Source organism: Lissotriton helveticus, chromosome 8 (assembly GCF_964261635.1).
Source record: "Lissotriton helveticus chromosome 8, aLisHel1.1, whole genome shotgun sequence".
NCBI lineage: Eukaryota > Metazoa > Chordata > Amphibia > Caudata > Salamandridae > Lissotriton > Lissotriton helveticus.
The window spans coordinates 1,509,201,508-1,509,345,686 of record NC_136069.1 but is presented as its reverse complement, the minus strand read 5'-3'; positions in this window follow the sequence as shown (position 1 = coordinate 1,509,345,686).

Below are 144,179 nucleotides of genomic sequence, written 5' to 3'. Positions count from 1 at the left end.
CTGATGCTGGGAAGCCCTATTACATTTAATGTGTGCTAACTTTGATTTGGGAGCAGATAAAGATATGCTGTTTACACTCAAATGAATTGCAACTTAAAACCCTCTTTAATGATGAAGTCGGATTTTAAGTCAAAATTCAGAAAATTCCACTTTTAGAAAGTTAGAAGCATATGCACAAAGAAATGTAGAAGTGTGGAGCTGACCCAAAATTGGCAGCACCATGCCCCATTTCCAAAACGCAGGGATGCACCATATTTACAACAATACAGTACAACCCTGCTCTTCGAGCAGTAGCGGACCCCTCCCCCCAGCACCTTGAGACCCTACCGGGTGAGTAGCACGCTATACAAATTACCATGATTGATTGATTGATTGAACCCCTGTGTTTTCACTAGCGCTGGCAATAAAATTAGCTGCCTAGCGCCAATATAGGGACTCTTGCACCACAGTGTAAGGGTGCCTGCGTTGCATGGAATAATTGTTTATGTGCAGGAAGGTGTCATTTCCTGCACATAAATAATCAATATTTGTGATTTGTTACTTCTATGTGTGCTGCAGAATGCCGTATACAAAGAAGTAGCAAATCATCATCATTTAATGAATGTTTATGTGCAGGAAGGCTCACCTTCCTCATATAAACAATAAATCATGCCGTTTTGCTCATTCTATGTATGCTGCAGAATGAAGCACACATAGAAAAAGCAAAAACAAGGAGAAATAAAAGTATTTCTCCTCATTTCGCCATTTTAAAACCTGATCTTGCATGGGGTTCATTTTTGGTGCTGCCTCAGATTTGCAGATCCGTGTAAATCTGGGGAAGTGACAAAAAGCAATGAGTGGAACGCCCACAGGAACACCTAGTGCACAACCCTTTCACGCAGATAACTGCATGAAGGGATACCATATTTACAAAGAGGCGTTAAGCCACAAAAAGTGGAGTAACTCCACTTTGTAAATATGGAGCATGGTATTGCACCACAGGAACATTGTTAAAAGTAACGCTCCTCTGGCACAATGCCCTTGTCAATATGCCCCTTAGTATTTTGTTGTCCTAACAATTCGTGCCTTGTGCCAGTATCCTGGCTCTGCTGTTGGAGGTTTGTGTATTGCTTCCAGACAGTAACAAGAAGGGGACGTTGGTGCAGACTAGATGGACCATCCTGGCAGGACTGCTGGGAGGGGCTTCACCCAGGCCCATTTACATTTCAAAGGGCTTTGTCTCTTACACACACATGAGAACCTGACACCAGGCCTGCCCTGCCTTCATCACCTTAGACATTTTGGTGCCTTGAGAGTGGAAGTAGAAGAACTTTTCAGAACCAGATGTGGGGGTAGGGCAGAATGTCCTCACGCACAAAGACAGGCACCAGGTATAACTATTCGCCCTTCGATGCACTCTTCAGAACACTGTTGGACCTGTGGACCGTACAGAAGAAGGACTGCCCTGCAGTTAGAGAAGAGCCCTGCTGCTGAAGACTGCCTTGCTGTCTGAGAAGGAAGGCTGGACCTGTTTACCTTCATTCCGGGCTAACCTGAGTATCTCCAAGGGTCATGTGACTGACCTTTTGTGTGAGCTACTGAGTCATTTCAAGCTACAGAGGCCTCCCTGCAACTCCCCAGCTGGCCTCCTGTACTGGACCTGCCCACGTCCTAATGGCCCAAAACCTGATGGCCTCTGCCACAGTGAATTCCTGATCCCCAAGAGGCACTCCCAGGCCCTCAACCCTTGACATCAGTTTCAGCTTCTCCAATAAAGAAAAGGTGAAATCCTGAAAATTATGCTCTTCCTTCACCCTGACAAGGATTGTGGCTGTTGCTTCAGTGGGGCTTTCAATCTCCTCAACCAATAACCCCATCTCTTTTACGTCTTCAATATTGCATGTTTTTCTAATTTTATTACAAATCTATTGTTAAAATACTTTATCAGCCTCATGTTATTTATATTACAAAATAACACCAACACTGTAAAAAAAAATTGGTCCAAGTGAAGTAAGAATGGTGTCTCTGTTCCTGCAATGAAGCATCAAATTTGAAGTCGGCATTCACTGTTTAAGCAAATATAATACGAGGTGATTAAGAGCGTTTACAAGAACGTTTTTAGTCATTTAAAGTCCACCTCATTCTGGAATAGTGACCTATGATGTTAAGGGACGTTGGATGAGACAAGCCCTGACCATAGTGTTTGTTTAATAAGTAGATCAAGACACCGGCCTTACATGGCTTTTTTGTAATAACACCATCACAAAAAAATAATGTCAGAGCAAACTCTTACAGAACGCTTATTTTGAACTTCATTTTACATGGTGATCAAAAGTATATATGGAAAACCTTAGAAATGTTCCAAAGAGCTGAAAAAACATGGGTGATGGATATGTCTGTCTGAATGTGATGGAAGATGCTAGGGTTAGGCAGCCTATAAACCGCTGAATGAAATGGCGACAAATCGAAGTCTTTGTGTACCTAGAGCTTCAGGCTGTGTGGAACAATCAGTGGCTAGTGACAACTTGAGGCAAACTTAACAACATAACGTTAGTCAACCAGATCTTCTTTTAAAGCCTGGTATGTGTCTTTCTTTAATTCTAAATGATTTGTTCTTTCTGGGTTGTGGCACATTATCTATATCATGTGCGTGGTGCTGAAACCCAGTAGGTTTATATGTCACTGCTTACAGCATACTGCCTAGAATCCACAAACTCAAAATCACCACTACTGAGAAAGCCACTATATTGTACCAGTAAAGTATAAAAGTAAGTTAACTAACTTAACGGCTAACACTAAACCTTAAAATAATACCTTATCCTTAGCCTAAACTTTTGTCCTAAACCTGCCCGACTGTTAATCCTAACCCTAAATCTTACACTAATACTTACTCTAAGGCTAAACCTAAGGCTAAGATTACCCCTAACCTAAGCCCTAGTCCAAACCATAGCCTTGATTGTAACCCTAAAATGAATACTATCCCTAGTGCTAAATATACAGCTAAGCTTACCCCGATTAATCTTGACGGAAATCCAAACACTACCCCTTGCCTTTAGTTACCACTACTCCATACCTTCATAACCCAAGACCCACCCACAACAACCACACCCAATGGATCCAGTCCCCAGCAGATATTGACCAACTCGACTACCCTCACCTTTGACGACACCCTCAGCATCATGAAGAGTGTCCACTCTGGAACCTCCTCAGATCCCTGATCCCTGCCCTCACAACACCTTCAACAGAGCTGGTACCTCCATTGCTCCCAAACTCTGGTGCACCATCAACTGGTCCATCGAGTCTGCAACTTTCTCGGAACACTGGAAGCACACATAGATCAGCTCCCTCAAGGGCTACAGACCCATCTTTCTGCTTCCCTTCCCAGCCAAAGTCATCAGGAAAGCCATCAAAGCCCAACTCTCAGAGTTTGCTAAAACAAACATCCTGGACCTCTCCCAATTGGGCTTCAGAAGCAACCACAGCAATGAGACCATTCTCCTCGCTGCTACAGATGACATCCACACCCCCTTGACTGAGGCGAGACTACAGCCCTCTTTCTCCTGGACCTCCCGGCCACCTTCGTCACTGTCTCCCACCACTGTACAAGACTCCACGATGCCGGCATCTCCGACAGAGCCGTTGAATGGATCTACTCCTTCCTCACCAGCCGAATGCAGAGAGTCAAACTTCCACCGTTAGGATCAGAACTCGCAGAGATCAGCTGCGGAGTGCCTCAGAGATCCTCCCTGAGCCCCACACTTTTCAACATCTACATTGTCCTACTTTCAGCCATCGTCAGAAGCAACAGACTCAACATCGTCTCCTATGTCGACAATACCCAGCTGATTTTCTCCCTCACAGATGAACCCACAGCTGCCAAGACGAACTTCCTCTATGAGATGAAGGAAGTCACCCCCCGGATGACACAATTACATTACGTCAATACTTACAAAACAAATAAAGAAGTGAATTTGAAGACTCTGCCTCAAGCTTAACTCAGACAAACCAGAAGTTCTCATCCTGGACTCTTCCACCTCCGCCTGGGATGACTCTTGGTGGCCCGCAGCTCTCTGAATCCCCCACACCAACGGACCATGCACGAAATGTTGGCATCATCCTGGACTCCTCGCTCTCAATGACCCGCCAAATCAATGCTGCCCATCCAACTCCTTCCATACCCCCTCCTCCTTCATAACCTCTTCAAGTTACTTGTCAGCAGCAGACTCGACTACGGCAAAGCACTCTAAACCGGCACTACCCAAAAACTCAGATAGAAACTGCAGATACTCCACAATGCCTCTACTAGACTCATCCTGAACATCCTCGCAGGAAGCTCCTCTCAACCAGCCCAGGCCCCCATCTCTTGGATCTGCAAAACCATGGCCAGATAAAAATCCTATCCTACCTCACTGCGAAGACGTTGCACTTCAGGCAATCACCATTGCTTCGACTGAACCATACACCCAGCCCCCTAACCCCAGAGCCTTGAGACTCTTACGGCTCAGTAGTCATGCTTTATAAGTCATTGATTGATTGATACATTCATTTTTATATTAAAAATAATACCACATATTCTAATATTTAACATAACCTTTACTTTGATCTTACTTCAAGATGTTTTGGTATTCTTGTTAGAGGTAATTTTGTTGTGAGTCAGCTATGTAATAGCACATCAATGTAGTTGACTCTCAGAAGTATAAAAAGTGGCAAGTATGGTTTGCATCAATATAGGGAGTTTACTGGTAGATAACCCAGGCCCAAGGTTTTCTTGCACACCATTCTTATAACATCAGCTGGCATGTGTTGCTAATCATGTCAAGAGCCAACGTCTTTTCAGCTAGCTCTACCTTCAAATGTAAATAGTACTCTTTTTCAGATCTATGCCTGATTTAAATTCTACAGAACTTGGTATCTTAATTGCTGGATGCAATTTTATGTTTCATATTAATATTGAAAAAGTCTTAAAGGACTGGTGTTAAATAATTTTCAAAGCGGCTACGAAACACAGTTGCCTACTATCCTTCTTGCTTAATTCATCTTTCCATATCTCTGACAGTCTTACCTTTGAATACTTATTGTGTTAGGAAAATTCATCCATTTCCTTTTAACAATACGTACCATTCACAGAATGCTGTGTGTAGTTCAGTACCATCCATGATCAAACTTCCAGTACTATCCTTTATGGCAAATATATAAATCTTATTCTTCTATTTCCTGATTAAATAGACAAGTAGACTTAAATGTTTTTCTCTTCAATCACAGCATTTTCTATGAATCTCTAAAAAACTCTGCCACTATCTCTTTTATTGTTTTTTTTGTGTAAGGTATCTTTCCTCCTATCATGCTCTCTTATGCATATTTAGAGGCCTCAAATTCACTTCTTTATCTGTTTTGTAAGTATTGATGTAATGTAATTGTGTCAATCAATTATTTACTGCCCTATTCGGAAGTAGTTATAGCATTAGTAAAATATCTTGCTCATTCAGGCATATTCTTTGAAACATACAAACAAAATATCACTGTTAAAACATAAAACACATTTTCAAAGATGAAACTAAAATGCACAACATTGTACTGTGTGTAAGGGATATCCTTATTGCTACAGGAATCTCTGAATATGGTATACCTACTATCACATTTTTGGCAGAATGCCTTTCAGTACTATATTTAAGAAATATTGGAAGCAAAAACTAGAGATGTTTTCAAATTAAATCACCATCCAATTTAACATTACCAAACATTGCATAAAAAACAAATCTGCTTCGCATTACTGCTGTTAATTAAACCAAAAAAACACACAAGCCAATTTTTGTTTGGAATTTAAAGATCTCCTTTTGCAAAGATCTGCAAATTTTCTAAAATATAGAAATACTTCTTGATGTCCCAAACAATTGTCCAGTTGAATTATGGTATATCAGACTTCGAGCAGTTTGATTCCACTATGCAAACACTTTCAAAGAAGATATGAAATAGTACATCCCTAGCCCATGCTTTTGCAATTTCTGATGCTTACTTCCAGAGCAAGTAGAAAGTTTGCATACATTCCCCATATTTAGGACATAGACAAAATAACAAAAACAAATGCATACAAAATGTTACTAACCCTAACCAAGATATGCATCTTAATTCCAACTGCTGTTATAACCAAAGTGAACAGAGGTAAATCCAGAATATATTTATGGACTTTACTTTCAATGGTGTCTCACCCATTTTAGTGGACAAAGAATGTGAATGAGAGGTAGAGGCTGGTTAATCGGATAGCTATGCACTGAAACACATGCAGGCATGGACGCAGCTTGAGCGGAAAAGAAACACGAACCCTGCCCAGTTAATATGCATAGGTCCTTCGCAAGGATCCTACACTTTATAAAGAGAGTGACACATTAGAATAGGAGCCAGACACACAAGGAAACCTTTAGGTTCTTTTATTTATCGATTATTTTTTCTGATTCATTTTTATAAAAAAGTTTTTCTTTTAACCATAAAAAAGACATAACGTATATTTGTCTAACATACACTTTCAAAGACAATTCATGGAAAAATACACAATCCCGCACACATCGTACCATACTAGATTCAGACCACATTCATCTCATTCATACTAACTCGCATTCAAGGGTTCTTTCTTACATAAAACAACAGACGGGTACATCAGTGCCTACAAAGGCAACCAAAGTGGAGGATGCTGCAATGACAAAGAACACATGTGGGGGGCAGGAATAGATGTATTAATTCGTCTAGATCAGATGGTAAACTGCCACCCTCACGAAGAACGCCAGCGTGCGTTTCGGTGTGGGGCCCGAATAGGACCGCACCTTCATCAGGGCGAGGAGGTACCACGGGGTGGGGAACACACAAAGCGGGGAATGCAATACACAGACTGTTCCTCATAGGCTGAAAATGTGTTTGAGGAAAGGGATCTAGTTCTATGTCTTTACAGAACAAAATAATGCTGGTTTTCAATTGGAGTAGGTTGCGACTTCTATCGGTCTATCAAACCTGTAGGGGCGGTCGCCCAACTAAGTTTTCTTTTCTTTCTTTGCGTTTTTTAAAAGGGCGCTTCCATATGAGTGTAGATACAGATACACCTCTTAGGGAGTCATAGTCCATACATAGTGGCAAACCGGGTCGAGCAGAATAGATAACAAATCTCCCATCCGTTTTAGAAACAATGAATTTGTACGGCAGAAGCGATGTTCTACGCGGAGGTTCCAAGAAGGATTCAATGCATACAGAGTAGTCGCTCTACAATCACGCCGCCCGGTTCGCTCTCCGATCCGATGGACGCAGCTTGAGCCCATAACTGATTGAATGAGATTCAAACAATATTTTACGTCTACTTCTACTTGTGCCCAATTATTGGTAAATTTAACCTGAATGGCTAAGAATAAGCCATGGGCAAAGTCCAAGCGGGCTAACTTAAAGCATAGCTTCTCACATTTGACTAGATCAAACTCAGCACAGAAATGATTGACACAAAAGCATAATTGTCCTTCTTTTTCTAGTGAAATGCTATGATCAATTGTTGAATAGTATCTTTTTGTTAAAGATTTAGAAACTGACCATTCCACTAGATCTTTTAACACCAAACTAAGGCCTGATTACGATGGCATGGAGACCTCAACCGACAGGCTGTTAGTGGCGATCTCCCAACATTGAAACAGGGAACTCCATCCACGATATTATAATGGTTTCTGGAAGGGTGGCGATCGGAAACTTCTACTGGCATTGTCCAGACAGGCGATCTGTATCAGACCGCCTTTCAGACCTCACTTTAGTCCCAGAATGGCCGTAGGGATTACAATATCCCTTTCTGCTGGTAGCTCTGGCAAAACAGCAGGCAGAAACGGATTTGGGGGCCCGTAGCAGGCCCCCCTAAATCCCTAGGCCAGGGACATGGGCATTGGGATATCCCTACATCATGTGGTAGGCACTGCATGGTACCTGCCACGTTGTGCAGGGATATGTGTGGGGTGTCTATTTTGTCTTGCGGCAGGTCCTGCAGAGTGCAGCATTCACAGCAATACCAAACATGGGCAATACAACCGCACAGTGGCAGTCGCATCGTAATTTGCCCTGTAGGACCGCCGCCTTATAGGCAGATGGTCCCAAATACGATACAATGGTGGACAGACTGAAGTCCGTCCGTCATTATAATGACCCCCTAAACCTGCACCTAAATATCAATCAAACAACTTTTTTAGATCAATAAAGAAAAGTGCTCAAAGCAAAGATATATAAATAAGTTACAGTTCTTGATCCCAATAATTAACTACCATCTAGTTCCCCAATAAAACCCACAACCTGAACACAAATAAATATGTAAACTATTTGAAAATGTAAGGGAGTATAATTTGCCAAATATTTAAAAATCTAACTATTATAAAAATATAAACATGTAACATAATACATACAAACTACAATAACTACCTCAATATTTTAGAACACTGAATTTTAGATAAATATCTATGATTAAGAAATAAATATGAAATACCAACATTTGTGAAGCACACAGCTACCTCCGGAGAGGTGTGCCGGCGTGGGGTCGTCGGGAAGATTAAGCTAGCTATTGACCAGAGTCACATGGTGCTGGGCTAACCTGCCGCCGGCGATCAACCTTGAACCCCGTGGTCTGGAGTCAGGCACCCTGGCCGCTGCGCCACTCCTCTTCCACAATTAATAAAGAATAAAAACAATATTGATATCTTTACTCTCAAGATTTTGACAGTGATAATACCTTGACCATGTCATTTTGGTCAATTGATATTTTAGTTTCAATATTCACGTAACACAGTTTGAAAAATGATGCATAGTTTACCAATCGACAAGGAGGTTGGTTCCCTGGTCTGAGGAGTCTTTCTTATATTGAATGGAATATTAGTAGCTTGTCTAGCACTCTGAAAATTAACTTCTTATGGAATGCTATTATCATCATTTTGGAAAGCCACCCACTGCAGCAGGCCATTCAAGGGTGGCTCCAGCATATCAATACACAGTTTTGATACAGAAAGGATTTGACAATTCACCTATACGAGTCTGATGTCCTCGAAGCAATCTCCAATACTTGATGTGGACATGCCAGTTTAAAAGAGTGTTGAGATACACATCTACTGGTGTTACAGATAAATGACCATATTGAGGACCCGTCTGGCTGTAGTAGTGGGATGACGTATTAGGGCATCATTTTAAGCTCTACACCATCAACAAATTGAGTCTGCAAAGAAACTGGCAGCTTGGAGGTGTACATTCATCTAATTCTAGCTGTGTAGTATTTTAAAATAACAAATCTTCTCTTATGTCTCACAGAGACCTTTCTAGAGAGGAAGTAAGAGGGACAACCAAAATCATTTATTCAATTTGCAATACAGCTGTCTTTGCCAGTGCAGTCTGATGATATGTTCAGAATGAATGGAAGAAAGTTCAGATATCAGTGTACCATAAAGCCAGACATGTTTGCATGTGTTTATGTAATTGTTATTTCTACAGCACACACCTAGCTAAAAGGCAGTGGAGCACTGTGCATGGTCAAAGACAAACATTAATTCAATGAGTAAGTGGCGAGGAAGCTGGGTTCTGAACAGTTAGGAAATTGTGATTTAGTGTTCTTCAAAGAGGTAAGTCTTCTGCACTTTTGGAGCAGTGTTGGGGCTGTCCTGAATGATATCCGGATGTTGTTCCAGACATGGGTTGCCATTTGGAGGAAGTCAAGGGACGCACCATGTCGATAGCCTCATCCTTAAATTCGATTCCGCCAAGTTTTCCTTTGTCTGCGCGCTATTTTATAGACGCCCGGAGCATATGCCTCAGTTTCCACAACTTTTTAGCAATCTCTTCTCTCACCTAGTCATCAATCACGCCAGGATCCTTATCCTTGGCGACTTCAATTATTGTCCTTCTGACGACCATGAGAGTCCGACCTCAGCTGAGTTCAAGGACTGTTTACAGGGCATGAATCTCTCCCAACACGTGCACAAGCCCACTCATGCCAAGGGGCATATTTTGGACAAGGTCTGGACCGCCAACCTAGAAATCACATCACTTCTTGTTTCCCCCTGCACCTGGTCTGACCACCATAGTATCTCTTTTTCCATAGCCTATATTCCCTCTTCCCCATCGCCCCGCATCAGTAATCTCTTGGCCAGAAACTTGAAACGAGCTAATCTAGACGAGTCCCAGGCAATTTTAACAACCACTGCCCCCAAGGAACAGGCCACCATCTCCCTCCAAGCTTCTAACCTTGACCACTGGATAGAAACCGCCAGTGACAAGGTAGCTCCTCTGAAAAAAATCTCACTCAAGCGCCCCCATGACGCCCAACACTGGTTTACTGATGCCTTAAAAAAGAAAAACCTGGCACTCAGGCAGGCAGAACGCCGTTGGCGCAGAGCCTATGCACCTGAGGAGAGAGTGACATATGTCGCCTTACAAAAAAAGTATAAAGACTCCATTCTCCAAGCAAAATCTGCCTACATTTCCCAAAAAATTACGAATTCATCCAGGAAGGCTAAAGACATCTTCTCGATTGTCAATGAACTTGCCCAACCTGACAGGGTCACCCAAAAAACTGTACCCTCACAAGTATTATGTGAATCATTAAATTCGTTCTTTATAGATAAAATCACCCTTATCAAGAACAATATCCCTACCCCCACTTCCCCCTCCACCCTCCCTCTGACCTGTAAAAACCCTTCTACGTTCGATCAAATTCCTTTAATCTCCCGTGAAGAATTCCTGTCCCTACTAAACAGAGTGGGTTTGGGCTCCCCTAACGATTGTTGTCCCCCCCACTTCTGAAAAAGGCTTTTGCTGCCTGTCCAGACCCGCCGCTTTCACTTCTTAAGAACTCTCTCAAAACTGGCATCGTCCCGGACATCTTTAAACACGCCGTTGTTGTCCCCATACTTAAAAAGCCTAATGCGGACCCCTCGGTGCTTAGCAATTTCCGTCCCATTTCTCTGCTCCCCTACCTCAGTAAAATCCTAGAGGCTCATGTCACAAACTGCCTCAGCTCATTCATCGAGCACTCCCAGTTCCTCGATCCCCGGCAAGCGGGCTTCAGGCCTGCTCATTCCACAGAATCTGTCATCCTGGCAGTTATGGATGAACTTAGGAGCGGTGCTGAGAAAAACATCTCCCAGGCCCTGGTGCTTCTGGATCTTTCGGCGGCGTTTGACACGGTCGACCACGAACTCCTGATCGACCGTGTCGGCAACGCCGGCATCCAGGGCATGGCATTAAAGTGGATCTCCTCCTTCCTTGACGGGCGCTTCCAGGCAGTCTGCCTGGGGAATTTCTCGGCGAGAAAAAACAGACTCACCTGTGGGGTTCCACAGGGCTCGGCCCTTTCACCCCTCCTTTCCAATTTATATATGCAACCCCTGATCGTATCTCTATGCAATGGCCCTGCTACGATCTTCAACTATGTGGATGACCTTCAGCTGATCTTTGACATAGATTCCTCCAATACATACATTTGCAACTTTCAATCCACCATGACTTTCATTAGTGAATGGATGTATTCCAGCCAACTCAAACTCAACCCGACAAAACGGAGCTGGTTTTGACCAGAGGCTCCACCAACCCCTGGAAGCCCACTTTCTGACCGTCATCATTAGGTTCCCCCCCTCACCCAGTAAACTCCGTAAAGAGCCTTGGAGTCATCATCTGTAGCGATCTGTCCCTAAAGCCCCAAATCAACGCAGTGGTCTCCTCCTGCTTTTTCCACCTTCGCAAAATCCGAAAAATCTGCAGATTTCTGACTAAGGAAGCCCTTACCCTTGTCATCTTGGCCCTTGTCATCTCCTGTATTGATTACGCGAATGCCCTCTATGTTGACATCCCAACATACCAACTCCACCGCCTGCAACTTCTGCAGAACCAGGCGGCCCGGCTCATCTTCCACCAACCCAAGCACCAACGCGTTAGTCCCTTGATGAAGAGTTTGCATACGCTTCCAGTAGCCAAACGCTGTGTCTTCAAACTGGGCTGTACCATCTCCAAAGCCCTTGCTGGCCTAGCCCCTGCCTTCATCTCTTCCCGCATTCAACGCTATGTCCCGTCACGTGAACTTCGCTCCTCTCACCTCCACCTGCTCATCATTCCCACTTTCAGACGCAAAAAACTCGGAGGCCTGAGGTTTTCCTTCTTAGCCCCCACCTCTGGAACTCCCTTCCTAATGAGGTGAGACTGGAAGCGTGTTACACCAAATACAGAACTCTTCTAAAAACTCTTCTGTTCTCACAAGCCTACGAATAATACTCCAGGACTCGCATTGCTACAGTTCTTCTTCCCCAGCGCCATGAAACCGCTTGGTGTAAGCGTGCTTAAGAAATAATTTTAACATAACTTAACATAACCTGTGGCCTCCAGCTTGCTGCCTGCTACTCCCAAACTTCCTTTGTGACCCCTGGCCTCAGAGAAGTAGTGGGGAGCAAGCTAGAGGTCACAGCCGTAACCCCTTACTACCTCCAAATGATTTCCATGGTTCTAGATCTTGGGTGCATATTTGGAAAAGGCCTGCTGCCTTGTTTTTTTTATACTTCTTACCTTGAAGTCTGAAGGTGCCCTGTCTGGGGTGAGCTGAGATAATAGCACTAAATGCAACAGAACATAAACAGTATTAAATACTCCCACTTGCTAAGTTCTTTGTTCCTGTGCTTCTTTTTTTCAAGAGTAAAGCAAAATGATGGGCCAGCAAGGGGAGCCATTAGAGTTCCTTCAGGATAGGGGTGATGTGATCATAAATATTAAGGCCTTAGATGTGCTGTGGTGTGTAGAATGCCCTAAAAGGTGCCAGTATGGAGACAGGGGGTATGAAGAAGGGTGTTACCATTATTCAGATGCAACAGTAGGATGCCTGGCACAGCAGTTCTGAAGTCACTCTTTGGAAGCTTGGAAGAAATGGTTTGACTTTTTTTAGAAGAAAGAGGTGCCATGCTGTCTTAGATTTTTGCCAATATGTTCCTTGATGGTGAGGTTAGTGTACAATGTGAATCCAAGTCACCTAGCATTCAGTGAAAGCTGAAGCTTGAAGCCATCAAGGTTCAAGTCATTGTGCAAAGGTTGTACTGTATCTTGTTTGTTGTTTGTGCAAATAACAAGAATTCTGTCTTGGTTGGGTTGAGCTACAGGTAGGTGCTGGACCTCCAGATCCACAGGATGTGCTAGCAGTGTTTGAGGCATGGAATGTCAGAAGTAGAGATGACTTTCAAGTACAGTTGTAAATCAAAGGCATATTGGTGATTCTTGGTGTTTTTATCTATGAGTAGAGCATCGATGGTCTCAATCTAGAGGCTGAAGATGCCAGGAGGCAGAAGGAAGCTCTGGTTGACTCTAAAGGTAATAGAGATCTTTTGTGACTTGGAGATGTCTATGTGAACAAACCTGTGTTGGTTTGAAAGGTAGGAGGAGAAACAGAGAAGGACATTGCTAGTAAATCCCATTGAAGATTCTAAGGTGTGCAAGAGGGTGTGATGGTTGACTAGTTGACTGTGTGAAAGGCAGCTGAAAGGTCCAGCAATATTAGGAGGCAGGGGTCACCTTCAACTATGATCTAATATCATTCCCCTATGCTGGCTTCAGGGTGTTGAAACAGGTGAGGTTGGAAACTGGACCAAGAAACCATGTAATGTGCTCGCTCAATGTAGGTTCACCTTTCAGTTTTTTTAGGGTAAATTCCAACTATACTTTATCAAAGGGCTTCAGTCCACTCTATAGTGGGCATATAGTCAATATATAGTCAAGGTTCAAGTTTCTGTCTTCAACGTTTGTGAGTGACAACCTATAACAGTAACCGACTCATGGAGTCCCAATTGGACCATATATGTCTGAATAAGGAACCTCTCTATTGTGACATGTTTCATCACAGACCTTAAACCAAACGGGGAAGGTAATATTGGCAAAATTGACTTATCTTCCTTTTGTGGGAGTTATTAATAAAGAGATACTGGACAGAAAAATAAATGCGGGTGTCTAAAATGATCTTAAGGTAAACCGAAATGTCTTTTTACTAAGGTGTGGTTGGGAAAGAGAGGGAGAGGCTGGGATTTTGAAGATGGCCTCCATTCGAAAACAGGGGAGTGAGCAGTCTAGATGTAAGAGGAGGACCTGGACTGGAGGAGGTGGGAACGTATGCGCTGCAGAGGAAAAAAGGATGAGGAAATGCAAGAGGAGAGAGGTGCAAGGAAAAGAAGACTGAGGGGCAGCTGAAGAGGACAGAAGCCTTGATACCAGTAGGACTCCTGAGGCAAGTGTACAGGAATTCGAAGACATAAGACCCGACCATCCAGGAGAGCCAGAAGAAGGAGCCTGTGGAGGGAGGAGCCAATTGGTACATGAAGTGTGCACACCTGGCAGCCTAAGGGCAGATGCCACAGTCCCAGGGGAGGACCGTGTTCTCAGTCAAGTGCTCCATCTTACCTTATTTCACTGGGCTAGTTGGTTGCACTAAGTTTGTGAGAATTCTTCCTTGCAAAGTGAGGGTAAAAACCTAGTGATGATCATCAAGGTGAAAGCTTTGATTCTTCCTTGGACTTATGTGAGCTCAATACCAAGTGAAGTGGTGGTATAAATCACCAATAGAGAAGTTGACATATCTAGGAGTAGTGTTTGTTTTCTTTTCTTAGAGGGGGTCAGAGTTCTTCCTGAGGCATCTGGCGTTGACCAAACCAAAGAAACCCCAGTGGGCCAGAGTCAATACTGAGCTAAACATTATTTTCAATTTCATTGTGGCCATCCTAAAAGTGGAGAACAATTTAAATATACTAAATAATTTGACACTACAAAAAATTCTCCTCAGTCTGCCATGATTGTTGAAGCAGTGGCATGTGGGTACCCTAGGTAATATTAAAGAAAGGAAAGGGATGTCTCATGAGTAGTACGACCCATACATCTTAATGATTGCAATGTGTTTTGGCCTACAGTATTGCCCCATAAGGTCAGAGGCCTACGATAGATCACTAACTAGCTCCCAAATGTTCTTATGCAACCTGGACTTGATTTAGTGAAATGTTTTCATAACTCACTGGGTATAGTAGTACGTAAACTACAAGGATACATAAAAATAACAGAATGAGGATGTCTTACTTACATATATGAAAATAAAAACAACAAGTGATGGACAGAATGCAGAACAATGTCATACATTCACCTCAGTTCAGAGATCTGGGCCTAAATCCATCGTTTTTTTTGCTCACCATGCCATTCAAGTTTGGACCCAGCCATATGCAAATCAGTCTTGACCCTGACCCCAATGGCAACAGTCCAGCCCGAACTGCAAGGCCAGGAACTCCCAGGACTGAAAACAAGCATGCTAGGTCCGGTTTCAGGCTTTCAGACCTCATCAGCCAGGATTGCTTGACTCCAGTGGCATTGAGAGCAAGGGACCCTGGGCATACCCGTCCAACTCGGGGTGACAAATGCAAGAACAACAAGTGATGGACAGAATGCAGAAGAATGTTATACATTCACCCCAGTACAGAGATTTGGGCCTAAATCCATCATTGTTTTGCTCACCATGCCAAAGAATGATGGATTCAACCCAGATCTTTTGACTGGGGGAGAATGTTTGCATTTTCAGCATTCCGTCCATCATTTCACCCCTCTTCAACCAGTACTAGGTGAAGAGAGCACCAAGGTAAAAAGATGTTGTAAACAATAATATTTGCATAGTGATTTTGAGTTGTGTTGGATCACTAGATTTTATGATTAAAGAGTTAGTCAAATGTGTATGTACTGATCAAAGAGGCCAGAAGGTTGGAAGAGAACAACAAAGACTCTGAATGTCAAGGCCAATTTTTCATTGCCACATAATGTTTTGTTTATTTTATTTATTTAAAAGAGTTTTATATAGCGCTGGCTAGACCCGAAGGTATCAGAGCACTTTACATGAGAATCAACAATGTAACAGAACAAATTCGACAAATTAAACAGTAAATAAAAATAAAAATAAAAAATAAGCAATACAATTAGTAGGGGAGAGAAAGGACATAGAGAAGTAGTGGAGGGGGCAGGGGAATTGAGGAAGGGAGGATAAGGGAAGAGACAATAAGGAGAGACGAAAAGAAGTCTGTCTAAAGACCGACTGGGTAGGTGACGACCATGGAGGGAATCCAAGACCCATCTCCTCTATAGCCAAACCAGGTAGCTCCATCAGGCATCAGACAAAATAGTTCAGTCTCAATACATTGAGAGGGGAGAGAAGGAGAGACATAAAATAGAGGGAGGATGAGGGAGGAAAGGACAGGAGAGATGAAAGGAAGTGGAACAATGTGGTTCAATAATATAACAGAAAAAGATCAACAATTAAACATGACATCAAACAATCAGCAATACATTGGGAGAGGAGAGAAAGGAGAGAAAAAGTAGTAGGGGGTAGGGGAGGTGTGAGAGTGATGATAAGGGAAGAGACAATAAGGAGAGACGAAAAGAAGTCTGTCTAAAGTCCGACTGGGTAGGTGACGACCAAGGAGGGAATCCACAGCCCATCTCCCCTATAGCTAAACCAGGTAGCTCCATCTTGGATCAGACAAAATAGTTCAGTCTCAAAACATTGAGAGAGGAGAGAAGGAGAGACATAAAAAAAGGAAGGATGAGGGAGGAGAGGACAGGAGAGACGAGAGGAAGTGGAACAATGTGGTTCAGCAATATAATAGAAAAAGAACAAACAATTAAACATTACATAAAGCAATCAACAATATATTAGGAGAGGAGAGAAAGGAGAGAGAAAAGTAGTGGGGGGTAGGGAGGGTGGAAAAGTGAGGGTAAAGGAAGAGACAATAGGGAGAGAGGAAAAGAAGTCTGTCTAAAGACTGACTGGGTAGGTGACGACCAAGGAGAGAATCCACGGCCCATCTCCCCTATAGCTAAACCAGGTAGCTCCATCAGGCATCAGACAAAATAGTTCAGTCTCAATACATTGCGAGAGGAGAGGAGAGTCATAAAATAGAGGGAGGATGTGGGAGGAGAGGACAGGAGAGACGAAAGGAAATGAAACAATGAGATTTCTTAGAGAAAAGCAACGCACTGCAAAGCTGTGGGTATCAGAGAGTTGAGGTTGCAGTGTTCTCTGTAAAAGGAAAACACATGCTGCAGCAGTGTCCTTTCTAAGGGATTCAGCTTGTTATCTGCATCAGGTGCGATGTAGCATCTTCTTGGTGCACTGGTAACAGTGAACGCCATATCCGGCAGTACCTTGTGTGATAATCCGGGCGAGGAACCAATCCTGACAAATCTTATGGGAGATTGGAATTTCTGACATAAGTTTAGGACTGTCTGACATAGGTTATGTTCATCAAAGTGTGCATCCCAGGTGTATCCTTATGAACATTCAAGGTAAATGGACATCAATTCAGATTATATTATTTTGGCTATATGTCTGTTTGCTTGCATTCAACCTGGATATAGTGATAATTCGACACTTGACCCAGACTTGATGTTGCATGAGTTGTGGCATCTACACTGTCGAATGACTTGATGCTTTCACAGCTGTTGGAATGATACGGTCAGACGACATCTGCATCAATGGTAAGATATGACCAATAATTCTGCAGAAACTAAGGAAAATGGTGGTCCCCATTAGTTAAAATTCTGAAAATAGTGACTCACATTATCTAAGATGGAGTTGAGCCTTCTTAAAAGGGAGTCAGGCCTTAGGGGCTTTGTCAGTCTGTGGTCATACAAAACGCCAAGGTCTTAGGCAGAGCAAGCAATTTATGGGACTAGAATGAGAGGTGTAACCAGCAGAAAATACCTCATAGTACCATAACTAGAAAGGTCTCATTATCACTAGCCCCAGGGCCACAAGTCTGTTATTACAAATAAACAGTGATGTGCTTATAAAACATTATGGAACTCAAACAAGTTTCAGTGGGGGGTACTTAAACATAGGGTTGCAAAAACAACAGAGGAAATGATCAATATTTATGGGATAAAGTACCACATGCAATACATTATCCCTTCGTCCCTCTTGCCTGTTGACTGAGTAGTTCTCATTTTGTATAGACTAATTAATTCAACATTTGAGTTTGCAGTCAGAGGTGTGGGTCAGTGGGGACATCACTTGAAGTCAGTTTTTTTTTTAGGAGGACAACATGGCAGAGGTTCCATACCACTCACTTGCCGTTTAGTGTGGATTGTGATTTATCCCTTTTTCCAGAGACTGGTTCAGTGTGTTGATCCCTGTTGTTTGATCGACTGCTCATAATAGAGCTGGGTGTCAACCTGGGAGAGCTGGGGGTGACACTGTGTCCATACTTTTCATGTTTTTAGACCATCAAATGTCACGTGTAATTTGGGTGGCAAGCTGGCAGTACACATTTTCTTGAGTCAACGGAATCCAACAATTGCATTACTAACATAAATTCAGAATGCTCTTTGGACTTTCCATCCCAAGTAGATCATAGGTCAAGGGTCTAGTAGACCATATTTGATGTCCTAGAACTTAATTTGAAGCAAAAATGACAGAAACATTTTGTGTTAAGATTTGTTTTAGACAAGATGAATTATGCATAGTTAAGCCATAAACTTGTAAGACCCACCCATGATTCACAGTCATGTTGATTTGCCTATCTAACATTTGGCGCAAGAAACAGGGTATAGCGGGAATGGGAGAAGCAGTTTTATTGGTAGCCAAGCACTTTTGGGCCCACTGCGGTTTCAATGATGAAGAAAAGTCGGGCTTGGTAGTTCAGGGTGGTAGTTGATGAAAAAGCAATCATTTTAAAATGTTCAGTTATTCCATATATATCTTGTCATGTTATCTTCTATCTTCCTATTCAACAGTATGAGTACATTATTACAAGTAGAGCAGTCCTGGGACCACCATTCTCGCGGTAGCATTCTGACCACCGCCACCCATGTGGGTCAACCCGCTGTATTCTGAGAGTTGCGTTCAGACCACCACAGGACCGTCGCCTCAGCCCGGATCCAGGATCCTGCGGCACTGTGGAAAGTGGCAGGAATATGCTGGCGGGGGCGATGCGGGCAACACCAAACATATTCCGAGCTGCATTTCCATCAACCATTTAATGGCAGTGAGCTTGCCAGGAAAAGGTTGGTGGACATGCAAGAAGGAGGCTGCCCCGGGGAGTTTGCCCTTGGGAGAGCATGTAGGGGGAACATGTTGTGCCCCCGTATATTTGAACCTCTGTTCCTGCACTGGGTGGCTTCCACAATATGGTACATGCCACATTGTGCAGGAACGTGCAGTAGGTGCTGCCACGGCAGCGGTCTGCTTGTTAAGCTCGCCTACAAGCCTAACAGACCACCGCTATGACAACGCTGCCCCACTGCCCACCCGCCCTGGATTCAACTTGGAATACAGCGGGCAGGTGCACCACTTGCTTGGCGACCCTCCTGGGAGTGCAGTAGTGGTGGTGCTGAAGGAGGACTGCTAAACTCGTAATTGGCTCCTAGGTCTTGCAGAGTATCAGTGTGTGCACTAAGAGACAATGTCCCTGCACATGGATTTGATTTTTTCAAGATCCCAGCCGACATTTCATTTTCTGTTGTGACTGAGAATTTTATAGACTTTCGCTCTTCATCGGGGCATTTAGGGTCAGCATCAACATTTTATCAGAAGATGGGAGGAGGCCGGGTTGTTGCTCCACTTCTATTGTCAGTAATGACCTCTGAAAACGAAAGCAGCCTGCAGATGTTAGCAATTCAGCAACATCTAGGAGCTGTTAAGAAGGATACTTAGCAAGCTCTATGTTTATGTTTTGGATTTACAGAACGCAGGGTTGCCCCAATGGGGAGTCACAGTACTAGCAAACCTTTCACATTATTCAGATGCAAAAAGGAGAAAGTTAAAATATCTAGTTTTCTGGAAAACTGCTTTGGATTAAATCTGGCAAAAATGAAGCAGACTTCCAGAGTTTAGGGGTCAAATATCGAAATCGGTGGCTCCCTTGTCTGTCTCTCATTAATCTGGGAATAGTGGTCACACATACATTGGAAGGCTGTAGATCCTGTAGGGGGTATACAGATGTACCGGAGAAAATGTGAGGCTGAGTGGGTAAAGACCCAGCAGGTGAAACAGAGGGCCTTGCATTTCTTTCTCTTGTGCACGTCTCTAGATGTATACGGATGGAATTATGACTTGGTACCCCCATAAAAAGGCAGGCAGCATCATTTTGTATTCTGTGTAGGCATCCCAATAACGTCTTGGAGAGACTAAAGTACAAAATATTGTCCTAGTCCAGGCGATAGATGACAATGTCTAGTGATGAGAAATGTGATTCCAAAGGAAAGGCAGCCCTGAAATAAAAGAAACTGCAGCTGCCCTGACGTGCTATGGCAAATGAAATAAAGTATCTCTGCTGCCAGAACAGGGACACAAATGTAAATACAGTGGTGGATGGACAATTTATACTCTACATAATGTGTTTTATTTTGAACTCTTGTTTAGCGGTGAAAAGAAAGTTGGCTCATACAAGATATAGGTGACTCCCTTATGAAATTTGAATACATTAATACATTCTGGGATCCCCTGGAACCGCAGCCAGTACGCAGCACAATGTTGTTTTAAGAGTAATAAAGCCCATATAAATTGAACAAAAGTCAGTATGTGTTGTGGAAGGAAAAGCTTGTGATTGAGCAAGTATTTCCCACTATGGTCGCCCATGCACACCCAATAGTCCGGGTTCAGGTTCGAACAAATAGCACGGAGAGGGGGAGGAGCGAGGGAACATAATGTGGCCAGTTGGCAGGCAACACAGAGTGCTGTCACCCTTCTAGAATGTTGCATGGACCCACCCACACACTGCCACTGTACTCGGGCACCAGCATGGTGTGCGCTGTGCTTCAGACAGATGTGATGCATTCCAGAGCTCACTAAGGAGTTGAAGCAAGGGTCAGCTTATTCCTCCTGCAGTGCCACAATGCTCAAGTCCAACACGTTGGGCCCAATTCACAGAACTAACGTAAGACAAAATCCTAAACTTACTACCATTTTGGTATTCACAGAAGGCACTTACTCATTGATGAGTAAGTGCCTTCTGTGAATACCAAAATGAGTAAGTGCCTTCTGTGAATACCAAAATGAGTAAGTGCCTTCTGTAAATACCAAAATGGTAGAAAGTTTATGATTTTGTCTTGTTAGTTCTTTGAATCGGGACTGTCCTGTAGTGTACAGCATGCCAACAGCACAACCCCACATGCAACAATCAATGTTGAGCAGATGAGGAGGATGGCAGCATGGGTGAAAGGCAGCATGTAGCTTCTTCAAGGTGGCTCATTGAAGTTTTAGGGGGCAGGCAGGTCTCTCATCAACATGGTTACAAGGAAAAGGCCCAGCAACCGAAGCGTGTTTTTGGAGCTCCAGCTCTAGACCAGAATGAGCCTTTCTCCATTTAAGGCTTGTAAACTATACACACGGCACGGCATATGTGGAACAATTAAACCATATAGGCTGAGAGATGGATGGATGCTTTCAGGCCTAGATCAGCTGAGAGATCCCCAGGGTTTCCATTCCTGAAGACAGCCTTGAGGGAGTGCACACACGAGTATTATAGATACATCCAAGATTAGCTCTTGCAGGGTAATACTGATCCTGAACACCCTAGACTCTGCGGTACTTGAATATTTCTTTATAACTGCATGTATAACGAATGATTTTTCATGAATGTGTCTCTTGTAAAATGAAACATGACGCCGGATTAAAAAAAATATATAATGGCCAACCAAAAATCATCTGGGTGAGGATCACACTTATTTTATATGCTCATGAGCTTTTAAAGAAATATAATTTTATTAATGCAATTTGAAGGGCTGTTTATAATCCCTACCCAGACCTGATGCATGCTGCAAACACAGACCTCCCAGCCAAATACTACTGACATGTCACCAATCATCAGGATTTCAGTAGAAATCGACAAAAATGTGGCCATTCACGCAATAGAATAGTATGTGGAAAAATATATATTTTTTTAAATGTATCACTATACTTTTTGCTGCTGAACCAGGAGTGGTTGTGCAGGTGCAGTTCACTTCCAGTTTGAACTTCATGTCCGAGGCTCTTAAGGGTGAACTAAATCCTCAGCTCCAATAAAAATTCATCAAAGAGCTAGAAAGACTCCTGAAGCAACTGAAATCTTCATAAAACACACGGACATAGTAGTTTCAACTATTGGATTTAGTAGATAATCTATAGCTATTTATTTCTGAGCATTTAACTTTCTGTTACTTGTAGGAGCAAAAAATAATAGGTTATTAAATCGTGCAATTATATTACTATTAAGACCAAGGTAATTTGTTTCAGACGAAAGGACTGTGAAATAATGGCCTCATTTAATTTGCTAATTAGAGTATTTGTCTTTCATCATTTAAGAACAATGCCAGCAGTCCAGTATTTTACCTTTCATAGTCCATTTACTAAACGTTTAACTTTCAGACAATTAGTGCAATTAGCAATGAGAAAATGTAAAGCTTTATTGTGCTCAAACATTAAAGATTACAAAAACACCAAAATGTTGTATCCAGCTCTTCTGTATATCTTACAGCATAGTCAATGTATGTATCTGTTTTTTTTCTTTGTTTAGTAAAATGAAAGGGACTTTACAGTTATGAAGACTTCCACATTTTCGCTGGCCCAAAAGAACAATAGTATACACAATATTATATTTACTACGGTTCCCATATAATCAAAATAACTACTCTTTATTGATGTTGTACACACTGATGGATAATTCGGCACTAATATAAACAGTGAAATGTGCCACATATAGTTTTGCTTGTATTTTTTTTTAAATCTCTTACTTTCAAAGCATATTGAAGATATGCATATACATCTCGAGACTTGATTCTTTTCATTATTAAAAAAGGAAAGACAAAGGGCATGATTTAGACATCAACTCCTCCATCCTGATGGACTACCACCAGCCACATTTAAAGCTGACTGACCGCTGGCTCCATTAGTCATCTCATATTGAAAGGTACCACTGTCAATTCGGTTCCCTACAAGGTACAGTTGGTTACCTTTTTCAGAACAAACTCCCAAAGCAGGAGGTTGTTTCTGAAAAACAAAACGTTAACGATCCTCACACCTTGGGAGTTCACTCCCAAGGTATGGGGTCACTATTGTTTTTTTCTGTCTTGCAGTGCCAGGTTTCAGAACATTACATCATGTACCACAAATGGGGTGCTGCCCGAACTCACTCCCAGGAAGCTATCTTTCGATTGAGCCATTGGGGTGCTGGTGATGGAATGCTGGCAGTTACCACGCAACTCTAAATAAGGAAGGCGGACTGAGGGTTTGGCAGACATGGCACTCTGTTGCACCGTGACAGAGTTCCCTGTCCGTCAAACTCAAAATGAGCCACATAGGGCCAGATTAATCATTGTATTGCATTGCCATTGCGTCATGCATGGGGTCTCAAGGGCAACACAACACTTAAGTCATATTTACCAACTAACCCAAGACCACCTTGCATGTTTCTGCGTTGCTTGGTGAATCTGGAGTAACTAAAGTCAGAGCAAGTATCTGCCTTGCGCTACTCTGCACTGAGATGGTGTTTCACGGGTGGAGCATGTTTGCTCCCATACATCCAACCATGGTTTTTGGCAGGTACATTCCTAGATTTTCCAAGACTGGTAAACCTGAGAATGCGTTAAAATGCTCCACCTTCCATGGGGAGGTTCAATGAGGAGGAATATCTATATTTCTCCTTGTGGTTTGCTCTTTCTAAGCATGCTGCAATCATAGGCATTGGGTCATGCCTAAACTTGAAATGTGCACTAGAGTCATTCTGGGTCACTGTGAGGTATATTGGGGATTTTGCCCAATTTGTATCACAGAGGGGTATAAACGCCAGCAGATTCAAGAGTTGTTCTTACCAAAAATTAACAAAGAAGTGGTAGTGGACTGCCATGGCATAGAGCAATGTGCCCACCCAAAAGGGTCAACTGAAGACAATGGTCAACAAGCAGGTCATTTATAAACAGAGTATACTAAGAGGCTGATTACCACCGCACCTCCAACGTCGACCGCCGCCCGCCCACCGGATTAGTTTCTTCCTGTTCTGGTGAGCCGTCCTTTGGCATTCCCAAGGCATGCAATTGGAACACCAAAGCAAGTTCCTGCACAGCATGGACTGTTTATATATGTATATATATATATATATATATTTGTGTTTTTGGGAATCATGTGGTTAAGGCGTTTGGGGGACACAGGAGAGAAGCTTTCTTTCTACGTCAACACTTTCCAGCAAATTTGAGCCACGTTCCTAACTCTCTCCAGGACCCAGGAAGGGACACATGGAAGCTGAGAGGAGACGCTTGCCCTGCACACCGCGTGAGGTGTATGCTGGGACCTGTAGTTTGCCGACGCAGCTACATTGGACTGTGGACTCTGACTCAGCCCACCTGGAGGCGCCACCAATGGCAGAACGGATGGCAACATATCAAGTGTGCTGGCGAGAAGTATTGCTGTTAGCAGGCATTTGATAAAGACAGTAATGTCGAAACGCGTGATGCCACACGCTCTTAAGAAAATAAAGCTGCTTACCTGAATCCCCCTTTGTGTCTCTCCGGTTCTTCCTACGGCAAGAATCATTCGTGGCATATCATGCGCGCTGGCCCGGGCGCACTGGAGGAGACCCGCCCCATCAAGTGGACAGAGTTTTAAGGGCAGCTTCGGCAATCTTTGTTTCTCCAGGGTACTGGATTTACTCTGACCCACCGCATCCAGAACCAGCTTTGACGCCGCTGCACAATTGCAGTCCGTGACTGCACGGAGGAGTCTTGGGTCACTGCACCCGTGAGTTCAGGTTGGCTGGTTTTGGGAATCATGTGGTTAAGGCATTTGGGGGACACAGGAGAGAAGCTTTCTTTCTACGTCGACACTTTCCAGCAAACTTGAGCCACGTTCCTAACTCTCTCCAGGACCCAGGAAGGGACACATGGAAGCTGAGAGGAGACGCTTGCCCTGCACACCACGTGAGGTGTATGCTGGGACCTGTAGTTTGCCGACGCAGCTACATTGGACTGTGGACTCTGACTCAGCCCACCTGGAGGCGCCACCAATGGCAGAACGGATGGCAACATATCAAGTGTGCTGGCGAGAAGTGTTGCTGTTAGCAGGCATTTGATAAAGATAGTAATGTCGAAACGCGTCATGCCACACGCTCTTAAGAAAAAAAAGCTGCTTACCTGAATCCCCTTTGTGTCTCTCCAGTTCTTCCTACGGCAAGAATCATTCGTGGCATATCATGCGCGCTGGCCCGGGCGCGCTGGAGGAGACCCGCCCCATCAAGTGGACAGAGTTTTAAGGGCAGCTTCGGCAATCTTTGTTTCTCCAGGGTACTGGATTTACTCTGACCCACCGCATCCACAACCAGCTTTGACGCCGCTGCACAATTGCAGTCCGTGACTGCACGGAGGAGTCTTGGGTCACTGCACCCGTGAGTTCAGGTTGGCTGGTTTTGGGAATCATGTGGTTAAGGCGTTTGAGGGACACAGGAGAGACGCTTTCTTTCTACGTCGACACTTTCCAGCAAACTTCAGCCACGTTCCTAACTCTCTCCAGGACCCAGGAAGGGGCACATGGAAGCTGAGAGGAGACGCTTGCCCTGCACACCGCGTGAGGTGTATGCTGGGACCTGTAATTTGCCGACGCAGCTACATTGGACTGTGGACTCTGACTCAGCCCACCTGGAGGCGCCACCAATGGCAGAACGGATGGCAACATATCAAGTGTGCTGGCGAGAAGTGTTGCTGTTAGCAGGCATTTGATAAAGACAGTAATGTCGAAACGTGTCATGCCACACGCTCTTAAGAAAATAAAGCTGCTTACCTGAATCCCCCTTTGTGTCTCTCCGGTTCTTCCTACGGCAAGAATCATTCGTGGCATATCATGCGCGCTGGCCCGGGCGCGCTGGAGGAGACCCGCCCATCAAGTGGACAGAGTTTTAAGGGCAGCTTCGGCAATCTTTGTTTCTCCAGGGTACTGGATTTACTCCGACCCACCGCATCCAGAACCAGCTTTGACGCCGCTGCACAATTTCAGTCCGTGACAGCACGGAGGAGTCTTGGGTCACTGCACCCGTGAGTTCAGGTTGGCTGGTTTTGGGAATCATGTGGTTAAGGCGTTTGGGGGACACAGGAGAGAAGCTTTCTTTCTACGTCGACACTTTCCAGCAAACTTCAGCCACGTTCCTAACTCTCTCCAGGACCCAGGAAGGGACACATGGAAGCTGAGAGGAGACGCTTGCCCTGCACAACGCGTGAGGTGTATGCTGGGACCTGTAGTTTGCCGACGCAGCTACATTGGACTGTGGACTCTGACTCAGCCCACCTGGAGGCGCCACCAATGGCAGAACGGATGGCAACATATCAAGTGTGCTGGCGAGAAGTGTTGCTGTTAGCAGGCATTTGATAAAGACAATAATGTCGAAACACGTCATGCCACACGCTCCTAAGAAAATAAAGCTGCTTACCTGAATCCCCTTTGTGTCTCTCCGGTTCTTCCTACGGCAAGAATCATTCATGGCATATCATGCGCGCTGGCCCGGGCGCGCTGGAGGAGACCCGCCCCATCAAGTGGACAGAGTTTTAAGGGCAGCTTCGGCAATCTTTGTTTCTCCAGGGTACTGGATTTACTCTTACCCACCGCATCCAGAACCAGCTTTGACGCCGCTGCACAATTGCAGTCCGTGACTGCACGGAGGAGTCTTGGGTCACTGCACCCGTGAGTTCAGGTTGGCTGGTTTTGGGAATCATGTGGTTAAGGCGTTTGAGGGACACAGGAGAGAAGCTTTCTTTCTACGTCGACACTTTCCAGAAAACTTGAGCCACGTTCCTAACTCTCTCCAGGACCCAGGAAGGGACACATGGAAGCTGAGAGGAGACGCTTGCCCTGCACACCGCGTGAGGTGTATGCTGCGACCTGTAGTTTGCCGACGCAGCTACATTGGACTGTGGACTCTGACTCAGCCCACCTGGAGGCGCCACCAATGGCAGAACGGATGGCAACATATCAAGTGTGCTGGCGAGAAGTGTTGCTGTTAGCAGGCATTTGATAAAGACAGTAATGTCGAAACGCGTCATGCCACACGCTCTTAAGAAAATAAAGCTGCTTACCTGAATCCCCCTTTGTGTCTCTCCGGTTCTTCCTACGGCAAGAATCATTCGTGGCATATATATATATACACACATACATTCATTTGAAAACATTTCTGTAAAATATCAAATGCAGGATTTGACAATAAACATAAACATGTAAAGAGCCGAATGTTTTCATCAACTTTTAACTTTGAACTGGTTGTATAATTTAAATTAAATGTGTTTTTTAATAACTCAGTTTTGTTAACTAAATCACATTGAGCAAGTTGAAGTTATTTCGAAACAAATAGTGGGCCATTAGCAGCGAAGTCAGACACCTGTTTTTTTTTAAGAGGCTCAGCCTGCATTGCTGGAAAACGTGGGAGGACCTTCGGTGGTGTACTCAAATAACAGCTTTCCAAAACTTGGAAGGATCTCTAGAATACCAAGGTTTATATGGCACTCAATGACCCCTTGATGCTGCCCATGAAGGTCAAGACCTATTCTGATGTAGTGGGGATCTGAGGGCAGTGGGGCAACAACAAGGATGTAAGTGAAAACTTGCCTATATCTAGTATGTAATATGTATGAAATTCGAGGTCAGCATTAGCATTCACTTTTATTTTGATGAGGGTTCTTAGAATGTATAAAATATTTACAGTTTGCGTTTTATTTGTTATTTAAAAGTGGTAGGCATTGCTGAGTGTACTACACCATAATTCATGCTTGAATTTATCGCGGGGTCGCCCTCCGGGTTGTAGACCTGAACGCTGTGTTTCCCTGCTCATATTACGCTCTGCCGGCACACTGATGTAGACAGCCAAACTGTGTATACACTTCCAAGATACCACAGAATAGAAATTTTTGATTCTAAAATATTTACAATTTGAACCATCCAAATATAACTGTTTGGAACTTTTTTAAATTCTAACAATGCTGTAATAAAGACACTGCATTATGTAAGTATTTCTAACAAAAAAGTTGAGTATTATACAAAAATATGCTGAGTAAGATTTATAGATATTGTAATAGTATAGTGAGAGGCAACATAACAGCTATCCTGGATCATACATTAAAAATAGTTTCTATAGAACATATACGTTAATAGAAGTGAGAATTAGTTGTAAGTTATATGATGTATTAGGCCCTACCACAAGTTTTCAAAGCAAAATATTTTTGATACAAATGCATTAACATTATACTGAGAAATGTAGAAGTTGACTATTCCACAATGTTTTGAATGATAAATTACTAAGATTTCACAGTGTGAAGTAAGCATGCCTGTAGAGCATGGCATAGGCCCAATGTTTTTGACGTAATGTTTCATGACAGGCCTAACGACTTATTAATTGAAAATAAATTCAGAATTTTTAGACATTGGATTTTTCAAGCCAATAATACACATTGTTAGAAACGCAAACGCACATATGCCATCTCGGGGATGTATATAAAGATATTACCAAGTGCACAAAAACATCTCTCATGTGCAGACACATTCAAATATGAATGTTTCTTGGTCACTGAGAAAAATACCACATTTACAAATTATTATAAAAAAATATATTCCATTGTTTCTTAAAATATTTTTTATGTGTACCTTAAGTATTCTGGGTATCATTTATGAAAAGTGTTTTGCAACACACGAGCAGAAATAATGGGTCATGAAAAGATTATTGGTAAAGGTAACATAGCTTCATGAGAATTATTTTTAGATGTGCCATGCGAGTGTTCTGCGTAGATTTTACAAAAATATTTATAGTTTTAAGAACATGATGCTTCATATGAAAAATATGGGTTATAGCAACATTGTGTTTTTTATTAGATTAGATCCCTTCTCCCTTAATATTCATTTAAACAGTATTTCCATTCTGATTTTAATTGAGTATTCAATGTTAATAATTAACAAATCGTAGCATACAGTGTGATGTGCAGAGATATATTTTAAATTGTTTACATATGATATGATTTTTTAAAAAGCAAATCACCACACCAAAATTCATTTTATATATTTTAAAAAACTTTTCAGCCAATTTTCTGAATAAAATGATATAATCTTTTCTTTTTCAAGAAAGCAAAAATATTACAATTACACTCTGATTGAGGAAATACATGTCTGTGCACAATATTACTATTGCATGTTAAAAAAATACAATATTGTATTTTATCGGATGTAAATTCAATATCTGAGAAATCTGAGCAACTAAATGAGTGCTTTGAAACAAAACTCATATTTAACAGTAGAGATTTTTGAATTAGGAATGAGTACATAAAAGACAAACAAAGCAATATATAGTGTTACTACTCCCTTAACAGGGTGGAGTGGTGTGGCTCACTGGTTAGAGGCGGCAGACCCGGAAGCAGAAGTCAGCCCAGGACCAGGGTTCGATTCCCGATGTGGCAGGGTGGTGGACCTGAGTCAGCTGATTCAATAATTCTCGCCTCGGTGCCTACTCTAACCAGGGGTCGCACTCGGCAACTCTGGGCATTAGCTTGCCTAATCTCCACAACAGCCCCATCAACGCCGGGGATGCCTGGCTCCACCTTGGGGATTCCCAGCAGGGACCATCCCACAGGGAAAGCCAGGACGGGTTCCCCAGCGGTATACAGCGCCAGGACGCCGGCTGGCAACAGTGCGCTTTACAAGTATACACATTACATTAACAAGTCAGATTTTTTGCAATAGAATATCATGTCATACCAACTTTAGAAATTGTAAATAAGGTGGCAATTTGTTTGACAATGCATTTGATATACTTTTGATTTTTTAGGTTTGATTTAAGATTGCGAAGATTATATATATTTGAATAATATGTTTTTTACTCAGCAACTTCACCACCATGCAAAGGAAAATGGTGGGCAAACACCTGGGGAAAATCAGGACAGTCGCTGAGGATCCAAAAACAACATCACAGATACAGAAGGACTCTGCCGCTGGCATGGAGTTGGCGAGTAGTCCAGCAGTACAACAGACTCTGAGGCCTCCAACATTAAACAGACCCTTGCTGTGGCAGAGCAGGACAATAGTGGACAAATATCTATTTCAATATCTGCTACCACAAGCACTACCATCTCCAACCTCAGTCCTATTTTCCAGTACCTATGCAACGCCCAGGCCTTAAATGGCTGAAGACTTCTTTGCACAAGGTACCCCTACCTTTGTACCCATGCCCATAACACTTGTGTCATAAGAGGCATTTGGAATTTTTATGGAGTCTATCTGTTGAGCAGACTGCAGTATTGCAAGACATCATGTGTGGGTGACCAACTTACTCAAGCAATCACCATCACGGCTAACATACACTCATTGCCTGTCCTTCAAATAAGATTATGACCAGAAAGTGCCTCTTCTGATACCACTGCAACTCCAACACATCCTGCCATTCCTGACCCCAACCTCTCATGTCCTCATCAATCCAATCTGCCTTTTATTATTAAGTCTAGCCATATATAATACAAGATCATGTTCATTACTCTTCATATAACTGGTAGCTGGTGGCTAGTTCTGTTTTACATGACTTAGATCCTACTAATCAAGCACTTGTCATTCTGTTCTCACCAGGGATTCTGCATTCAATTTTTGTTAATTTTTCCCACATTTGTCTTTAGCACCCTCTCCTGCTAGTCTGCATATATGTTTCTGTGCACTACTAGGCAGCTGGAGGCATTTGCTCTATATCTTTTAGATGTGAAACTCATGGCAACTCTCATTCCCTTGCCTGGCCTTATAATATTCTGCCTCCAAGATAGGATCTAGACATAGAATTCAAGCGCCTAGGTCTTTCAATATTCTTGGATAATTAGTAACTCCACATAGCTCACAGAAAGGCTCCTCCCTACATCTCCACTTAGTTGTACTCACTCCTACTGCAGCATTGTCATCCATCTTGTAGTGGATCCTGTCTTCTTTACCCAGGCCCATTCCACCAACATCTTCCTAGATGGATCCTCTCCACGTAAGCAAGCTGAACCCCTTACTTTCCCCTGCTGGAAATGTCTCATACCTAATAAATTTCCACCCAACTTAACCAAAAATGCCATGAGAGATCTCAAACATAAAATCCTTCATCTTAACAAAGAAACACTTATAACTGTCCCTCAATCTTGCTATAACAAGAACACCCCAGGGAAACACCTGATCTTAACCACCAACTGACGTGCTTAATGGAGGAAAGTCCAATCCTCCTCTATCAATACCACTAACACCAAGAAGATTTCACATGGACATAAACTCACCATTGCACCCTCCTCGCTGCACAATGCATCTGCCACTATTTCTATCTATAACAATGCCATTGTGCTCATTCAATCTTTAGATCGTAATATTGAACTCTTCGTCGACATCTTCTCCTACTACAAGAACAAACTATACTCTGATTCCCCTCCTCCGGCCTCCTCGAAACTCCACTCTGCCTACGCCCCCTCCTCAGTCTATCCCATCCCCCTCCTCACCTCACCACACCTCCATTCTCTCCCTACGCCAATACCAATTTTTCCTCCACCAACGATTATCCTGGCTCTCTCTGACAACAACAATCATGCATTGTTACTTCCCAAGCTCCAATAGACCCAGGGCCCCACACTCCCAACAACAATATTATTACACCCGCCACACCCTTGCGACCAACCATCTGCAAGACTTTGAGTACGGACAGAACAATCAATACCAAAACCATGCTGGAGATTCCCATCAATGTCAGCTCCAACATCTACCCTGATTCTTCTTCCTGAACCACAAGACTTCCCCGATCCAGGAGCCTCATTGGAGTTCTTACACCGTTTCCACACTCAACACTATGAAATCAGAATTTCTGCTGATTAGGGTGGAAATCTTTAGCCTAACATGTATATCCTCCAACCTTGAACACAAGCTGACTTCACAGATCACAGAACTTCTGAATAACTTCACTCCACCTCCAAATTGTCACTCAGTTACTATCCCTGCCTATGCCAGTGCCATGTATCTTTGCTGGAGATACAGACCAAATTACAACCACTCATCCCAACCCAATAGACTTGTCAGTCAGTTAAAAAACAATTACTTGCTCTCCCTCCTAGACACTTATAAAAATACCCTGACCATCATTTCAACGCTCACTTCGAAAATTGAGACTATCATCACTCACCCTTTCAGGACACCCCACCCTATCACCAGGTTCATAAATGAAGAGAACCTCAAACAAGTCCCCATTTCTCACATTTTCACGAACACCACTAAAACATCCCTTAACTATTGATTACTCAACTGTCGCTTGGCTATGAAACACGTGGCGGGCATCGCCGGCCTTATAATTAACCTTGACATCCTCATAATCACTAAAACTAGGCCCAACGAATCCTCATTCCCAATTCTTGACAGACTAGTCCCCACAGTCATGCTGCCATCCTTCCCATTTTGCAAGCTAAGGTGTAGAGGCTTAACCGTCACAGCCACATTGGCGGTAGGCCACATCGGTGATTGGGCAGGCAGGGTAACTGGCAGTCTGCCCCCGACAGTCAAATTGGCCTATCCCGCTGTGAACACAGTAGGGGGTTTCTGGAGTTGGCAGGGTTGGCAGCGTGGAGGTTGTGCCGCTGCATTCTTTCATCTATGTGAGTGCATGCATCGTATTAGGGTGGTCAGATTGTCTACTCAGTGGTTGTGATTCCGATGCCATTTCGATGGCGATCTTGTTACCACCAAAGTCGTAATCAGGCCCTAAGTGTTGAATATTCAACAAATGCTGAATTCACCCTTGAAAATGAAAAATGAATTGCACTTCCATGTTTTCGTGTATTTTATTAATTGAATTACCCTTTTATCTAAGACTTGAACACAAATTTACCCCCTAATGCACTACTTCGAAGATAGTTGCGATATCTGACTGCACTTTTCCAGTTACACAGATGCACGAAGTTTCATTTACCAAAATAGAATGTTGATAATATTGTACACAAAAGAAGCTACCTGGTGTATCGACTTCGGTCGTGTGACACTGGATTAAATGACGACATCCTATAGCTCCACATTGGGCGCTGATGAAATGAGGGCTACATGCATACAAACACAGCTAACACTGACAATCTTGCACAGTGCTCTAGGAAACACCCCTTTCTTCTCTCTAGCACTAGAGCGCATGGAAGCTTTTCCATCCAACTCATGTTTACCCTCTGATTACCATCTTCTGCACCGTGAAAACCCTAGGTTTCTTGCAATAAAAAACGCCCTTTCTTGTCTAGAACAATGGGGTACAATGCACATTCATTTAAACCTTGAATAAGTATTTTTACTTTCACTACAGGGTATGCAACTTAATTAGCACAACTTAATTTGCACCCTTTAAAGATTGTGGCTACTCTGATCAGCCTTGCACTACGGTTCCGAAACTTGGTACACAAATAGCATGAGACCAACCAACATGTGCCATGCTAAAATAGTGGCCAATATGACCAGCCTTGCGCTACTGTTTTCCATGCAGTACACAGACTAGTCCTCTACACCACAACCGGCGCACTAGGCACGTGTCATGTTGTTTGTATACGCGGAGCTCAAGCAGGCCAGGACAGGTGCGCTCCGTGTACGACAGCTAAACGCTGCATCTACATAACGGCACCCACGTGCCTTCATTGCAACGCAGGTGATTTTGATCTGACACGGAGGCCAGGCAGACTCTGTCGGCCTCCAGTTGGACACCTGGGAATCTCCAGATTTGAGCTACAACCACTGTGTTTCCTTTCTGATGCGACGGTCAGGCACACACCCGCATTTATTGATAGAGGTTTCCAGATACCGGAAAAAAATTCTGCCATTTGTTACTCCACATGTGCTACCTATTCACCAATTTAGGTGCCTCTTTAAAGCAGATTCTCTCATCTTTCATTCCACCTCGGGGAAGAGGAGCGAACACAGCTAGGACTACGGAGCACCTTGATGTATGAAGTGTATGAGTGGTAGTAGAATGCATGCTTATGCGAAACCAGAGCACCCTAATGGGGATGCTTCCCTTTATATGTGAAATCCATTTTTCTTTTTTTCCTAGAGTATGACGACAGGGTCTTTACTTCACCCTCCTCCCACTTGGTGTGTAGTGGGGTAAGACTGTGAGCCAGCCTCACAACTGTGTTAATGACATACCATGTGTGTCTCACATTTGCATTGACACTAACTCTGGGCGTATTTGCGTAGTAGCGCTACACGTGGCTATGCGAAGTACACTTCGCACTACGCAAGCTACGCGTAGCTAAACGAACAGCGTAGTGCGGTAGGCAAAGTGCTGTTTGCACTGATTTCACAGTACTGGATGCTTATCCACACTGTGCAAACAATGCAAACGTCATCTTGTACAGTGCAAGCGATTGTTTTCTGCCGCACGAGTAGATTTGTACTCGAGCAACAGCTTTCTCAACACGGACTGGTAGTTTCTCATCGCAAGCGGCCTCGAGGGTACGCGACCACTCGCAATGAGAAACCATACCTCCCGCGCTGAGAATCTTGCCGGAGGTTTATTTTCTACGCTTGCGATTGGCAACTTGATGTTGCTGATCACAAACGAGGAAAAAGTCTCGCCGGGATGGTGATTTTGCTCGCGCGCGGTCGCCAACTTGGCGTTGAGGACCGCGAGGGAGCAAAAAAATTCCGCTACTCGTTTTTGCACTGTGCTACGTGCAATTCGCGTAGGGTGTAGTTGCACAAACTATGCACACTCCACGAGCATCGCGTAATGTTCCGCCCAGGGTTAATTGACACATGTTTCACAGAAGAGCCACTTTAACCCCTTCCATGCTCATGACGGAACGGTTCCGTCATGAGCTACGGTTGAGCTGTGCTCATGACGGAACCGTTCCGTCATGACCACGCCCGTTTCTATTACCCCCCAGCACCGGAGGGGGAAACGCGGTCGCATGGAAAAGGTTAAGTATTCCATTGTATGTGGGGCAATTTTCACTGCAGTTTTTTATTTTATTTTGACCGAACTCCTCTCAGGATTTCCTCTCCTGACGGCCATCTCAATTTCTTTTTTACAGGTTTCAAGTAACTTTCTTAGGTAGAGTGTGACATAGGTCCACATACCCAGTGGTAATCACGTACCAAAGGTTTTGGTAGGATAGGAGCCCATTTCTCTTTTGTCATGAAGAATGCCGCGGACCCCTTGGGGCCATTAGGGCAGAAACATGTCGACGACCTTCACCATTACAGTGACGGGGTACAAATTCCCTTTCTTCACCGCTTCCATTTTAATATCTAGTAGTTGCCATTCTAATACATTTATTTTTGGTAATTACACAGATTTGTAACTATCACTTACTATCACAGGCCCCCACTTAGATTTAGAAGCGAGGACTGCAGATGACAAAGCATCACACCTGGTGGTGTGTGAGGACAGTTCTTCACTTTTTGTGAGATGCCAGTAATTCAACTTAACACCTTTTAAACTTTGGTCTTCTTTCAATCAGGGTAGGTTCTTTTGTGTACACATATCAGTATGGTGGCCAGCTCACCCTGAAGGCCTCAAGTTCCCTCCCCTGGGAGTGACCAGGGTTTTTGTGGTGCATGTTTATAATAGTACCATGGCACATCAAGGGAAAACCAACAAAACAGTGGAGGAGTGTCACAATTTCTTCTAAAATACATTATGATGAAGCCACCATACACTCTACAATTGTTTAGAAATATTTTTAAAAAGTTAACAAGAATTGAGAATAGAACATTCCATTACCCAACTAAAATCCAAACTGTCAACACCAACCAAAGAAATTAATGTGATCTTTCAATGCAGAGTCCAGTCTAACAAGCATATCAAAAAATATAACCCTAAACAACTTGAAGCTATTTTTAAAAATATATTGATTTATAGATATGATTACAACAATGTTTACCAATATCTACTCAGATTTAAAAGAAAAATTGTTAAATAAATACTAATATATAAGTAATAAATACTAAACAACACAAAGGACAATTTATAAAAATCACAACACATAATTAAGATAAAAAATTGTAAATTTCTACATTTTTGTGACTGCATTCCATTAACTTAGTACAAAAAATATAAAATTAAATAAATATAAAATATGAAACCGAAAAACGTAAGCAAAATTTTATACAAGAAAATAAAATGTCCAGTAAAAGAATCAATCGCACCATCCAAATCCAAAAGTAATATATAAAAAGTCACTCAAGGAATCCTGAAAACTCAAGGAAATTAAAAGTATTATTGGTTTAAATCTAACCAAATGTATTTATTTAAAAAAAAAACACATATCCAAAAAACAATAATCTCCAGGACTTAAATGAAACCCTTACAAAAGAAAACGTAAAGTCCAATTCTCACAACAGAAAACGCCCAATACACATTACAATGTAATAATTGAATGTTCAAAAAAACATATATTTAGTATTTTACAAATGAACTTAATAAAACTAAGCTGGCTTAATTCATGCAATTTGGGGAATTTTGCATTTTAATTGTTTCACAACATTCCTTAAATGCTGCATTAAGCCATCGTGCATAATTATGAGACATTTGTGGTTAAAATGTACTGTGAATTTCACAATTCACAGTAAGATTTTTACCGAATGCAAGCTGCTATTGTTTGTGGTGCTTTTGTTGAAATCCATCATAGGGACAAAATCTAATGTGAGAATGGATTTTGCACTAAAATATAGTGCTAAATAACAGATGTGCTTGTCATGTAATAATTCATAGTTTTGTGTGATTGTGCCTAATTTCATGTATTTACTCTAAAGTAAGTTACACACATTGTGCACACCCCTAAATAAAGCAGTTACAATATAATGAGGCTTTTTAGACTCAACTATCACAGCTAAAATGATCTCCTGAAATTGACCTGATATTCAACTAACAAATATGAATCCATAATAATTAAGCTATTCACAAAGGTATCCCCCTTTCCCAATTACTAAAACTACAAAAAGTAATTTGAAATTAATCTTACTTGAGGAGAAACGGGGAACCCCAACCACCCAGAAGCTCGATCTGCCCGAACAAGAAGACAAACTAAAAAATAAAGAAAGCGTTAAAACAAAATGGCTGCTAAATCAACATTAATCTAATGCTAACGATCCATAGAAAACAATGAAAAACAACAATGTGTTTTTTAACTTAGTTTTGTTTGAAAATGTTAAAATATAAACAAAATATACTAAAATGTATTCAACATTTATAACAATGTGATTATTAAAAAAGGAAATACACTTTAAAAAGGACTGTAAAATCACATCTACTTACTTTTAGTATAAAAATAAATGTTACATTAAAAAAATTATAATAATAGTTTGTTTTTGGGAACAAATAATCTTTATGTATTAAAGCATTGTATAAAAATATAGGCTTAACAATTATTTGAATAAGTGAAAACTGTAAACATATACATTAAACAAATAAATACTACATGTAAAAATATAAATGTGTACTAAAAATATTAAATGATACGGAAAATAATTGTTTATGAAACGTTTTTTGTTTTAATTATTGAAATTAAGCACAAATAAAATAGTACATGTAAAAAAGTACACAGAGATTTATATTTTTATGTAAAAAATGTGACTACATATAAAAAATTAAAACTTACCTTACCAAATCGATATATGTATATTTATATTATATTTTCTTTGCCGTAGCACAAGCTCTCATAGACAAATGGGAGAATCTGTTCATCCCTGCTGCCACACGTTGCAGGGATTAACCGGGCAGCACGATAGGTACCCCCTCAGCCCTCAACCGGTGGGCGCAGGATGAAAGGGACCCTGCTAGGGGTCCCTAATGTCCCTTTCCGACAAACCTTCCAGGTCAGAAGGAATGACATGGAAAGCCTGACGGAAACCAACATCATAATCCCTATGGCAGAAACGCCATACATAATGATTACGTGCCGATCCCAACTGGCCAACGGGCTCCTTGAGTCCGTCGGAATCCAGCCAGAATGACCGTCAGGTTTCCGTTTAGACCACCTGCATTGTAATGCGGCGGTCAAAATTGAAATCACGATGAGGCTTTCCAACCCTCGTCGCTATGAGGTCCAAAAATATTTTATTTAAAAACATAACGCAAAGTAGCTTTAGAATTTTTGAGTCAGCTATAAATCTAGCACTTCACTCCTAAAAGATTACACAATTTTAACTACATTAAATCTCAAAAAAGCATAACTAAAATATAGAGAAGCTTGCTATATTACCTACAATGTTGTTACATGCAATGATATTTTTTACAACATAAAAGCAATATACTAACTAACAATATTTAAAAAAACAATATTTTTGACATCACTATATAAATGTAACAATATTAATGCAAAGTAGCTTTAGAATTTTTTAGTCAGCTATAAATCTAGCACTTCACTCTTAAAAGATTACACAATTTTAACTACATTAAATCTCAAAAAAGCGTGACTAAAATATAGAGAAGCTAGCTATATTACCTACAATGTTGTTACATGCAATGATATTTTTTACAACATAAAAGCAATATACTAACCAACAATATTTAAAAAAACAATATTTTTGACATCACTATATAAATGTAACAATATTAATGCAAAGTAGCTTTAGAATTTTTTAGTCAGCTATAAATCTAGCACTTCACTCTTAAAAGATTACACAATTTTAACTACATTAAATCTCAAAAAAGCGTGACTAAAATATAGAGAAGCTAACTATTTTACCTACAATGTTGTTACATGCAATGATATTTTTTACAACATAAAAGCAATATACTAACCAACAATATTAAAAAAAACAATATTTTTGACATCACTATATAAATGTAACAATATTAATGCAACACAATATTTATTTGCCAATATGTTGGTAAAACACAATGCTGTCTTTATCTGCCTCTGTCCTGTAAGCTATGATTTTCTGCAGATACAGGGCTAGACAGTTCCTACCATGGAAAGTTCCACTAGTGTTCAGGAAAAGGCTATAAATAGTGAATCAGTGAGTTACAACTGGTATCCCTAGCTGTTAACAGTATAAACAAGCTCTACACTTGTTTAATATAATTAGAAATAATGCTTAATTTAGATGTGTTTAAGTTCACCTGACTAGGCATCAACTAGCTTGCATTGACATAATTTCACATTTGCAGAAAATGCATTTTTATTTTATGTGAACAAGCATTTTCCACAATCATGTGTTTCTCTGTGTTGCTTTTCCATTCCAGAAAAATAGAAAAAATAAAAGGCTTGTTCATGATGTTGTTTACTGTATTTATATATTGATTTAATATTCCTTTCTCATGAGGACTCCATGTTCAGGATGATCCTGTATGTTGCCTTTTTCAAGACACTTTTCGTAGGCTTGCATGAAGGAGCCTTTCATATGTTAAATGTGTTACTGTTTGCTAAGTTACATACATGTACTGCCATTGACTTTGTTTTCTATACACACCTCTTTATTAAAATGCAGCAAAATAGGTGTCTACTAGATGATACGTGATTGGTCTAAATGAATGTATCTTTATTAATCCATCTCTATTATGTCATGCAAGCAATACTGAGTGTGTGGCTTTTCTACCGTAAACCCTCTAAAGGATGATCTCTTGGGTAATGTGCTAGAGCTTTTAGCACTTGCTTGCAGAGCAGACTCTGCATTAGTCAATCATTTGATTTATACTTAGCACCCAATTACAAGTTTGGCGATCCATCGGACCGCTAAGCCTGTGGTGGTGATCCGTGGGGCGCCAGACTGGTGGTCCACCTGCAGTATTACAAGTACCTGGGTTGGACTGCCACTGGACTGCTTCTAACAACAGGATTCTTGATCCCGTGGCGATGGCGCACCGGTCTGAGGAAGTAATATGCTGAAGAGGATGGAGCGGCATTGTCAAGCAGTTTCCTTCATGCCCTCCTTTTCATGGCGGTGAGCCTGCCATAAAAAGGGTGGTGGTGAGGAAACTAAGGGGTAGACTCCCCTGTTGCCTCTGTGTACTGGGTGCATTCAGGGAGGCACATGTTGTGCCCCCTCTATTTTTGCAACCCCTTTTCCTTCACGGACAGAAATGCACAACATTGTGCATTTCTGTCCATGCAGGAACAGGCTGTGGCGCTCCTATGGTTGTAAGGCCCTGCCATTAGACCGCCACTGCAAGACTGCCCGCCAGGCTTGCAACTCATAATCTGGGGGGTAGACTGACTACATGATTGGCAGTCTTGGAGCGGGACGCTGATGTGGCTCTAAGATCGCTAAACACGTAATCAGGCCCATAGACTTTCTTGGGTTTTCAATTGAGGCAGGCTCTATGACAGTCTTCTTGCTGAAATGTAATTTGTTTCTGGTCAATAATTGCTTTAGAGACCGACCCTATGTTAGTGCTCTTGTATTTCTTAATTTTTACTTAATGCTATTACTGATTCTGCATGATTTTATTAACAAATCTATGCCTTTTTTGATCTTAATAAATATTTTATCATTATTGCAATTCACTTTTAAATCACTTTTATGAAACAGTACTTTACAGAACATACTCACAAAGGGTATCATTAAGATGTCTGGCGAATGATCCCGGAGAGGTCCGAACACCGCAATTACGATGGGACCGCACATGGTGCAGTCGCAAGCTCCCATTTCTTTATGGGAGCTTGTGCTGTGGTCGGAAACTGGCAGCAGCACAAGCTCCCATATAGAAATGGGAGCTTCTGTAAATCCATGCACCAATTGGCAAGAACCTTGTGGTGCCTTCCACACGGTGCAGGAATTAACCTGGCCCCCAACCGGAGGCCACTGCGGGAAGGGGCCATGCTAGGGACCCCTAAAGTCGCTTTCTGACAGGCTTCTCATGTCAGAAAGCCTGACATGAAAAGTCTGTTGGAAACCGACATCATAATCCCAATGGCGGAAACACCATACATAGAGGATTATGAAAGGTTTCTTACTGGCCAACAGGCTCCTTGAGCCCGTCGGTAGCCAGCTGGAATGACAGTCGGCTTACACTCTGGCTGCCTACATTATAATTGGACAGTCTGACCTACCATGTTGGTTGGTAAGCCTCCGACGAGCAGCATAGGAAGGATTATCAGTTCATGTTTGTGTTTTTATTATCCACAGTGAGACATTGGAATGAGAAGTTTATTTTGCTAAGGGACTCATATGGATAAAGGCAACCCTTCAACTGCATTCTGCTGTATCATGGTGGTGGACATTACATCCTAGTGGTGCAAAAATGGAGTGGGAAATGAGCAGAACCAGGTTTCTGTATGTGAGGTAGCATGAAGGGTATTCTTGGATGAAGACAGAAAAGGAAATTGCACTAGAGAACAAAGACCTACCTGTCAGGATGGCAGTTTTGAGAGGCTAGGATGAATGGAAGGTGGGTCACTGAGTGCAGAGGGAGTAGTTTGTCTGAGGTACACTGGGAAAACTGATCCTTGCTTGTATTTAGGTTGTCTGATTCTAGAGATTGTGGTATTAAGATCTGCTGTTGAATCTGTGATCACAGAGTGTTTGGGTCTGTTCTTAGTGTTAAAGTTAATGTTCATTAATGAATTTTCTGAAGCCCAGGAGTTGATGTGAGTGTTGTGAGTGTTGTGCTCCTCAAGAGTAGATGAGTTGAGTGAGATGTAATTGAGTAGGTTTAATAGAGCAGAGAGAGTAGAATGTTTATGATAGAGTTAGAGAGTGATTTGCAGAATTTGTTTCATTCAGCAGTTTAGTTTAGGGTGTGAGAATTGAGCTCTGGTTGGTAGTAAATGGCTGTAGCGAAGTATAATCCATGTATTCATACCTCTCATGTGAAATATGTAAGACATTGGATTGTTGGTTAACTGGGGTATGAGCCCTGGTCAAGCAGGAACCACAATCCTTCTCAGGGTGAAGTCACAAACAACCCTAAAATTAACCTGTGCTCAACCCACAGTTGCTTGGCACAGAGAAGTATGGCTTAACTCAGAGTCAATGTGTGATGTATATTATGTTATGGTATGTGAATTTATAGAGCTGGACTAATCACCCATGAGGGTATCCAGGAGCTGAGTAGGGCAGGCCTGAGTGGGGAAGAGGAGTTCATGCCTGTTTTGTCATGAAGATCCATGTCTTGAGGTTCCTTCGGAGGTCCATGAGGGAGTGGGAGGTGCTGAGGTGTTTTGGGCGGATGTTCCAGGGCTTGACTGCAAGGTATGAGGAGTGTCTTCCACTTCTTGATCCAAGGGAGGTGTGCTCTTGCCTGGGATGGAGATCAAAGGTGTCTGGTGGGTTGGTAGAAGCTGAAACAGTGGTTGAGGTAAGCTGGACAGGTGTTGTGGAGAGCTTTGTAGGCTTGGGTGAGTAGCTTTAATTTACATCTTTCCAGAACTGAGAGACAGCAAATATTGTTGAGGTGCGGAGAACTGTTGTTATTTTTCAGTATAATCAGGATGAGTCTGGTGGCAGAATTCTGGGTGGTTTAAAGTTGGCATAGGACATGGGCTGGGATTCTGATATAGAGGGCATTTCCATAAATAAGTCTCCTCGTGATAAGAGTCTGTTTGTTTGGTGTCCAAGGGGATCCACATGAAAATCTTGTGTAGCATTTGCAGGATGTGGAAGCATGATGAGGAGATGGCATTGATTCATCTGATCATGGAGAGGTTGGTGTCAGGAATGATCCAGAGGTACTTGACTTGGACCACAGGAGTGGGTTGGGGTCCAAGTTCAGAAGGCCATCAAGAGGCAATCCATCGGGAGTGGTTGTTGCTGAAGATATGGACTTCAGTTTCGTCTGTGTTAGTCTAGAGGCAGTTGTTTTTAATTCAAGCAGTGAAGTTGCTCGGGCAGTTGGAGAAGTTTGGTTTGGCAGTGCTGGTTTAGTCAGTAAGGGAGAGGATGAGCTGTGTGTCATAAGTACACTATCATATGTTGATGCCGTGGGCTCTGACGATGTCTGCGAGGGGTGTCATGTAGACGTTGAAGAGTGTTGGGCTGAGCGATTATGCTTGAAGGACTCCACAGATGAGTTTCCTGGGTTCTGATGTGTAGGGTAAGTCTAACTCACTGAGTTCTGTCCATGAGCAAGGAGGATATGCACTCGAGGGACGGTCTGCAGATACTCCAGTGCTGAAGCTTTCTGATGAGTTACTTGGTGTAGGCAATATCAAAAGCTCTGTAGAGGACAAGGAGGATGAGTGCAGCCATTTGTCCTCAGTCAAGAATGCTTCTGATGTCATTGGTGGCCGAATTGAGGGCTGTCTCTGTGCTGTGATTGCTGCAAAAGCCTGATTGAGAGCTGTCTAGGAGTTGATGGAGTTCTAGGTGGTCTGCGAGTTGGGTATTGATCGTTTTCTCCATCACTTTTGCTGAACAAGCCAGGAGCAAAATGGGTGTGTAGTTTCAGCGGCTGTTGGGGCCCGCTGCTGGGTTCTTTAATGGGACTTTGACTTCTGCATTTTTCCAGCAAGACAGGAAGGTGGAGGAGGGTATGGAGGTGTTGATAATGTGAGCGATGAGTGTGTGGGAGATGTTGGTTCTTCCAAGGTTGTTTAAGAAGTGGGAGCATGGGCCTGAGGGGAATCCTCTGTGGCTTGTATTCATCAGGACAGAAGTTTCTTTGTTTGAGAGGGGCTTCCAGTTGCTTGGATGCTGTTTGGCAATTAAGAAGGTGTCGGGCTGGTCGGGAAAGTTTGTATCGGTATGCTGTGGGTTGAATATTTGCACAATGGAAAAGGTCTGTGAAAATGAATAAATAAAACAATTACCAAAATGACAACAATTAAATCAGTAGATCGCGGTTATTAATTTTGGCCGATTTTAGGCTAAAAAAGTGTCAAAATCACAAATCTCCAATTTGACTTTCTGGTCCTATGAAACCAAGACAAAGTGACAAGTTCAGACCCACCACGATGGAGCATGGGTCTTATACAGAGACCAGGTTAGTCCCGGTGAAAAGTTGCCTTCTCAAACCAGCAGCAAGAATCCCATTTGTGATGGAGGGGGCTACGAGGAGCAGGGATGCGTCGAAGATGGTCATCGATGTAGCATGAGGAGCAGCCTGGGCGTCACGGGCATTCTTTGCTGTAGCACAAAGATCCTCTGGCTCAGAACAAGAGGCCAGCAGGCTAACCCTTTGAAGCCACTCTGGGAGTCCTGGGTTCAAGTGGTGCAGGTCCAGTTCTTCTCACTCAGACAGAGGCATCAGGCAGCACATCCGGGCAGTGGTTCCTTCAGAGCAGCAGTGCATCAAAGTGGCAGTGCTTTCAGCAGCACAGCAGTTTTTCTACGTGGCAGAGTATCCACAGGTCCAGAAGTGTACAATAGAGTTGGGCAATGAGGTCAAGTATTTATACCTAGAACCCTTCTCTGAAAGGAGGGAAACACTTCAAGGGAGTTCCCTTTGAAGCCCCCAGGCATTCTGCTTTCCCTGGCATCAGACTCACTGCAGGGGGTATGCAGCCCTTTGTATGGATGCTGCAGAAAAAAATGATAGACAGAATACTGGATAATTTACACAATCAATACCATTTAAGAGATCTGGGTTACATCCATTGTTCTTTTGCTAACTACGCAACCTCAGTTTGGACCCAGCCATATGCAAATCAGTCTTGACCCTTCTCCTCATGGGAACAGTCCAACTGGAACTGCCAAGCCGTGTCCTCCCTGAGTAGAAGCAAGCATCCTGTGACCGGGTTTAGGGCATCACCCGTCATCAACCAGTCTAGCTTGAATCCAGTGGCACACCGAGCAAGGAACCCACATCTGGGCATACCCATCCCACTTAGAGCAAAAAATGCTGCGTCAACAAATGATGAATGAAATGCTAAATAAATCAAACATTCAACCCCATTCAAGAGATCTCGGTTAAATCCATCAATATTTTGCTCACTATGCCACCGCAGTACAGACCCATCCATATGCAAATCAGTCTTGATGCTGCTCTTCATGGGAACAGTCCAGCCCAAACTGCCAAGCTGGGTCCTCCCTGGACCAGAATCAAGCATCCTGGGACTGGTTTCTTGATATGTCCAGACATTGGTTTCTTGCTCTCTGTGCCAATGGATTCAAGCTAGCCAGGTTGATGAGGTGAGATACCCTGAAATTGGTACCACGATGCTTGTTTCTGTGTATAAGTATAGCGGTGCCCAGCTCCTCCGTCCCATCCTGCCAGTAGTGGCCAATCCAGGCATGCCTAAGCTCTCTATTGTTGTTTGGCTGTCTTGGAGGAATGCACCAAGTCCAACTGTCAGCTACACCCAGTAATGCGACCCGGAGTCAGGCTACAAACACTAACTGGTTAAGGCAGGAAAATGCCAAATTTGCAAAAAGGCATTTTCAAAATTGTAATTTAAAATCAAACTTCATCATGAGTTAGGATTTCTCATTACAATTCGGAAGACACGAAATAATTAGAGATAACCTGTTCCCATTTGATAATTACAGTTTAATAAATAAAACAAAGTAACTCTAAAGTTATCCTATGGGAGAGGTAGGCCTTGATTAAACAAATTTAAGGGATTTATATTACCAGAACATTAAAAGTGTCCAACTTTTAACATATACTACATCCTGCCCTCTCGGCTGTCCAGGGCATACCCTACTGGTGACTAATATGTATTTACTTTGCAGGTCAAAATGGCAGTTACAACTGCACACACAGTCTGCAGTGGCAGGTCTGAGACCAATTAACAAGAGCTACATAGGTGGATGGCACAAACAGTTCTACAGACCCACTAGTAGTGTTCAATTTACAGACCCTGGGCATATGTAGAACCACTTTGCCGGGGACTTACACGTAAATTAAGGATGCCAATTACGTGTAAGCAGATTCTACCATGTTTTAAGAAGAGAGCACTTTAGCACTGGTCAGCTGTGATAAAATGCAGAAAGTCCTAAGGCCAGCAAATACGAATTCTGCAACAATTGGAGGGTAAACGGCAAACATTGGCTGGTTATTTGGCAGAGAGAAGGCCAGGTCCATCAATATCTATGAGTAGTTAAGTCCTTTTGTGGATAGTCAGATATGCTTCTTTTATCTCAGACTGATAACTGGAGCTCTGGAACAAGAACAAATGTTATTCTGAATATTTGCATTAGAAAGATGCACAAGAAGTAAAATAAATACAGAATGTGTCAACCTGTATTATAATATTCCATCAATGGAACCATTATTATGCAGTTCATAGGTTCATAGATCAAGGATAATTTAGGGGCTACCTGTTCAAACCAGTCAATTGTTGGTTTATGGGTTGTTGAGGTGTTTTCTATTGTGCACAATATTAACATGAAATACACCATCAATTTCAGCATATAATCGAAAATTATGGTTGACATTTGGAGAACAAAAATGTGAGTTAAAATCTTTTTTTTTTTAATTCTGACTTAAAATCTTATATTATCATTTAGAGAACACTGGGTAAAAACATGCTCAATTGGGTTTTGGTTTCTATCTGCTCCTTAAGAAGGCCATTTAAATTTGAGCAGTACAATAGATATTCTAAACCCATTCGAATAAGCCTAATTTCATTGAAAAGAAGAGCAACTCCTAGGGCATATCTTTACTGCTCATAACCACAGACTTCATTCAACCTTTTGGTGTCTCACCTGAAACATGTAGATTGAGGGGCATGTTTATGAGAGAGTTGCGCTGGTGTTGAGCCACGTATTGTAATGCAATGGTCGTCCATGCAGTACTTCATATTTATAAAATTATGCATTTACAAAACAATTCCAAGGATTGCATGGGACAATTCTGTGCTGAAAGCAGCTGCAACACACAAAAAGAAATATATATACAATGTAGGCATTCCCCCTCAAAATCTGATGCAACTGTAACATGGGGATATTTATGGGTTTACCAACGTGTCACGCATCTTTGGGAAGTGCAAACCAACCCTGAAATTTGACAGAACTGCTGCACATCAGAATACCAGTCATGTGAAATGACACAGTGGCTGTGGTATAAAAACATTTACATCACAAAACACTTTGTCAAGCTCAACTACGCCATGCAGGTCATTATAATGAAACTCGGAATAACTAGAAGACCATCCAGTCAAAACAAGAGTACGGTAGCATCACAACAAGGAGAGAACATTGACTGTTTCCCAATGTTTGTCCTTGTAGGACAAAAACATGTTGGCTTTTAGAGATGGGTTGAACCAGTCTCCTCAGACACACCACCGCAATTCGTTTTTTTAGCTATACCTGAGGTCCCCACTATTAAAGGTGATATTCTGATATTTTTAATTAATCTGGATCCTGCCTTTGTCCAGTAGTTTTTATCTAAGAACTCCCTCTTGTCAGGGTCTATCAGGAGGGTGAACCACCCTGGTGGTATTGTCCTACAAGGGTGGGGAGACGTTGCAGATGATGAAGCACAGCAAAAATATCTGTGTAAGGCTGCCTCTCCTATAAGAATGGTCCTCCCTCACACTCTGACAGGAATTCTGTGACATTGTTACTTTACACATTGACTTGTTCTCCCAAAATAGGGAAATAGTTGATTTTCTGCCCTTGTGAAGCTACCGTACCCTTGTTGTGATTGAGTGTTTTACTAGGGAAAACATACTGTGGGCTGACCTGCCCCGTCCCCTCATGTGTTAAAAAAAGGTAGGAGACCACCACCACATAGGCAATGAAGGAGAAGGTAGCATGTTTTCCGGCATCGCATGTCCCTCATTGACCTCATGTTCTTGGAGATCATACAGTGTTACAGACTCAAGAGGAAGGTCATCATGGAATTTCTGGAGAAGATTGGGCCAAGTCTCCAGCCACCAACTGCAAGACCCACTAACATCCACCATATGTAAAACTTATGGCTGTGCTCCACATGCTGCCATCAAGTTCCCTCAAAGTCACAACAGCCACATTGGCGGGAATCTCACACGGAGCATTTTCTACCTTCCTCCCCTCAGTTTTAGATGCCATAATTAAACTCACACACCAGTACCTTTTCTTCCCTTAAACTCCACAACAATTGGCTGCCAAGCAAGTATTCTACACCTTAGTTGGATTTCCTCATGTTCTTGGCGCAATTGATTGCACACATGCAATTGGTACCCCCTGCTGCAACATCCAGCTGGTATATAAACAGCAAGCGCATATACTCCATTAATGTCTAGGCCATAGTGAATCATCAGGGAATGTTCATAAATGTGCCTGCTAAATATCCTGGGAGTGCACATGGTGCCTTCATTTTCTACGACTGATAGTGAATTACCGCCAATTTTGTTTTTCACTATTGCAAGGCTACGTGTTCTCATAGGCCAGAATAGTCAGTTTGATTATAACATCTTAAAATCCTAACTGACCCAGGGAACAAGGTAGAAATTTGAGTTTAGTATGCCTGAATGTTAAAATACATATTTTAGTGAGGGTGAAAACTACATTCCGTGTTTGAAAATACCACTTTTATAAAGTAGGTATTTTCTTGCCTTACCATCCAGTTATCTCTGCTGGGTTTGTGTATTCCATCTCTGGTTTCTAAGTGACAGGGTGCTGGAGAGGGCCTTGGCTCCAGCAGTGTGATGGGTCAGGGCTGGGCTGAATAGGACCTGCATTGAATAGAGAGTAGAGGTGGGAGATTTCCTTTCACTGACCTAAGCCATCATAGAATAGAGAGTAGGGGGAGGAGATTTCTTTTCATCTACTTGGGCCAGGTCTGCTCTCAGACAATGCTGTCTCCACCTCCTGCCAGGAAGCTGCACCCAGGAGGACAGAACTGATTTTGACTAGGTACAGACACTCTGTGCCTTCAGAGAACAAAGGATTTTGCAGTATAAATATTGTGGCCCAGACCCCTGAACTTTAGATCACTTCTGGGAATCAAGATGAACCCTTGCCAAGGAGAAGAACCAGAGAAGCTGAAGGAAGATTACTGCCCCTGTGATGTTTGCTGTTGGGGTTGGCGTGCAGTGGTTACTTTCTTGCCAGAGAAAGGAGAAAAGGACTTTGCTGTGTTTACTTTATCATCTTGAGGAAGATCTCCAAGGGCTTGTGACTGAGCTTGCCTGCTGTTCTGAAGTCTCAGGGACACAAAGACTTCACCACCAGCTCCCCCTGATTTCCCTAGCTGGGAATTCTACCGGCAGAGAGGTGCCTGCTGTTGTTCGGGCCCTCTGAGAAGACTGCGTGTGGCTGGGAGCTGGAAGAGCAACGCAACGAGGAGAAGCGTGTCGCTGCTACAGCAGCTGCCATTGCATCACCGAAGAAGCATGCCGCAGCTGTTCGCCATCACATCGCAGATGAAGCGTGTCACATCACCAGAGAAGCATTCTGCCGCCACAGCGGTCACCATCGCATCACCAGAGAAGCATGTTGCAGGGCCTGTTGCAGCTCCAAAGTTCATCAACTTCGCTGCACGGCCGTTGGGAGTGCCCACATCATATCGATGTTATCGCATCAAAGATGCCATTTTGTCGCATCGCACTGGATTGTCAATCGCATCGAGGCGTAATCTTGTTGCATCGTAACCAGAACACTGTAAGAAACAGACGCATCACTTCCTTTCTGGTAAGGAACCGACGCATCACCTCCCCTGCACTGCAGTAGTTAACCAACACATCATCTCCCCCGAAGCAAGGAACCAACGCATCACCTTCCCTGCAACCCTTTTGTTTGTTTTGCGTGACGCATTTAAAGTACTTTAAGAGTAAAGTGTCGCATTTACCATCTACACTGATCTAAGCTATTTTTATCATTTTAAAGTCCAAGTTTTTGATTACTGTATTGTGGATTTTTTATTGTTTGCTCGTGTGTTAAGTCTAGTAAAGATTACTTATTATTCTAAACTGGTGTGGTGCCCATTTGTAGTGTTTTCACTGTATTACTGTATGTGTTCACAAATACTTTACACACTGCCTCTGACATAAGCCTGTCTGCTCGTGCCAAGTGACCAAGGGGGTGAGCAGGGGTTATTTTAGGAGCGTATTGTAGTGTAGTACCTATATTCCCAATAGGCTCTGAGCATTGGAATAATATAAACAGCAGTGTAGACGTAGCACTGAGGTCATCTAGGTCCCTACTGACTATATTAGACTTAATTAGGTTTGCCAGCTAGCTCAGAGGTCACTAGAAACTTTCTCGAATGTTCAGGAAAGAGTTAACTCTCTTGATTTAGACAAGAAGGGATTCGTTTCTGACAACCGCATAAACATGACAACTTTGCTCCCTCAGAATAAAGAGTGTATCTCTAGAGTCATGTGAAAACAATACACAACTATTTCACTCAGTCAATCGTGCGTACTTAGTTTCACCAGAGTGCAGAGAAATAGAGAGACGGGCGTTTTCAATAAAAGTTGTTATTTATTGAGCAGTCTTCTTTCTCATGCAAGAGAAATAAATTGCCACAGTTGCAATACTTATCATGAAGTAAAGTGCGTACAGTAAAAGTAGTATTATGAAATAATACTGTAAAAGCATTGATATGGTTTCTTAGCCATATGATACTTTAAAATGCATAAAATATATACATACATAAAAACATTGACTAACGTACTCCACTGCTGCTTCTAAGATACGCCTACCCCGGTGTACCTGACCAAGGAGTAAGTAAGTTGCAGTTTAAGTTAAGTTGGTTTTTTGCCAAGAATCTGAATCAAGAATTCTCTTAAGGGTTTAGTCAGCTCCGTACCTTGGTTCTAGAATGAAGGAGGTCTTGTATCTCGTGTCTCAGGACTCGACCTCCCAGCAACCCACAAGGGTGACTGGAAACACCGGAGCTGGATTTCTCGACAAGAGAAAAGACAGCGTCTCTCTCAGTGCGTCAAGGGAGGGTCGACTTCCTTCGGCTCTCGCATCAGCTGGGCTTCAGGCAAGTAGATAGCCGCTCTGCTCCAAACCACTGTGTGTTTGCTTAAGGCAACGTTGGTATATTTATACCTGAAAGGTGCCGTGTTTGACGTAAGGTTGGACATAAGACATCACTAAGAACTAACAGTTCTTTCTGGACTACAGGAGTTCTTGTGCAAATTAAAACAAAAGAAGGGGGATTTCCCAGGCTGCCGGAGGCTTGGTTTGTTTAAAGAACGCGTTGTACTTTCTAGGAGTCTATGGGAGTAGCCTTGCCGTATTTGGACTGCATTGGCTATTACTAAATATGGATATGATTCTTATGCCTTTATAAGGACATTATTTGTTATAACCACATAAGGGCATAAATCGTGAATATCGAATTAGGGTCCTAGATAGATTCACAACACCCACTCCATGTATTAATGTCCATCATTACTAAATACTAAGCAATACTATACATATAACGATGCATGTGTTTTTCAACCCACCCCAAAATACATAAATTGCATTTGAAATGGTGTATGGTATATACACGAAAATGAGTATTTTAAACTGTACGCTTTTCAAGCAGTGTTATCATTCCGAGAATGCAGTATAAATATTGTCTGAACGACTTGCGAAAATTACACATGAAATGGCTCTAAATACAGAAAAGAAGGTCGAGACCTTTCATCACATATTTATACAATACTGTACATGTGCTAGAGGCTGAGGTAAAATATTGTCTCTAGTATCTTTAAAAATAGAAGCTCTGTTCTCTAAGAATAGTTCTACTTTAAGCAGAGTACCATGTGCCAGAAAAAAGGTAAATATTTTGGAAATGGAAAAAATTATTTCGCTTTCAGGGTAAAAAATAGTTCCAAATGTTTTCAATAGTTTTGTTTATCAAAATTGAAAGCCGAATTCAGAGTTCAGGGAACGCTGTGTGCTCGTTGTTTTAAAGTTATTCTTTTTGTTCAGGGGAGAACATCATATCAGATGGGCTTGCGAAAAATTGGTCTACAACATCAGGTGAAAGTTCGACCAAGTTTGAAAATCCTGAAATTGTGCATGTGAGAATGATTGCTATCATCAATGTCGGGATCAGCAATGCTCACAGAAGGTTGTACCTGTTTGGTGCTGCTTTCCTCTCGTACTTCACCGCCACCTACTCGTAATGGTGAAGTCTCAACGAATGCCGTCATCAGAATAGGTAGCCGCTGGGGACAACACGTTGCATGAGTCGTTACCGGACCTAGCAAAGTATCGATATCCATTGGTACTGCTGATGGTAGTGTAAGACAGATGTCCAACACGCATTCTTCTCCGCATAGCAGACATCGAAGCACAGGTAAGATGCAATCTTGCCAGATTGGTCTGAATGAAAGAAACCAGGTTGCACTCAGATCTCTTAGCCGGGCTAATCCGAGGACTCTAATGATTCGGTCTCGGTAGCGTATTGCTAAGATCGTTTCTTCCAACGTAGCTGGAGTTTTGTCTGTGGCTTGGCTTGCCATATCGGAGCAGAAGGATCAAAAATAAAATTCCTGCTCCGAGTCCCAAAAGAAGAGGCAGGCTGCCGAAAAAGGAATGGACAGAATTCGGGAAAATGCCCAGAACAGTTTCAAAGGGTGCTAACAGTCCCGAAAAAAATGTCTTAAAAACATGTGTGATGCCACTGGTATCAGACATGTTTAAGATTTGACATAACATTTCTACGAAATGCACGGGGCAATTTGTCGATAATAGGGAATGTATCTCTGCTGCTGTCCTTGCAAATTGCAGATCATACGTCTCTTTGGACGAGGTTAAAGGCACAGTTTTCTGTAAAAGAATAGACTTCATTCTGCTTAAAGTATCAATTTGAATAGAAGAGATATTCAAAGAAGGCCATATTGCCGCCTCCATGTCTGGATTGCTGTTTGGATACAATACTTGCATACAGCAAGTGACCATGGAAGTAACGCTCACGAGATAGGCTTTTCCTGGCACCATGCCACAACAGCTGTGGTCACTTATTAGAACGTAACTGCCGTTGGAAAGCTGTCTGAAAAAAGGCTCTATCTGTGTTGCAGGAGTGCCATGCAGGTGACATGAAAGGTTATTTGAAGACCCTTCGCAGGCTCCATGCAAGTTAATACCTTGACACAGAAGTGTACCGCTTAGTGATTTTTTACAATTGTTACCACTAAGGAATACCTCTTTTTTCCCTTCACTCTAACATTTGTGTGTATAAGGTAATTTCCATGTTGACTGGATGTATCCTTTACCCAACCTTTCATACAGGCCTGCTGGTATATATTTTTGGCAATACTTAAACTGGAAAGTTGTTATCGGAATTGTAATTGTTCCGTGTATTATCCATTCAATGACAGGTCTCTCTGACATTGTCAATGGTAATCTCTCAAGTTTTTCAATGCTCAGAATCGTATAGTCTGCTCCTTTTTGTGCCAAACTGATTTGTTTATCAGTAAGGTTAAAGATAGAGAATAATGACGTTGTGTTGATTAAACGCCATGGCACATAGCCTGAACGCAGGTTTTGCAACGTCCAGCCTAGCTGTACAATAGAACGTAATTGGGACTGACCATGTTTTAGCATTAGTAAGTCCTGCTCTATTATATCAATAGCAGATGATACAATGCTGTCCAGTGCATATATTCTGGAGGACAGAGTCGTTAACCCATTGTCCACTACAGAAAGTGATTTTTCCAAATTTATACGATCAATTTCTCGTATTTTTCAGCTGTTTCAATTTGTGTTACTTTCCAAGCTTCATTGTAAACAGCGTATATACCGGCGTATATGAAACGTTTTTGACGCTGTTTGCGTGGTCCCAGTATGAAATCACGCAAGTCAGCACCGTCTTTAAGTAAAGTCAAGTGTTGCTTAATTTCAGCCAGTGTGGATTTCTGTAGCCACTCAAGGCATAGTTTCCCTACACTGTATGTTGTAACTATCCCTGGATGATGTCGCTGGGAGTATCTTGGGTCTGGCCTGGTCTGTTTGAACCCCTGTGTTTTGTTCAGGAATCTATCTTGACAGTTATTTGTGTCTATGGGCCAGATCAACCATTTTTTCCAATCAGGATTTGTTCTGTTTTGGTGTAAAATATGGGATACGTCTATCTCCACATCTGTAGTGCTATTACTATCAGGTATGGGCTTCGGAATAGATGGTTTGTTTAAGTCTTTTATCTTGGCGAAACCAAGACAGGATGTGTGTTGAATTGTGTCATTCAAGAATATTATTTGTTCTGGGATCATGCAGGCTCTAAATAATGCTTCTAGACCTTGTACCTGCCATTCTTTTGAACGCCAGATGGTTTTTGCTTCAATGTTGTTTTTCCAAAATTCAAAACCAAATGTAGACATTTTTTCATAACATTTTTCAGAATAAATCAATTTAGTATTTGTCAACATTGTTTTCATTCCTGTCTTATTTAACATTCTAAAATAAAACGTTTCTGGATCACTGATGTTAAACCCTGAGAAGTATGTGAATTTCTCATAAAATGTTTTGGAGCTGCCTTTTGGCGGTGTTGGACAATGTTCCCATTGATTATAAGTTAAAACATTTCTAGGTTGGGCAGATTCAAGCAAATAGTGATGACCATAGTGGTTAAAACAGTACATTTCTTCATAGTTCGATGAACCCTGTAAATAATCATGTTCTGTAAATTTTGCTGACATTACTAAATCTGACATCATATTATCAATATTTTCAAAGTCCCAATCATCAGAGAAAGCACTTGGTGTCACAAAGTCACTTAAGGAAACCTTAAATTGGTGTGGATATTTCAAGAGCTCAATCGGGCCATAGATTTCATAAACCGTTTTGTCCCATGCTACCCCACCGGGTATTGGATTGGCTGTGATGTTCACTGATGACAGTTCTCTTTTCTCGATGTGAGAGGATCTGTGAGGCTTTAGGACCAAGTTGATGTTCTGACTTGCTGTGTCCATTGTACTATATTTTCCATCAATGAATTTTCCCAAACATAGAACCATGATGAGCCAAAGCAGGAGGAAAAGTACACCTAACACAATCCAAAATTCAATCCATGGTGAAATCAGATATGTTTCTTTTAGTTGGTGAAAAAGTTCAGTCATTTTTTCTTTGAAAGTTTTTGTTGTTGGCGTTTCTTCATGCTCGCTTGGATCTTCAGAAAAGTCATTGAAATTGATGAAGTAGCCAGATGCAGTTCTGTCAATTGTTGGAATTGCTTCCGGATTTTCATTTCTCTTTGGATTTTTCTTTGTTTCATTAGCATAGTCTGAGGCTACATCGTTGTAGACAGGTGTTTCTTGACAAACTGTTGCAATTTGGGTTTCAAGAGGCACAAGTTCCATGGCTTTTTTGCATAGTCCTTTTTTGTTCACTGCAGGTTTATCAAATGTGATTAGTCTCTCAGTTTGAACCTCTTGGATTGTAGCAAGATTTGGTCTTCTGCTATTTCTTGGGAGTCCACTGGGCCTACTACTTATCATTGGCCACATGATTGTGGTTTTGCCAGGTCGATGGATAAAACACTATTCTCCTTTTTACCAGCAAGGGGCGGTAGTACTACTGATCTTGTTCCGCTGACAGCTAAGACAAGTACTGCTTTTCTCTAAGAAGGCCCAAATTCCTTCTTCACCGCGATCTTCTCTCTGACTAGATCCCCAATCTTTGGAATCCAGACAGGTCTTGCTGGGACAGATGAATTCTCTTTAGTGGTCGTTGGCTTTAACTTTATGTTACTAAGATTTCTTCCTGTTTCATTTAAGTCCTGTAAAACAGCCAAATGGTCTTTGATATCAAAGGCTTTTTCTTTCACCAGTGAAGTGTGACAATCTAAGTCCTGAATGTGCATTCTAGTGCCGAACAATAGTTCGTAAAGAGTGACACCTTTTAGAGAATTTCTTGGCAGATTGTTAAGACTACGTTGGACACTTGTTAAATGTTTGACCCACCCATCACCCGAACCTAATACCCTCGCCGTTATAGATTGCTTTATGTCACGGTTTTTTCTTTCCACTACCGCATTTCCCTCAGGATGGAAGGGAGAAGAGTACTGCAATGCAATGCCCATGCTGGTCATAGCCTCTTTGTAAGCTCGAGAGCTAAACGTGGGACCCTGGTCAGAATGTAGCATGCCAATTGCGTATGTGCCGATAAAGACTCGCAAATCTTTTATAACAGTTCTGGCATCAGCCGAGCGCTGGGGCCTGCATTTTAAGTGTATCTAGTCTTAATATTTATGGGAACACATTTTCTCCGGCTGGATTTCTGCGTATAGATAGCCTGATGCTTTCTAATAAAGGTGTCCTGGCAGTAGTCTGGTCTGGTTCATGACTGCGATCTCGGTTGCAGTCTGGACAATCCTTTGCAAATTTGTAATTTTGCAGGCTCATCCCCGGCCACCAGTATTCTGATTGTAATTCTTTTAGAGATTTCACGATCTCTTGGTGCCTTAGACGGTTCGTGTTTAGAATTACTCTATCCCCCACACCAGGGATTTGAGCAAAAGGAACGGAGTTTGCATCAATAATGTATGTATTATTGAGTGGATAGTCGAGAGGTAATGCTGCATAATGAGGCTGCCGTTGTGGCTCTGTTAGCCAATGAATTCCCTGCAACGTGAACGCCATCACGTTGATGACTCAGTGTATGTATTACGTGAGTCTTTTGTAGTTCTTTCTGCAAAAGAACTACTTGTTCCCAGAGCTTTTTATGCTTTATTGTGGCACCTGTCCCATCTTTGTAACCTTTTTTGACCCAAGTCTGCATATCATTATTGTAAGATTTGACGCAGTATTGTGAATCGCACACTATTAGTGTGGGGAATTCGCGATCGGCATTTTCAAGCGCCATCTTTAAAGATCTTATTTCAGCTCGCTGAGCTGTACAGTTCCTGATTGATTCAGTTTTGGTGATTAACGGTCTGAATTTACCTAAGCGCCAGCGACCTTTAACAATCGCGCACGCTGCATTGTAGGATTTTTTATCTACATCGTAGTGTTGTGCAAATCTGTCCATGTAGATTACACAGGTATATTGTTCTAGAGGCAGAATTTCGATTGGCAGAGGATATTCTTGTTCGTATTCTAGATCTTCTAGTTTTTTCATTTTCGGGTCAAAATAGTGCTTCACGTCTTCTGCAGCAAGAGAATTTTCCCATTGTATCCATTTTGGATCTAATGCCACAGCATTTAGATTGCGTGGACTTGTTAATGCCTCAAGGGATGATTCTGCTGTTAAAACAGATATGTTTCTCCCTTGGACTAGGGCTCTTTCTTTTGCTACAGCAGTTTGAACCGCAGTTAGAAGTTTTTCAGTTGAACTGAATTTAATTTCAGCTTGTGTGTACAAATGTGATTTGTAAGCTATTGGTACCGTTTCTCCCTCATTAGAGGTCAGGTACGTGAATCCGCATCTTCCTGGGATGACTCAGATTACAAGGTTGCGTATGTTTTCGCGTGTTGGCAATTTTGTTTTAGTTAACATGTCTGCTTGTAATGATCTTAAAATTTCTGTGTGTTTCTGAGTCCAATTAATTGGTTTGAAATCAGGTTTTATTAATTTATAGAGAGGTTTAACCCTCTCTGCATAATTTAGAATGTATGTTCTTCCGAAATTCAGGAAACCTAGGATTGATTGTAAGTTCTTCAGCGTTTTTGGAGCTTGGAGTACAGCACATTTCTCTAAGAAGTTGTCTGCTAGGCTTTTGCCTTAACTTGATAATTCATATCCTAAAAACAGGACAGTTAGATGAGCAATTCATGACTTTTTAAAGTTGAATTTGTACCCTTCAGATGCGAACCCAAGTATTATGGTGTTCACTCTTTTTAAGTGAGTCTCCAGGTCATCGTCTGTGAGATAGATGTCATCGACATAAGATAATGCCTCATCATCATATATTTGTAGTAACTCTGTTACCCTTGCTGAGAATAATCCTGGGCTGTTCTTGAATCCCTGTGGGAGTCGACAGAATTGTTTTTGCGACCCCATTGTTGAGAAAGCGGTCAAATACCTGCTTTCAGGTGCAATGTTTTGACAAAAGAAGCCATTTGAGATATCTAATGTCGTCTTATATTTTTTGCGCACGATGTTATTCATTAGTGCTGCACTATGTGAGTATTCTACTGCAAAAGCTTTGCAACATGAATTTAGGTGTCTGTAGTCCAAAACTAGACGATATGAATCGTCTGGCTTGGAGACAGGAAACAAAGGATTGTTCATTTGTGAGGTGCGTGTTTCAATCACCCCCTGATATTCAAGTTGATCTAAGATCTCCCTGACTTGCTTTTTAGCTTCTTGCTTAACAGGATACTGCCTTTGTGCAGTGGGTTGATTTTCTAACTGAATTTTGTGGGGAGGAGAATCCTCATCCAATCCTACATGATTTTTATATAATGCAGGAGCTTGGGCTACTGCCCATTTTCTTGCATATGTGTATTTTATATGAATTGGAATATGATTTGAGAAGGCAGGCATAATCATTTCTTCGCCTTGAGGGCACTCCCTGACAAACTCTGGTGGCCAGTCTTTCTCAGCTAACAGGATGTCATAGCCTTTAGAAAGGTTATGCCAAAAGAGACCCCTTACTTTCCTAGTTTTGTCCCCCTCTATACGCTATGGTATTTCGTATAATTTATGGGGTTTGCTAACTCTGGTGTCTGCAGTTTCCACTTGAATGTATTCATTCGTGTCCACTGTCTCCAGAAGATTCATCAGGATCTTGCGAGCTATGGTTAGTTCTGCTACGCTGTCTAGCATTGTCTGGGCCCACTCTCCGTTTTTCAGTTGTGTCCTCAGTATCCTCGGCATGTTTTATTCTAATACTGGCTACCTTTTTGTTTGAAAATTGTATTTTTTTACTTTGATGAGCAGGTTCCTTGTCTTTGGACTTGACGTGCTCTTCTTTGTGTTCTGACCGTCCTCTTCTTTCCGATTTCTGTGAGGAGGTCTGAAAAGATTGAGAGGGACGTGTATCAATATCTTGATATCTGTCTGGTTTTCTCAATTTATCCCTATCTCTAAGGTTATATCTTTTCTCAGAGGACTCCCTCTGGGGAGACTTGCCACCTCGTTCTGGAGATCTATCTCTCCGTTGAGGAGACCTTCCTCTGGACTGGAATCGTTTTTCTCTGGGAGTGGGTTGTTTATTTCCATCCCAACTGTTTTTTGGAGTGTTTAGATTATTTTTAATAAATGTTTTTTCAGGATTTTCAGTTAGTTGTGGTTTTATTGGTTTACCACACAAACTATTTCTACCTAGTTCTTCATAGGATTTTTCTATGAGTCTGGCAAGTTCAAATGGTTGTTCTGCTATATCTGTTTCTTTCAATTTCTAGAGGTATGTTATATCGTCCTTTGCCAATTGAACTAATTCTCTATATGCCTTTGTTAATTCTTTTAGTTTAACTAAAAGTTCTTCACTTGACATTTTTTCAATGTCGGGATGTGGTGTGTAGCTGGCTAGAACCGGCCACGTGGCTCCTGGTCTGCCTAGTGGACCGAGCCTGGTGATGTGATTTTGATGTTTTAGGGCGCCATTAAACCAGAGCAGGTGCTCTTGGTAAGTTAGTGGGATTTCAGCGTCCTCGAAAGGAGCGTATTCATCCAGAGGTTCCTCTATTTTGTAATAGTGGAATTTGTGTGTCACAGCGTGTACTGCTGGAAAATGTATCCATGAATAGAATACCTCTGTCTGCCGATATTCATATGCCTCTACCACGAATATGACTATACCACCTTGTGATGATACTCCATTTTCTATAAGTTTTTTAGTTATAGTTTTTCTTACATTTACCGGAATGATTATAGCATTCGGGTCATTTTCTTGGAGACTTGTGTCATCCGCTAGGAGTTGAGCTGCTATTCTAGCTTCCTCGCATTCGTCGTCACTTTCCGTCATTTTTCCAACAGAAAGTTATTTTTGCTTTGCAGAGTAAGTTTCAAGGGAAACAAAGATTAGGTGCACAATATTTTGGAACACTGTATCCTTCAACGTTGACTAAACCAAAAACGAATACATAGGAATCTCTTCCTACTAAGTTCCGGCAGATATTAACCTTTTACCCACTCCAGACGTCTTTTGGAGTATTTACTGGAAAAAAGGGTCTGTGTGAAAAAGCACGACTGAGTTACTCTAGCGTCTTGCGTTAGATTATCGCCTTACCAAACGTTGGGCGCCATGTAGTGTAGTTCCTATATTCCCAATAGGCTCTGCGCATTGGAATAATATAAACAGCAGTGTAGACGTAGGACTGAGGTCATCTAGGTCTCTACTGACTATATTAGACTTAATTAGGTTTGCCAGCTAGCTCAGAGGTCACTAAAAACTTTCTCGAATGTTCAGGAAAGAGTTAACTCTCTTGATTTAGACAAGAAGGGATTAGTTTCTGACAACCGCATAAACATGACAACTTTGCTCCCTAAGAATAAAGAATGTATCTCTAGAGTCGTGTGAAAACAATAGACAACTATTTCACTCAGTCAAGCGTGCGTACTTAGTTTCACCAGAGTGCAGAGAAATAGAGAGACGGGTGTTTTCAATAAAAGTTGTTATTTATTGAGCAGTCTTCTTTCTCATGCAAGAGAAATGAATTGCCACAGTTGCAATACTTATCATGAAGTAAAGTGCGTACAGTAAAAGTAGTATTATGAAATAATACTGTAAAAGCATTGATATGGTTTCTTAGCCATATGATACTTTAAAATGGATAAAATATATACATACATAAAAACATTGACTAACGTACTCAACTGGTGCTTCTAAGATATGCCTACCCCGGTGTACCTGACCTAAGCCTAATACGTGGGAAGGAGTAAGTAAGTTGCAGTTTAAGTTAAGTTGGTTTTTTGCCAAGAATCTGAATCAAGAATTCTCTTAAGGGTTTAGTCAGCTCCGTACCTTGGTTCTAGAATGAAGGAGGTCTTGTATCTCGTGTCTCAGGACTCGATCTCCCAGCAACCCGCAAGGGTGACTGCAAACACCGGAGCTGGATTTCTCTTCAAGAGAAAAGACAGCGTCTCTCAGTGCGTCGAGGGAGGGTCGGCTTCCTTCGGCTCTCGCATCAGCAGGGCTTCGGGCAAGTAGATAGCCGCTCTGCTCCAAACCACCGTGTGTTTGCTTAAGGCAACGTTGGTATATTTATACCTGAAAGGTGCCGTGTTTGACGTAAGGTTGGACATAAGACGTCACTAAGAACTAACAGTTCTTTCTGGACTCCAGGAGTTCTTGTGCAAATCAAAACAAAAGCAGGGGGATTTCCCGGGCTGCTGGAGGCTTGGTTTGTTTAAAGAACGCTTTGTACTTTCTAGGAGTCTATGGGAGTAGCCTTGCCGTATTTGGACTGCATTGGCTATTACTAAATATGGATATGATTCTTATGCCTTTATAAGGATATTATTTGTTATAACCACATAAGGGCATAAATCGGGAATATCGAATTAGGGTCCTAGATAGATTCACAACAGTATCCCCCTTTCCCTGACTAGAAGCAAGGATCCCTGTTTGGACAAAGGTGCAAGCCATTGCCAACTAGAGACCCCCATTTCTAACAAGGTCCCTCTAATATGTTTCTGAGGGAGTCAATCAATCAATCAGGATTTATAATGCGCAGCGAATCCTGACTCCTAGTCCAGCCAGAAATTCATAGCTGTTGTAAATTTGCAATGTTATTGAATATAGGGCTATTTTATGGATTGATTTGTAAACCAAGAGTAGGGCCTCTGATAGAGGAAATCCATAGTCCAATGTAGCAAAGAAGGAATGAAGGTGACCCACAGACAGGAGAGCAGTCAGCTGGAGTTGGAGTTGATAGGAAGTTGCAGTGTGAGACAGAATTGGAGTTGCAGGCAGTCTCCGTAGAAGCACACAAGAAAGAGAGAGTTTGAGTCCTAATCCCTCCTACAGACTGTGCCTGGACTGGCATGGGTTACATGAGGAATGGAACAAATAAAGAAACCCTCATAACGCAATATGTGTAGTTATAAATCATAACAATAGTGTGGAGCAAAAGTAAAGATCAAATGTATTTCTATTCCTTTTAGATTTGTATTGCAAGATTTTCTGTTAGTGATGGAATTCTGTTCTAAAGATTTAAATAGGGTCACCAGAGAAGGAGAACTTAATGGGCCCACACTCCTATTCTAAAAAATACACAGGTGAGTTAAACGCATAGCAATATATCATATTTCTTACCAGAAATATAGACCAGATAAGACATTTTGGAAGAAAACTTTAAGGAACCATCGAGGAATCCAAAAATATCACATGGGTTTTTGTGGCGGCATTTTATATTTCTATAAATAAATTAAATGCATGCGCTTTTGGGCTTTCGGGGATCAGAGCAAAATTCCAGAATAAGGGAGAAATAAATTGAAACATGCGATTTTGTATGAAATCTTGACGTATTTGCTGTGTATAATCTTTCAGAGGCAGAATTCTAATTAGATGGTTCAAAGCCCAATGTGGAAGGTTTTATGCACAAACGAATAACACAGCTGGTAGCATTCCAGAGCTGAGATCAGTAAATGGCGGAGGATTTAACATGGTTAGCACAATGCTCTTTTGACAGCTTCACTGTCTAAAGCAAAGTTAATTCTACCTAGTTTTACATGTGCAGAGGTGATGATGGAAACAAAGTGATGACTTTCTAGGTAACACATTTTTTTTGCACTGCTGTTGAAGTGACAGTTGAATTAAAATGGCATCGTTTGTGTTACCAGCAAGTAATGCATTTTTTAAGATTTCTGGTGTGACTAATCTTAACAGAAAAAAAATAGAGTGCATTATGTAATTTGAAAAGAAGACCTTGTGTTTTGTGATTTTAAATTGACTAATCATCAAGTAGCACAAGTGACATTTAGATTGCGTTTTTGTGATTAATGGAAATGCGTACATTCTGAAATAGTTTTCTGGTCTGAGTGAGCTTTAGTCATGCTTAAGGAACTGTGCCAAAAGAAATGTTAGCACTAACACATCACAACAAACCCTCCTTACAAGCTTAAGCCCCAGATTTACTAATACTTTGCAGCGGGGTCGTGCAATTTTTTCACGCCGCCCCGGCGTAAAAACTATTTTGTGATTTGAGTAGCCATGTAAAACCCGATTTGCCTGGCTTTTTAATATGAAACAAAAAAGTAATGCCAAGCTGTGCACAGTGCTGCCTTGTGTTACCTTGCATAAGTTAGGCATAATAAGGGTCGATCATGGGTGTTCCCATGCATCTAACAAGGGATTTTGACACAAACCCATATTTACAAAGACTTGTAAACATGAGTTTGTGCCACTATGGTGTGCCTGCATAAGGCTGGTTAATTAACCCCTTAGCTGCGGTGTCAATTCCGCCGCAGCGCTAAGGGTGTGGGGGGGCCGCACGGCGCTCGTGTACTCGTGACGGAACTGCTCCGTCACGAGACGCGGTTGCGCTGTGCTGTGCTTATGACGGAGCGGTTCCGTCACGGCCCCGCCCGCTCTTAAGAACGCTCAGCGCAGGCGCGGAATCACTGCCGCGCAGGCGCTCCGAGCGGGCCGTGACGGAACTGCTCCGTCATCAGCACAGCGCGGCCGTGGCTGATGACGGAGCGGTTCCGTCACCAGCAGGGGAGGGGTTAAGAGAAATATCTTGATTTCCCTTCTTTACCTCCTCTTACAAAGAGGAATATGCCTCAAAGAATATTTTTTGGGCAGGATATGCCCTTCCTGCCCAAAATCTATTCTGACGTTAACGCAAGCATGATGCAAGTTTGTCTGCATTGGCGCTAGGAAGCCACAAGTTCACCAGAGCTAGGAGAGAGCTAGTCATTGGACTGCAATCAGCAGCCCTTGGCCTGGCCGGCCGGCACTGGGTAGTGGAAGTAGCAACTTATTCAGGGCCGGACTGGCTGTAGCAGGCATTGGACAATCCCCCGGTGCGCCGCACGGGTGGGGGGCCGGTTTGGGGCCCCTGGGGTCCCTTTTTGTTACCGGCCCGTTTATGCAGCATAGCTGCAAATTCGGCCCTGTAACAAAAGCGGCCGAAAACCGGCCCGGGAAAGAGCTTGGAGGCACATCCAAAACCCCCCCTATGGGGGAGAGGGGCCGGCTGAGCACTTTGCGAGACATGGTGTGATACGGGGAGTCCACATTGCAGTGAGGGTTAAGCTGGCTGGGGCGGTCGCTGTGACAGAGAGAGGGCTAGGGAGCAGAGGGGAGAGGGCTCATGGCGGTTTGAGGTGGAACATAACTGCAGGATGCAGTAGGCGAGTTGCGGGCTCTTAGGGCCTTGGGTGTAGCACAGCATTAGGGCCGAAACGCACTTAGGACTACACTGGATTACATTCTTAGCAATGAGATATATGAATGTCCTTATTTATGTTTATGCATTTTTCAGAAACGAGCAGAAAAGAATAATTCTGTCTAAAATGATATCATGTATCTAGAGGATTGAATACATTACTCACTCGGTTGACCTAAAGGCAACAGTGACACTATCTACTGTTATCAATTCACACTATTGTAAAGCAATGAGGATTATTTGACAATTTAATGCTATAGGTATGATATGTCAAAATGCATAGTACTGTTTTAATATTTATGCAACTAATGCCTTTTGATAAAATGTATGAAAAAGCAAGAGGATAAAACTTTTTTACTAAGAAATTAATAAAGTTAAAAATTAATAAATATCTACTGAGGAATTTTTTGTTAGTTACTGAATTACAGTCCACCATTGATTGTGTTTCCTATATATTTTTTCACATATGCAATGCTGAGGGTTGAGCCAGGATTGGTGCAGAAGTGGCCTGGCTAGGTCCTGGTGAAGCTTGCATCTTTTTGCGAGCTCCCATGCCCTCTTCCTCACCCCTCGCCCTGCCATCCCTTTAGCAGTCTTTCAGTACCTCAGCATCATCAGCACCAGCATCAGTGGTAGGCACATCAGGATGTCGTATCCAGACGCGAGCTCCAAGTGGGAGTTGCCAGGTGTCCCCTGCTCAGCCGGATCTACCAGCTAACCACCTGGGCTTGCTAAGAAATTTCAGTAAAAGTGTGATGCCCCAGCAAATCAACTCTATTTTTGCAGTTCTTTAGTTACTCATCTCTGATCTCACTCTCTCTGCTATCGATCACTACGAGGTCAGAAACAAAATCAGCGGGCAACAAAGTCAGTCAGGAAATATGGGGGCAAAGGGAAGGCAAAGCCCAAAGGCAATCTCCAGGCCCTGAGGCCCTTTCTCCAGCAGTCAAGCAAGAGGAGCGGGTAACCATGGAGACCTCAACTTCAACTGCAAGCCATACATTACCTCTCCAGGGCCAAAAAAATCAAATGTATGGATTTTCTAAAATCAACCCCGGACGGCTATTACCCCCCTCCACGCTCAGGCAACCCCAGGTCGTATGTATTGCATTGTTCACCATCTGGGTCACTGAGTATGTTGAAACAGGTACAAGAACCGGTACATCCGGCCTGTCCCAAACCGCAACAAAGCCTTCAACCGAAGCTCACAACTGGACCCCCAAGAAATCTCCAGATAGAATCTACAGCAGGCACTACCATTTGGCCCATTATGTGAAAACAGGCAGGAACAAGAGTGCCTGTAGAAGGCCTTGAGCACCTCTCAAACAGCAATACAGCCAATTACTAGAGAGCATACTAAGACCTTGCTTGTGATGCAGGCCCAGGTGCATGCTATTGAGCAGGCATCAAGATACCAATGCCTACTATTTGGAAGTTCTTGCAACCCCGAAAGGGGGGACACCTGATGACCTCCTCAGTGGGGTTCCCCCAGCACTTGGATCCCAGATGCAGCGTCAGACAAGCCCCACAGGATCAACCTCAAACAAATTAGATTATGCCCTATTGGATGAGGTCCCTGAAGACTCCTTAGTGTGGCAGGAGATGCTTTTAAGCCTGTTTGACTAGCCCAATGAATTATGCATTGATCAGCATCAGTGGTGGTGAATCCATTAGGGCACTGGAGCATTGACCCACTATCACATCGGCACTGGCTACAGCATCGGCGCTGCCTGTGAATTAAATTACACTTAACTGTTAAGTTAACTTAGATCATCCTCCAAATAACGGGCCGGCTGGTCAACAGGTCGGGGCTACGACAGAGGCAATGGCTCTCCGAGGGTTGTTGCATGCCGCAGCCCCCGGTCTACTAATGAGTGGGGAGTATCCCCTGCTCAAGGCAATCATTGCGCTGCTGGAGCAGCGCCTGGATTGGCTCAATAGGCGTGGCACGTGTCTGGCACTACTGTACAATCATGACCAATCACTGTCATGGCTTATCAATCCATGCAGACAGTGATTGGCCATTTCAAGTCAAGGGTGTGTTAGTGTGACAGTGACTAACTACCATAACATCGGAGCAGACCGCGGCATGTGCCAGAGACACCATGTGTGCTGCTAAGTGCCTGCCTACGGCTGGCTTACTCGTGCTTGGGTCACCGATTATTTAAAATATTGAATCAATTGGATTCGGATCACTAGAGACAGAGTGACTGCATGAGTAAACTAAGTTTGACAGTCTATATTTATAGTCTGATTTTCGGTACCTTTTATAATTCTCACATGCCCACATCCTGTGATTCTGGGCAAATCCCTTAACCTCCCTGTGGTCTGTGCCAGAAAACAACAGAACAAAACGAATGTGTCCTCCTGGCATGTGCAATGTACAGGGTGCTTGTGTAAAGCGCTCCAATAACATTGGGTCCAGATCGGGCAATATAAGACTGGCAAAAAAAGGGATGAAAACGAGTCAATGACTTAAAGAGGCAGGGAGAGTATGTCGGTGGAAGAAAGAGTCAGAAGTGAATATGACCTTATTAGAACATTGGACTGTTGGGAGCTCCATTACAGACAATGGAGTGCTCCCTGCTTCTACGGGCCGGTAAAGGCCCGCAGAGCAACATTCCAATGTTCTACAAAGGCTTCTCGAAGTTCGAGGGGATTTATATCCCCTCGAGCTTCGAAAACCCTTTGTTTAATTTGTTAGAACATTCTGCCTTCTAGTGGCAGAATGTTCTAATAGCCTTATAGCCCTTCGTTGCAGGGCTATACCGGCTATTAAAGTCCCGCTCTTTCGTTAAAGTCCCTTGCCTTCGGCTCGGGCCTTTAACGATTCAGCGGGCCTTTAATAGCCGGTATAGCTCGCTACAGCGGGCTATAAGGCTATAGTAATGTTCGGCAACGCCCGACATTGGGCATCGCACCAGTAGGCTTCTGAGAGAATGTGTGCCTGACACAGAATATTCTTCTAAAAATTAGGCACAGACTGTAGACACCACTACTGCAGTGAGTGGAGGAAGAGATGGTGTCGGTCGAGCTGCCCCTCTACCAAGGTCTGCGATAAACGGATGTGTGTCATTACATCGCATACCAATACCACGCGTGCCATTACAACAAGAGTATTACTACACAATATCAATGACAATGAAATGCCATTACATTGCAAACTTTTACCACGACTAGGCTTTTACCACGCATGCCATTACAAAGCAAAGACATGCGTGGTAAAGCTATACTTGTGGTTAAAGTTTGCAAGGTAAGTGACTGTACCCTACCACTACACAACCCTCCCCCGACCCCCAGTCCTCTCCCTACAATAACACTACACTACCTTGCACAACCCCGCCACTACCCTAAAACACTACACTACACAAACACTACAACACTACCCTAAACCCTAAAACACTACACTACACAAACACTACAACACTACCCTAAACCCTAAAACACTACACTACACAAGCACTACAGCACTACCCTAAACTCTAAATCACTACACTACACAAACACTACAACACTGCCCTAAACCCTAAAACACTACACTACACAAACACTACAGCACTACCCTACACCCTAAAACACTACACTACATAAACACTACACTACCCTAAATCCTAAAACACTACACTACACAAACACTACAACACTACCCTAAACCCTAAAACACTACACTACAGAAACACTACAACGCTACCCTAAATCACTGCACTACACAAACACTACAGCACTACCCTAAACCCTAAAACACTACACAACACAAACACTACAACACTACACTAAACCCTAAACCACTACACTACACAAGCACTACAACACTACCCTAAACCACTACCAACGCTACTCCCTAAAACACTACGACACTCCAACATTACCCTAAACCACTACCCACACTACTCCCACCCCTACACTAACCCTAAAACACTACCCCCAGCACACTACTCCCACCCCTACACTACCCTAAAGCCTAAAACACTATGACACTACAACACTACCCTAAACCACTACCCACACTACTCCCACCCCAAGCACAATCACCCTTACCTCTCTTTCTTCGTGCTTCCTCTCCAGCGTCGCCGTCTCTGCTACCGGTTCCTGCTTCACGTCGAGGGGTGGTGCACGTCATTGTGAGGAAAGGGAATAGGCTCTGTTTCCTCACAACGAAGTGGATCAGCATTACATCGTATGCATTGTAAAGCCCATGCAATGTAAAAACACGCATAGTAATGGCTACACATGCGTTGTTATGCTTGCAATATAATGGCATCGCGGGGAAACAGCCGCGTTGTAATGGCTGTTTCCCGCTGTAACCTGAGTAGCCGGAGCCCCCGCCCGCCTCTGGAGTCTCTGCTGTCACTGAGAGTGCCTGAGCACAGGGCGTGAGTGCACTCTCCTACCCCCTTACTCACTGCAACAAGGGACGGGGGAGGGGAGGGTCAAGGCTGGACCTCCAGTTCAACGAGGTGGTACTTGTCTGTATCTGACGGACCCTGCCCCAACCATGTGTGTCAGCACTGACATGGTATCGATTCGCTTCCAGCCACTTCACCCTTTCAGAGGCGCCATCTTGACATATGACTGTCTGCATCACAGTCCATTCCGACATGTCATTCACCAGGTCCGACAAAGGCTTCAAAACATGGGCCTGACATCTAACTGACTCCCCAGCTCTGCCAGCCTTTCAAATGCACTGGGCTCACATGTGCCTTACCTAGCCTTGCCAGTCTCTCAGAAGCACTAGGCTGACATCTAACTGCCTCTGTTCCAGCCCTGCCAGCCTTTCAAAGGCACTGGGCTGACATGTGACTCATCTAGTGCTGCAAGTATTTCAGAGGCACTGGGCTGACATCTAACTGACTCTCTCCCAAATCTGCCAGCCTTTCAAAGGCACTGGCCTGACATGAAACTGATCTACCCCAGCCCTGACACCAGAGTCTCTGCGTTAAGATCTATCAGTAGTCAAACCTAAAATGTGACTGACTTTTCTCCAGCCCTCCTGCCTCTCAGGGGGTTACTACCCGTGTTTCTCGTTATGCTCTTTTTTGATGTTTTCACAATTATAGAATGCATGTTTTATTTTTCCCCTCTGTGTTTATCCGTATTTATATATTTGTCTTTTCTTATTTGTACTGTTTGGTAGGCAAAAAACGAAGGTGCAACTGTTTTATTACCATATGTATTAAATACATAAATGTGGACTCGCACTCCCATTTTTTTGTAGATTTTTATTGTGCAAATGATAAACTAAGATGAAAACTTGAGCACGTCATCACCAGCCCCGGTGCCCTCTGCAGTTAGTTACCCTGTCCCTGTTCACCACATCCCATGCCATCCGTATGGGCGTTGTGGACAGGCCCGGCAGCAGGGGAGGGGCTGAAAAGAAGGGCCATCGGCGGCTCCCTCCTTTTGCCATTTTTATTAACAATATATACCTTCATGAAACACATCGGTATGCTTCGGCAATGTCACTTTGCTTCTTGCACGCAGCACGCCTGGTCAAATGTCGCTCCTTTGCACAATGCTGGCTGCCTCTTTAACTTTTTTCCTTTGAAGTTTCTTCCTCTGGGACGTCAGTCGTGCTCTGATAATGGTGATATAAAATGTACGGATCATATATGCTTATTAATCACATGGCTACAGTTCGCTCCAGGGGCGCTGCATAAAACATAACCTGCACTTTAAAGCGCGCATTCATCTCCACGGGGCTCTGGGCGCTATATGACCGATGGTTGGTTAAGGTTTCATTGGAGTGCACACAGGAAGATGAAAGGCTGAGTGGACCCCAGGATTCCAAATTGTGATCTTGCGAGCAGACACAGACCCCTGCATCACGTGCTTGAGCCCACTGAGCGGCCTGTAGGGGAGCAGGAATTACTACACCAGGGGCATACCGGTATTTTGTTACACGTACACAAATAAATGACACCACACACATTGGATACTGGGTCGGACCGGAAGCCACGAGCAACCTCCGTCCTTTTATTTATAGGCTTCTAGCCACGCCTGGCCAGAAGGTGATACAAATGGTGGGAGTGTTTCCGGGTCTCGGCCGAGACCCGCGAAACACTAGAGCGTCACACGGCCCACACTAAACCACAGAGCCGTCGTTAATAGTGACTTATAGCGACATTCTTTAATATCTTTGCCTCAAACTCGCAGCTTCCCATTGGTGAGTTTATTCACAAAGGACAGAGTCCAGGAGATCTCTTTGTCAGCAGAAAAGGAAGACAATGTAGGGCTAAGACATTCGAGGCTTACTCAAGTGTTAGACACTCGGACACAACAATAACTCTTAATGACTTAATTCTCAGTCTCTGCTTTACTTCAGAGAAGGAAAAGTACTTTCATACTCAAAGAACTAAACAGAAAAATAGAGGGGCATATTAACAAGGGCTTTATCTCTGCTTTTTTGGCTTTAAAAGCCAAAAAGGCAGAGAGATTATCAAGGATATAGCTAACCCTGTTAGCGATTAAAAAAGCAGCGCTAACCGCGGTTAACGCTGCTTTTTAACGTCTGGTATTTTTCTGACTTAGCCATGATATCCTATGTAAGGTGGATATCATGGCTAAGTATGTCTATCCCTATCAGCAAGCTATCGCCAAACCTTGTGGGATTACCGCTGTATTTCCAGCGATAATCTCACAATTGGCAGCTTGCGCTCTGAATGTTATTGCTTTGGAGATAAGCGTTGCTGATTGCACGCTATCACCGCAATAAAATTCAGAGTTGGCCTGCGATAATTATCCTAGCGCTAAGTGCGCTTAGCGATAATTATCGCCTGGCCTTGTTACTATGCCCCAGAATCCTTCCTAACCAGAGATCCAACCTCAAGTATTGCTATAGGGTGATGCAATAAGGCCCTCGTTCAAGGAAGTAGCATTAGAAAATTTAAATTGACCCCACTTTGAAAAAAAAGCTTTTATGGCACTGTTGCTTGAACTTGAAATACATTTGAAAAACAAGAGACAAGAGGTGTTTGGCAAAACAGGAACAGTTTGTTTAATTAAAGATTAAGACTGAGAGATCAGTTAAAGGCGTAGGGTCTGATGGCTGTCTAAACTTACAATCGATATGAGTTTTGTTAAATAAAAAACATCTATTAGGTACTCAGAAATGCATTGTATCTCGAAGATTGTTATGAAGCTCTGTGGTTATACCAAATAAGAAGCTACCTATGTTATATGACATCTCTTTATTAATGTAATAACTGCACTTTCACAATAGCTTCATTAACCTTCCTGCTTTCTCAAACTTGCTTGAAAATGCACCATTTGTCTACTCTATTTTCAAAATGTTCTATCTGGGAACACAGCCTGATTGGAGAAATAGAAGTGTGCATGTCTTTTTGCCGGCCTAGGACTGCTGGCCAAATTGACATGCACACTTCTAAGTGCCCACCACCTGCCTGTCATGGCCTGTCAGCATGCCAGAGACAGTTACAAAAAAAGAAAATTATGTTCTTTTATTATCATTTTAATTTTTCTGTGACTGACTCTGATGAGTGGAGCGATGCCATTATAGAGGACACAGAGCAGACTTCACTTAACAAAAATGTGTAAAGTATTTAGAAGTACCAAAACAGCTACATGTTAAAAGTTAATAGGAACATTAGTTACAACAGATAATAGTTTGAAAACGTAACACTATAAAATTCCCACTCCTATTTAGACTAGAGTATAATGCAATGAGGAAAAATACACCAAAATAGCAAAAATCCAAAAATGGAAACCAGGGAAATTATTATTTATACATTTAAGGCAAAACATGTTAAGAAAATGTAATCAGTAGTAAGTATTCATGGGTGACTGCCACCTAGGTGCCACCTAGGCGTGATTACTGAATGACTGCCATGAAGTGTGCGTCAGATTCATCAGCTGTTTCATCCCAATCAAATATTTTCTAAGAAATACTTTGTCCATGAAATGGAAGTTCAAATCCTACGGCAGGGAAAGTTGCAGGCTCTATTTGACAATGAGTTCCGCAAGGCCTGATACCTTCTTATATGGGGTCTGCTGGAGTGAATATGCTGCTTCAGAAAATCTCAAAGCGGGATAAACCTGTTTCTTTAACCAAGCGAGGTCAAACCTTGTTTGAATTGGCAATTTGGGCTGGACTGTTCCCTTGAGGAATAGGGTCTAGACTGATTTGCATAAGACTGGGTCCAAACTGGGATGGCATAGTGAGCAAAAGAACAATGGAATAAACCCAGATCTGTGACTGGGGGTGAGTGGTGGAAGAGTTTGAGCACTCCGTCCATCAACTCTTGTGTTTGCTTTGTTTGTCCTAAGTGGCAAGCGTATGCGCAGACGTGGCTCTTTTGCTTGCTGTACCACTGGGTTCAAACTAGCATGGCTGAGGAGGGGTAATACCTTGAAACCAGTCCCAGAATGATTGTTTCTGGTCCAGGGAGGACCTGGCCTGGATATTCGGGCTGGACTGTTCCCAGGAGGAACAGGGTCAAGAATGATTTGCATATGGCTGGTCCAGACTGGGGTGGCATAGTGAACAAAAGAATGATGGTTTAAACCCAGATTTGTGACTGGGGATGAGTGGTGTAAAAGTTTCATCTCTCCGTCCATGGTTGGTCTTCCTGTGGGAAGAAGGCAGAATCTTTTTAAGAGCTGCAGCTTTGCAGAGATTGTAGGGGAAGACCAATTAGACACATCCAATGGTCCCTGACTTCAGAGGTAGCCCTTAGTGGTCAAGACTTATCCAGTAAAAGTCACAAATAGGGTCCAGTCCAGATACAGATGCAGATTGTGAAGGGGGCATTTCAGTAACAAGCTGCTTGCTGTGTCCCTGTATTCACACTGGAGTTCAACCACCTAAGCGTTGGAGTCTACTTCCTTGCCCTGGATACAATATGGCTGCAGGTCTAGTCCTTCAGGTCTCCTCATATGTCTCAAACAGCAAGTGTAGTCCTTCCTAGTCTTTACACAGGTCCAGAGACCATTCTGAGGCGGGTGCTTGGGGTGCCACATTTATGTTGGCACCAGCTAGTGGGTACGGTGACTCCTAGCTCCTCCTTAACCAATGAGGTAAATGTACCAGGGGTAACCCTACCCATTTTCACATCAGTTTTTGTTTGCTCCTTACTCCCAAAATTCTAAACGGGGGGCCATTCTTCGTCTTATGAGCCCACCCAGAGATGTGGTCAGGTAAATGATCAGTCCCCTCTTTTGAGGTCACTCAAAACTGGTTCAGGGGGTAGCTCCCCTCTCACTTGGTTTAGAGCCAACGTGGATGCAGGAACAAAGGTTGCTTTCTCTACATCTCATCTTACATTTACTTATTGATGAAGTTCCTGGGTCCACCCACATTGGTCTTTCTACAAGGGTGATACATTTTGAATAGAGAGGTTTGTTTTCTAGACCTCCCTGGCACCAAGCACATCAAGCTGGGCAAATCTGCTCTAAACCCTAACAGAGGAACAAAAAATCCCCCTGAGACTTTTTAGTAAGGCTACTAAACATGACAAATTGCAAAGTATCTTGAGGAGATTCGCTATCACATCCAGAAGGACTGGGATATCTATCAGACGGATGTATGACATTACAACGCATGCTTTTACCACGCATGCCTTTACAACGCGGTTTTTACATCGCAAATCTTTACAACGCATAGCGCTTTGAGGTGCTGGATAGTGAAAAGTTTAATTTACTATTCCAACACCAGTCCCCGTGGACACTAGGGAAGGTGTTGGATAGTAAATTAAACGTATTGCCTATCCTAGAGAGCCCCCCAGCGCAATGCGTTGTAATGGTTTGCGTTGTAAATACCGCGTTGTAAAGGCACTGCGTGGTAAAAGTTTCGTTGTGAAGGTTGTTCACCCTATCAGACATGCTGGAATTGGGAATCAGCAATCATCAATGCACCATATTAAATCTAAAACTGGTTAACAAAATCGAAGATGGGCATTTTGAGCAATCCAAAGATATGATTCCAAGGAGAAAGCAATTTCCAACAAAACATTGCCTGGCACAGATGGTTTGGTTAACTCCTCCTCTTCTCTTAGGAATTGTTTCCACCTAAGGTAATTAGTGCAAACCCACAAAAGTTCTTTTTTCACCAGATGGCCAGGATTGTCTAATAATTCTCTTCTTCCTTATTTGTTAAACCAGTTGCAAGCATACCTCAGCCAAAGACTTTAGTACCATATTGACAAGGAGACAAAGTCCTTTACAACCAGTCTTTTTAATTTGCATTCCAGTTCAGTCAAGATGATGAGCCGCTTCATGAGTGGGCACAATCCTACAATGTCTGACAGATTATGAAGCCGTAGCCCTTGATGCACTATATATGAGGGTAAATACTGTGGGATGCTCAGCAGTCTTCTGCAAAATTTGTTTTAAATTAGCTGGAGAGATGCACTACCCACATAATATTCCTAATAAAGGGAAGGAACAAATCTCCCCTCTCCCAGGATATTGCCTAGCCCGGGATGGGGCAGTTTTCCAAACTCATTTAGATCAGGCACTTGCTGGACATCTGCCTCAGAACTAATGCAAAGTAGCCTCCAGGAGATTCAGATAGGAAAAAAAGTAGCTTGCAAAAAATAACCTTTCCTGCATATTTTTAAAAATGTTAGTGTTACCATTAGGTTCGATTTTTAATATCCATATTTTAATCTGTTATATAGTTTTCCCATAGGACAGCCAGAGCCCTCCACTGTGAAAATCTTTTTTGTATTTTTTGTGGGGGATTATCAAGTTTGGAATACAGTAAAATTACATCTTTACATGTCCAACGTTAAATGCCATGCACCCTACGTTGTGGGCGACAAGGCCTATAGCGGGGGGAACTATTAATATTTAAAAATATGTTTTTTCCCAGACAAAATGGTTATTTCGACATGGTGAGCTGCACGTTTACCATGTACAAGTCAGGCTAGTTTATGACCAAAGTTATGTTTGCCATGTACACTGGTGTCTGGCATTATAAGTACTGCAGTCCACAGGTGACAATATAGAGCGTAGAGGCGCACCACAACAATAACCTAAACAAGGATGAAGTTATTGCCTTTATTTTCTTTTCTTTAATATGCATTGCAAATATGCAGTGAATACAGCCAATATGTTTCGTCATAATAATGGACTTCTACAGGGCAAATATAATCACCAATGATATTCAGCCACAGGTTACATTTAACTTTCCATGCCATGGGTTATATATCTGTAGCTTATACTATGGCCTTATAAGAAAGGTAGATAAGCCAATCAGGGGCTAGCCATTTTTTACATGTTTTAAGTATCAGAGCATATACGACGGGCACTGGATGGTAGTGCTGCAATGTGCAGAGTTAAAAATCTAGCAGCATCAGTCGACAAAAAAATGGATGTACCTAGCAACTAAAAATGTTCCTAGGTACAGGTCAACCACAAACAGTGACAACATATTGCCATTTTACTTTTTCTAGTCATTTTTTGCATTACATCTTTAAAAATTCATATCTTTGATTCCCCTTATTAGACTTTGGTCATTTTGGTGTCATTTTGCTCCTTTTTTCTCTATTGTTAGTAACTGGTTCTGGCAATTTTTGTGTTATGTGTTGACTTTTTAATTGTTTTATTACAGTGTAACATCTTCCACTTTTTCTTAAGATGTCTTCTCTGTTCCATAGCTGCTCTTTTCTATAGCAACCCCTGGGGGTTCAACCTCATTTTAATTTCTGAAATAGTTTGGCCTGTCTGGTTTCTGGCTTTATTCCTTGTGATGAGATTGCACCCATCCTAATTATTAAGCCACTTTCTTACACTTTCTTCTTGCCAATTTACCTTCCCCGGCAGTATGTACCAGTACTCCCAATGCATTAACCCTATTGTTGATAGGGTGCCATATGGCCATCTTTTCTACTCCACAGAAGGTGTGTTAGGCAGACCATGTAGCTCACCCAGTGTACAAATGTGACCACAATGTCTGCTTCCTCCTATTAAAAGTTCATTTTCCTCTTGAGTAGGATGGTTTGCATCTTTCAGATTAAGGCAGCACCAACACCCAAAATCCAAAATTACATGATACACAACACAAGGGTATAAAGAAAGGGCCCTTGGGCGAGGTATGTATTCATGTTCTATTCTTCAACATGTGATTGGTGGCTGGCGTTATTAAATGTGGTTACGTGTAGCTAGTTACCTGCCTCCCCTGTTCCAAATTGTAAACAGGGTATACGTACTGGGCACATTATTTCACTTGTACACTATAGACATCTAACTGCAGGAACTATGTATGTAAAGGTACATGAAGACAAATTTAAGGTATAAATATATCCTCCACATAATGTTCGTAGCTGGAGGGGCAGGTTGTTCCAGTTCTTGGCAGTGATCTAGGAGAAGGAGCAACCCCTGCTGTGGGTGTGGGGGGTGCAAAAAGACAAGAAAGGAGGAGGGCAGGTGCCTTGCAGGTAGATGGAAGTTCAGTCGATGGTTAAAGTAGGATAGTCCTTGATTGTGTAGAGTTTTGTAGGTGTGCATGAGGACCTTGAACTGGCATCTCTTCTGGATGTGGAGCCAGAGGAAGTTTATTAAGTATGAGCGAAATTTGCGAATTCGTGTTCCGTGAATTCGTGCGAAAGCGAAATTGCGGTCCGCGAAATCCGCAAGTTTGTGCAAACTTGCGAATTTTTTTTATTTTGGCGTGTTTGCGGGGGGTTTTTTCAGCGCGGCTACCGCAAACTTACCCATGCGCTCGTTTTTGGGCGCGACCATCTTGTTCGTGGGAGGAAAACAACTCGGCAAACTCAGAATCAAGGTAAGTCAACGCAGCGTGCGCAAGATTGTATTTTTGAAGCGCGAACAAGCAAAAAAAATTTGCGAACTTGCGAATTGCGGATTGTTTGCCAATTTCGTGCAATTCGCAGAACATGAAATTGCCAAAAATCCGCAAATTTCACGAGCGGAAAGAATTTTCAGCCCATGCTTAACGTTTATTAGGTGGGGGTGATGTGGGTCCATTTGAGGAGGTCCAGGATGAGTCTGGCAGCCGCATTCTGTAAGGTCTATAGTCTTTTGAGGAGTAGGGAGGAGATGCCTTCATAGAGAGCACTGCCGTAGTTGAGGTGGCTAGTGATGAGGGCCAGGGTGACATATTTTCTAGTGTTGGCTGGGATCCATCTGAAGATTCTGTGGAGCAAGCAGGAGGAGGCAACTCGATTGATTTAGCATTTCTCGGTCAGTTTGCTGTTGAGGATGATGCCTAGTTTGCATGCATGGTCTGCAGGTATGGGTGTTAGTCTGAGTTCTGCTGCCTACCAGCTGTGGTCCCAACAGGGGTGCTCTTCCCGAAGTTCAGTACTTCTGTCTTGTCAGAGTTGAGTTTGAGGCAGTTGTATTTCATCCAGTTGGCTAAGTTGGTCATGGCATGGTGGAAGTTGGTTTTGGCGTTGTAGGGGTTCTTGGTGAGTGAGAGGATTAGTTGAATGTTGTCTGCATTAGAGATTCTGTTGAGAGTATGTTGAGCTAATGAGAACTGATGATGTTTTCAAGGGCGATCATGTAGGTATTGAACAGGGTGGGGCTGAGGGAAGATCCTTGGAGTACACTTCATATGATGTCCTTTGGTTCGGAGGTGAAGGGAGGCAGCCATATACTCTGAAGGTGACCTGTGAGGAAAGAGGCTATCCACTTAAGGGTGCTCTGCTGTATGCAGATGTTGTACAGTCTGTCGATGAAGGTGTGGTGGAAGACAGCATTAAATGCAGCAGGGAGGTCATGGAGGATCAGGGCCACTGTTTCTCTTTGGTCGAGAAGAGATTTGATGGTGTCCTTGGCAGCTACCGGCACGGTCACAGTGATGTGGTTGGCATAGAGTCCTGATTTTGAGGCATCAAGCACTTGGTTTTGTTCCAGGTGTTCAGTGACAGTAACATTTACAGGAATATAAAATAATGCTGCCATGCTTTAAATTGTATTCAGATGTATTACCAATTGGATTTTGTTTGTAAAAGCTGAACTACTTGTTGACCCTTTGAATGGCACAACATATGTCTATATATATTTATATTTCATTCCTCTGACAGGTCTGGTCTGGGTTTCAGCAGCAACCAACCTCAGACTCCATGTGCACTACCTCTTTACTGCAATTTATTAACTATGGCGCCAAAATGCTAACTGTAGCAAGGTGACATCTTGCGCCCTTTGAAATCTAAACCTAGGGCTATAACATCCTATTCTTAGCTTGTGAGGTTAGAACAAGTTAAGCAGCTAAAACTACAAAAAGTATGCAGAGCTCATAGAAGCCATTAACATTTCTGTCTCCATCACTGCATTGGGCAAGGCAAGGGGAAGACAGTATTTCTCTTGATTTTTTTGGGCAAGTGAAGAGCAGATTTTGTGTGCAACACTACCACACGTTGAGTAGAGGTAATGATGATGGTGGTAAATGCTGTAACAATAGTGGTGGTGTTAATGTTGGTAATGTATGGTAATGAATGTAATAGTAATTGTACAGTGAAGGCTCCTCCGCACGCAGCCCGGCTCCTTCGACAACATAGCCTAGATTTGTGATTGCCCAGGCTCTTCCCCTTGGTTTGCTCCACTATCCACGTGCTGACTGCAGTCTTCTATTGATTACTCCTGATAGTCTGTATTGGGCCTGCACTCCCCGCGATGAAATCTAGTTTGCTCTGGTGGACCTCTGACGCGTCTGGGGGGGGGTGGGGGGGGGTTGGATAGGGGGTGGAGCTGGGAGGTAGCGGGGGTTGGGGCAAGGGGGAGCGTGATCAGCAGGATGAGGGGGGTTGGGCAGGGACACTTGGGGGGGGGAGATTGTTTGGTTTTCTTAGGGGTTTTCAGGCCGGGAGGACTGGGAGGAAAGAAAAGCGGATATGAGAACTACCAGAAGAAAGGTTGTCTTTGAACTTTACTGGCATTGCAGCTATTGGTGCTCTCCTGCTTAATGCCGCTCGACCTCCGGGGTGTGAGTTAAATGGCCGTGTGATGCATTCTTTGGAGTACTATGTTATGCAAAAGGGGGCAACTGGATTGCTATACGAACTGGTCGTACAATCTATAATTCTGCAATAAAAATATGTTTACAAAAAAATGAATGTAATAGTAATTGTGATAATGAAAGTGGTGGTAATGTTGGTGGCAGGTTCAACATGGAGGTGGTGGTAACGGTGATGGTGGTAGTAGTAATGGTGATTGGGTAGTTGTGGTGGTAGTATGCTTATTGTAAGGATAATGGTGGTGTAGGAATGGTGGTAGTGAGAATGTTGGTGGTAATGGTGATGGTAGTATTTTTGCTAATGATGGTGCTAATGGTTATTGGTTTGAACACACACTCACTTGGCTGAAAAGACTGGAGGAAACGTGTGAGAGTAGGTATGTAATGTAGTCTTGCCTAAAAACTGTAGCAGGGAAGGTAAGGCCAAACAGAGCTCCGGGAGCTTTGATTCTTTATGTAGACACTTGTAGCCAAGGAATTATGTGTGGGAACATATCCCAGAATGAGATATCTTTGTTGCTGCCAAAAGTATGTACTCTAAATAAACAAGCAACTGAAGGGAATGCACTAAAGCAAGCAGTGTTAACACTTTATAGACAGGGGAATCTATTGTTGTAAAGTCTGATGAGCCCGATTCACAAAGGTAAAGTCAGACCAGAAATCAAACTTATACCAAAAGTCTAACTTTACTCGTAGTAACTTACCTTTATGAGTACAGAAAATTAGTAAAGTTAGACTTTTGGTCTAACTTTACCTTTGTGAATGGTGCCTTTTGTATATTTCTATCAATAGGTCAGTTAGACAGCTCTGCTGCCAAAGCCCAGAACTATAAAGTTGAGTTAGACATTCATCAATATTTGGTCACTAGCAACACCACTGGGCACACTTTGCTTACCAAGTACTAGGTCTTGAATGCTCATAGCATCATATTGGGTGTGTCACTCTTTAGGTAACACAGTCCACTAATTTTACCTGGATCTGGTCCTATGAACAATGGAATGTTTCTTCTCTGCAGTCACAGTCTCTTGGTCCTCCGGTGCAAAACCTTTCTTGAAAGACCTTCAGCCACTAGTCACGGTGATAAATCCTGGTGGATAACATTTGAACAAATTAGAGTTGTCACACTTGCCCGTGGTGGAAGCTTTCTTTCTCAACCCGGGTGCAGAGTGTTCTTGGTCAGGAAGCAGGTTAGTTCTTCATGTTCTTAAGTAAACCCAGATCCACGTTTCCAAACTTCTGTGAAACCAAACAGAACCCTGCCCACTTTTTCCAAAATGGATTAATGTGTATTTTGTGAAAAACAATTCAGTTGAAAAGCTACCAACTAAAGTATTTCATTTATATCAATTCTTAATTATGTCACAAAAGCAAATGGTGATGAGAGTCATCATTTGTTGCCAACTTTATTTGTTGCCTTCTTTCCTTTCTAGCACTGGGAGGATCTTGTTGAATAGACATGCATATTACTAAGGACAATATAATAGAATTTCACAAAGCGAAAAGAACACTAAAACTAAAGCCTCACATGCTCAGCTGCATTGCAATAGCTGCGTGGCAATAAAACCGGGTGTTAGTTCCATTTAAATATCAGCAGCAGTTGCTTAGTGTGCCACAAATTACAAAAGTGAATATGTTTTTATGCCATTAAAAATAATTGTAAAGGAATTTAAAACTCTTGATCATCTTGCTTATGATTATTGTTTTTATCTTGTCAGAAGACTGGCCTTTGGAGTCATTCTGGCGTCCTGGTTTCAAGATGAAGTTGCAGGTCCAGCTCATCTTCCCAGGCAACAGCACAGCAAGTAAGCACAACAGGGCAGCAATCCAGCAAAATGACAGTCTTTGTAGCAGCAGAGCAGACCTTCTTCCTGGTGGAGTTTCCACAGGTCCAGAAGTGTAATGAAGAGTTGGTGTCTGAGGTCCGGTATTTATACCCAGTTGTGCCTTTGAAGTTGGGAGAAGCTTCTACAGGCAGGCCTTTGAAATACACAGATGCTCTGCCTTCCTGGACCTGATCCCAGACTAACTACAGGGTGTATTCAGCCCTTTGTGTAGAGGCAGGACAAAGCCTAACATGTGTAGATTGTGCTGTGCACAGCTCCACCCTCCCTTCCTGCCAGTGATGGCCCATCTATTCGCACAGTTTGTTTAATGGTGATGACACACCTTGGCATAAAGATGGGATTTTAAGAATACTATTGTTATTACAGTGTAGGTTAATTTTGTGAAAATTAAATTTTGGGAAAAATCAACGTTGAAAAAGAGGTTTTTTCCTGTATTGTGACTCTGGCTGGTGTTTAGGTGGTAAGTTGACAGAGATTTCAGGTTTCACACAGGGTACATGTTGGAGCATGGAGTGTCACGTTGCATGAGGAGGGTGATTTCGGGGATTGTTTGGAAAGATTCCAGCAGTCATGGAGTAGACTTTTGAGCGCAAACTTTGATAAAGCATGTGAGATCCTATTGAGAGTGAGACACAGGTGATTTATTATCATCGACCTTTCAGTGGCTTTTGTGCATACACCTGTATGATATATTGTGGAAGGAGTAACCTGTTCTGTGTTTATATTCAGTCTCATCAGCAGAATGTCTATCAATAAGTAATCTGTATTTTTGATGATTTTTCATTTTGATTATTTCTGTTTTGTAGTTACCCCTGAGGAAGGGTCTGAGGACCCGAAATGCACTGGGTCATACCAATACACGTATACGTCTTTTGTGTCTAGGAAGATTTCCTGTTATGTTCTCAACAAATGTGAAGCAACATTTTGCTACATTAAAAAAAGAAGGAAAAAGAATAATGATTGTATAAATGCATAAATTGATTCAGATTCACATATGTGTTGGTTAGTATAAACTTTGAGATAAAAGAATGTTTACTGGTGGCCTCAGGGTAGATAACAGTGCAGGCTGGGATAAGTAAACTTATGTGCCCTACCTATTTTAACAGATTGCTTGCAGGCTTGGGTAAGACTCGCTCTAGCCTTGCATGTTCAGATTTAAAGTGAAACTGTTTGGTTATCAGTTTAACGTATTTTGTATATTTTAAGCGCATCACACCCATTTTCGTGCATTTGAATGAGTTTATTTTGCCAGGTCGAAATGGCAGTATGAATAAAACTGCACACACACAGGCTGTGATGGTAGGCCTGACACATGTTGAAAGGGATACTTAAGTGGGGAGCACAATCAGTGCTACAGACCCACTGCAAAAAGAACAAATATTGGACAGAATGATGAACAATGTCATACATTCACACCAGTACAGAGATCTGGCCTAAATCGATAATTTTTTTGCTCCTCACAGCATTCCAGTTTAAACCCAGCCATATGCAAACCTGTCTTGACCCTGTTCCCCATGGGAACAGTCCAGCCAGAACTGCCAGGCCAGTTCCTCCCTGGACCAAAAACAAGCATCCTGGGACTGGTTTCGAGGTTTCACCCCTCATCAGCCAGTCTAGCTTCACTCCAGTGACATGGAGAGCATGGGGCCCAAGTCCAGAAATACCTGTCCCACTCAGGGTGAAAAATGCAAAAAGATCAAATGATGGACAGAATGTTGAACAATGTCAAACATTCACCCCAGTACAGGGATCTGGGCCTATATCCATAGTTGTTGTGCTCCCTATCCCTTTCCAGTTTAAACTCAGCCACATGCAAATCAGCCTTGACCCTGTTCCCCATAGGAACAGTCCAGCCTGAACTGCCAGACCAGGGGATCCCTAGACCGGATACAAGCATCCTGGGACCGGTTTCAGGGTTTCACCCCTCATCAGCCAGGCTAGCTTGAATCCAGTGGCACAGTAAGCATTGTCATGTTATGTTATGTTATGTTATGTTAATAAAATGTATAAAAGCGCACAAATACCTAATGGTGTCTTGGTGTTGAGGACCACAATAACCTGATGTACGCCTAGCCCCGGAACAGCCAGGTTTTTAAGTTTCTTCTGAAGCCAGTTAGGGAACTAGCGTTCCTAAGCTCAGATGGAAGAGAATTCCAGAGTTTAGATGTTCCGTAGTAAAAACCACGGCCACCCAAATGTGAGGTCCGAATTCTAGGCATTGGGAGAAGTTTAGCGCCTGTCGACCAAAGAAGTCTCGTTGGTTGGTACCACGCAAAAAGATTCTGTAAAAAAACCGCACCAGACTGACTCAATGCCTTATAGGCAAGACACACTCCTTAAATTTAATGCACTGAGGTACTGGCAGCCAATGAAGATTACGAATTTCATTGGAAACAGGTTTATGCCTGGAAAGATTGAGCAGTAAATGTGCTGCTGAATTTTGCACCATCTGGAGCTTCTTTAGACACTGCTTCTGGGCGTTCAGATACAGTCACTTGCAGTAATCCAATTTGGATTGAATGAGAGATGTGACTACTGTTTTTCTAGTATATGCCGGAATATAAGGTAGTATCTTCCTTATTTTCTTTATAAGAAAATATGAGGCAGATACAATGGCGTTAGTCTGTTGACAAAGCGTTAGTCTATTATCAATCAGTACCCCTAAATTTTCACTTTTGCCACAGGTTTAGGAGGGGTACCCATCTCTGCCGGCCACCACAGATTACTCCAGGAAGGCTGCATGTTGCCAAAAAGCAAAACTTCCGTTTTGTCGGAATTAAGTGTGAGGCAATGATTGGTCATCCAATTGTTGATTGCACTCATGCAGTTTTGAAACTGCTGAATATGAGAGGTTTGATGTTTATAAGCAGCTACCACAATCTGGGTGTCATCGGCATAAGTTGTCAAACTAAATCCAAATTCCCAGATCAAAGGGGCCAGTTCGAAGACGTAGATGTTGAACAAAGAGTGGCTCAACGAACTGCCCTGAGGAACTCCACATGGTAGAATGCAGGGGGCCAAATTTAAACCATCGAGTGACACCATTGATCTCCGATCCGTTAGGAAAGAGGACAGCAGAGCCAGCGCCATTCCGTCCACTCCCAACATTTCAGCCGATGTTGTAAGAGAGCATGGTCCACCGTATCAAAAGCAGCTGGGCAGTATGCCTAGTGATGCACCTCGGGCAGATAGGTGAGGAGGTTGATCCTCTTCTTCTCCCGGTTCCCAGAGTGCTTTTTGGCCCAAAAATGTTCTTTCTCCTCTTGACACCTATAACACCACAACCCAGGGTCCAGGACTGAAGGCACACAACTTGGGGGTCCAGGACTCACTCGGGCTGGGTCCAGGTGTGGTTTCAAAATTGTGGGAGCCTTTTGTGTTCTTGGGGCTCTGAACAGGAAGCCAGCAAGCTAGCCATTGGAATCAATTTGGTAGTCAAGTGTTCACTTAAAGATATATGGCTCAATAGCAGGACTGCCCTCTGAGGGTTCAAGGCAGGCTCCAGACAGCAAAGCAGCTCTTCCTAAAACAGCAATGAAGTCTTGTAGAGTCCACTCAGGTTTCAGCAGCATGCAGTCCTCTAAGAGTCCGTCCGCTGGTCCTGGGGTGAACTGAAAGATTAATCTGAAGGTCCTATTTTCATACCATGGTTCCAATTTTTTGAAGTGAAGGGAATTTCCTGACTTCCCTGACATGGCTCCAAGCTGGCTGCAGTGACAATGTGGAGGTCATAAGTCCTTAGTGTGAAGGCAGAGAAGAGCCTATTCAGTTGCAAGTGGGGCTGTGCTCATTTCCGCCCCCATCCTGCCAGCAGAGGGCCCATTTAGGCACACCTGTCCCCTCTATTGTGTGACTGTCTGCGATTTCCAACTGTCAGTTATACCCAATCTTGTGACCCAAGACATGCTGCAGGCACACAAAAGGTACAGACCAGGGGCGGCTGGTCCATTTGGGCGGAAGGGCCCCGCCCGCCCCTTTTTCCCCTGTAGGAACAGTGTCTGTCAGGCTAAACAAAAGTCAGCCTGACAGACACTACTCACTTTCAGTTTAAGCAGCCAGGAGAGACACATGCGCATTTAGCGCTGGCTCCTGGCTGCCTGAACTAAACTTTGCTGGGCTGAGAAAGTCACAGCTCCATTGGGCATGACTTTCTCAGCTCAGCAAAGGTTGATGAGGCCAGCCCCTCAGTGATGAGGGATAGCGTCACTGATTGCCATGCACCTGGGCGCTTCAGTTTTAAGCCCCAAAGCAGCCAGGCTCAAGTGTCAATCAGTGACACTTCATCACAGAGTGGGGTGCGATCAGTAGTCTCCCTGACCCCATCCCACTCTGTGATGATGATCACAGAGCCTCCTGGAACATCCGAGGCAGAGCAGAGCTGGCTGAAGGTAAGCATGATTTATTTCCTTTTTACATTGTTTGGTGCGTGCGTGCATGTATGAATGTTTGGTAAAGAGTGTTGTGAATGAATGTGTTTGTGTGTGTGTGTGTGTGAGCCTGGTTGTGAGTGTTGTGTATGTGAGCGTGTGTGTGTGTGTCCCGTCTGCCCCCTGCCCCCAAAACTTACCGGCCGCCACTGGTACAGACAGGAAAATGCAATTTTTCTAAAAGTAGCATTTTCAAAATTGGCAACAAAAGTACGACCTACTATTGCAGAGGATTTCCCATTACAATTTCATAGATACCAAACATGAACTGGCTACTTTGTCAACATGGACCAGTGTCTTATTGATTGACAGGAATTCAAGTGACGAAAGTTATCAAAAGACATTCAAACAGGGCCAATTCCATCTGTATCAAATCTGACCCTTAATCAGATATACAGTTTATACGGTTTGTTGCTCACAATGTTTGCTCCATGCAGTGATCAAAAGCAGCAAAGCACTTACAGAGGTCGCTTCATAAACGGAACTGCCGGTGTTATTAGTACTCAATGGCGTTTATTTTATCAACCTTGGAAGGATGCATAGCTGAGTCAGCTCTGTTGGAACTTAAGTCCTATAGATTGCACACAGATGTCAGCAATTGTCATTTAATTCATCAAGTTCTTTTACTGGCCAAAGCCAACTGCTGCCATTCCCTGATCTCTCTTTCCCACAAATATACATCTCATTTAGGGCCAGATAGAGGTAAATAGTATTTACCGATTCTAAAATACCGATTTGATAATTTTACCGATTTGGTATTTTAGAATCGATAAATTCTATGTAGCAAATAATTTAGTAAAAATTACCGAATCGTTAAGAGTCAGTATTTACCGAATCGGTATTTACCGCTTCGGTAATTGCCATTCATTCCTATGGGCCTGGAGGCCCATAGGAATGAATGTCAATTACCGAATCGGTAAATACCGATTCGGTAAAATAGGGAAAGCGTCAAGGGTGGTAGGGTGTCACATTGACACCCTGTTGCACCCCTGAATAGTGCTTGTGTGCACATGTGGCACACATACATGCCCTAAGGGCAGCTATGTCTGCCACATGGCACTGGTGTAAATGCACAGATTTGCATTTACAGAGGTATTCATTATTTACCACCAAATAATAGTTGGTGGTAAATAACGAATCCTTAAAGCACAGAAGTACTCTTCAAAGTGCTTCCTACATGTCATTTACCAATTCCGTATTTACCGAATCTGTAAATAATGATTCGGTAAATACAGAATCGGTAAATACCGATTCGTTATTTACCGAATCTCCCCTACATAGCAAATGGCTCAATACCGGTCGGTAAACCTGAAATGTACCAAATTTCGGGTTTACCGACCGGTAATGGGCCACCTACATCTGGCCCCTAGTAAGAGGCGGAATTTGGAATGCTTTAACACCTTGGCGGCGGCTGGAATTCCGCAGCAGTGCTGGACATTCTGATCGCGGGCGTGGTCATGATGGCTCCCGGCCGTCATCAGCACACGCCCATCATGACTCATGACGGCCGGGAGCCATCATCAACACCGAAGGGGTTAAGGATGCCAAGGAACTGAAAGCAAACTGGACAGGGAGAAGCTGCTTACTGCAGGACAGGTACAATTAGGAACAAAATGAGACGCAAGCTGCCAAAATCAGCAGGAATTCTGCATGGGCTGTGTATAAAGAACCCCCAGGGGTGTCAGTACTGTCTGTCAAGAAATTCTCTGAAAAGTACTGACATGCAGCCTTCTTGGCAGACTTGAGGCATCAAAGAGCAGTGGCTGAAGGGCCGCTCACCTGCTGGAGGACACGGGCAGGTGCCGATTGTTAGTTGAGAGTTACCAACACAGAAACAAACAGCTGAGCTGATGAACAATTTGCTTGAGCTGCTTTTTTATTTTTAAATGGTGGCAAAATAAACAAAATGTATAGAGTAATCCGGCCTTGATAACTCAGCTATAGATGCAATGGCAACTGCATGTGTGCAGCCCATTGGCTCTCTCTGCCAACCTGAAGGCTCGCTCACCTCATTGAGAGTTGGGTGTAGCTTCAGTATGTCGAAGGTGTAGACTATTCTATCTCCACAGCCAACATACACCTCCTGATAGCCCATCAGAGTAAAGGCCATTCGATGTTTTGACTCGTTGCAAGGATCCTGCTCATACACAGAACTGTGCACAGAAACCTAGGACATAGGTGAATTGTGGTGTACCAAAAAGTCACCTCAGTACCTAGAAAAACCCCAACCAGCTAGCATCAGTGTCCCAATAGCTCTTCGTCCTATAGCAAAGCAACCAATGATTAGACAACCTAGAACATGCGACTAAGGACCATCTCAGGAATGGTGGGAAGTGAGAACACTCTTTTGTTATGCTCTTATACCAGTCCACAACAGGAGTAAATAGGAGACACGGTAAGGTTAAAATATTTATTTTAACGACATGATCTCATGTGCAGTATCTTAGCCAACATAAGCAGACATATGATTAACAATAATATGGTCAGCATGGTTACAACTCCATAACATACAAAAGGAGAAATCATATTACAATGATGGTGGAAACAGATCATATAGTGCCTAGTTTTAACACCCTCCCTATATAGGAACTATGTATTATAAACTAAAGAAGGTCTCTTGGGCTTGTTTTGGGGGACCCCATTACCTTTCCGCTCAGTAAGTGTAAATTACATCTGGATCAGCAAGGCTCTCTGCATCCCTGGAAAAGGAATCTTCCAAGTGTGTGAAATCATGGCAAGTGTGCTATGATAAAGGCGCCAGAATCTTACTCGGCTCACAACTGCCAAAATGTTGTGTCTAGAATGTGTTACACGGACATACCGAACAGGCTCACATGTAATGATAATGTTGACGGCTCAGCACTCACTGTTCAGACTGGGGAACAATGTATGTCTAGAGATGTCGAAAAACAAATCTATTCTCATGTGCAGACCTTCGTGAAGGCTAACGTACAAAAACAACTATGCAGTGTTATGTGCAAAAGCAGCAAAGAGTAAAATGGCGTTTAAACTTCTAATAAGCCATGCTAACATAACATGCACGCAAAGGTAGGCCCTAAACCTTACAACAGACTTTTGTATGTCGCCTTATTTAGAGTAGGTGGCCAAATCTCACTGTCCATCACTGCCAAGTAAAACCTGTATATTGGCATACATACATGGGAGAAAACTCACATTGTGAGGGGATCATGGCATTTTTATTTTCAGATACAAAATCCTGCTTTGGGATTTGGTTTTTTAAATGAAAAAGAGATGAAAGTTTGACATATAGCTTCGCCATGTTGAAGGAGGTGCATGCCAAACTTTCAAAGCATTTAGAGTAATTGTCATGACTAAGGTTCCTGGAAGTGCAATAGATTTCTACTGGGCAGCCAGACATCTCTAAATGTGGTGGGTAGCGTACCCTCACCATGACAGGAGTAAAGAACTCCTCAATGGTGATGGTACTCAGTCAGTGTGTCCCAGTCTAAATCAGACCTTTAGTCCATGAAATAAAAGCTAATATCCTTCATTGGGGCATCCAAGGAAGAATTTGCAAAACCTGATAACTGTTAGACATGGTCCCATTGAAGCTTTTGGTTTTGATGGAAAAAGCTATGATCCTGAGCGGGAAAAGTTAAAGTTTTGCTTCCAGGGAAGTTCTCTTGTCAGCTTCGCCAGTTCGATATTTGTATGCTCAGACTAAGGGGGTCATTGGTATGGAGGGCGGACTTTGTCCGCCCGCCATACCCCCGGGAAACGGGACCACCCACAATGCTTGCAGCGGTCCCGCACCTACAATTAGGATGCGCCCGCCACACTGGCGGGCGCATCCCACATTTGTAACTTTGCAGCGGGCGGTGCTGAAAGCACCACCCGCCACAATGCAACAAAAGCAAGTTGTGCTTTTCAATGCACAACGTGACAAGCACTGCACGGAGCCTGCCACGTTGTACATTGAAATGCAGGGGGTTACCATAGGTACACCCCATGTGCATCCCCCACCCCCCAAAATCCCCGGGGGCCCGCTACGGGCCCCCAATGTCAAAGACCGCATGCCTTTCTTTCGTGGCACTGCTGCCATGGAAAGGCCTGCATACTAATATGGATGGCGGTGTCTACCAGACAACGCCATCATATTGACAGCTTTTCTGCCCGGTAGGCAATCGGGTGGATTACCGGCAGAAAACCGGCGGACGGTCTTTCCGTCCGCCGGGGTCCCCCCGCCATAATAATATGGCAGGGGGAATTAGCATGCGGGCGGGCTCAAATGTGGGGTGGATCGCCACCGCCATGCAGCTTAGAAATAGAATCCACCAGCGGGACAAGGCACAGTGGCCATTATTCAATAATGCGTTCTATGAGACCAGATTCCTTCTCACCTGTGGCCCACTGAAACAGATTTGCTGCAGCAGAGAAGCTCCAAGTGGGGGAAATCTTTCAGTCCAGCGCGGCCGTCCTTTTTGCCAGATCAATTCGGGTTATTGTGCCCCGTTCTCCAGGTGCTGGAAGTCCGAATTGTAGGGGTGGTTTGTTGGACACAGCCAAGAATCCCTGGACTTCAGAGACAGCACTTAGGGAATAATATTCACTCCAGCAAGTCTAGCACAGGTCCAGTTGCAACTTGTCAGGTAGGCTCTTCATGTAAAAAGCTTACCCTTCAGGTTTCTTCACAGGTCTTAAATAGAAGATGCAGTTATTTTTCTGTTTTTCTAAAGATCCAGAAGGTTTTCTGGGGAGGGTGCCATATTAATGGTTGGCACTGGCTAGCAACTGACTCGTGGTTCTTTTCTAACCAATGGGGTAAAGGTTCCCAGGGGCAACCTTATTCATTTTCCTGCATTTCATTTTTACACTACTACAAATAATCCTACAGTGTACCTTACTCTTAAAATCCAAGATGGGGAAACTCTTCATCTCGTGTGCAGAACTTTTGTCAACACACAGAGGTGGGCACAGGGCAATGAAAACTGGCTGAGGTGGTTCCTTCCCTCCCACTTGGTTTGGAGCTAGTCTGACTGGGAAACAAAAGTTTGCCTTCCCCAGATCTGATCTTACATTAGATTTTGAAAGGTGATATAGTTTACAAGTTAATGCAAGGGGAAGAAAAACATCTTCCCACACACAAGCCATTGTTTTGCTTTGTGAGTAGTTTCCACATCTATTTGAGGATAAACACTGACAGGACAGCTGCTAGCAGGCTAATACAAATTAGCATGTATGAGCTTCAGACGGGGTGAATAAAACTTTCTAAAAGTAATGTTTTCCAATTATTTAAAAACAATCTAACTTCACCCCTAAATTACATTTTAAATATATATTACAAATAGCGGTGAACAGTTTTTTTAGCTTGTCCCAAACCTGAGATGGCAGAATTCATATTTTATTCTTTACTTTTATTTTCCTCATAGGACAGGCAGAGTCTTGAACAGTGAACAATGATTTTGGAGCCTTGTGACTGGATGGACATAGTGCTAATTTCTTCATAGCACGCTTTTACCCACTATGCGTCCTTTGTCAGCTACAAGGCCTACATAGGGATGATTTTTAATATTTAAAAGGAAGGTTTTTCTGCTGTCTAAAGGGTAATTTTGACAGTCCTGGCATCAGGTTTAACCTGCATCATTCAGGCTACATTGATATGCCTGAAGCCATGTTCACACTAGTCAATGGCACAATAAATGCTTCAGTCCACAGGTAACATTTAGGTTTCCAGGCCATGGCTTTATTTCAACCCCATATACTCTGGCCTTACAAGAGAGTTAAATATGCCAATCAGAGATTAGCTAATTTCTACATGTCAGAGCACATGTGCTGATTACTAGAAGGCAACAACTAAGTATGCAGTGTTGGTGTTTTCTTGCAGTTTATTAAGGGGCATTTGTACCACCATTTTTGCATGCGCAAACGGGTTTGCGAACACGTTTGGGCATGCATAAATGGCATGGGATATGTACAAACCCTATTTTGCGACTCGCAATTTTTTGCGACTCGCAAAGTAGGGTTTTGTGATTCGCTATTAGGAAGGGGCGTTCCCTTCCTAATAGCGAGCGCAACCCTATGTACAAATGTTTTGTGACTGCAATTGCAGTCGCAAAATCCTCTTGAAGAGGGTGGTAATGGAGTCGCAAACACAGGGGAAAATATTTTTTAAGGGCAGTCAGTGGTCCCAGGGATCACTGCCTACTGTTAGAAAATTAAATGAAAACGTTAAATTATTTTCTTTTTAAATGCAACACGTTTTGGTTTAAGGAAAACGGGCTGCATTTAAAAAAAAAACTGCTTTATTTAAAAGCAGTCCCAGACATGGTGGTCTGCTGAGCCCAGCAGGTCACGATACCTGGGAGGGCCTGCCATTCCCAATGGGGTCGCAAATTGCAAGAGACTCATTTATATTCATCAGCCTCTCTATTTGCGACCCCATTGGGAATCGCTAACAGTGAGAAAACCACTGTTGTACATAGTAAATTGCACCTCGCGAATTGGGACTTGCAAAAGAGTCGCAATTTGCGAGGCGCAATTTACTTGGTCGTACATCTGGCCCTAAGAGTCTAGTCTGCCATACTGTGTTTATGCATCCCCAAAATGTAATGAAGCGGATTCTAGAGTGATCTCAGGAGTCAATGGCCGTATTAGTTAGCGGTCACCTTCCCGCTCAATCTTGCTTTCAACAGGAGCAGCTGCCGCCGGCACAGGTAAGCACGGTGGGCAGGGTGCAGCTGTGGGGAATCCGACAGACAATGGAATAGGTATTATTTATTTATTTAATTATACCTATTCCGTTGTCTTTCGACTTCCCCCCTCCCACCCTGCCCCGCCCCGCCCCGGACCCACTGCATTTATCTGGGCTGGCTTCCGCTGAAACGGAGTTGTTTGCTTGGTACTTACAGGAAGTAAAAAGAGATTGACATATTTGTATGTCTCTGCCCAGAAGAGTCAAAGGGATGAGGGCCCGAGGGGGTATGAGTACAAAAATGTTTTAAAGAGGCCTGACATGGAGCGACATCACCTAACCTTACAATGTAAAGAATGGGAAGAAGACTATTGCCCCAAGATTAAAGAAGATCACCGGTAACTAAGCAGGGCGTTAGTGGTGCAATCCAATAATCCAGTGGAACGCATAGGAATCACAATAATAGGTCGAAACACTCTCAAATATAAGAGAACACTCTGCCTCACACACGTTTCACATATCCTATGTTTTGCAGTGACCAAAGTATCTCAGTAAATCCAACCCATAATGTTGTTCATTTAAATGCAAAGTTGACTTGCAAATGTTGGTCGAAATTAAAATGTCTGGCTTGAAAGCGCTTTCACAAAAGTATAGAATATATTTTCATAACTTTGCCTAATTGGTGTGAAAGGGAAACATTTTCAGGAGTGGGTACATTAGCAGGTTTAAAAAGAAGTGATTATCACGCGTTCTTTCAAATAAGTACTAGGATAAATCGTGGCAAATTTGGAAATCATCAGAAAATGCATTTTTTTTTCTCAAACTCATTACCATATTAAAAGAAAAGCAAAACGGAAAGAATGCTTTTATGCTGTAGATTTGGCTAGCCATGCACTGGAATTAATCGAGATATAAATCTGACTTTGGCAAAAAAATCATATACCAGTTCCTGTTCAAGCTTTAATCGGGATGCATTTGAACCCGGGGTGTCTAAATCCGGTGATTGCCTTCAAGTCCCCCACTAGTCTCGAGCTGATGTGCCTTGAGTATCCAACACCACCTTTAATGTGAGAATTTCTAAGTCTGACAACCAGCTGCTCAGGGAGTCCATAAGGAAAGCTGGCATCCAATAAATGTAGACAGAAGGGTTGACTGGGATGGAATGTCTCCTCTATTTGTTCGAAAGGAGAAGCTAGTAACACGCCATCAAATACTTAACACCTTGACTGCTAAGAAGTTTCCACACCCAAAGCTCAGCTCTTTTTTTTTTTATAGTTGGGGCATTGTGCACGCAAGCCTTCATAACATTTTTCCTCAAAATGCATACAGACCCAATCGGCATCCTTTCTGCACATATATTTGGGGGGATCTAATTGTCGGAAAGGTTTGTTGATTCCTCTGGAGGGAACCAAGAAAATAGGCAAAAAATAGCAAAATGTTTTTTGTTAAAAAGTATGGAGAATATGGAGAAAAGTGCTGTGCAGAAACAATGTTTTTTTCTTCTTAAAATGGCATCAAGGAAATGTTTTTTTATGCTAGGTCTCCATCCTCCAAGCCTTCAGGAACAGGAAGAGTTGTTCACATTTTTTTTTCTAAATGGTAGTCTATGTTTCATATTTTTCGTGTTCCATCTTGCAGTCTGTCATGGAAACAGGTATGAAACCCATGGGTGAAACTAGAAAACTATATAGTTCTGGAAAGAATACAACATTCGAAGTTAAGGATGTGTTCATTTGTATAAATCGCTCATAGGTTTCTCAAAATGTTTACCATTAAAATAGAAAAATATGAAAATTACGTAGGACACATTAGAAATATATAAAAACGTGTTCATCTTTCATTTGTTGCCTCGATGGTCAATTTACAAGTGGATGATACCATTACTTCTGCAGATACTTCTGGTCGCAGGAACACATTATAATTGTTGGTCGTCCAAAAACACGATAACCAGAGCCAACAACTGAGCTGCAGCAATGATTTTTTATTGTGTTCCAACTATGCTTCAATTCATATGGCAAAACCTAACGACTGAAAAGAGTATATGAAACAAGCTATGTATTTTTAAATGAACTGAATTTGGGGTTTATCCTATCATATGACTCAAAGGGCATTTTGCAAAATCCGTTCTTTATTGCACATCGCCTTAAATTTGGAAGTCAAAATGGGAGAAAAATTCAAGTGATAATAAAGCATGCTCTACTATTTTGTGTTCTGACACTCCTGGCAATGGAACAGTACCCCACCTGTGTGACTGGGCCCATGACTCATTACAGGACAAGCACCAAAACACAATGCAGAGACATAGAAATTGTCCTTGAAAACTGATACATTCTGGCAATGGAGGCAGCTGTGTTATTTTGGCATCAGTTCAACCACCACCATGGAATCCTGCCAGAACCAGACATTTCTAAAAACTATACACCATAGGGAGTCCAGGGTGGTGTGATTAGCATTAATCTACTGTGATTTTACCCAGAATGCACAGCCAATGCCAAAAGTTGGGTACATTCATGCATTTCTTCATACTACAGTTGTGCTTAAAAAACTGGACTTCACTTGTGGTACGGGGATCATTGTCTGGGTTAGAAAAGGCCCCAAACGCAATTTGGAGGCATCAAGTTTCCGCCTTTCAAATTAACCCATTCCGGCATTGTGAGTAGCTGCAGTATTTGGGCCTTGGCTCACCTTCCAACAAGGAAAACGTATCAAATCCAGCCATTTCTGAAAAATTGACACACAGGGAAGTCTAGTTTGGTGTCACTCATTTCTACCATGAATGCCCTCCTAATATCAAACATTGAATTAAATCACACATTTCTGTGAGGGAAAGTTCCCAAATTGGCAAGGAACCTCAAACTTCCTACAATTCAGACTTCCTATATTCTTCTCATACAAATTAACCCCTACTTGTGTAGATGGGCTTATTGCCCGCCACAGGAAATGCCTCATTGTGCACTGCAGAGATATTAAGTGCTTGCCTTGAAAGTTTACCCACACTGGGGATGTGGCTAGCAGCTGTATTTGGGCCCAGGCTTGGCTGCCTCTAAAGGAAGCCTACCAAACTCAAGCAGTTTTTGCAAAATAAGCAATGCTAGGAGTTCTGGCTGGTGTGATTTGTGTAACTCCCACTACATTTTCTATCTCAGAATACCCTTCAAACATAAAATTAGGGCAAAAATGACTTACTTCCTGTATATTTCTGTCAGGGAAATTTTTGGAATCTTCTGGGATCCACAAAATTCCTACCACTCATCATCCCCACATATCTGATACAAATAAAACAATATTAGGGTGGTTGGATCTATTGTCCACTACAGGTCCAATAGCAACTTGGAGACATGTAGTTCTTACTTTCAAAAGCACTTTCAAAAGCCTACAAATCCCAGACAGTTCTGAAAACTAGACAATACCCACAATGGCATGCAAAAATAACAATTAGACTAAAATCACATATTTTCCTCACATTTCTGTGATGGAAAGTACTGGAATCTGCAGGAATCCACAAAATTCTAACCACCCAGCATTCCCATATTTCTTTCAATACAGACTGTTGGTCACTTAGGGGCCCAATGATTAAGCAAGTCGACCACACACATTCTACCGTTAAAAAACATTCCTTTCTGTCATAATGGACTTTCAGCCTCCCTAATGCTTCATATTGGGTGTACACAGAAAGACTGTTGTGGCTAATATGGGGCGAGGGCATGGGCTGGTGCCAGGGAGGAACACATCCATTTATTTTTTCAAACAAAAATCCCAAGGTGCCATAATTGTTGCTTGAGGTGCTCACCCAAATCATCCCTTGTACCTAGTGTGTTTTTTGCACCCCATGGATGGTCTTTTAAGGTTAAACCACCCCAATATGCCACCTTCCTCCTGATCCTGAGATGTGCCGCCCACCCCCATTTTCCAAAAAGCTTCCCGGGTATTCAGTAGGCTTTCTGCCACCCTACGGGGGCAGACTGGAGTAGACTCCTACCTTTTCTCCCTAAGGGGGAGGAAAGACTGTTTTTATTTATTTTGGAGGAGCGTTTGCCCATACCAAGGGAAGACATTCCCACCATTGGCAATCCTTGATGCCCACTGTGCTTTATGCCCCCACCCTGAGGACAGCTGGTGGAGGGCAAATCTCTAGTTGTGCTCCCAAGAGGAGCATAAAGCTGGTTGTTGCCCTTATGGGGTGGAGGCAGGGCCCAATGACAGGGTAGGCCACCCTCATCCCGTTTCCCCTAAAAAACATTCCCTGGTGTAAGATTACTTTACTTGGGCCTCTAGCCTACACTTGTATTTTACTTACTAATAGGATCAGGTGCCACTTGCTAGCGATAATATACGTAATGTGGCCCATTGGATGTCTCATCCATTGATGATGGGTGTTTTCAAGCTTTATATATGTTATTGTATTTACATGTGCAATGTCGTATTGATGTTTTCCACTATACTTCTATGCAGTCTTGAAAAAGTAATTTAGGCCACAACATGTGCATATGGTTGTATCAAATATAGACTTATAAAAATCTGATGGCGCTGGGTCTTTCTTTATATTATGGTTGTAGGGATTTACTGAGTAGTAGTATCAGTGGAAAGTGGACATTTTCCTCTTTCAAGCAGTACCTGTACAACTGGAATTGGGGCTTAAGGGGTTTGAACAACAATCAGAGTGGAAGTAGTTATCACATATAGTGCTAACTACTTTCAATTTTTATCTGTTATGTGAACAAACTGTATCCGTTGATAGTCACACAAAAAACACCACCCCAGGACTTGAGAAAGGCTCTTTCTTCACATCCCAACGTTTTTCTTAAAAATAAATCATTCTTGTGTAAGCACCATATGGATTTTCTTATTAAACGTGGATAAACGTTAATGAAGTAGTGCAGAGGACGTACATGTCTCATCCTCCGCATTCAAAAGGTTTATATGCTTACTGAGAATGGGGGCGCCTTATCTATTATTAAGCCAGATATTCATCCAGTTAAAACATTGCCTTACAGAGGTCAATATTGCGAGTTGCCCTTTCAATTGTAATCTCTGTGCAAACGCAGGCTTGTGCAGGGATCACAATGAACATTGTTGCGATGTTTGATGCAACAGAACAAAAAGACCTAATTCTTTAAGCAATTTTTCTTCCAGACCTGTGAACAAATATGGATTGTCAAATGATCATTCCAGTCACACCTCTAACTCTAGAGATTGTTACCGTGTTCCAGTCTATTGCCATGTTAAAAGATAGCCATACTCTGATCAACACACTACACAACAGCACAGGACATACATTCACTAGAAGGACAACATCTGAAAAAATGTGAATAGCTAGATGGCACCTCACGGGCGCACCACCAATGGGACCCCTGGTTGGTACTCACCAGGATGGCCCTGTTCTCATCATCGGTGCCACCTAGCTTAACGTAAACGTGTCCGAAACCCAAAGGAAAAGAGACAGTGAATGGTGCAGTGTACACAAGACTTATATGCGACAAGGACTAACAACATTCAACATATAACGAAAAAATTACTGTGCAAACAAGATACAAAAACCTTTTACTCGCATTCTCTTGTTGCAAACAGTAAGCACATATACATAAAAAGGAGAGATGCGAATACTACCTATCGATTCGCACTCTGCTTACAGCCGGCATGTTTCATTGCCTTGGTCTTTATCAGGCAATTTCTTCAGGGCAAAAAATATTGAGCTGCCACTGCCAAAGACACTGTGCTTTGAGTGCTGTAAATCAAAATAGAAACGCACGTATGAGGGACTGCCTACTGTTCCACTGTGTATTAACTACAGCGTACACATTGAATATTACATAGTAATGGATAATAATTACCCGGTTGGCCAGTTTTTCTTTCATACCATTCAAGAGAAACCACTTTCTAATATCAAGTCACAACTCCCAAACGGTGAGTGTGGTCCTTTCTCCCTTCAATACTTTTATCTAGGGGAAAGAGAACGCCACAAAGGCAGTAATTAAAAACGGCATATTTAATCTCACCAAATTCGTCTTGTATACCCCCACCGTGTCTGACCGCTTTGAAGCTTTTACCAGTGGAGAATAGTCGTTCGGCGTCTTCTCAGCACCGGAACGCCGAGCGAATGCCATCCGCTCTATTTACTTTCCAAACGCCGATCTTGCTCGGCTCTGATTGGTCAATACAATCACATGACTTGCATGGCCTCGTTTAAAACATTGCCACAGGATTTACATTTTTTTCTCCCATCATTTCGAGAAATACTCTAATTTACCATCATTGAGTATCTGAATTCAAACAGCGTTTTAAACAATCGGTTGTTCGGCGGTTTGTTTACATTACACATGCCGATCTTACCCATTTCTCATAGGTCGAAATAGAGACAGGTGACTTATGCGGCCATATTGGAACAGTCTTGACGGTGTGAAGACTGATATTGTATGTCCCTGGCGCCTACTGGTTTCGATGGAGCCATTTTCGAACGGTCTCATGGGTGTATTAGATAATCACTGGGTGTCTCCTGAGACAGATTGCTCAAGGGGGGCCATACTTTTAATGTTAAACATGGGGATATTATGCATCGATTTCCTGGTATGTTTAGATCTCATGGTAGACAGTGATCATATATATTGACAGTATAATAATAATCAAAAAATGGTCACATGCTCTCTCGGAGATCCTTATTAATATGCAAGTCAAGTTCAAAGGTATAAGTTGTAAATCATTAACACGATCTGGCATGCTCACTAAGGAATATAAACCTATGTTCCTAGGTTTATGGGTGTCCTGAGTCAAGGCATAATCATACGGCAGCCCGGCAGTAAACGTAAGAGGCATTCATTATCAAAGTCGAACAGTAAACCTACTGCGTTATGCGTTTGAATACCGTACACTAGTTTGCTAAGCCCGAAACATCTAAGCAGGTTGTTCAGCGCAGGTTGTTCCATTCAAGGAGTTCATTTAATCCCCTCTGTTCGCTTCGTTCCTGGTATATCCAGCGTGCTTCTTTTGTCATCAACCGTCTCTCCATAGACTGTGCCTCACCCATCACTCTTTCCATATAGGCGGAACTGTTCCTCCACTGAAGTCTACAAAGAACAAGCAGAGGACTTGAGTAGAAGATTAAAAGACCGTGATTATCCACGCAAAGTGATCCGCCAGGCGAATAAGAGGGCCCTGAATACGCCTCGAGCAGCCCTTCTAGAGTATCAAAGTAAAGAGAAAACAGAGTGTTTACCTGTGGTCATGACCTATGATCCGATGGCAACGAGGATTCGTCAGGCCATTAGAAAGCATTGGTCGCTCCTATCCACGCCTGATTATAAGATGCCTCCACCCCGCTTCGCCTTTCGAAGGGCCAACAATCTTAAGGACAAATTGGTCCATACCAGGATGATGGAGAAAACAGAAATGGAAACAACCACCGTACCGAACGGACATTTCCCCTGTGGGAATTGTTTGGTGTGTCACCTTACGAACAAGAGTACTACAGTTGTGTTACAATCCGGAAGGGTATGGACACTGAATCATTTCAGTAATTGTAATACTACCAATGTAGTGTATAGGCTGAGATGCGAATGTGTCCTTGAGTACATCGGTCTTACTACACGCAAGATCAAGCTCCGCATTCAAGAACATATGAGTACAATACGACAAGGGAAACTGACGACTAAGTTGGTGCAACATTGCCACCGCAATAAACACTCTTTCACTTGGGTGGTTCTGGAAAGAGTGATGGGTGCGCTGAACAACCTGCTTAGATGTTTCGGGGCTTAGAAAACTAGTGTACGGTATTCAAACGCATAACGCAGTAGGTTTACTGTTCGACTTTGATAATGAATGCCTCTTACGTTTACTGCCGGGCTGCCGTATGATTATGCCTTGACTCAGGACACCCATAAACCTAGGAACATAGGTTTATATTCCTTAGTGAGCATGCCAGATCGTGTTAATGATTTACAACTTATACCTTTGAACTTGACTTGCATATTAATAAGGATCTCCGAGAGAGCATGTGACCATTTTTTGATTATTATTATACTGTCAATATATATGATCACTGTCTACCATAAGATCTAAACATACCAGGAAATCGATGCATAATATCCCCATGTATAACATTAAAAGTATGGCCCCCCTTGAGCAATCTGTCTCAGGAGACACCCAGTGATTATCTAATACACCCATGAGACCGTTCGAAAATGGCTCCATCGAAACCAGTAGGCGCCAGGGACATACAACATCAGTCTTCACACCGTCAAGACTGTTCCAATATGGCCGCATAAGTCACCTGTCTCTATTTCGACCTATGAGAAATGGGTAAGATTGGCATGTGTAATGTAAACAAACCGCCGAACAACCGATTGTTTAAAACGCTGTTTGAATTCAGATACTCAATGATGGTAAATTAGAGTATTTCTCGAAAAGATGGGAGAAATAAATGTAAATCCTGTGGCAATGTTTTAAACGAGGCCACGCAAGTCATGTGATTGTATTGACCAATCAGAGCAGAGCAAGATCGGCGTTTGGAAAGTAAATAGAGCGGATGGCATTCGCTCGGCGTTCCGGTGCTGAGAAGACGCCGAACGACTATTCTCCACTGGTAAAAGCTTCAAAGCGGTCAGACACGGTGGGGGTATACAAGACGAATTTGGTGAGATTAAATATGCCGTTTTTAATTACTGCCCTTGTGGCGTTCTCTTTCCCCTAGATAAAAGTATTGAAGGGAGAAAGGACCACACTCACCGTTTGGGAGTTGTGACTTGATATTAGAAAGTGGTTTTTCTTGAATGGTATGAAAGAAAAACTGGCCAACCGGGTAAATATTATCCATTTCTATGTAATATTCAATGTGTACGCTGTAGTTAATACACAGTGGAACAGTAGGCAGTCCCTCATACGTGCGTTTCTATTTTTATTTACAGCACTCAAAGCACAGTGTCTTTGGCAGTGGCAGCTCAATATTTTTTGCCCTGAAGAAATTGCCTGATAAAGACCAAGGCAATGAAACATGTCGGCTGTAAGCAGAGTGCGAATCGATAGGTAGTATTCGCATCTCTCCTTTTTATGTATATGTGCTTACTGTTTGCAACAAGAGAATGCGAGGAAAAGGTTTTTGTATCTTGTTTGCACAGTAATTTTTTCGTTATATGTTGAATGTTGTTAGTCCTTGTCGCATATAAGTCTTGTGTACACTGCACCATTCACTGTCTCTTTTCCTTTGGGTTTCGGACACGTTTACGTTAAGCTAGGTGGCACCGATGATGAGAACAGGGCCATCCTGGTGAATACCAACCAGGGGTCCCATTGGTGGTGCGCCCGTGAGGTGCCATCTAGCTATTCACATTTTTTCAGATGTTGTCCTTCTAGTGAATGTATGTCCTGTGCTGTTGTGTAGTGTGTTGATCAGAGTATGGCTATCTTTTAACATGGCAATAGACTGGAACACGGTAACAATCTCTAGAGTTAGAGGTGTGGCTGGAATGATCATTTGACAATCCATATTTGTTCACAGGTCTGGAAGAAAAATTGCTTAAAGAATTAGGTCTTTTTGTTCTGTTGATTTACTGAGTGGAGGGCGACCTAGTTCTGCACTTCCCTCTTGACTCCTAGTATTTGTACGCATCGTGTACGGCGGACTAGCCGTGAGAGTTTTTTCTCTTAATAGCCATATGTGTTCGCTCTGATTTTTTAGAAGTGCTGTTAAATCAGTGAAACTGCCGAATTTGACTACACTGACAGAGTAATTTAGTAATGGATAAGAATTGTCTGGCCTTTACGGACGCGCAAATTGCAGCGATTCTAGCAGGTCCCTCCCTATTTGATGATAACCCCCTAACTGGGAATAATAAAGTAAGGGAAGAATGGGAGAAACTAAGTAACTTAAAAAAGAAGCATATAAGAATCGCCTTACATGGGGCCCTTATGTCTGAATATTATCAAGCTGGAGCCTCCCCCGCTAGTCTAATCGTAAGAATTGAACCACGCATCTTTTTAGATGATAAACATTTCCGGTGCGATTGGAGTTATATCGCAAATAAGTGTACCAGGGACTGGTTAATCCTCATAATCAGCACAGCCCAGCGAGTAAGCGAAGAGGTATTGAAGGAAATCGTTGAACTAGAAGAAACCATTAACCGTGACAGTAGTTTTGCTGATGCCAAGGAACATCTAGAAAAGATCAAAGTAGATTTGGAAGAGTATAAACAATATATGGTGACACAGAAAATCAGAGGACTACAACGTAACCTTCAACGCTATACACACGAGTGGGCTTTCCCCTATATCAACGACTCGCATTATCAGCCAGCCCAAGATCAACAACAACACACCGGGGCAGGTAGAAGAGGTAGGTGAGCCAGGTTCCAACAGCAGAAAAGAACACCTTCAAACTGGTCGTTTGACAATACGTCAAGCGAAGAAGAACCTGAACCAGGCCCTAGCACTAACAGAGTGAGATTTAATCAATCCGAAACATCGAATACCGATTTAAACACACTCCTGAGGAATTTTTTAGAGCAGGGGCAAGCATCCAACAAAGGCCCGGGATTTCAACAACAACAAGGAAGAGGAAGAGTACGGGGGAATCGACCCCAACCACAATGGCAAACTTTCTCGCCACGGCTGACGCGGAGCAGAGGGAAGAAACCAGTGTGAAGAGCATTGTAGTTAATCTATCCGATCACCTTCTTACACCTGAAGAAGAGAAGGTGTTAAATAAGGGATTAGGTTTTGTGCCCACGCCTAACCACGATGCTTTTAAATGTCGGACTGAGTTCCACGAGACGATGCGCAGAATCAAATTAAAGAAATTTTTCCTGAAACAACCGTTTGAAGAAAGTAAGGTATTCAATTCCAACCTAAGAAAACCCTCTACCTTTTGTCCTCCTAACGCGACGATTGGGCCCGAAGTCGCGGTTTTTGAGGCAAAGGTTTTAGAAGAGATTGGAAATCTAGAAAACAAGAGCAAATCAACGGGGTTTAAAAACATGACGAAAGAAAATTGGGATGCCATCAAGTCCCTCCAGAACAACGACAAAATAATTATAAAGAACGCCGATAAAGGCGGTGCAATCGTGATTTTAAATACATCTGACTACGAGGTGGAAGTACGAAAATTACTAGACGTCAGAACTAACTACCAACCTCTTGCCAAAGACCCCACCCCGGAACTGAAGGAAATAATCACACAACTCGTCGGGTCTGCGAAAGAAAAGAAATGGATAAGTGCGAAGGAGGCGGAGTTCCTCATTAATACCACCCCAAGGACTCCGGCCTTTTACATCCTCCCGAAAATACATAAGCCTGCCAGGCCTCCCCCTGGCAGGCCAATTGTCTCGGGAATCCAGTCCATTCTGGAACCTTTGTCCCAGTTCGCAGATTATTACCTTCGCGAATCGGTCATTACCCAAAGATCCTATGTGAAGGACACAACAGACATTCTCAATACCCTTGACTCCATGACTTTTGACCCCGACACTGAGTATATCGTGACCATCGATATCGAGTCCTTATACTCATGTATCCCTCAGGAGGCTGCGCTGGTGGCAATCGCAAAAGCACTAAGAAAACAGGAATGGTTTTACGATGCACCGCAGAGCTTCATTCTACAATGTGTCAAATTGGCGCTCACAAGAAACTTTTTTTGTTACAAAAAAGAACTTTTCCTCCAAGTGACGGGGACATCAATGGGTGCCACGATGGCACCGAGCGTGGCATGCATTTATGTGGGCCAGTTCGAGGAGCACGTCATCGAATCCGACAACAATCCCTTCAAGGATCATCTGCGCCTGTGGAGGTGTTATATCGATGACGTGCTCCTCATCTGGTCAGGAGAAGAAGTTTCCCTCCTTCAGTTTCCTAACTGGCTAAACACGCAGGACATGAGCCTACGGTTCACGTGGAAATACCACCACACAAGTGCAGTCTATCTGGATCTAGATATTGAAGCCTCGGAAGGAAAGTTCGCTACCAGTGTGCATCAAAAACCAACTGACAGAAATTCACTACTGACTTACCATTCATACCATCCGAGAGCCCTTAGGGACAATCTTCCAGTGGGCCAATTCATGCGATATAGGCGGAACTGTTCCTCCACTGAAGTCTACAAAGAACAAGCAGAGGACTTGAGTAGAAGATTAAAAGACCGTGATTATCCACGCAAAGTGATCCGCCAGGCGAATAAGAGGGCCCGGAATACGCCTCGAGCAGCCCTTCTAGAGTCTCAAAGTAAAGAGAAAACAGAGTGTTTACCTGTGGTCATGACCTATGATCCGATGGCATCGAGGATTCGTCAGGCCATTAGAAAGCATTGGTCGCTCCTATCCACGCCTGATTATAAGATGCCTCCACCCCGCTTTGCCTTCCGAAGGGCCAACAATCTTAAGGACAAATTGGTCCATACCAGGATGATGGAGAAAACAGAAATGGAAAAAACCACCGTACCGAACGGACATTTCCCCTGTGGGAATTGTTCGGTGTGTCACCTTACAAACAAGAGTACTACAGTTGTGTTACAATCCGGAAGGGTATGGACACTGAATCATTTCAGTAATTGTAATACTACCAATGTAGTGTATAGGCTGAGATGCGAATGTGGCCTTGAGTACATCGGTCTTACTACACGCAAGATCAAGCTCCGCATTCAAGAACATATGAGTACAATACGACAAGGGAAACTGATGACTAAGTTGGTGCAACATTGCCACCGCAATAAACACTCTTTCACTTGGGTGGTTCTGGAAAGAGTGATGGGTGAGGCACAGTCTATGGAGAGACGGTTGATGACAAAAGAAGCACGCTGGATATACCAGGAACGAAGCGAACAGAGGGGATTAAATGAACTCCTTGAATGGAACAAGCTGCGCTGAACAACCTGCTTAGATGTTTCGGGGCTTAGCAAACTAGTGTACGGTATTCAAATGCATAACGCAGTAGGTTTACTGTTCGACTTTGATAATGAATGCCTCTTATGTTTACTGCCGGGCTGCCGTAGGATTATGCCTTGACTCAGGACACCCATAAACCTAGGAACATAGGTTTATATTCCTTAGTGAGCATGCCAGATCGTGTTAATGATTTACAACTTATACCTTTGAACTTGACTTGCATATTAATAAGGATCTCCGAGAGAGCATGTGACCATTTTTTGATTATTATTATACTGTCAATATATATGATCACTGTCTACCATAAGATCTAAACATACCAGGAAATCGATGCATAATATCCCCATGTTTAACATTAAAAGTATGGCCCCCCTTGAGCAATCTGTCTCAGGAGACACCCAGTGATTATCTAATACACCCATGAGACCGTTCGAAAATGGCTCCATCGAAACCAGTAGGCGCCAGGGACATACAATATCAGTCTTCACACCGTCAAGACTGTTCCAATATGGCCGCATAAGTCACCTGTCTCTATTTCGACCTATGAGAAATGGGTAAGATCGGCATCTGTAATGTAAACAAACCGCCGAACAACCGATTGTTTAAAACGCTGTTTGAATTCAGATACTCAATGATGGTAAATTAGAGTATTTCTCGAAATGATGGGAGAAATAAATGTAAATCCTGTGGCAATGTTTTAAACGAGGCCACGCAAGTCATGTGATTGTATTGACCAATCAGAGCCGAGCAAGATCGGCGTTTGGAAAGTAAATAGAGCGGATGGCATTCGCTCGGCGTTCCGGTGCTGAGAAGACGCCGAACGACTATTCTCCACTGGTAAAAGCTTCAAAGCGGTCAGACACGGTGGGGGTATACAAGACGAATTTGGTGAGATTAAATATGCCGTTTTTAATTACTGCCCTTGTGGCGTTCTCTTTCCCCTAGATAAAAGTATTGAAGGGAGAAAGGACCACACTCACCGTTTGGGAGTTGTGACTTGATATTAGAAAGTGGTTTCTCTTGAATGGTATGAAAGAAAAACTGGCCAACCGGGTAATTATTATCCTTTACTATGTAATATTCAATGTGTACGCTGTAGTTAATACACAGTGGAACAGTAGGCAGTCCCTCATACGTGCGTTTCTATTTTGATTTACAGCACTCAAAGCACAGTGTCTTTGGCAGTGGCAGCTCAATATTTTTTGCCCTGAAGAAATTGCCTGATAAAGACCAAGGCAATGAAACATGTCGGCTGTAAGCAGAGTGCGAATCGATAGGTAGTATTCGCATCTCTCCTTTTTATGTATATGTGCTTACTGTTTGCAACAAGAGAATGCGAGTAAAAGGTTTTTGTATCTTGTTTGCACAGTAATTTTTTCGTTATATGTTGAATGTTGTTAGTCCTTGTCGCATATAAGTCTTGTGTACACTGCACCATTCACTGTCTCTTTTCCTTTGGGTTTCGGACACGTTTACGTTAAGCTAGGTGGCACCGATGATGAGAACAGGGCCATCCTGGTGAGTACCAACCAGGGGTCCCATTGGTGGTGCGCCCGTGAGGTGCCATCTAGCTATTCACATTTTTTCAGATGTTGTCCTTCTAGTGAATGTATGTCCTGTGCTGTTGTGTAGTGTGTTGATCAGAGTATGGCTATCTTTTAACATGGCAATAGACTGGAACACGGTAACAATCTCTAGAGTTAGAGGTGTGGCTAGAATGATCATTTGACAATCCATATTTGTTCACAGGTCTGGAAGAAAAATTGCTTAAAGAATTAGGTCTTTTTGTTCTGTTGATTTACTGAGTGGAGGGCTACCTAGTTCTGCACTTCCCTCTTGACTCCTAGTATTTGTACGCGATGTTTGATGCGCCAGGTGTGATAAAGTTGGTACACTTGCGTACATTTTGACAGGTCAACCCTGCAGAAATGTATCAAAGCGAATTGACCCAGTATTTACTCGGACATGCAGATTTTGTTGCCTTGGGCATGAAAATCTGCCTGTTTGTCCCCCACAACTCATAATATGAGATAATTATCTAATCAGATGAAGTCTGGTGGTGAATTTTATCAGAAACCTAGGGTCTTCCAGATGAGTCTGATCTCTGACCTTCGGGGGCACTTTGGAGCAAACTTGTAGTGTGTCTGGTTCCCCGCCGCCGCAGGCAAAACGCGGCCGCCGGGTTGAACTACACTACCCAGGATCCCCTGGGACGCCGACCTCCGTGGTCCCCGGACTTCCGCGCCTGGAGGCGCTTAAATTCCAGCTGTCCCTCCGGTGGAGCGGGGCATTCTACTGACCTTCGGGGGCACTTTGGAGCAAACTGGTAGTGTGTCTGGTTCCCCGCCGCCGCAGGCAAAACGCGGCCGCCGGGTTGAACTACACTACCCAGGATCCCCTGGGACGCCGACCTCCGTGGTCCCCGGACTTCCGCGCCTGGAGGCGCTTAAATTCCAGCTGTCCCTCCGGTGGAGCGGGGCATTCTACTGACCTTCGGGGGCACTTTGGAGCAAACTGGTAGTGTGTCTGGTTCCCCGCCGCCGCAGGCAAAACGCGGCCGCCGGGTTGAACTACACTACCCAGGATCCCCTGGGACGCCGACCTCCGTGGTCCCCGGACTTCCGCGCCTGGAGGCGCTTAAATTCCAGCTGTCCCTCCGGTGGAGCGGGGCATTCTACTGACCTTCGGGGGCACTTTGGAGCAAACTTGTAGTGTGTCTGGTTCCCCGCCGCCGCAGGCAAAACGCGGCCGCCGGGTTGAACTACACTACCCAGGATCCCCTGGGACGCCGACCTCCGTGGTCCCCGGACTTCCGCGCCTGGAGGCGCTTAAATTCCAGCTGTCCCTCCGGTGGAGCGGGGCATTCTACTGACCTTCGGGGGCACTTTGGAGCAAACTTGTAGTGTGTCTGGTTCCCCGCCGCCGCAGGCAAAACGCGGCCGCCGGGTTGAACTACACTACCCAGGATCCCCTGGGACGCCGACCTCCGTGGTCCCCGGACTTCCGCGCCTGGAGGCGCTTAAATTCCAGCTGTCCCTCCGGTGGAGCGGGGCATTCTACTGACCTTCGGGGGCACTTTGGAGCAAACTTGTAGTGTGTCTGGTTCCCCGCCGCCGCAGGCAAAACGCGGCCGCCGGGTTGAACTACACTACCCAGGATCCCCTGGGACGCCGACCTCCGTGGTCCCCGGACTTCCGCGCCTGGAGGCGCTTAAATTCCAGCTGTCCCTCCGGTGGAGCGGGGCATTCTACTGACCTTCGGGGGCACTTTGGAGCAAACTTGTAGTGTGTCTGGTTCCCCGCCGCCGCAGGCAAAACGCGGCCGCCGGGTTGAACTACACTACCCAGGATCCCCTGGGACGCCGACCTCCGTGGTCCCCGGACTTCCGCGCCTGAAGGCGCTTAAATTCCAGCTGTCCCTCCGGTGGAGCGGGGCATTCTACTGACCTTCGGGGGCACTTTGGAGCAAACTTGTAGTGTGTCTGGTTCCCCGCCGCCGCAGGCAAAACGCGGCCGCCGGGTTGAACTACACTACCCAGGATCCCCTGGGACGCCGACCTCCGTGGTCCCCGGACTTCCGCGCCTGGAGGCGCTTAAATTCCAGCTGTCCCTCCCGCGTCGCGGGAGCGCGCGGGGTCGCGCCGGGCTAAGCCCGGGCAAAGGGCGGGCCCTCTGTGGCCCTCAGAGGCCTGAGGAGGACGGGACGGGGCCACTCCCTTTATATTTACCCGTTCATTACGACTTGAAGGTACTGTTCTTTGGTCCACCGGCCATTTCTCATTTGGGAACTGTGGGTACTGCTATCTTTTCCGGGACTATTTGCTATTATTATTTGTTTAACTATTGTGTTTGCTATGTGTCATTGACACCTGCATCTGCAGCCCTGCGCAACTACCCAAACCGTAGAACAGGGGTTAGTATTTGCCAGCATGTCCCCAAGAGGCACCCGCAGCAAAACTGCTGCCGCTGTGACTGGCCCCATTGACCTTTTTATATTTAAGGCCAATGATGCCATTAATCAGGGCATTAACCTATTAGAACGCAGGGTATCACAAGACCTGGCGCATGCCAGACGTTCCTCGCTTGGCCTCATTGCTACCGCCACTACACCTGCACAAACTATGCCTAACAACATCAGACCCCTACTTGATGTTTGTGCTGACATACACACAATTCCCAGTGAGGTTAACCTCTCAGCCTCCATTCCTCTGTTAGACACAGACACCGACACCAGCACAGACCTGGAAAAAACGCCTGATTTACTAATTAACCCCTCTCCCAAAGCAAAACCTGCTGATAACACCAGGCATGTTAGAGGTAGGCGTGAGGGGGCAGTTCAAAAACTGAAGTTACACGCACCCAAGCCCCGGGTCACCACGACCAGGAAATATGGCCGGGCACAAAGGAAACCTGGGAAAAATACCAACTTTGTCCCTGACAACAATCATAATGCGACTAAGGTTATGGTAATTCCCCAGAGGGATGATAGTGAAACTGTACAGCAGGGTAGAACAACAAACACTAATGGAAACATAGACAAATCATATGACCCCCTGTTGGAAAGACTGGGGGATCTATTAAGTATTTACTTATCCCCAATCGAAAACAGGCTTGCTCGATTAGAAAAACAGCTAGACGAATTGAGCAACCCTCTTAAGACTTTCCTAAAGGGAGGCCCTGCAGCTAGCACAAAAAATAGTAACCCTACCAATATAGCAGGTCCCAAAACAACTTTATTACAAGTACCCCCAGCTGCCCCAAATAATGTAGATAAAGTCGCACCTGCTCCGGCCAATGGCCCAATTACTAAACAAAAAACACCAATACCCCATACTTATAGCAAATCTACAGACAAAAGGAAGGATCCTGGCACCAAAACCACCACGAATATTACACTCCCAATTGCGAGCACCACAGGTCACCCTTCAGTTTTAACAAGCAATCCTATCCTGACCCAACCCACCCCAAAAACATCCAGACAAGTTCCTGCCCGCATTAATCTCCCCCCGGAATGCGGTGCATATGTACTAGTGTTAGTAAACGTTACCAAACTAAGAGAGGATCAGGATGAAAATCCCACATCACTCAAAAATAAAACCCTGCACTGGCTAATTACCAACTGCAATTACCCGATTGATGGTGCAAGGGAGATTATTAACACACAGAGGGTGGGTTGGATTGGACCACTCAGGAAAAAATTTGAGGGTGACTGTGTCACTATTAGTTTTAGAAAACCATACTGGGCAGAGAAGACATTAGCTAACGCCCCTTCACCATCGCTACGGGAATTTAACACCACGCTCCTTCCCTTGGGATATTTTTACCGACACCTGATACCCCCAGAACAAGCTACGGTTAACTTTCCCAACAACTTCCCCACTAACTTACACCCAGAGATGAATTTTGGTGCAAGGGTCAAATCACCCCTTTTTGCCCAAAACCAGAACTTAAATGTCGCCTTTCCCAACAACCTCAATTGGCACCCACAACCCCCAATGCCAATCCTTACCCCCAACCATCCGCAGTACTTTCAAGCCCCAACTATGCACTTGAGCAATCATAGGGATAGGTCCTACTTAACCCCCAACCCATTCCAGTTTGCACAGATGACACAAGCTAGGCCAATGTATAATATCCCAACTTTCAATCGGTTCGACTATCTACCATCATTAGACGAACAGGATTGACTGACTACACCCCTAAATAAAGAATTAAGCAACAATGTAAAAGCATGTAACCAAGAGGATGCCACAATTATAATTTCACCAGCATTGCTCCATGTTAAAACGGCAGTTCCAGAAATTATATTGTTGGATAGCATTCCAGCCATTTTAAACGAACCAACTATTCATGATAATGGCAATACTAGACGCACAATTATTAATCAGGGGTTCAAACACGGCCTATCAATATTAAGCTGGAATGTCGCAGGTCTAGAATCTAAGCTCTCTGACCCTGCATGGACCGAACTAATTAATGACATAGACATACTTATGTTCCAAGAGACTTGGGCTGTTGATAACCTGCATATTGAAGGCTACCACTGCTTCAGCCTGACATCTCCAAAACCTAGTTTTGGCCGAGCGGTGGGTGGACTCTTCACGGGGGATTAGAATTTTGGCAGGCGGTATAATTAATGTTTTGAAGTTGGATAATTTTGCAAATTCCAACATTCAAATTCTGGAATATAAACTGAAATCAAAGACCACAATTTATTTAATTAATTTTTATAACAATGATTTTAATGGTGTACCGAACAAAAATTTTGTTGCTTTATCTAAGGTTTTAAACATGATTGATTGTTCTCTGTCAGTAGACACTAAGACTAGTATCCTGATCGGGGGAGATTTTAATGTGAAACTTATAGATAACTATGGATCTACTAATTTTGATCACTGTAATGACCGCAGGGGTTTGGAACTGATTAGCATACTCTCTGATTTTAATCTTGCTGATGTAATGAGTGTAGGGTATGATATGAATTTTCCCTATGCCCCTACGTTTAAGGGCAGGGATAACGGTTCAATTATCGACTACATTTTTACATCGCCTGCGCTAATGGACTGTTTAATCAAATCCACTGTGGTGCAAACGTCTTTCAGCGATCATAATCCTCTGTTTGCTATTTTTAACCTCGCACCCAGTCCGATTCTTATGAACTTAAATGGAGCAAGGGATATTACACCCTCAATTGACGGCCTTCGCCTTAAATGGAGAGGAATTGATTGTGGGGCCATCATAGATACGATTCGGGAGGCACATCCGGATTTATTGAAACGCCTCTCCTCCCCAAGTACAAATAATGAAGAACTGATTTTTGATTTTGAAGCTTTATGCACCAATATAAAAAATCTCTTGTCAGTCCCACTCTCTGCTGTCCACAAAGAGCCACGGTGGTTTGACACATCCTGCTCCGTGGCCAATAGAGAGCTAAGAAAGGCTCTCTCTGCCAATCCCAGGTGTAAGGATGTTGTTCGAGCCGCCAGGAAAAATTATAAAGATAAAACATCGAAAAGGAAGGCAGATTTGCTCTGTGATCACTGGGATAAGCTGGTTATCAGCGCCAATCTGGGTGGCAGCGGCCCTTTTTGGACGGCAGTTAGGAGAACGAGGGAAATGGGCAAAGAGCTTACAAAAATTAGCTGCAATATAAGCAGCTCAGCCTGGGAGACCCATTTTTCTAATATTTATGCCGCCCCCTTTGATGAGCAACCTTTCCCTAATCTGAACCAAATAGAAGGCTTAGAGATTTCGGACTTAGAAGTCAGGAAAGCTATCAAAGAAAGCCTAGGTAATAAGGCTCCTGGGCCGGACGGCCTCCCTATTGATATTATCAAATTTAATGTTGATCTTTGGACACCAATACTTTTAAACATTTTTAACAGTCTACCACATGTAGCCATGCCCGCCACCTGGACTACAAGTATTATTGTCCCCATCTACAAAAAGGGAGACAGATCTGACCCAGTAAACTATCGTCCTATCTCCCTCCTGGATAATACTCTAAAAATACTAGGACGAATAATCTATAACAGGGTACTGGAATGGGCGTCTGATTCTGATCTTTTAGACCCCTGCCAGATGGGGTTTAGGAGTGGGGTAGGAACTGTCGAGCAATGCCTAAACTTAAAATTGATAATAGATAAATACTGCATTGCTCGCTCATCCCCCGTTTACCTAGCTTTTATGGATCTTTCATCCGCATTCGATCTTGTGAACAGATCCAAGCTATGGTTAACCCTCCTGTCAAACGGTCTCGATGCCGCTCTTGTTTACTTCTTAGCCTATCTCCACACTGACTCGAAAGCTCGGGTACGTGTTGGGATGGGCGGAGAGGTGTCGGGAGCCATCGAGATAGGGAGGGGGGTGAGACAGGGGTGCGTTTTAGCACCCCTGCTGTTTATTATCTATATTAATGGCTTGTCCAACTGTTTAAAGAAAGCTACCCCTGATGTCCCAACTATTTTAGGAAATCCCTTGCCCGCACTTTTATATGCAGACGACGCTGTCCTTATGGCACGTACACCTAATGCTCTACGTCTGCTTGTACATAGTTTTGTAAATTTTATGGAGGGACTGGATTTGAAAGTTAATTTTAAAAAGTCTTTTATCATGTCCTGTGGGCCGGGCAAAAGGAAACTCGGTACTATCCAAATTGGAACAGATAAACTGGAATCTGTCCATAAGTTCCCTTATCTGGGGTTGGTTTTCGCTGCGAACGGCTCTTGGAGTGGGCATGTGGCCCACGCCACGAGCAAGTTCTCGAAAGCCAACAACTCTGTCCTGAGTCTCCCCCGCCCAAAGAAAATCGGTGCCACTAAAGCTATTGTTAAAATTTTTAAACTACAGTGTTCCCCTGTTGCTACGTATGGAGCCGAAGTGTGGGGATTGGCCAGCAGCATTGGTATTCAAAGAGAGGAAAACCGTTTCTGCAGGAAATTGTTGGGAGCACCAATTTCCTCTTCCAATTTTATCTGTCATAACGAACTTAACCTCCCTTTTATAAACGACTTTATTAAAGCAAGACCAGCACTCTTCTGGATCAGAATCTGGAGGAATGAGGCTGCTGCCCTTACGCAAAACATCATTAGGGATTGCCTTAATAGTGAAAATGGCATGCAGATCCCCTGGTTTAAAGAAGTTTTTAAAATATTTAATGAAATTGGTAGAGGTATTCTGTTTACTGAGCCAACGGTTATTGAATCAAAGGACAAATATGAGGTCCAAAAGGCACTGTATGCACTTTACCGTAATGAACGGCTTGGAATTGAATTACAGAAATCAGGGGTTAAAAAATACATCGGTAATGGTCTTTGTATGCAAATCATGCCACCCTATTTATCACTGCCTATGTCAAATTGGGAACGATCTCTACTATTTCGTCTAAGGGCAGGAACTGTGAAATTTTTGCTTTCTTTTCCTCTGGGGTATCAACACCATACTGATTTTACCCCCTGCCCTTGTGACGGTACAAGTACTCAAGACGATTTGCACTTTTTGTTTTTTTGCAAATTTTATTTGAGATATACCAAATGGCTTTTAACCCCATATTTTAGAAAACTTAGACCTCTCACACTTCAGGATTCCTATTTGCTGCTGCTCACCCTGGACAATGATGAAGTGACATTTCGCACTAGCACTTTTCTAAGACTAGCCATACGTGCACGCAAGACTATGGAAAGTCCTTGAAATCAGATTTAGTCAAAAATACTACTGCTAAAACCTTTTAACCTAATTAAATTTATTGTCTAATTGCTGTATGATTTGCTTTGTTATTATGAAATGTAAATTATTTAACTGTTTTGTATTATGTGAATGTATATGTTCTTTGATGTGTTCGGTACTTTTATGAATTTTAACAAATTCGAATAAAGGTCTTTTGAAACTTGAAACTTGAAACTTGAGTCTGATCTCCCCCATCCAAATTTGTTATTGGAAAAGGTCACCAGACCTTCTTTTCTTCTACTCTTCTATGCAGTATTTTGTCACACTTCTTCTTTGGACTCTACAGAGTACTCAGTCAACAGATGATTGTATTCTGACATGATGTTATGCAATGCTTATGTAAATATTTAATGCTCATGTGCCTTTGCCATGTAACAAATCTACTGAAACCAGATATTTAGGGCCAGATTTAACATGTATTCGCGCAGTGCAGCAGCCGCAAATGCTGCGTTGAGTAAAAAGGAGAGAGGAAGAGAGCGACTTTTTTTTATAGTTTTATATAGCGTGAACTAGACCCGAGACATCGGGTATCAGAGCGACTTACATGAGCACCAGTTTTGTTACAGATGTACATATTCTTTTTTGTTGGGCACAGGGAGATTAAGTGAGTTACCCAGAATCTCAGGATGTTTAGCGATGTTGCCGAGACTCAAACCCGGTTCTCCACCTTCGTGGTCAATGGCTCTAGCCATAAGGCTACATCCCCTCCCCTATTACAAAAATGTGGCTCTCTCCTCCATTCCCTAGCACCAGCACTATAATAACCTACTGTGCCAAGGAGACACCTTTGCGCCATAGTGCAAGGGTGTCTCTGTGTGTTTGCAGCATACATGTTGTACTGGAAGGCTACAAAATACCACGCTTAGACAAACTTTAACCCTTTTCCCTCTTTGTATGTGTGTAGTAAAGTGCAGCACATCTATGAAGTTAGAAAAAGGAGAAATTAAAGCGTTTATCCTTCCTTTTCCCCGTGCTTCAAAAGTGCGCAGTTTTCTGACACTGAACCCTGTCTACTTTATTTAGTAAATAGGGTTTATCGTCAGAAACCTTGGTGGTTGCATGGGAATGCCCATGCACCACCAATGGTACACCCCCTTGCCGTGTTACTTTCATTTTATTTGCATCACTCTGTCTTTTTTTCTTTAACCTTTTATACTCTTTTTCTTTGTGTTTTTGCTTTCATGAAAATTGTTAAAGACTATTTGAAATAAAAAATAAATAAATTATCAGATACAATAATTGCATCCAACAGGACTTACTGATAATCAGGCCCAAAGGAATTCACACTTGCTTTGGCCTGGGAACCTAAAAGAGAACAAATATGCCTAAAGTGTTTAGTCCAATTTTAAAGATGTGAATTTGGCAGGGTCATCCCCCTTCAGTACATATTCTATTATATTTGTTTAAGCCATCTACATTTTTTGTACCTTTAAGCGAACCTGACTACCAGAGATTGCAGTTTTTGCTTCAGCTCAAGGAAAACTTTGCAAAGAAGGCTACTGCTTGTAAGGATGCCCATTTGTCTGTGATGTTAACACTTCCTACTATGGTTAAAGGACAAAAGTTATTTGTAACAGTTTGAATCTTTCATTACATTCTGGCACTGCCCTGATTGCGCAGAAGTAGGGCACGGTAAAGCCTATTCTAAAAAAGCCAGGTCTAGATCCAAGTGTGCCAAGGAATTATGAGCTTATCACTCTTCAGCAGTAGCTAAGTATTAGATAGGGGTGTGGAATTTATGTATCAACTTACATAGAAGAGAATGTACTTCTTGATGATAGCCGGTTGGATTCAGAGCAATAGAAGAACAAATTAGTTCTGACCCCTGCAGTAGATGACCTTCAGATGACCGTAGGTTTCATTGAGTATGAGTGCCTTGATACTACTCAATCGTGCTTTTGGATTTAATACCTTAGCTCACATGAGGGTTGTGATTTACCAGGAAAAGTCTTAAAATGGTTTACTTCATTCTTAAACAAAGTACAGTAAAGAGTATTTAAAGTCTTTTCCTCCTATCATCTAGAGACTTCTGGCATGCAGCAAGGATCTACCCGCCCTCTATTTTTGCTTAATATTTAGACACAACATGTTGCATCTATGGTCAGGACCTGTAATGCAAGCCTTTAAACATACCCAGATAGCACTCATCTGATGTTCAGATTGTCTGAATACTAATACACTAACTCTAGTTTTAAGGACTGCCTCTACAATATTAGAAACTGAATGCATTAAAACTCGGCTAAGGTCAGTCTTGACAATACCAACATCTTCTTAGTAGGTGGAACTTCTTCAAAATGGCCACGACAATTTTGCGCTAATGCTAGTGGCCATTTTCTGGTTACAACAAACACAGTTAAATTGATGTGTGATTATAGATGCTCAGCTAAAAATGAATAATCTAGTTTTTAGTATTGTTTCCTCATACAACCATAGACTGCTTCAAATCAAACCAATTCTCTACTTTTTAACACCAGAGGTCAAATGGATAGTTATTGCACCCTTGAATGGGGGAGACTACAATACTGCAATTCCTAGTACTTAGGTTTCAAGTAAGTCTCTAGTTCACGGATTTGAGATGACTCAAAATCGAATGGCAAAGCGGACGATCTCTGCCCATGCTTTGCCTCTGTTAATCATATTTTGGTTCTACTTCAATGACTACAGAGGCAGGTTAGAGACCAATTTGAGACTCTTTGGGTATATTTACTAAAATATCTCACCACAGAGCACAGCAACCAAAGTTGATGTGTTGCAATGTGTAAGAAAGAGAGAGCAGGAAAGCACCACATCTACAGAGATGTGGTACTGTCCTGTTTTCTCTCCAGGGCTGTTGGAGAATCAGGCTGCCAGCACCACGCAGATATCTTTGCGCCTTAGAGCAACAGTGTCTGCATCAGGTATAGCATGGGTTTTGTACTATAAGGGTAAACTTCCAGTCAAAATACTATGCTTAGACTAACCTTTAAACATTTCCTGCTTTACATGTGTGCTGTACAGTGCAGCACAGATGCAAAGTTAGAAAAGATTGGAGAAATAGAAGCATTTCTCCTACATAACACCAATGTCAAAACAGAGTTTTTTTTTATGCCTACCTTTTTAGTACAGAGGGCTTTATTTATGAGGCCATGCGTCACTATTACGCCGCCGGTGCATCACTTTTTGTGACTCACAGGCAGCGTAATAAATACGGCATGTTGTGCTCTATTTACAAAAGTGACGCATCTGTAGATGCGTCACTTTGTAAACCCCTGCACCACATTATACCTGCACCAGGTATAATGTATGCAGGGTGGGCGTTCCCCTGCAAAAAGCCTTGTAGAATTGACGCAGTGAAATCTATGAGATTTAAGTGTGCCACTCCTAGGACGCCATTGTATCAATATATTATGCCTGCCTCACAGCAGGCATTAGACTGACACAGGCCCATTCACATGGGGATTGACCTTGTGAAAGGAAACATTGCTGGAGTTGCGTCTGTTTTCAGACACACCCCAGCAATTCATTACTTTTGCGCTGACAGAAACATCAGTAATACTGACGTATCTGTCATTCCTTGCAACATGATGCATCAAACAGTAAATATGATGCAACCATCATGTCGCAAGGAGGACGCAGTGAAAACTGTTGCGTCGCTTTCAAGCATCAATGCAAAGGTTTTCATAAATGAGGCCCATAGGGTTTTGTGCCAAAGCCATGAATGGTTGCATGAGAATGCCAATGTAACACCCATGGATCGCACCATGGATGCAAAGTAATGCAAAGCAGCGCTAGGCACTGCTTGACAATACTTTTAGGTGACTTGCCAGCACAAACCATGGGGCAGATTTATGTTAACTGGCGCATCCCCAGGGATGCGCCAGTTAATGTGCGCCACAGTGCGCCACAGCTCCGCCACCCATGGTGCGCCGCATTTATAATGCGGCGCACCATGGGGCAAAATCGGCACAGATGCGTGACGCATCTGTGCCGTAAAGGTGGCGCATTGCTGGAGTTGCATCGCAAGCGCGACGCAGCTCCAGCAAGGCTCGGGGGTGCCCCATCTTAACAATGCTGCGTCAAGACCTACACCTGCTTCAAGCTGCCGCAGGCTTTTGACGCAGCATTGGCCTGAAAGTGACTGAGTGAAATCTTATAGATTTCACTCAGCCACTTTTGCGAGGCGCACCTGCCCCGGAACGGCCACCCTGCGCCGGAACGCCCACAAGCGGCGCAGGGCTTTACAACGTGACGCATCTGCCTAGATGCGTCACGTTGTAAATAGTTCGTAGGGATGCGCCACGTTTACGCCACCTTGCGTGACGCAACAGCGGCGTAAACGTGGCGCAAGAGCCTCATAAATCTGCCCCCATGTTTTGTGCTAGAAAGTACATTTCAGATAAACATTATGCACTGATTTTCGTCACTTTTGTGATGCATAGTCAGTGCAAAATTATCCCTTTGTCTGAACCATTGACATATACTTGGTCCTTCTGATTTTTTGTCAGGTACACTACACCAATATCATCCATCCTGAAACTTAGGGCAGGTTAACAATGGCTTCTCTTAGTTCAATATATTTTAGAGAGTCTCATTAGGGTGTTTCTTATAAAACTGCATGACACCAAGAAATTAGGTGGTGTGTGGGATGGCATGGCCATGTAAAGTAAAGAATAAAAAACCCACTGCCATACATTTTGTCTCTGAGTTGCAATGAAATATTGCTTAGGTTTGATTTTGCTAAATTTACTTTTCTGTTGTGTTTTTTGCACTCCTTTCATTTGTCTCTTTGAAGGTACAAATATCCTTATGTTGTAGGCGCTGAGAAAGCCTCCCTTTGGGCCTCTAGCGGTTCCTAGTCCATACCCTCCCAAAGTAATGCTCTATTACTTACCGGTAATCTTCATTACTCCGGGTCCCCTCGTCCCATTCGTTACAAAGTGGAGATACCCATCTCCCGACAGAAAAAAACAAGAGGAATGCTGGGACCCTAATACTGCCCCTCCCACCGGGAGTACATAAGCAGTACTTACCCAGCATCCCGCCTGTACAACCAAGCCCAGACAGGAAGGATGGCCGTCTGGGAGGGAGGGAGGGGCTTGCGTATGAATGGGACGAGGACAACGGGACCAGGAGTAATGGAGATTACCGGTAAGTAAATAGAGCATTACCCCCGGGTCCTTTATAGCCTCGTCCCATTCATTACAAAGTGGAGAATACCGACGTGGAAAACCAGCCTTCTGCACCCAGAAGCACACCCAGGAAACCACAACAAAAGCAGCTACCCAAGGGATCACAGAGAAGGAGGGAAAGGGGGAACACAGGAAGCAACCGGCCCGCAACCCAGAACAGGGCAGCAGGGACCAAAGAAGGACCGGAGACAACCAAGAAATAAACAGAAGGCCAGGGACCCAACAAGGAGGCCGCCGCCCAGAGAAACCGGAGACAGGGCAAATAGGACCGAGACCCAAGGGACACGGCCAGGAAACCCACCAGGCAAGGCCGCCCAGCCCAGAACCACCAGGAAGGCACACAGGACCCGGCAGCCACACAGCCACAGAGCAAACCACGACCGCCCGAAGAAGGCCAGATAAAGAAGCCAAGACCGGCAAACAGAGGGCAGGCACAAGCATCCAGACCAACAAGGAAGAAAGCACAGCCCAGAAACCGGCCTATCCCACCAAACCGAATGACCCGGCCCCAGAGGGCCCAGAGGAGAAAGCCAACCAAACCCTGCCAAGGAGGCCCAGGAACCAGTAAAGAAAAACCAGCACCCCAAGGCCACCAAGCGACAACCACTAAGCACCCAGGACAGAGGGAGGAGCCGCAGTAAGAACCCAGGGGCCGAACAGGAGTGAGACCCCAAACCAACCAAAAGGACAGGAAAGTAGACAGAAACCCGAAACACCAGGAGGCCAAAAGACCCACTGGGAAGGAGGCCGCAAACCAAAACCAGGAAGGCCGCCAAACCCAGAACAGACAGGACAGAGGAGGCCAACCTAAAGACCACAGGCCAGAGACGCCCCCAGAAAGAACCAGCCGAAAGCTGTCCAACAACAAGGAGGCCAACAAAGACCTGAAACCAACAACAAACAAGCCCAGAAATGGCGGGGACAGCCAGAAAAACGGACACCCAACCATAGGTGAACCAAGCCCGGGAAGAGAACAGCCGGGTGGAGTAGGCCCAGATGGACCCACGAGGACACGGCCACAAACCCGCACAGCACCCCCCAGGACACCCAAAAAGCGCATAGACAAGGACACAGAGCTGAAAAGGCGATCAATAGGCGCTCAAAATCCCGTGGGAGCATGAAAGCCCCAGCAGACACTCAGCCAGGAACCCACAACAGGAACCAGAGCACAGATGAACCCCAAGCTGGGAAAACCGCAGAACAGAAGAGGGGAAACCGGCACCAAGCCAAGGACACAGCAGCAGTGAAAGACAGCCAGGCCCAAACAGTGGCACGAACCCCAGGGACCAAAGGCAAACCGCCACCGGAAACACAACCGGGGGGGCACAAAGGAAAGGAAGAGCAGGATCCCAACCACAGCAGTCTGAAAAGCCCACACCAGGCACCCCCAGGCGGCCCCAACCAGGAACAAAACAGGCCTGACCAAACGGAACCCCAGAGACCAGACGAGAGCAGGAACGACAGCAGAACCATGAGGGGCGGCCAGGATCACGGAAGCAAGCCAAAGGCAAGCAGAGAGAGTGCCAGGGCAGGAGCAACCAAAGACCGAAGCACCCAGCAAGGAAGAGGCAAATAGTTAGAGATAGCACCAACGAGCCAGACCCCCAAAGCAACCCTAGCACACAGAAGGCCCCGGGACAAACACTTGAAGCCCCAGGCCGGAGCAAAGGAGAACAGAACAGCAGCACCGGAGGCAGCACGAACAACCCTGGATCCCAGAGAGGCCAACCCACAGAACAGGACGGAAGCCAGAAAAACAAAAATGCCAACCGGACCCGTAGGCAGAGGGGGCAGAGTGCCACAGAGAGCACCAGGCATGACCCCAGGAAGCCCAAAGGGGAACAAGGTGCAGCCCAAGGGATGGGAGTATCAAAGCCAGGAATCAGGAGCCCCCGTGCACCAACTCCGACCAACCATGCAGAAGCCAGGAAGAGGAGGCGAACACCCCGCACACCCAAGCGGAGCAGAAGCCACAACCAAACAGGCCACCCTCAGTGGACGCAAGGCCCCTCGAGAAAGGGGGGTCAGACAGTCGGACCCAGCACACCCAAAACCAGGCCACAACAACCGCATCCGCAAACCACCGAGAAGCAGGGACGCACAGTGGAGAAAAGATAAATGGGGCAGCAAAGAAAGAGGGGCAGACCCCGGCAAGCCAACAAGAACCCAAGGAAGCCAACAGGACCACCCCCCACATAGCCGCCAAAGGAGCAGGACTCCATCCCACCACCAGCCGGGGACAGCGAGCCACAGGAGGACCCGGGAACAACTCCGGCAGCGTCGGGAGGCTCCCGTGCTCAACCGGGCAATCCCGGAAGGTCAAATTTGGGGAAGGAAGCCACCAAGCGGAAGCAGGGGTCACCATTCCACAAGGTCCCCACTGCCAGCGCACAGGTAGGACGAGAAACTGGTTGAGCTCCTTACAGCACGGAAACCCTGTCCCACATGAGTGAAAAGTTCAGGCGCATGGCCCACACAGCACACAACGCATCCAGCCCAAGCGGAGTAGAATGGAGTAAAACTGACGGGAAAGCAGAACAAACTGCACTGTCCCGGACATCAGAAGTCCTGCAGCCAAACCACGAGCAGAGGAAAGAATCAGGCAAGCAAGGAAGGATAACCGACAAGCAATACTTACCCAGATTGGGGGCCAACACCAGGAACAAGGTCCCCACTCCAAACGTCATCACACCAGGAGACCCGCAGGAGCCCATCCAGCATGGCACATCCCACCTGGCCAAGCTCAGGAAGAGTAGCACATGACCCGGAAGAAACTTTTGGAACTCCAGCCCTAGCCGCAAAGGGCCGGGACGTTATGCAGAGCAAGCAGGACACAGACTTCAACAGCGACAGTTTCCCAGCAAGGCTGGCCGGTCAGGAGACAGCCCAGGGAACCCTGCACCCACACAGCCAGGCACGCGGCCGGGGGGAGAAGAGAAGCAACACCACTCCAGCTCAGCAGGGTCAGCACCAGCACTGTCAAGTCCATCCTGTTGACAGACAGAAAAAAAGAACAAGCGGGATGCTGGGTAAGCTGCTTAAGTACTCTCGGTAGGAGGGCCAGTATTAGGGTCCCAGCAATCCTCTTGTTTTTTTATTTCAGGAGGTGGTTATCTCCACTTTGTAATGAATGGGATGAGGACATAAGGGACCTGGGGGTAATGGATTGAAAGACCACAGACTATGCAATTACAACAGAAAGGAGCTTAGCCTTTGCACTGTGCAGAGTATAACTCACAGACTCTTTATTCAGTGAGGCAGGCACAGGAGGAGAAGAGTGAGGGTGACCAAGGTAAAACTACAAAGGCAAATTATGCACCCTTGTACAGGGAAGCTAATTACATGAGCCATCTTCCACCGACCAGAGCAATACCAGCCTTTTACAAGACTGCAGAAAATAGAAGAATAGGATGACAGTTAATTCCCAGCAGCTTGTAGGAGTGTATGCATACTATAGGAATAGGTCGTGGCTCACCACACCTGCCTCCTGTAGCGATGCAAAGTAGAGTTGTAACCTTAATACCCCCACCCCATTTAAGGCAACAGACCGAAAAGAATGAAATATGCTTTTTGCTTTCCTGGTCCATTGCTGACTCCTCCCAATGGTATACTTCCTTAATTTGAGCAAATCCTAAAAGTATGCTTGTTAGGAGATTTATGAAATAGTTCTCGTTTTTTCTCCAATAGAATCTCTATGAAATTAGGCCTCAGCCTGTCCCCCAACTCACTCCTGCCCCTGGAACATGCCACAGGATACTATAGCCGGAACAATGGCAGACTGACAATGAAGACATTTCTCAGCAAGGTAAAGAAAGACCCCTTATATTAAAAAGATAAAAACAGATGCCCTTCAAAATAAACCCTATAAAACTGAGAAGGTTAGAAGTCGAGGAGTTTTTACTTGTATGGAAAAGCCACAACTTAACTTTTTGTTAGGGCAAACCTAATACAGGATTTTTCTGCGGTCTGGGAGTCTTCCACCATATTCCCAGAAGCCAAATAATTATTTTGGTTTTGACAAGTGGGTCATGAATAAAAAAAACTCATCAAGGAGATTATCCTTGTGACATGTTTTCCTCATTACTATTGATTGATTGATTGACTTTTTTCGATTATACATATATAATCAAAGAAGGAATTCTTTAAAAATCATTTCAGATACGATACACCATAGAATAGCTCTTACAAATATGTCAACTTTTATAAAAATTAAATGCACAATATAGTAACATTTCTAAAAAAAAATCACAGAGTGCAAAACAGGAATTAAATCCTTGTTAAAAGCACATAAACTAGAAATCACAGACTATAAAATCACTTTCCTAAAAAAGGTATGCAGACTTACATAATGGCTACAATTCCTGAAAGATTAAAAAGTGCAATAGTGAATAAGCTGAAGGTAACGGACTTCGGGCATATTTACAAGCCCCTATCACCGCCACATGACATTGTGGTGGTGAAAGGGGCTTCACCTCATTTACAAGGCAGCGTTAAGCCACTTAAGGTGGTTTAATGCTGCCTTGTTAATAACCAAAACCACAACCAGTTGCCTATGGCTAAGATACCCGCCACCCCCTCTCGACACAATCCCCAAGGATGGGAAACCGAAACGGTTCTGGACTTTTGGAAGGCGGGAGGGAGTGACCCTCCCGGCCGTATTTATTAAAATATGAAACAAAATCAAAACATTAAAATAACCGTTTCATATTATGTACAATTTCATTTCCACATTACGATGTTTGGCTAACCTTAACAGATCTCTAATACAAAGATTCTCCTAGCCGATCCAACATCCTACAAAACATTTGACTTGAAATTGTACATCCTAACGTTAAGGGCCAACGGCAAGGTCGTAACCGGTGTCAGATCCCTAAACCATAAATACAACCCTCACTTGTGAGAGGACCAACCGCACAGAGGCGTACCTCAAGTGCATCTACCAATTTCCCTTGGACTTGACGGGGGCCCCAATGAACTCGACGCCATTTAACGGTCGTCCGAGGACTCGTGTGAGGTGTCTAAGAGGTAGCGTAAACCCCCTCCCGAACCCCACACAACTTACCCATCTGCCGTCGCAGATGTCCTGGCCCCGGGAAATTCCCCAGGAGGGCCCGTAGCCCCTCCTATCCAGGAAGGGGCCTTGACCACCTTTCCTTTCCTTCCGGCGGCCTATCCTTAGACGGGACCGCCTCCCCGTTGAGGGGCCAATGGCCACCTCCCCCGAGCGCTCCCATCCGTAATGGGTGACGCCCCCCCATAGGGATCTTCCAATTACTGCTCACCGATCATGACCTTACCGCCTGACAATAAATACGACAAATCTACCTAAATTACTAAATCACGAAAGAATTATAGCCTATTAAAAGCATGATTACTGATCAACACCACTGCAAAATCCTTTATTTGCACAACATACTGAAAGTGACCATCTTTATTGCATACTCAAAAATTATCACGACAATCCTCACAACCTGTAAGAAAATAGGGTTACCACATCAAAACTTTATTTCAAAACAACTAGCTGTCCTCAGGGGCTGGTGGGTGGGTCAAAATTGGCTCTTCGTTCCGTCCTGAGCTCACGTGCAGTGGGGAGGTGCAGCTTCAGAGCACAGGAACAAGAGGATGTTTCTTGGCTTGTTGCTTCTTTTATCCGTCTTCGGGGCGGGCGTCAACCCGCCCCCGCCCGCCACCGAGGGCGTGGCCGAGTGCGTCAGTGTCTAGGACAACCCACTCCAGGGCGGGAAAAGGCGCGCCCCGGCTACGCCGCTTCGGGCATACCAGCCGAGACTCGCCTCCCGCCCAAGATGGCTTCCCGGGGGGATCGTGGTACTCCACCATACGTTCGGGGGGACCGAATGGTCGCCCCTTTCCATATGGCTGAGATACCCGCCACCCCCTCTCGACACAATCCCCAAGGATGGGAAACCGAAACGGTTCTGGACTTTTGGAAGGCGGGAGGGAGTGACCCTCCCGGCCGTATTTATTAAAATATGAAACAAAATCAAAACATTAAAATAACCGTTTCATATTATGTACAATTTCATTTCCACATTACGATGTTTGGCTAACCTTAACAGATCTCTAATACAAAGATTCTCCTAGCCGATCCAACATCCTACAAAACATTTGACTTGAAATTGTACATCCTAACGTTAAGGGCCAACGGCAAGGTCGTAACCGGTGTCAGATCCCTAAACCATAAATACAACCCTCACTTGTGAGAGGACCAACCGCACAGAGGCGTACCTCAAGTGCATCTACCAATTTCCCTTGGACTTGACGGGGGCCCCAATGAACTCGACGCCATTTAACGGTCGTCCGAGGACTCGTGTGAGGTGTCTAAGAGGTAGCGTAAACCCCCTCCCGAACCCCACACAACTTACCCATCTGCCGTCGCAGATGTCCTGGCCCCGGGAAATTCCCCAGGAGGGCCCGTAGCCCCTCCTATCCAGGAAGGGGCCTTGACCACCTTTCCTTTCCTTCCGGCGGCCTATCCTTAGACGGGACCGCCTCCCCGTTGAGGGGCCAATGGCCACCTCCCCCGAGCGCTCCCATCCGTAATGGGTGACGCCCCCCCATAGGGATCTTCCAATTACTGCTCACCGATCATGACCTTACCGCCACAGGCCGGATAGTTGACCGGCTATCCGGACCCCCCACAACAACTCCTGCCTAAAGGTCATGTTATAAGCTCTTTAACCAGGCTATGAGGTCTCCTATGAGTAACTCATTCCCCACCCGGGACAAATGAACACCGTCCCCCAAATACATACTGTCCCCTCTGATACAACCATGTGAGACAGAATGCAGAGAACTTGAACGAAACAATCTACTCACTTTGTTATTTATTTTCCTTACTGAATGATTCAGAGCAGAAACAGAAATACCCCCCCGCCACACTTTTCGTGGGATCATGTGGGACCATGCAATTGTGCACCCTGGAACTCTCCTTGCCAACCAACTTACTGTGGAAAGCATTGCCTCAAGAAGAAGTCGTCTACCAGTGGCCACCAAATCGTTGCCCCCAAGATGGACTATGATTATAGACGGCGGTGACCTTGTCCGCCCTAACAAACCCTCGAAAAAGGATTGAAACTGGTCAATACAGAGCCCGCCCTTTCCGTAGAAGGACACACTGTACCCGTATTCCCCAGCCACGTGAATCATGTCACCTGCTTTGAATACGTCCGCGGCACGCCTCACGTATGAGTGGCCCACGACCCACACCTCCTTTTTCCCAGCCGGTGATGTCTGACCGCTGGTCCCCATGTGTCGGGTCGACTGCACAGTCCGCCCCGCCTCGTAGGCTTGCGCAACTGAAAACCAAACAAAACAAGAAGCGTGAGTACATCATTACAGCTTCATAACATGTGCAAGCGCACATACCTTTTATAACAGTTCGAGGACCAACGCCCTACACGTTTTACTTCTTCTACACTCAGACCCCTGGCTGTAGCCTCTGTAGCAGCCCCTATCCGAAAAGAATGGGTCCCAAACTCGCCGGGGTTCAAGCCCGCGGCCGAAATCGACATCGCAAGCACCCGCTGGAACTGAAACCTTGTCAGTGGGGTGGTGTCAGCGTGTCTCAAAAAGGTCCCCCCCCATGATGCCACTCTCTGCGCTAAATATTCCTCTACGCAAACCACAGGGCACATGGGGGACCCGGGAATCCTCTGTATGATTATGCAGTCCCCAAACGCCCTCTGATCGGTTTTGGACCTGACAAACGAGACAGTCATTGTCTCCCCCTTGACCTGAACGTGCTCTTGGTACAACCCCCCCATCGTATCCCGCTTGTTCCTCGCCACTAGTTCGCTTACCCGCATAGCCCCATGGAATGCTAGCGCAAAAGCGGCTCGGAATAACACTGTCTCATACTGTGATGAACACGTTGCCGGGAGTACGGAAAATAACAGGGCCAACCTATCCAGACCTATCGGGCGCCTCTCATCTGCTTTGCGACCCTCCAGGCGTTGCCACCCCCGTAGCGCTTACTGGACTACGAAAGACGCTGTCGGGTCCTGGATCCCATGAGCCCTCGCCATAAAGGAAATGGCGGCCCGATGCCTCTGGGCCGTAGCTACTGATTTGCCTGCCTGATGTAAAGACAGCAAAAATTTAACGACAAGCTCCTCCTGGCCCCAAAGCTCCCCCCTAGCAGAACCCAAAAAGGACCAGTAGGAACGTAACGCCCCTTCGTATGCCTTCCTTGTCCTGGGCGCTAAACTCTCTCCCACGAGGTTTTGTAGTTCGGGGCACCGAGAGACCAGAGAGCTTCGGGAAAGGGTGCTGCCACCGGGTCCGCTGCGGGCAGAAAACCCCAGAAGGCCTGCATACGGAAACGAGAAAGCGCATCAGCCGCTTGGTTCAATACCCCCGGGACATGTCTTGCCCTAAAGAGCACATTCAACTGCATGCACAATAACACAATTTCTTTAAGCAGTCTCAGCATCCATTTGCAACGTGCTGCCTGATTATTGATACACTCTACCACGGTCATGTTGTCAGACCAAAACACCACAGACTGATCCCGGAACCCCTCAGGCCAAGTTTTCAGGGCCACCAAAATAGGGAAAAGTTCGAGAAAAGCAATGTTCCTCGTCAATCCGGACTCATGCCACCATGACGGCCATTTTTGAGCCGTCCATTGTGTGCCGAATATGGCGCCAAAACCTATACTCCCCGCCGAATCTGTCCACAGCCCCAGCTCCTCAGAGGACACCGCCGGTTTTATCCAGACTATTCGACCATTGAAATCCGCAAGAAATGCCAACCAAATGCGCATGTCCTGGCGAACCTCTGCCGAGAGCCTTGTGCGGTGATGACCCTCCTTCAGGCCGACCATGGCTTGTGCAATCGAGCGGGAAAAGGGGCGGGCCATCGGCATTACTCTCAGGGCAAAATTCAACTGGCCCACCACTTGTTGTAATTGACGCAGTTTTACTTTAGTCTCACTGATACATGTTTCAAGGGATGCCCTGAATTTCAAAACCTTTTCTCTTGGTAGTCGAAAACAACCCTCTACCGAGTCGAGCTCGATCCCCAGAAACTCGAGGGAAGTCGAGGGACCCACGGTCTTACCTGGCGCCAATGGCACACCAAATTGGTTCATCAAGACACAAAATTCATTTAAAGCCTGTCCACATTCTGGATCCCCGGCTGCCCCCAAGAACAAAAAATCATCGAGATAATGCATAACATGTTGAAAACCCGCCTTCTTTGTGAAGACCCATTGCAAAAAACAACTGAACATTTCAAAATAGGCACAAGATATAGAACATCCCATTGGCATACATCTGTCCATGTAATAGCGACCCTGAAACCTAAAACCGAGGAGACGCTGATCGTCTGGGTGTACCGGGAGCAACCGGAACGCTGGCTCGATATCTGATTTTGCCATCAGCGCCCCGGGCCCCAGGCGATGCAACATGGCGACGGCCTCATCGAAAGATGCGTACCGCACCGAACACACCTCCGGGTCTATCGCATCATTCACGGAAAGACCACGTGGGGCTGACAAGTTATGTATCAGCCGAAACTCACCCGGGTCCTTCTTGGGGACCACCCCTAGAGGGGAACAAACAAAATTATCCACCGGTGGCAAGTCAAATGGACCGGCGACACGACCTCGAGTCACCTCCTTCCCAATCTTTGCCTGTACCACAGCCGAATGCTGTAAGACCGATAGTTGATTCGTACAGTTAGCTACACCCTGAAAATCCCCCACTGGGATGCGGAAACCATATGAAAACCCGTTCCGCAACACCCCAGCGGAAGCATGATCCGGGTATTCACTGAGCCAAGGAATCATTGCCATGGTATCAATCGGAGTAGGTAAAGTCGCCCCTCGGACTATTTCAGACCTGTTTGGCGCTTCCCTTACCACCGTTATCACCCGTTTTGGCTCTGCACATGGACTCAGGATGGGATGGCTGCCCACACCCCCCACATTCATGTCTGAACTTGCATGACCCCTGGGGCCTCGTACATTTACCTCTGTTAAAATTCCAACAGATCCCCCTTTTACCTGCGTTGCCACTCGTCTTCGAGTGGTACTCGCTACCTGCACCCGTCCGAAAGGATGTCCCAGAGTATTGGCGGGAAGATTCACCCCCGCTACTCCCTGACAATGGTACATTTAACATTCCAGTACTCTCCATTTTTTGCCATGACACGGAGTCGTAACAATCCCAAGTCAAAACTAGGTCATGTTCCTTAGCTTTTCTAAAAATATTGTCATAGCAGAACCACTGATTGCCCCCATACGCTACGGAGTACTCCATGATACGCGATTGATAAATAGGCAACTCGGTCAGCAACTCGGGCCTGCGCTCACCCATGATGGAGGTAAAAATGCCCCACGCTCTGCCCCAAGTACCAATGTTTTCGTCAACCTTAAAGGCGGCCATTTTTGCGCGCCAAACACTCGGATGCATGAGCTCCTTTTGGCTCTTCACATGCTCCATCTCGTAATGGTCGGTAAGCAAAGAAAAAATATTAACACACTTATTCGCCCAAATCTTTTCCTTAATTTCCAGTGGAACATGCTGAGCCACCTTCTCCCTTCGTGAAGGTACGGACCCTTCCCCCGCGATCGGCAATGGCCGCTTACCTGAACCAGAAGCTGCATTTGCCGCCGAAACTGGGCCCGTTGCATTTTCCGCCGCCGTAACTGGCGGGGTAACAGAAGCTGGTGTCTTCGCAGCCTCCCTAGATTCCCGCAGTTGTCTCATTACTGCCCGGGCGTCGTCAGCCGTGGTGCCCTCGTTATCTTTTCCCAACCACGCTGCCAATTGTGCCGCTAACTCGGGAGGCATATCTTCTCTGGTCACGGGGGTGACCACCACGGGGATCGGATTCCCCCCCTTCGGCACCGGGGTTGGCTCCTCAAGTGGGGTATCAGGGACCGGAGTTTCACCCCCAAGCGCCCCCTTTCTGGACCTCTTGCCTCTCCCACCGGGGACTACTCCCGGCAAAGGCCGTTTCGGTCCTCCCTCCCCGTTCTTAGCCGCCATCTGCTTCTTCAAATCGGCTACCTCCTTCATGAGCATGCGGAGCATCTGATCGGTACTGACCCGCTTTTCGACTTTCTTAGGCATTCCCAGACGGGATATCTGTAAAACAAAAAGAAAGATTACAACGCTCAAAATTGGCTCTTCGTTCCGTCCTGAGCTCACGTGCAGTGGGGAGGTGCAGCTTCAGAGCACAGGAACAAGAGGATGTTTCTTGGCTTGTTGCTTCTTTTATCCGTCTTCGGGGCGGGCGTCAACCCGCCCCCGCCCGCCACCGAGGGCGTGGCCGAGTGCGTCAGTGTCTAGGACAACCCACTCCAGGGCGGGAAAAGGCGCGCCCCGGCTACGCCGCTTCGGGCATACCAGCCGAGACTCGCCTCCCGCCCAAGATGGCTTCCCGGGGGGATCGTGGTACTCCACCATACGTTCGGGGGGACCGAATGGTCGCCCCTTTCCAAACGCTGCTACAATTTCCTAAATTAAATTTTCACAGACGTAAGAACTACCCATCAGTACATCTTAAAGCTCATTAGTCGCTTGTATTTTTAAATTCCTATTTATTTTTTCAAAAAAACGTTGTCATTTTTATATCTATATATACACAACTTTTTACAATACCCCACAGAAAATGTACAAAAAATTCACAAATTACACGACAAATCACATCAGACTCACCATTTCAAACATACTACATTCATACTCATATACAGAAATACATTAGTAGACCAAACATTAATCATTAACAGAAATACCCTTTTTCAATAAACCAAATTCTATACACTTTATACATTTGATGCCCTTAATGATTTTTGTGTAAATCCTCTATTGGATCTAATATACATTTGATGGAAAACCGAGGCGTAAATAGGAGGCAGCGCCAGAATTAAGATCAGGGAAAACCAGGTCTTAAACAGGCGAAACAAGGAGGAATGCTTTATTTCTCCTCGATTTTGCTGTTTCCATGTGTGCTGCGTTGTGCAACACATAGGAACAGCAATCTGCCATTGATTGTTATTTCCAACTCCTATGTGTGCTGCATAAAGCAGCACACATAAAAGTTACAAAACACCATTTAAAGATTGGTTATGAGCAGGAAGGGAGATCTTCCTGCACATTAACAATCTTCCCCTCAATGCAGACACCCTTGCACTATGGTGCAAGGGTGCATGCGTTAGCACTATGCTGCTAAGTTTAGCTCCAGTGCATGTAGAAACGCAGGGCTGCAGCGTATTGTTGTAAATTGGTGCAGCCCTACGTGTCTGAAGAGGCGGAGCCCAGCGCTAAGCCAAGGAACCACGCTCCGCCACTTTGTTGTAAATATGCCCCTAACTCCAATCTAAAGCACATTTCAAAAAGCCTCCTACAGCAAAGTATACAAATGGGCCCAACAACATACAGAGAAAATAAAAAGCAGGTTGTTTTGGAACAAAACTCACAGTTCCAGTATGGGAACTAGATATTATGCCTAGCTGTTTGGTAAAATTTACAAAAAAAGAAGAAATGGACCAATGATTAGGGAGAAGATTCAGCATGTAGACAAAACCAAAATTAGACTTTGAATCGAACAGTCCTAAGGGGAGCAAGAGCTAACGTCTTATATTGGCAAGATGAAATTTGATCAAGAGTGCCCTTCCCAAACATTATTCCCAAGGGATCGATACAGTCCGGGCCAAGTTGAATTACAATCAAGTACCTCAAGGATGACTTGGTCAACACTCTATACTCTCTGTTAGATGCTGCAAAACTCATATACAGCTCCCTCATCTTTGTAGCATCTTCTCTTGCAGTGGAACAAGGCGAAAAAAGAAATCAGGTCGGCCGAGGCTTCCACCGTTTTATTTACATGGGCTAACCATGGAGTCTCTAGCCCAAAGTCACAAGCCAGACAATCAACAAAAATTTCCTGATAAAAAGGTGCTCTATATTAACATCTAAAGAAGTAATGGAGCCAGCCCTACCTGGTCCTACACATAGGTCAGGACTAGCTCCTCACCTATAAAATCATATAGACTGCCTGGCCTACGTCCCAGCAAGTGCCTGCAAAAATGAGTTTGATCTGTTGGAGGAGTGTGGCTCACTGATTAGAGCGGCAGACCCTGATGCAGAGGTCTGGCCCGGGACCAGGGTTCAATTCCCGACGCGGCAGGGTCCTGAGCCCAAAATGTCCACGGACTCGACAATTCTCGCCTCGGTGCCTGTTCTAATCATGGGGTCCCACGCTGCAACTCTGGGCAATAGTTGCTTAATCTCCACTACGGTGGCCCACCCGCTGCGGGATGCCTGGCTTTCACCCTGGGGATACCCAGTAAGGGTTATCTCACAGGGAAAAGCCAGGACGGGTTCCCAAGGCAAGCGCCTTGATGCCTTCGGGTGATACGTGCGCTATATAAGTCGCAATACATTTACATACATTTGTATACTGGTGCAATTGCGAAATTCCCTTATTGCCGTTGTGTAAGTGATAACTGGTAGGCATTAGAGTTTGCAAATCTCTAGAAGGAGTAGACCAGGTTTGCTACCAACCTTCATGGGAACATCATACGATGCCCCAAGAGAATGATTAAAACGGACACAGTAATTAGAATTACAAGGAAGAAAGCTGCCTTAGGAACCAAATTGTATTATTCTGATTAGCAAAATGGTTTGGGGGTTTCACTCAAGTTAGATTGATTAGGGGTCCTACTCGTTCAGTGTGAAAGAGTAGTTGGAGATCCACATGAGCTTAGTGTTTTCTTTTCTTTGTATTTACAAATATATAACAGAAATATATTTGTGCTTCTGGAGAGCTCAGCTATGTCCAGGTTTCCAACTTTCTATACAAGGGGAAAGAACCCCTTTCCAATCATGCACGTTTTTCGTTTTTGTGGGGGGATATGTACTTGAATTGCAACGATCTGTGGTAATTTGTGTGAATTTTATAATAATTATCATCCTGCTATATAAGATCTAGAGCTAATAATGTCACTCCTAATGAATTTTCGATGGAATGGTAAAATGCAGAGAATAGGGATACAGCAAATGATATGGGACTTGGAATTATGCTAAATACTACAGATCAGCATCATTAAGTTACTAACAGTACCTAATCACACTCACAGGCTGCCCAAGATTTGTCTAAAATATCTTCTTTTACACGATACATGCTCAACCACTACTAGGACTTTTGTGTAAGTTTCACAATCCCAAATCTTTTTTGAATTTGCTTTAAGACACACAGCAATTTCTTGGACATGGAAGAGAAAACATCACAAATGTGATATAAAAATGATATTGTTCGTAGACTTACTCTACAACCCAGAACTACTAAGGAAATAATGATGAAACTGTCCAAGCAGTAGAACAAACACTTTAGTACAATTCATATTACATGCTGGAGGAGCAATTATGCCTCAGTAGCTTACAGAACTGAGAACGGATGTGTTTAATAAAGTTTTGGTGGCTTATAAACAAGCTGCTTCTTTTAAAGTAGTGCTGCAGTAGTACTACTCATGTGCTATAAAATGCAATTCCCAAACCTACGGAAAAAGGCCTCCACCTGCCTCTTCAATCTTTGCTGTGCAAAGATCTCCTCCATAGTGGCGAACATTACCAGACAAGGAAAGGTATACCTTTTGGTAGTAAATGTGGGAGGAAAAAGGAGGAGTGGCTAAAAAATGGGGAAGTCTTACTACAGAATGGGAGGGGGTAGAGAAAATTAATGAGGGGTTAGGAAGGTCCATGCAAATACAAACACTCCAACAAATGAGTAAGGTATTTGATTTTCAATAACTATATTTCTAAAGTTTCTACAGGGGGGTGTGAACCAAATGTAGTCCAAGAAAATTTTAATCTATTCGGCACAAATGGCAAGTATCTGTGGAACTGAATAATTTTGAGGTGGTGAGATAGTGTAGCAATTTAGCCAATAAGCAACTCTATTAGATTATTTCAGATGCTTTCCTCACTATTACATTATCCTCATGGTCATGGTATGGAACAAATGTTTACTCATGTTTAACTAATAAAAAAAGCTTCTTTAAGCATGGTTAATTTGATTTTTAAGTGAGAGATTAGCATTAATAATAAATCAAATAGGCTTCTTTTTTTTTCCTCGGGTAGGGCCCCAGAAAGGGGAGTTTAAAGCAGGCAGGTAAATTCTGTGTACAAAAGATCTAAAAATCTATTATTTTTGTGACTTTTAGGTGGATTTAGTGAGTGCTAAATGTTAAGTGATTTTTTTAACAAAAGAGACTTTTTGAGCAAAACAAATTTCACAGGACTACTAAAAATGATGGTTCAGAGCCAACTTCATATTGTGCGGTAAGGTTCAATAGTGCCCGGGCACAAAGTCTCCATTGTAAGCTACACATTTAAACTTGACATCTTTTTTTGGACTGGGACATTTTACATGTCTTGCACTTACACAATAAAATTACTTGGAAAGAATTCTGGTTGCAGCATTTTATATGTCATTCATACATTCTGTCCAAGGCTAAGAAACACTGAGCACGATGCCCTTGTTTTTGGTTGTCCGGTTGGATGACAGCTCTGAGTCGGAAGACAATCACATCAACAGTGCACCTCTGACACAGTGCAATTTGAACAGCGCTTTTATTATATAAACCACCTTTTTATTATATAAACCACCTTCGAGCCACGAGTCACTTCACTGGGTTAGCCTGGAATGCTTGCCTGTGATCGTATGACAATTGGGCCAGTCTTCTATTGGCATCTTGAGTAACTTTAAATCAGACAGAGTCCCTCACGTTCAACTAGGGTGCAATCCTACTCCATCACTGCCTAATATTTATTCCAGATCAATCCTGTTAAATTCGGGGTGGACAAGTAAAATTTTAATTTGGAGTTGTTATATTGTGGCTATGGAGTAGAATGGATTCTGAATTGGAGGTATTCATAAATTAGTTATTGAAATTTTACCATTCTATTCAACTCACTCTAAAAGAAGGAAATCCTTGAGTTAACTTTCTGAATTTAACTGTAAATATAAAGAAACAAGGTTTTGATTGTAAAGGAAACCCAAAAAATGCAACATATTGCTAACTTCAAGCTTTCATGCAGAAACTGCGAAAAGAGGATTAGTATGCACTCAATTATTAGGAATGCAGAGGATAATTTATAATGCAGAAACATTTGTAAGACAAAAGAAATGTTTGAGACATTCTAGAAAACAAAGTATTGAGTACACATATTAAGACAAGCTTTACACAATTTTAGAAGGTTAATGTTTCTAGAAACATTCCAGGTTTCACAAGTTAAGAATTTACAAGATCATATGAAGTTAATGATCATTTATAGTAAGCAATTAAGTCAGATTTTCATTGTGATATTGCATGTAATAATGTGATTTAAAAATTGTTTGACAGGTATAATTTGTTAATAGGGTATACCAGAAAAGAGAGTCTGTATATGCTCATCATGGTCAAGCATGGATAAAAAAAAAAAAAATTACAGCCAAAATTGTCCTTTTTTCTATTTATGGTGTAATAAATGTATTCATGTCATACAAGTGATTTAATAGCACATACATTAAGTAGTAGGAAAATATATCCAAGTCATTATGTAACTTGGTGATTCACAGAAAGTAAGTTGTGTGGCAAAATGTTCTATCTGCTGATGTATACCTCGTACGAATGTTAAGAACTTTGAGAAAGTTGAAAACAAGAATCAAGGAACATAAATAAAAAATAAGGTACCAAGATAGAGGATACATTTTACATGACCCTACGGAAATCATAATAATACAGAGTTCAAGTTTTAAATTAGTAAAATGAAGGACAAATTGAGTAGAGGTGGTGATCTGAAAATCTTTTTATTACAAGAGGAATGTTGGTGAATCAGTTTGCTTGAAAATACAAAGTCAATTGTTTTCATTGAGTTATAGGAAATTGAAAAGTTTAGGAGGTTCAGTGGGTGAACCGCAGGCGAAGATAAGACCGGCAGGGCAGCAAGAGGGATCAATAATTGACATTACACCAGACACAAAATCGTTAAGAGAAACTATGCCAGAAAGCAAAATGGCGTGTCTCGCCCCCGTCTGGGTTACGCCCGGAACTCCGGAGTGCGTGAGAGACAGTTTGGCGTTGCCTATAAAGAGGGCAGGTATTAACACCTGGATTGAGCTGGTGGATTCCAAGGGAGTACACCCCTGGGAATATTTGAGAGCAAAGATAGGTATAGGACTATCTAGATTTAAATACCTACAGTTAATGTCATGGTACGATGCAGAAAAGGAGGAAGTAAGAGGAAACGGGGAGATTGAGAGGCTATGTCAATCTGCTCTCCCAATAAGGAGGGACATCTCAGTGTGGTATCACCATCTGCTAGAAGCTGAAGATCTAGAGATTCCCACCTTAGAGGTGGTGTGGAACCGAACCCCCTTGGAATCCTCAATAGAGTCCCTTTTCAAACCCCTCATTAAAGACACTATATAAGTATAATAAACCTGCCTGCCTGAAAAAGAATCATTTCTTTGTCATCAACAGTCTCTATTATACCCCTACAAGGATAGCAAAGTTTGCTCCAGTACCTCCTCCCAAATGTCCAAGATGTCATACACCTCTAGCTAATGATCTTCATGTCTTCTTTGAGTGTTCAGAACTGAAATCCGTTTGGAAGAAGTAAGCGACTCACTCTGGGCCATTTTTAAAACCAGCATTGATGTTAATCTCCCCCTAGTTTTATTTGGCGATGATGGTCTTTTTTGCCAGATAGCCTCACAGTTGCACAGAGGTCTTTTATTTTAGAAAGGGAGGTGGTGGCAGCGTCCCCCGATCCGCTGTTGCAACAAAGGTAAAGCCTACTGACTGCTTGCTTGTCCTGACTGCGAGGGCTGCGAGGAGTTAGGAAAGAGAAAGATACGCGAGGCATTTTAACTGTGTATATCGTGTATTATTGTGAAATTTTATATTCAGTGGCATTGATTTTAAAAATACCACATTTGCTGCTCCAATTGCCTAAAATTCCTAATACTCTCCCCCGCTTCTGCCTGGCTCGATTGTGAAGCCTGTCCGCCCCGGTCCGACTCGGCAATTATTGCCGTTGAGCGGAGGGCGGCCAGGTAAGAACCAGGCATCACTATTCCCACTGTCTACACTTCCGCTAGAGCGGAGGTCAGCGCTCTAGCTGTCTCCGCCCTCAGGGCTATTTAGCAACGCCCTTCCTACAAGCGCGCAGCGGTTGCGCGCAGGGGGCGCCTTCGAGCGCGCCTAAGAAGCGCCGAAGAAAAGCCCGTCTGCGCCCGTCCGCGACACACCGGGACAAGGGACATGGCGCGGGTCTCTGGATCACAGAATACACAGGTTAGCCCCACTGTATGCTATTCCAGAGAAACGCTTCCCAGCTTAAACACGACTTCTGGCGAGACATGCTTACGAGATATGTGGCCTAACTTCGAAGGCCCTTTCTCCTGTGCTAGATGCCAGTTCCAGGCTACAAACATCTGCCTAATTAGAGATATCCCTGCTGATAGGGGCCCTATATCTGTAACGAAACATGTTGCCCGAACCCCTCCCTTAGCTGGGTTTATCAGGACAGACAATATTAATTATGCTGACAGGAAAGGACCTTCAGGACTCAAATGCTTTCTTTTGAATACACGTTCGCTACCCAAACATCATCAACAACTCTGGGACCTTATTAACTCTGATCTACCAGATATTTGTTTCTTTACTGAAACATGGTTAAAACCTCATACCATCCCCACAATCATGCTAGCGATTCCTGCTGGATATAAGATCTCACATCTAGACCGCCAGACTAAAACTGGAGGTGGTGTGGCTGTTGTCTATAAAGATAACCTAAAGGTTTCAGTACTTGATCAATATAGTAATGACCAGATGGAAATAATGATTTTTAGATTCTCCTCCTCCCCCAAATCACGGTGGAAAGGGGCACTATTATATCGTCCCCCTGGCTCTTGTCTTGACTTCTCCTTAAATCTTATGGAATTATTGGCCCCACATTTTAGAGTTAATGAAGATTTTATTCTCCTTGGAGATTTTAATGTTCATGTAGATGTTTTAAATAATCCCGATACCATATCCCTACTTGGTGATCTATCCAGTTTAGGGCTCAAAATTCAGAATAATGGCCCAACACATATGGGAGGCCATACATTGGATTTAATTTTTACTAATTGTCCTAAAATAATATGTGGCTCACCCACCGTTATTCATTGGTCAGATCACTATTTATTATCTTTTCAATTACTTGGCTCACACTCACGATCCCAAAAACCCACCCCACCTATTTGGAAAAGGAAGTGGCACAAAATTACTGTAGAAGCGTTCCAGCAAATATGGAAAGAACCTATCTTTCTTGATGAGGACAATGTTGAAATAGGATTAGCCAAGTTTCATAAAGCACTTTCAGAGACCATCGATCAAATTGCTCCATTAGAATTACACAAACAACGTGCTAAGACAAAAACAGAAATATGGTACACAGAGGACCTAAGAACTGAAAAACAAAAATGTAGAAGCTTGGAGAAAAAATGGAGAAAAACCCACACTCCAATGAGTAAAACTCTTTATTTAGAAGCTCACTCCAACTACCTTAAAAATATAAAAAAAGCTCGGAGGCATAAACTTGACTCACAAATTACAGAGGCTGGAAACTCCACTAGGAAACTTTTTAAAGTTCTACAATCCTTTGCTAGACCCACAGCATGCGAGAGTCCAGATGACTTTAATCAAAAGTTGTGTGATGAGATCTCAATGTTTTTTGAGGAAAAGATAGACCTAATCTATGAAAAAATCACTAGAACACCATATAATATAGATATGATAGACAGTCCCAGAGACGAATCTACCAATAATGGAACAAGCAGATCTATTTTGACCTCGATTCCGGAGATCAGTCTTACTGAAGTAGATACGCTTCTTAATCTAATTAAATCTGGATCACCGACTGATTTAATACCAGCTAAAATGTTTGCTCTATTGGGCAGCATCCTGGCCCCTAGCCTTAGAGCACTAATCAATCTTTCGCTCAGAGAAGGAAGGATATCTAACAACTGGAAAAGGGCAGTTGTGAACCCAATACGCAAAAACACCGCGCTACCATGGTCAGACCTCAATAACCTGCGCCCCATATCCCTCCTACCTTTCATCAGTAAGATGACGGAGAGACACGTTAACACTCATCTCTCTAAATTCATCGAAGCGGCGGACGGTCTGGACCCTTCTCAATCTGGGTTCAGGCCAAATCATAGCACAGAATCAGCTCTCCTCTCCGTGACCAATACCATCCGAATGGCACAGGATAGAGGAGGCTCTATGATTCTGGTGCTATTAGATTTGTCCGCCGCCTTCGACACGGTGTCGCATGACACCTTGATCAGTCGTCTGGAGGGAATAGGAGTGCAGGGAACTGTACTATCATGGCTAAAAAGCTTTATTTCCAGCCGATCCCAAAATGTTCGCTTGGGCTCCCACTATTCCATCTTCAGGGAGCTCACCAAGGGGGTGCCACAGGGCTCGTGCCTAAGCCCCACATTATTCAATGTGTACGTGGCCCACCTGGCGACAGTGGCAAGGAAATATGGGTTCACACCAATATCCTATGCTGATGACACCCAGCTGCTGTTCCCTTTCCAAAATATGAACCCTGCAGTAAGGAATTCCTTTGCTGCTGGAATGAGAGCAATAGCTGGATGGATGACCTCCAATTGCCTACAATGCAATGTGGGCAAGACGGAGGTCATGCTCTTTGGAAACGCCCCACTTCTTTGGTCTCCTGAGTGGTGGCCTCCAGAACTGGGTGCAGCTCCCTCTCCTAAGGAAAGTGTGAAAAATCTGGGTGTCAAGCTAGATCAATCATTGGTGCTAAAAGACCATGCCACACAAGTGACAGGAACCTGCATGAGAGTCATTGGCCTACTCAGAAGGGTATTTCCGTATTTAGCAGATTATCACCGGAGAACATTAGTGCAGACCTTAGTCATGAGTAGGCTTGACTACTGCAACGGATTGCTAATATCTGCTAATATAGAACAACTGAAGAGGCTACAGCTTGTTCAAAACACCGCCGCTAGGCTGATCCTTAATGTTCCTGCTAGATCCCCTTCATATCCCTTACTGAGTAGGCTACACTGGCTCCCTGTGTGTCAGAGAGTACAATTTAAAATATGTTGTACAATCCACAAATGCTTGTACGGGACTGGTCCTGGGTATCTGACGGAAATCTTTCGACCTTATCAACCAGGAAGAACTCTGAGATCTGGAAATCAAGCTTTGCTTCAGATCCCTAGGATCAAAAAAGAAAGACAAGGAGGCAGAGCCCTTTCATTCAGAGGTCCTACTTTATGGAATTCATTGCCCCTCTTTCTAAGACAAAACACTAATCTTGTCACTTTTAGGAAATGCCTGAAGACGTACCTGTTTCCTACCCAGCAATCATAAATATGTCACACAAGCTCTCTGTCTTTGCCTACCTTTGGAACAACGCAGCGCGGAGATATCTCCTCGGAGATCGAATTCCTGCGCTATAAAAGAAATAAAATAAATAAATAAATAAATATGGTTTGTTGGCGCGGAGAGAGATCTGTAAGAAATGGAAGAATCCCCTACCGCCAAAAAGAGAGGGCTGGTTTAAAGCCTAGTTTGTTTTGGGCCGGCTAGAATATGGAGGTGTAGAGGATAAGTCATCAAACATCTGGCATCATTTTATGAGTTGGGGGCATAGCTTGCGATTAATCTAGCTGGTCCTATGATTACACCAAGTCCCTCACAAAAGGGATGGGTCGGGCGACCTAAGCGAGTGCGGTACGCCGGGAGGCCCACAGTTCACAATAACGGCTTCATAAGACCCGCAGGGGTTTAAAGGGTGAGATGAGGACCAAAAAAAAAACAAAAGCAAAATGGCAACAAATCGCATCTTCCAGCCCAAAATTGGCACCAAATTTTGCTTCCTAAAAAATGCGGGCGACACACTGCTCTCAAGTTCTACAGCCGCGATGGGCCTACAAACTTCACTTCGGCCCCTTCACCAAGAGAGCAATGAAAAGAAAGAAAGGAACACGGGTGGTGGAGCAGAATCTCTAGAGCGACTGAGCTCCATCATAGCTCCACATGGCCAACTTCACTCCACTAGCCAAAGCTCCCAGCCACTGGAAGAGACTGGAGGATACGCAGGAACATCACGGGAGAGAGAGAGAGAGAGATGGATGAATATGGATGGAGAAAAAAATGGAGAAAGAGAGAACAGGAGAAAGGGAAACTTGGGAAGCCAGCAAGGAAGCTTCAAGCGATCTCAGTGTTAACCTTGAAACTGCAATAGCACTAGGAACACCAATAATAACAGCAACAGCAACAGTAATACCTCCAAATGCTTCAACACCCAGTTCGTCTTACCATTTCAAACACTGAACCATTAAGGAATAAAAGTATACGTGAATCCGACAAAGGAAGCCTACAGCCGGGAGCCAAATAGATACACAAATGAATGAAGGTGACGAGGTAAAGAACATATGTGAAATAGCTGAAAGCTCAAAGGAGAAACCAGTTTCAGATTTTATGCATATTAAGCCAGAGACCTACCAACTAAGAACCATGGAAGAGCCAGATGACTTTGATCAGTCCTCATATCTTGACAAGGATGAGTGGGGGATTCTCCTCGAAACATACTGGCAGGATAAGCACAGGAACGACACCCTGTCTAGTTCAAAACTAGAAGCATCGAAGGTAAACAAGGCGGAACCGATAGTGGAGGGGACACAAGAGACAAAGAACCCGTCCAATTGCACACATGGAGAATCCAGAGTTTATCAAGGAGAAGCACAAAACATAGACCATGGGAATTCCTGGGCAAGCTTGTTAAAAACTGTGCAACTCTTGGTAGAGGCCTTATAATATCAATCATACAAAATGGACATACAATTAAGTTTGATGAACACCTTGGCAGTCATTGTGGTAGCAATTGATGGCAAGTTCTGCATGCGAAATACTTCTCTCCAAAGGATACAGGAACACGCGCTAGCCAACAATCGAAATTGTGGGTGCAGACCGATTGTTGATAAATTAGCTTCCCTGCCATCGCTGCTGAGCTATGCTCACAAATCAAAAAGACAGCGAATGACGCCTCCAATCAATGTGCGGACAATCAAATAGCCCATCAAATAGCGCAAAGCAAACAAATTGTTACAGCAACTCAAGGGAACCAGAGTGCTGAGGAATACCATCCAACCATAATAACCAAACATTAAACACAACAAAAAATGAGAACAGCAACAAGATAACAACATTTAGACAAGCACCAGAAACCCAAGGAGATGAGAAAGGGGAAAAGAAAATGAACGCAAAAGAAAGACGTGCACAAAAAAGAAAATGACGAAACCAAAAACAAAGTCAAAACACGAGCGGGTTTCAGCCTCTCTTTGGGGATACACTGGTGCAAAAAGAAATAAATCGACTAAGTACCGAAATGCCGGAAACAATAAGCATAAGGAGTACAGAAACAATCACAGGGTTGAGTCAAAGCCCTCCAAGTGGAATGCATAAAGGAAGTGGGTCTGACCAAGTATGGGAGACAGTAGATGTAGCATTATTACAGCCCGACCTAACATGGAACACAACTGGAAATCATCCTAAATCCGCAGCAAAAATAGTGACGAGAATCCAAAACCCAGAACTAGCTCAGGACAAAAGGCAGACCGGAAACACACGAACACTAAAAACTAGTGAAAAAGCCCCCGATGGGAGAAAAACAAATCAGAGAATACTGGGAAATCAGAAAATCGAAAACGACAACACAAGGGAAGGAGATAATATAAGGATCAGTCAAAACCTCCAGAAAGGTCCGTCCGATATACAAACAACGTTAATAAAGACAGAACAGCTCCAGGAGCAGTTCATTGATACAATCCGAGAACACAACCAAATTGGTTAGGGATCAAGCCACCTAGGTAGCACCGATCGACGACTAGGATCTGAACAAAATGTACAACAAGAACATACAGATGGGAGCCATAAGGATACAGGACGCCTACAGAAGGAGGCTGACCTCCCACCCAGAAGCAATGGAAAACCATATCATCAAAGACTAGGTGGAAGGGACACAGGCGCTTTATGGTTCATCCCAGAATACTCTTCTAAAGGAACTCATGACACCATGAACCGCGGTAACATACTGTGGCTGCTATTCCACATAACATCATTGAAAGAGGTAAAATCGGCGGACCTGGATCCGATAGAATTTATCAAATGCAGGGACTCCAACGCAGGAGAAAAAACTAGGGCAACATGGACTTCTACAATAATTGCGCATAAAATACTTTTAGAAAGTGACACCCTAAAGTCCTGGTGGATAACCACAGCTCCCTACACCAAACAGGATATCCGGATATGCTAATCCCAGTGAATACAAGGGACTATCAGAGGATTACAAATGAACTAACAACGTCTGTGTTGAAAGGAGCAGTGGGGTACTGCCAAAGGGACAGGGAGCAAGAATCGGAGGAACCTAGCAGCCGTTGTGCTCCCTTAATGCTGCATAATCAAGATCCCGACATAAGATGGATTTCCAGAACTAGAAACAACAAAAAAGACTGACAACCCCGCTGTCCGTCATCGATGATAACAACAAAAGGGCTTGTCCGGATATGCTCATGGAACATGAACGGGCTTGCAAATAAGATAGCAGATCTCGACTTTGTCAACTAAATTAGGGCGTTTAATATAGTAGCATTTCAAGAAACTTGGCTAATTGATCCCCCTCACCTACAGGGATCCCACCAGTTCTTTACAAGTGCAATTAAGGGGGCAAACTATGGTCACTAACAAGGAGGTTTGGTCACATATGTTGTGAGCACAACTGTACTTACTGCCCGCGCCCTTGGTTCAACAAATCTGGGATTATTAGCAGTAAACTTATTTGCTTCCTCAACCAAAAGAAACACAAGGGACATTAACATCATGATAATAAACGCCTATATCCAACCAAAATGGAAAACCAAAGCCGCCAGAGAAATGTGTAACTTTGGCTACCTCCAGTATGTTGATGATACGATTTTGGTGAGCCATACCCCCATTGGCCTACAAAGACTAATTACTGCCTTTGATGATTATATACAGCAGAATGGCCTTGAACTGAACGTCAAAA